Here is a 122422-nt window from a genome sequence, read left to right on the forward strand (position 1 = left end):
GTATACTTTTTTTCGGCCGCCTGTGGGATCTAAGTTACCCCGCCAGGAATTGGACCGGCATCCTCAGTAGTGAAAACGCGGAGTCCCAACCACTGGACGGCTAGGAATTCCCTAAACCCCTATATTTTGATGCCCCAGATTAGCCCCTATTTAAAAGTGAAAATTCGAGAAATATCGAAAAAGGAATAATGACTGATTACACTCCTCTCACACGGACCAAAAGGTTATTTTGGCAAGCGTCCTACCTCGAGACACGCCCACTTGGGGGTCCAAGATTTCGACTTTCTACTCTTTTTTTTTTTTCCCAGTTCTTTTTCCTATTTATTTATTTTGTGTGTGTATGTGTGTCTTCGACTTTTTAGTCCTAATTGAACTCATTTCTTCCTGTGGATTTTGTCCGCGCGAGCAGCTACGAGCCCACGGTGATGGCCTCAGCTGGCTGGCGTGTGTCCGAATTGTCCCTGGATACCAGTAGTATGCTAGTTTGTAGTCACGATAATTTCATGTATCTTTTGTATATTTTCATACATACGTTTAGCTTTACATTTTTTTACATGACACTTGCAATTTACAGAGTGTATTTATTTTGTTTGAGTGCATAACTACACGATGTGTAACAGCTGAAACAAGACATTTAAACAGACCAATCAAATGAGAGCGAGAAGCCAGTTTGTTCATTGGTTATGCAAACTGATTTTAACTGTTGAGTAACTGCGTCTATCATTATGGTATTTGCTATTGTCTGGACAACAAAGTACAAATGTCTCCAATGAAATTAGTGGTAATTACATTCTCTTTGAAAATTGTTAACCTTGATAAGGTTTTGCAGGAAGGGAGACTGCACTTCTAAGTACAAACTGTTTTGTTGTTTTGGTTTGGTTTGTTCATAACTCTTTTAGAATAAGAATACGCTCTAGGACAGAAAAGCGGAGCAGGAGGCGGAGCTAGAGTTCGGGGCGCTGAGGAGGAGGAGGAATCGATTAGAAAATTACTGAAAAAAACTGTAAGTCTCTCTGATTTGCACCCCCAAATTCAGTTTCTTCCTCTTAGCCGCAAAGGCAGCCAATATTACCTGTTTGGTGGATAGTATTGCAGACTTTCTTTGGGGGCTACCCTGGTGGCTCAGACGTAAAGAATCTGCCTGCAATGCAGGACACCGGGTTCGAGCCAGAATTCCATATATATGGATAAATAAATGTATGTAAAAGTATGTATAAAAGTATCTGTAGAAAAATCTTTAGCTTTGTTTTTCTTTACACAGAAGGTAGCAACGTAAATATCACTCAGCAATTTTTTTTTTTCTGTTGTCTTCAAGACCTAGCCATGATACAGGTCCACTTGATTCATTCTCTTTCATTCCCAAGCATTTCACCCAATTATGCACCTTTTATTTATCCATTTCCTTAGTGATGACCGTTTAAATTGCCTTCAGTTTTCTGTTAGACAAACAGTGAGTTGATGAACATTCTTGCCTCCTTGAACACAAGTAGTGCTTTTCCAGGATACACACCTAGATGTGGAATTGCTGGTTTCTAGAGTATGCAGGGAGAAGGCAATGGCACCCCACTCCAGTACTCTTGCCTGGAAAATCCCATGGACGGAGGAGCCTGGTGGGCTGCCTTCAACTGGGTCGCATAGAGTCGGACACGACTGAAGCGACTTAGCAGCAGCAGCAGCAACAGAGCATGCAGTGCTTTTTAGTCTTCCAAAAATCTACACATTTAAAATGTGGTGTGTTGTTAAGCATTTGCACTGAGTTTATTTTTAGATATCGAGTTACTATTTTACACAAATTTATTTAGGAGCTTATGGCATTTATTAAATTTCAATTAAATGAGCTGTCATATTTGTATGACAACTTAGCATTTACAATGTGCCTGTGTTGTTTTCTATTATCTCCCTCATCTGGCTAATCCTTACTTTTAAAAATTATTATTACCTTTTATATTCATCCAAATAATGCCTGTGTTTGGTTAAAAATGTCAAAGAGCTTCACAAAGCTTTTAATCAAAAAACACCTAATTTATATTTCAACCTCCAGTTCTATTTCCCAGAGGCAACCACTTTCAAAACTCTTCTAGCACTAAGTATCTGCTTATCTTTAAATAATCTAATATCTTTATACAGCTATTTCTTGATCTAACAATTTTAAACAGTATTCACTAATGTTCTGTTATGGTGGTGAAGGATTTACTTCTCTTGTAATACCACCCTCCACTCTTCCTCTCCTCCCACATTCCCAATATACCTAACTTATGAAGACTTGTACACAAATGTTCATAGACACTTTATTTGTAATAGTGAAAATCTGGGAACAACCTATCAACAGGTAAATTAATAAACATATCCATTTCATGGAATACTGCTGCTGCTGCTGCTGCTGCTAAGTTGCTCCAGTCGTGTCCAACTCTGTGCGACCCCATAGATGGCAGCCCACCAGGCTCCCCCGTCCCCGGGATTCTCCAGGCAAGAACACTGAAGTGGGTTCTCATTTCCTTTTCCAGTGCATGAAAGTGAAAAGTGAAAGTGAAGTCACTCAGTCCTGTTTGACTGTTATCGACCCCATGGACTACAGCCCACCAGGCTCCTCTGTCCATGGGATTTTCCAGGCAAGAGCACTGAAGTCGGGTGCCATTGTCTTCTCCCTCCATGGAATACTACTCAGCAATAAAAAAAATTGAACTATCAGTACATGAAATAACATGGATGAATCTCAAAATCCTTCTGGTGAGTAAAAGAAGCCAGATGAAAAAAGAGAATATACTGCATGATTCTATTTTTCTAAAATTTAAGAAACTGCAAATTAATTTCTACTGACAGGAAGCAGATCATCATTGCCTGTGTTCAGGAGTTGAAGAAGGCATGGATTACAAAAGGATGTGTTACATGGAAAGTTTGGGAAGTGATAGAAATGTTTGTTATTTTATTATGGTCATGGTTCCCCATGAAAAAGTTAATCACATTACATGTTTTAAATACATGCAGTTTAGTGCAAATCAGTTATACTCAATAAAGCTGTTTTAAAAGATTGTTAACGCTGATTGAAGTTTTTCAGCATGGGCAGGACTCATTTGTGGATGACTGAGAAGATGAACTGGCATTTTCACTGAGGGATTTCCTAGTATTAAGAGGTGGAGGTCTTTTCTCTGGAGCACTTGGTTTCTCCAGTCTATTGAGGGGCATGTGTGGGTGCTCAGTCACTCAGTCTTCTCCAACTCTTTGCAAACCTATGGACTGTAGCCCACCAACCTCATCTGTCCACGGGATTCTCCAGGCAAGAATACTAGAGTGGGTTGCCATGCCCTCCTCTAGGGGATCTTCCCGACCCAGGGATCAATCTTATGTCTCCTGCATTGGCAGGTGGATTCTTTACCGCTAGTGCCACCTGGGAAACCCCTATTTAGGGGGAGAGGTGTTTATATCTCATGTAGTTTCATGGAAGCAATAGGGAGGAATCACCTAAATGCATGGACTAGGGCAATGGACCTAAAATATCTAACTCTAATATTAACAGATATCCCCCAAGTTAGTCCCATAACTCATGGTAATGTGCTGTGCTGTTCATCCTTCCATCCATTCTATAAATATTGAGTGTCTGATACATGCCAGCTGTGAACAAAGCAGCTATAACAAAACAGACAAAAATTCCTTTCCTTTAAGGATTTATATTCTAGTTGGTAGACACATATAATACAAATGATAGATAAGTAAAATATATGGCAATGAGTGAGTGAAAGTTACTCAGTTGTGTCCGACTCTTTGCGACCCCAAGGTCTATACAGGTAAGACAGAGCTAAATGCTAAGGAGAAAATAGGATTCTTAAGGAATGTCAGAATATAGGTTGTGGGTTTTTTTAAGTGACTAAGTATTTTTAAAGGATATATAGCCTGAATTTCCTTGGAGTCTTCAGGGGGAGTAAGCCCATTTCTGAATGGTTCCTTTTCTGCAGTTTCAGATATAAATTCCTGCAGTAGTCTTGGGCAATCACTACTTCTTCCCTTCCTATCTTCCAAAATCTGTGGAACTTGCTAGTGCTTTTTGTGTTCTCTACTGTTCCACTCTCCTTCATGGATCACTGCCTTGTCGTGGCGAAGAGGCTTGTGTAACTCAATGAAGCTATGAGGCATGCCGTGCAGGACCACCCAAGTTGGATGGGTCATAGTGAAGAGTTCTGACAAAAAGTGGTCCATTGAAGGAGGAAATGGCAAACTAGTCCAATATTCTTGCTGCGAGAACCCCATCAACATATGAAAAGTCAAAAGGATGTGACATCAGAAGGTAAGACCACCAGGTTAGAAGGTGTCTAATATGCTACTGAGGAAGAGCAGAGGGCAGTTATGAATAGCTCCAGAAAGAGTGGAGCAGCAGGGCCAAAGCAGAAACGACTCTCAGCCGTGGATGTGTCTGGTGGTGAAAGTAAAGTCCTATGCTGTAAAGAACAATATGGCATAGGAACCTGGAATGTTAGGTTCACGAATCAAGGTAAGTTGGACGTGATCAAGCAGGGGATGGCAAGAATGAACATCGACATCTTAAAAATCAGTGAACTAAAATGGACAAGAATGGGAGAATTTAATACTGATCATGGGCAAGAATCCCATAGTAGAAATGGAATAGCCCTCATAGTCAACAAATGCAGTACCTGCAGGCAATCTCAAAAATGACAAAATGATTTCAGTTTGTTTCTAGGGCAAACCATTCAACATTGCAGTAATCCAAGTCTATGTATGCCCTAACCACTGATACCGAAGAAGCTGAAGTTGACCAGTTCTGCTGCTGCTGCTGCTAAGTTGCTTCAGTCGTGTCCAACTCAGTGCGACCCCTTAGACGGCAGCCCACCAAGCTCCACCGTCCCTGGGATTCTCCAGGCAAGAACCCTGGAGTGGGTTGCCATTTCCTTCTCCAATGTGTGAAAGTGAAAAGTAAAAGTGAAGTCGCTCAGTCATGTCCAACCCTTAGTGACCCCATGGATGGTAGCCTACCAGGCTCCTCTATCCATGGGATTTTCCATGCAAGAGTACTGGAGTGGGGTGCCATTGCCTTCTCCGACCAGTTCTATGATGACCTATAAGACCTTATATAACTAACACCAAAGAAAGACATCCTTTTCCTCATATGGGATTGGAATGGAAAAGTAGGAAGTCAAGAGATAACCTGGAATAACAGGCAAATTTGGCCTTGGAGTACAAAATGAAGCAAGGCAAAGCTAACAGAGTTTTGTCAAGAGAACCCACTAGTCATAGCAAACACTCTCTTCCATCAACGCAAGAGATGACTCTACACGTGGAGATCATCAGTCAATACCAAAATCAGATTGATTATATTCTTTGCAGCCAAAGATGGAGAAGCTCTGTAGAGGTCAGCGAAAACAAGACCTGGAGGTGACTATGGCTCAGATCACGAACTCCTTATTGCCAAATTCAGGCTTCAGCTGAAGAAAGTAGGGAAAACCACCAGGCCATTCAGGTATGACCTGAATTAAATCCCTTATGATTATACAATGGAGGTGACAAATAGATTCAAGGGATTAGATCTGATAGAGGGCCTGAAGAATTATGGACAGAGGTTGGTAACACTGTACAGAAGACAGTGATCAAAACCATCCCAAAGAAAAACAAATGCAAGAAGGTAAAGCAGTTGTCTGAGGAAGTTTTACAAATAGCTGAATCACTGCAGATAGTGACTGCAGCCATGAAATTAAAAGATGCTTACTCCTTGGAAGAAAAGTTATGACCAACCTAGATAGCATATTCAAAAGTAGAGACATTACTTTGCCGACTAAGGTCTGTCTAGTCAAGGCTATGGTTTTTCCTGTGGTCCTGTATGGATGTGAGAGTTGGACTGTGAAGAAGGCTGAGTGCCAAAGAATTGATGCTTTTAAACTGTGGTGTTGGAGAAGACTCTTGAGAGTCCCTTGGACTGCAAGGAGATCCAACCAGTCCATTCTGAAGGAGATCAGTCCTGGGATTTCTTTAGAAGGAATGATGCTAAAGCTGAAACTCCAGTACTTTGGCCACCTCATGCGAAGAATTGACTCATTGGAAAAGACTCTGATGCTGGGAGGGATTGGGGGCAGGAGGAGAAGGGGACGACCGAGGATGAGATGGCTGGATGGCATCACTGACTCGATGGACGTAAGTCTGAGTGAACTCCAGGAGTTGGTGATGGACAGGGAGGCCTAGCATGCTGCGATTCATGGGGTCGCAAAGAGTCGGACACGACTGAGTGACTGAACTGAACTGAACTGAGGAAAGAAGAGAAATGAAAGGGAGAGGAGAAAGGGAAAGATACACCCAACTGAATGCAGAGTTCCAGAGAATAGCAAAGAGAGATAAGAAGGCCTTCTTCAATGAACATGCAAAGAAACAGAGTAAAACAATGGAATAGGAAAGATTAGAGATCTCTTCAAGAAAATTGGAGATATCAAGGGAATATTTCATGCAAAGATAGGCACGATAAAGGATAGAGACAGTAAAGACCTAACAGAAGCAGCAGAGACTAATAGGTAGCAAGAATACACAGAAGAACTAAACAAAAAAGATCTCAATGATCCAGATAATCATGATGGTATGGTCATTCACCTAGAGCTAGACATCCTGGAGAGTGACGTCAACTGGGCCTTAGGAAGCATTTCTAAGAACAAAGCTAGTGGAGGTACTGAAATTCCAGCTGGGCTATTTAAAATCCTAAAAAATGATGCTATTAAAGGACTGCACTCAATATGTCAGCAAATTTGGAAAACTCAGCAGTGGCCATAGGACTGGAAAAGGTCAGTTTTCATTCCAATCCCAAAGAAAGACAATGCCAAAGAATGTTTAAACTACCATACAGTTGCACTCATTTCACATGCTAGCAAGGTTATACTCAAAATCTTTCAAGCTAGGCTTCAGTAATACATGAACTGAGAACTTTGAGATGTACAAGCTGGGTTTAGAAAAGGCAGAGGAACCAGAGATCAATTGCCAACATTCATTGGATCATAGAGAAAGCAAAGGAATTCCAGAAAAACATCTACTTCTGCTTCATTGACTATGGTAAACCTTTGAGTATGTGGCTCACAACAAACTGTGGAAAATTCTTACTGAGATAGGAATACCAGACCACCTTACCTGTCTCCAGAGAAACCTGTATGCAGGTCAGGAAGTTAACAGTTAAGAGTCAAACATGGAACAACTGACTGGTTCAAAATTGGGAAAGGAGTACAACAAGGCTGTATATCATCACTCTTTTTATTTAACTTCTATGCAGAGTACATCATGTGAAATGCCAGACTGGATGGCTCACAAGCTGGAACCAAGACTGCTGGGAGAAATATCAACAACCTCAGATAATGCAGATGATACCACTCTAATAGCAGAAGGTAAAGAGGAACTGAAGAGCCTCTTGATGAGGGTGAAAGAGGAGAGTGAAAAAACGGCTTGATCATGGCAACCAGTCCCTTTGTTTCATTGCAAATTGAAGGGGGAAAAGTGGAAGCAGTGACAAATTTTATTTTCTTGGGCTCCAAAATCACTGCAGACAGTGACTGCCACCATGAAATTAAAAGACGCTTGCTCCTTGGAAGAAAATCTATGACAAACCCAGATAGCCTATTAAAAAGCAGAGACACCACTTTGTCAACAAAGGTCCGTATAGTCAAAGGTATAGTTTTTTCAGTAGTCATGTATGGATGTGAGAGTTGGACCATAATGAAGCCTGAGTGCTGTAGAACTGATGCTTTCGAACTGTGGTGCTGGAGAAGACTCTTGAGAGTTCCTTGGATTGCAAGGAGATCAAACCAGTCAATCCTTAAAGAAATCAACCTTGAACATTCACTGGAAGGACTGATGCTGAAGCTGAACCTCCAATACTTTGGCCATCTGGTGTGAAGATCTGACTCATTGGAAAATTCTCTAATGTTGGGGAAGATTGAAGGAAAAAAGGAGAGCAGGGTGACAAAGGATGAGATAGTTAGATGGCACCACTGACTCAATGGACAAGAATTTGAACAAACTCTGGGAGATGGTGAAGGACAGAGGAGCCTGGCATGCTACAATCTATGGGGTTGCAAAACGCTGGTCACAACTTAGTGACTGAACAACAACAAAAACGTGTGAAATCTTCTCAGACCAGGGGTTGAACCCGTGTCCCCTGCATTGGCAGGTGGATTCTTAACCATTGGACCTCCAAGGAAGTCCCCTAATCCAGTTTTAAACTAGTTAAGTTGTTATTTTGCTAGCTTTTTGGAGGTGAAAAGAGAGACTCACTTGGGGCCATGCCAAGAAAAACCTTAAGACTCACCTCAGAAGCTACTTTTTCCAAGAAACTTTCCCTGATAACTTCTTCCTTCCACTTTACCTTTGGCTGGATTAGGCAGCAGGTTTCTGTGCTTCTACTTATTGCATTCAATGTATTAGAATACAAATTCCTGTATTTATCTTTGTACGATTCCCCCCAGTGGACTATGAAGACAAATCCTAGGTCTCATTCCTGTTTTGATTCCCAACACTTGGCACAGAGCCAGACACATACCTTACACTCTTTAAACATTTTGTACATAAATATGTGCTTTTACTTGGCCATATTAACCAGAATTTGCACACTCCCTGTAAGGAAGACATTTCCATTATTGTCAATTTTTTAAAATGTAGCTCAGACGTTTCCAAAATTGCTAGTCTCCTAAATCAAATTTTAGTGGTTTTTGGCAATGACATGTACTTGGTGCATGGAGAAATATGGAAGATGTCATTTTCTCCCCAATATTATACCATTTTCTCTTGATAACCATCACTGTTGTTATTCTGGAATACACACTTCTCCCACTTGACTGATGTACTTGGCGGTGGTGGTTTAGTCACTAAGTCATGTCTGACTCTCGTGACCCCATGGACTGTAGCCCGCCGGGCTCCTCTGTCCATGGTATTTCCCAAGCAAGAATACTGGAGTGGGTTGCCATTTCCTCCTCCAGGGGATCTTCCTGACCCAGGGATCGAACCCAGCTGAGATCTTCTGGAGGTTTTCTGAGTACCTGTTAACTTTCTTAACCTGAGCTCCATGGCCCTTACTTTGCTCAACTTCATCTCCCAATATATTTCAGTCCTTCCTCTCCAGTCACAGTGGTCTCCTCCTTCCTTACAGAATCCACTTGGATTCCTGCCAGCCTTATATATCCTTCCCCACTTAGTTTCGTCCTGCCTGGGGTGCCTCTCCTTACTCCTTTTTGTTTAGTTAATGCCTTGATTCATTCCACAGATACTTGTTGAGCATCTATGGAGTGCCTGGCTAGTTTAGGATAATTTCCCACTTTCTCCAGAAGGGCTTTCCTTTTCTAAACTTCTCTAATCTCAAGTGTCATTTTACTTAGCACAAAACAGTATGGTAGCAAGAACATGCGAGTCTGGCCCAGGAAAATTGAAATCTAGCCTCTAGTACAGATTCATTGTGTAACCTTGAGGCAGTCTGTATCTGAGGGAAAGCAAGTCTACCACACTCGGCCAGGGGTCAGGAAACTACTGGCGGTGTGTGCTAAGTCACTTTAGTGGTGTCTGATTCTGCGACCCTATGGCCTGTAAGCCCTCCAGTTTCCTCTGTCCATGGTCTAAATCTGATCTACCACCTGTTTTTATTGGGCTCCTGAATGAAGAATGTTTTTTACCTTTTAAAGTAGTTGAAAAAAGATGCAAAGTATATTTTGTGACACATGACAATTAGGTGAAATTCAGATTTGTGTCCCTAAGTATTATTTGCACATGGTCACGCCCACTTACTTACTACATTGCAACAGAGGCCTTATGGCCAGCCAAGCTCCACATTTTCACTACCTGGCTGATACAGAAAAAGCTTGTCTTGGAATTCTGGCAGGATTTAGGTACCTACCCAGGGGACCCACGCTTAGGCCTCTGTCTTGGCTCCTTTATTAGACTACGAGCTTCTGGGTGGCGGGTGATCCCTCTGAGCCTGGTGATTGGCTTATGGTAACCTCCTAAACCACTGGCCGCTGCAGGAATGCTCGTTCACTGACTCAATGGACATGAGTTTGAGTAAACTCTGGGAGTTGGTGATGGACAGGGAGGCCTGGCATGCTGCAATCCATGGGGTCACAAAGAGTCTGACTGAGCGACTGAACTGAATTGAAGACAATGATTTAAGAGCCATTGGGGTTGAAATCCCGACGGCTTGAGAAAGTTGATTTCTCTCTCTGTCCCTCTGTTTCCTCCGCTGTGCAATAGAGGTGCAAGGAGGCCTGGTAGTGAAAAGCCAGAAGGCTATAAGTTGTGCAAAGCACTTCGCTAGGTGCGGTCGTTAATCTTTCGTTGGCTCCACCCGGGCTGGGAGGAACCACCTCGGGCCAGGTGCGGCGCAGGAGCACCGCCGGGCGGGAGGCGCAGGCGGCCCGCAGGCGGCGCTGGGACCCGGACGCTGGTCTCGCGCCGCCGTCAATCAAGGCCTCCGCGGGGCGGGGCGGGGCGGGGCTTCCGCCTGCGCTCCGCAGTACCGGGCCGCTCGGCGGCGCCGGGGACAGTCGGGAACCGCGCCCGCCGCCGCCGGCCGCGCGGCCGGACGAGGGGACGATGGAGCTGGAGCCCGAGCTGCTGCTGCAGGAGGCCCGCGAGAGCGTGGAGGCGGCGCAGAGCTACCGCCGGGAGCTGAGCCAGAGGCTGCAGGGTCTGCGGGAGGCGCGGAGGCAGGTCGGAGGGCCGCGCCCGCCGGGGCGCTGTGGGCCCCGGGGAGGGCGCGGGGTGCCCCGCCGTGGGCGAGCGTAGGGAAGGCTGCGAGGGGCGGGAGTGTCCGGACACTCTGCAGGGATGAGGCAAGCGGCTCTGAAGGCGCAGGAGACTTGGCTGGGTGTGGGGAAGGGGGAGGTGGGCTCTGAGGGGGGTTGGGGGAGGGGGTCTTGAGAGGAAGAGACGCGTTTGGGGAATGGAGGGAGGGTGTGAGGTGTTTCCTAAGCTGTGTGGGGCGATGCTAGGGATGCGAAGGGCTGCGAGGTTGGGAGGAGTCCGGGGTCGCAGCAGAAACCGAGGGCGTCGCAGAGAGTGGTCAAGATTGCGAGAGTTGGGGGCGGTGGAGGTTCATTGGAAAACCTGCCTTGTGGATGGAGATTGAGTTTAGAGAGCTCGAGGAAAATGTAGGGCAGTGAGTTGGGAGAGCGCAAACTGGAGGCAAAATGGACCGTGGAAGGGGAAGGACTAAAGAGAGGGACAGAGACGGGAGGAAGAGTTAACACTAAATGAATGGAATTACTGCCGGAAAGTAGTCTTTAATATCTCCTGTGATCGTGAATGCATTAAAAAAAAATCATTTAGCGAGATCCCATTCTAGCGAGTTTGGATTTTAAAGTGAAGCTGTGTGGAAAGGGCAAAGGAAAGAAAATGAAACCCTTGAGGGATGAGATACAAAAGCGTAGGGAAATGGAAAAACAGATTTAAAGAGAGACGTGTTGAGAGGAGAAGCTAAATATACTTCCAAGTGACAGCAGTTATCTGCTCCGTGGGGACCTGGTCCTCAAAGATATAGGAGAGCCACATGGTTTCTCCACACCCTGCAACATACACGGAAAAAGATATAACCGGCGGCCAGTGTGTAGTAGGACAGATAATCCTCGAGCAACTTTTAATTCAGGTGCTTCATAAGTGCTTCTTGAATCAGTGGGATTCCAGCTGAGTGGAATCATACGAGTGAGTGGCATTTTTCTTCATCACGCTTGTCACTAACCTATTTGGTCATCCTAGTAGCTCTCACGCTGCAAAGAATCTGAAAGTTATAACTATTTGAATAGTGCTGTGCTAACAGTGCTTTGGGGTATTCTCATCATTAAGGGTACTCAACCTGCTTGAGGTTTTATACATTTTAAAATTCTTGTAGGTTTTTAAAAACTTTATTTTCACTTTTGACTCTGCTAGGTCTTCATTGCTTTTGTGCTGAGTCTTCGTTGCCTTTGCGTGGGCTTTCCGTAGTTGCAGCAAGTGGGGGCTGCTCTCTAGTTGCAGTACGCAGACTTCTCAGTTGCAGTGGCTTCTCATGTTGCATAGCCCTCTAGGGCCAGAGGGCTTCAGCAGTTGCAGCATGCAGACTCAGTAGTTGTGGCTTAGTTGCTCTGCAGCATGTGGGATCTTCTGAAGCAGGAATCGACCCAATGTCCTCTGCGTTGACTGGCAGATTGCAATCCACTCTGCCACCGTGCTGCTAAGTCACTTCAGTCGTGTCCGACTCTGTGCATTCCCATAGACAGCAGCCCACCAGGCTCCCCCGTCCCTGGGATTCTCCAGGCAAGAACACTGGAGTGGGTTGCCATTTCCTTCTCCAATGCATGAAAGTGAAAAGTGAAAGTGAAGTCGCTCAGTCCTATCCAACTCGTAGCGACCCCAGTCTCTTCTGTCCATGGTATTTTCCAGGCAAGAGTACTGGAGTGGGGTCCAATTGCCTTCTCCATGTGCCACCGTGGAAGTCCTAAAATTCTTACAGATTTTTAAATGAAGGCCAGGCATCATTTGTAGTTTAGTAGCAAATCTGAGAGGGAAATCTAGATATGGTGATCCTGACTTGATGAATACTTTTTAAGGCCTTCCAATACATTCATCTTGATTTTCACTTGGCAACATCTGTATTATTCTTTCTGCTATTGTGAAACAGAGGTTCTAAATCTAGGGTATGTTTAAAAAGAGATTTCAGTATCTCTTATTATATGATTAATGTTTCAGCCAGTTAAGATATTTTATGTATGAATGAGACTGTTGTTCAACTGTATCAACAATTAAGAAACAGTAGAGTTGATATTATCTTCCCTGATGGCTCAGTGGGTAAAGAATCTACCTGCAGGGCAAGAGACACAGAAGACACCGGTTCGATCCCTGGGTTGGGAAGTTCTCCTGAAGGAGGAAATGGTAACCCACTCCAGTATTCTTGCCTGGAGAATCCCATGGATAGAGGAGCCTGGTGTACTATACAGTCCATGGGGGGTCACAAAGAGTCAGACACGACTAAGCAACTAAACACACACAGAGAGCTGATATTAAATGAATGAATGAGCTTAGCACCTGGGAGTAGTACTTATTAATTTCTCATGTTTTATTGAACACATTAAAACAATTCAGTATGATCTCATTCTAAGTTTCCAAACCTACATTCTTTTAAGTTCCATGTCCAATAATTTAAATACGGGACACACTTCCCTATAATTTAGTGGAGTTTAGTATGGGGTTTTGTTTTGTTTTTGAGTTCCATTGTCTCAGGCTTGAAACAGAAAACACTAGGAGAACATCCGTTAGGCTTAGGTTCTCAATAACATTGCCTTCCAAGTGGACTGAGTAATGTGGTAGTTCTCTCGTGTGACCTGAAATGTGTTTTGTGCCAGTGCCAGTTACAGTGGCTTCTGGTTCTATTGGGCTGGCCAAAAAGTTTGTAAGATTGTATGGAAAAACCTGAACAAACTTTCTCGTCAACCCAATAAAAGCTTTAATTCTGCCTCAGAGTTCATTCTAGTGGGTTGTACACGTTTGGATTTGGAGAATAAGTCCTCTATCAACTTGCAGTCTAAGGAGGATCTGTGTTACAAAAATGTTATCGAAATAAGCAGCTGCTTTTGTTTAGTGGTTGGGATATTTTTAGGGTTCCAGTCATTTTCAGAATAACTACATAAAATATATGGCTTTTCAGTCAAAGATTTTGTGTGGGGGGTGAATGAGAAAGCAGAGAAAAAGGATGCTCCCTTCGTATATATATTTTTACTTGCTGATTTTACTTCCTTATAGGATTTTTTAAAAATTGATGTATAATTTACAGACCATACAATCCATACCTTAAAATGTACAATTCAGCAGTTTTTAGTGTATTTGCAAAGTTGTGCAACCATCACCACGGTCTGTTTCCAGAACCTTTCATCACCCCAAAAAAGAAATGCTTTCTGTCTCTCTTTGGATTTGCCTATTTAGCACATGTCATAAAAATGAAACCATACTGAATGTGACCCCTTGCGACTGGCTTCTTGGACTTAGGCATAATGTTTTCAAGTTCATTCATGTGGTAGCATGTATCGATACTTTAGTTCTTTTTGTGACTGAGTAATATTTTGTGGATAAAGCCTGTTTTATGTTTCCATCCATCAGCTGATAGACATTTGGGTTGATTTCACTTTTTGGCTATTATGAATAATGTTGCTGTGAACACTCATGGTTGAGTTTCCCGTGTAGATATTTGTATATTTGAGAATATACTTAGAAATTGCTGGGTCATGTGGTAACTCTTTGTTTAACGTTCTCAAGAACTCTTGGCATACTTTTTATCTTTGTTTTTACCCTTGAAAAAAATCTCTCATGAAATTTTTTGCCTCCTGTTAGGAAATCATGTCTGTGAATGTTTAAAGAAGGAACAAGAGTAACATCTTTTACTGTCAATCTTTTAGAGTCAAAAACAACTGCCAGCATGCAGCAGTTTCTCCTCTTGTGGTTAAATTGAAGCCTTACCCTCTGTCTTCAGAGAAAAGGAAGTTCTGTGTAGGAATGAAGTGTAGTCAGTAACTTACTGTTTGAATGTGTTAAACGCTAGAGACTGGTCTTCAGGAAATCAGATGATATTTACAGTCAACTTGGCCTCACTGATGTTGAAATCATTAAGAATAGTTCTGTATAGCTCCCTGGAATCCTTGGTATTAAGATGTAAATGCCAAGGAAATCAACTCCCACCGTCTTTAAATACTTATCTGTTCATTCATTCAATGAATATGTAATGGGTGCCTCTTGTGGGTCAGAGATACTTCTAGGTCCTAGAAATACTGTGGTCAGGGAAACAGACCACTGCCCTCACAGATGTAATCTTTTCCTTCTGTGGCTAATCATTAGACTTCCTCCTCAAAACAAAACAAATAGAAATCTAAATTCTTGTGTATTCGTTTTCAGATTTCACTTCCATTGTGTTCTTCATCCCTTGTTTATTTCTACAGGCTTGACTTTCCTGCTTGTTGTGAGTAGAGATAGGTGATTAGGATGTCACGCAGTAATGTCAGCTTGCCAGTCAGAGATGCCTCACGGAGTGACACCAGCGTGATGACATGGCCACGGTCCAGAGCCTCATCTTTAAGCATTGCAGGTCCAGAAACTCCATCTTTGTACATTATCAAAGCGGGGTTAGTTCGAGGTACTGGAGATGGTAGAAATACCGATACTCCAGTCCGTGTACAGTTAATAGTTCACTCCATAAAATAAATGTGTTGGCCATCATGTGCCTCTAATTAGTGTGATTCAGTGTCTCAGAGGGTGCTGTCAAGAGCAGATCCCTGCTCTTTCAGCATAATGGGCCAGATCCTGGTGTCTAAGATACTGTTTGGTGAGGACCCTGCCCAGCTCTGGCCAGTGGGTGTCCCTTTGATTATTGCTACTACACGCGTGGTCTGTGTCTGCAGTAGGGGCATCCTGACCTGAGAGCTGATGAGGAAGGCAGGAATCAGGCCCCACCCAGACCTCCTGAATAGTCATCTGTACTTTAACAGTATTGCTGGGTATGATGTGTATGCTCATTAAACACTAAGACACAGGGCCTTGGAGTGTACTGTTAACACTTCATCAGCTCTCTGCCGTTTTAACCCTTAGATGTGTTGTAAAATGTTGTGGTTTATCATCAAGATTTTTTTTTTATAATTTTATTTTTATTATTTGTTTTTGGCTGTGATGGGTCTTTATTGCTGGGAGGGCTCTTTAGTTCTGGGGAGTGGGAGCTACTCTTTAGTTGTGGTGCCCGGGCTTCTCACTGGTGGCTTCTCTTGTCTTGGAGTGGGCTCCAGTAACTCCAGCACGTGGGCTCAGGAGTTGCAGCTCCTGGGCTCCAGAGCACAGGCTCAATAGTTGTGGCGCCCAGGCTTCGTTGCAGCGTGGTATGTGGGATCTTCCCAGGTCAGGGATGGAACCCGTGTCTCCTGCGTTGGCAGGTGGATTCTTTACCACTGAGCCACCAGGGAAGCCCTAGCCTCAAGATTAAAATGCTGTTTGAAATTGCACGGGTTTGTTAGACAATTATACAATGTCAGACAAGTGATTAATTGAGAATCTCAAGCCAGCACTTATTTTAGCATGTCTTAAACATCTGTAATGCAACCATTTGTCTCTCATGGTACTTTGTTTTCAGATATTTTTCTCTAAAAATAATCTATTAGTTTTGGATCACAAAATATTGGAAAGACATAAAGGTGATGCCTGTGACCACTTGGCTGCACTTCCTTTCCATAAACTCTTTTTTTTTTAAATCCCAGACCTGTGCTGTCCAAGCATTCTCTCACATCCTAACAGATGCAGAGTATAGTATCCGACCACGTGGAAACCTTAAGCACACACCTGCGGCAGTGTGGGATCCCTTGCCATTAAGTCTTCCAGTTCACTTTTGCCAGTATTGCAGCTGCGCTGGTTATTCCAACTGTGTCCTAAAGCTCATGAACGAATAGGTCCCAAATGATGCCTGCACAGCTCTCCACTTTTTTTTTGCCTCCACTTTTTAAAAGGCCTTTCTTAAACAGCTGGGCTTCCCAGGTGGCACAGTAGTAAAGAATACACCCGCCACTGCAGGAGACGCAAGAGATGTGGGTTCGATCCCTGGGTCGGGAAGATTCCCTGAAGTAGGAAAGTGGCAGCCCACTCCAGTATGCTTGCGTGGACAATTCCATGGACATGAGAAACCTGGGAGGCTACAGTCCATGGGTTGCAAAGAGTCGGACATGACTGAGCATGCATGCTTCTTAAACAGCAGTGACTAAGGCCCCTTTGCTATACCCACTCTTCTAAACCCCAGGCTGCCTGTGGCACCTGGATGGCAGCCCCTAGGGGTCCCCCACATCCTAGGGTGGCGATGGAAGAAGGGCAGGCCAGGCCAAGCATGAAGAGTAAATAGTCAATTTTACTGGGCTCAGACTAAAAATCCATGAGTCCTGAGGACCTCTGTGAGTTCGTCAGTTTTCTTCCTCTATGTTCTTTTCAGCCTGCTTCCATAGCCTCAAGAGCTGCTGCTTTTTCCGACCATGGATCTTGGCCTTCTCCTTTCTCTTCTCCTCCAGGGAGGCTGTTACCACCTGGTGGTACTTGCAGCCAACCTCATAAGCCAGACACCCTAGGTGTAGGCGAACTTCGGAATAGGCTTCAGACGTACAACCTTGAGGGCAGCGGGACCCACCATCGGTTTTTTCTTTCCGTAGAGTGGCGGGATCCCGTCAAACACCTTGAGGCGGCCCGGAGCGGCTGGGCCACGCTTGGTCTTGCGGGCCGCCTGCCTTGCACTGTCTGCCAGATGATGTGTCTGGGGGCTCGGAAGTGGTCTGGGCCCCCAGAGGGGTTGGTGTTCATCTGCTTGCAGAGGAAGGCCAGGTACTTCCGGTCCTTCTGTGGAAGCTGTCAGCAGTGTTGATGCCCTCATGGTGCAGGACCACGGCCTTCCGGTCCAGAAGCACCTGCTTGGCCACGACGGCTGCCTGGCGGCCCAGGAGATGGCCTCGGCCAGTGAGCCCCAGGACCTGCCTCTGTATCATCTTCAGGAGCCGCCTGGGAAAGCTGTTTTCAAACTTTTAAATAGTTGATTTCAGCTAATTTTTTGAGGATCTTACTAGAAACCTTGATATTCCTAAGGTACCTACACCAGGTTCTCCATAGATCATTATTCCCACAGGATTTGAAAACGTGTAGCATACTTAAGACTCAGTGTGGGGAACTCAGTGCAGGGAAAAATAAGTTATTTCAGAAAACAAGGGCAGAAAGTCTTAGTAGCTCAGCAAAGAAAAGAAAGCTATTAACTGCTTCTTTTATCTCCCACTTCCCCTTCTGTTACCCATTTTCCAAAGTCCGAAACTCTGTTTGAAAATAATTTGTTACTGCGGTATTAAAATGTTCCTTTTGTGTCCTGTGTGCATGTGTGCTCAGTGTGTCAGACTCTTTGTGACCCTGCCTGGACTGTAGCCCACCAGGCTCCTCTGTCCTTGGAATTTTCCAGGCAAGCATACTGGAGTGGGTTGCCATTTCCTTCTCCAGGGGATCTTCCTGACCCTGGAATCGAACCCATGTACTCCTGCTTTGGCAGGCAGACTCTTTACCACTGAGCCACCTGGGAAATCCATTATTGTGTCCTAAGAAAAGGTTAAATCCCAAGCTGGAGAAACCTAAGAAGAAATGAAATAATTTGAAAATAACTCATAATTCTATTTACAGACAACCACTGTTAACATTTTGGTGTATCCTTCTAGGCATATTATTTTGTCAAATTGAGAAACTACTGTATAGTAGTTTCACAACTTTATATCTGCTTTTTTCGTTTGGCTAGTGTTATATCATAAGCATTTATTATGGCAGATTTCCCACGTACAGTCTAATTTTTAATCCAGAGGTGAATTAAAATTACCGAGGTACTTATAGAGCATTTGTTGGTAATAGGCTGAAAAGTATTGACTCAGATATGTCAAAATACAAAACAGAAGCAAAACTAAATAATCAACCACTAAGGGGAAAAAAGCTGCACATATATTTGTGTGCAAAAGACCACATATTTACATTGGCTTTTTAGTCATCTTTTCTCAAACAAGTCTTCACAAATTGTCTTTGAACACAGCATTCTGAAAGCTGCTTGTTGAGTCCAAACTCACTTGAAATATAGTAGGAAATGAGAGTTCATAAAAGCATTGGGAATTAATAATGTTAAACTCAGGGAGCTTAATTAAAAAGTGAGTGTCACAGAAGAGCCCAGTTTATTTCTGTCTAGGGCTTATTTTTTTCAAGATAGAGTGTGATGTAAATTTAACTTTGATAGAGAAGAACTGTTCTTATTACTAGAAACCTGGTAAATTGTGTGACTAATTTGTGATCTCAAAAGCCAAACAAATGTGGGACAGGCTTTGGAGTTTTCTTTGGATGGGGGGAGTCCACTGGGACCTGAGTTCGCTGACCTGAGATCGAACCCGGGCCCTGGCAGTGAAAGCACCAAGTCCAAACTACTGGACTCCCAGGGAATTCCCAGGACAGGCTTTTATTATTATTTTAAGAATATTTATTAATGTTTATTTATTCATTTGACTGCACCGGGTCTTCGTTGTGCCATGTGGGATCTTTGGTCTTTTCATTGCAGCCTACAGGATCTAGTTTCCTGACCAGGGATCAAACCCCGGGCCCCTGCATTGAGAGCACGCAGTCTTAGCCCCTGGATTACCTGCAAAGCCCCATGCTTTTCTTATTGAGGGATATCCATGAATCATTTATATTTGTAGTCATTTTACTTTATTTGCGTTTGCCCCCATTAGTCATAAGACCTTGAGACACTCAACTTTCCCAACGCCTCACTTTCCTATCTGTGCAATGAGGATAAGGATAGGACCTACTTTATTTGGCCACTGTGGGAATTAAAGGGAGAAATGTATTTCAGATGTTTAGCACAATGCCTGGGACTTACAAACTGCTTAATAAATGTTAGCTGTGGAACTAATACCATTATATTATTACTCAGGGTGACCTCCCCTACTTCTCCACTGGCAACTAATTCTTGAAATGTCTCCTCTCTCTTCCAGCAGAAAGGGCTTTTTGAGCTCTGATGGCAGTTTGTGGCTGTCCCACTTACATAAGAACTTAATACTTTTTACTATAGTTACGCGAGCATGCAACTTTCTCCTTTCCTAGAATGACACAGTTTTCTGAGGTCAGGATCATGCTTTATTCATCTTTATAACCTCAGTTCCTGGCACGTACTAAAGCTCAGTAAATATTGAATGAGTGCTTTTACGAATGTTCTGGGTGTACTTTTGCAGACATTCTTTTTAGATTGTTCGTGGCTTTGATTATATGCACCCTATTCACTAATGCAGATAGTCACGAATTAAACATTTGTTTTGTCATGATTTGGTTATTTGTTGCTACATAATAAACTATGTCAGAGCATAGTGGCTTAAAAGGCAGTCACTTGCTTAGTGTTCTGGGGGCTGAGTGGGGCCCAGCTGGGCAGTTCTCCTGATTTTGCTGGCAGCTCTTCTGTAATTGCAGTCAGATGGCAGCTGAGGCCGGAATGTTCAAGATGGAATATTTACTTACCTGTTTGGAGCCTAAAGTGGTAGCAGGGCTCAGCTGGAATGCTGGTGTGGCTGGGCCTGGCTACCAGGCCCTCTTTCTTCCTCCCACACCTCCCACTTTCCTCCCCCCTCAACTTGGTCTCTCAAGAAGGATAGCCATGCTTCATAAATGGCAGGACCCCTCAAAGTGCAGAAGCAGAATTTGCCAGGTCGTCTTAAGGCTGCGGCCTGGAGCCAGCACCGTTCAGCTCCACCCTGTAAGGATGCACGGCTGACTGCATTGCTAGTCACCGCCCAGCCTGTATTCTCACGGAGGGGTCTCTACAAGGATCTGAGTGCCACAAGGCACAGTTTGTGGTTCCCTGGGGCCGTTAATGTAACAGACTGCCAAATCATATAGTAAAGTTTTCGTTTTAAAAGCTTAGTAAGCATTTTTAAAGAAAGCCTAATGTAAGAGAGACAAGAAGGAAATGTAGCAGTGCTTATGAGTCCATACATAAAGCAGACAGTTCAGATTTTCTGCCACTTGACTGGCTTTGTGATGTGGGCAAGTTCATCTCTCTGACTCCTATAGGTCACTCACCTACAGATGATTTCTTCATAGGGTTGAGGTAGAATTTAAGTGAGAACAGGGCTGTAAGTACCTGGTACACAGGTGTTGGGTAAGTGGGAGCGGCTGCTATGTTGCTATTATTGCCATTATTATTACTATTATTATTAATGACTTATGTCTTGATGTCAGTGTGAAGACAAATAGCTAATGCAGTACATTTCCTGTGAACCGGGAAGGAACGTTTTGGTTAGCTTCTTCAATTTCAGTTGATTACTTTGTATCTTTGTCTTTTATTTTTGATGTGTATGTTCTTGTTAGCTAATGGTATTTAAAGCCAGCCTCTAATAATTTGTTTCCTATAAGCAAAACAATCGGGAGCATAAATTCTTAGATTATAGTTGGAGGATAAAAATTCTTTTCTTCTGTAGTCGTGAAAATCCATGGTTTAGAGGAGATTCCAGTTACTTCATTTCCTGAAACACAAGCATGTTATGTTATAGACAGAGCTACTATATATTGCCACTGAAGATCAGAGATGTCTTAAATCAGATTCTACACAGGCTTTTTGATATTTTAGTAGCTAAACTCTAGAGGAAAATCAATATCAGTCACTATTGTCTTGGAGGGCTGGGAAGTATCTTTTACTAGGCTTTTGTATGGCTTTGTACTGTTATATACGCTTATTGATTTTTTGAGAACTTCTGTTAAAACTTTAAAAGTTGCTTTGGAATTAGAATCAACTGCAGTGGAAAGTTTGTAAGTTTTAATGGTCTGTTATACTAGAAGTTTTAGTAGAAAATTGGTTCTGAATATTGTTAATCAATATAAATAATGTATATTGCATTTCCTTTCTGAGACCTTGAGTTGTATATCATTTGTATCCTTCTTAAATTTACTTCGTTACAAACTGTAATAGTTGTTTTGCCCTGAGTGGTTGTCTACCGCACCTTTCTCTATGCAAGGACAAGAAATACACACTGAAGCAGGAAATGTCTTGAACCAATCACGTAACTTTACAGGTTTACCAGAATGCTTAAAAATGGGTTCTGGGGGACTTCCCTGGCAGTCCAGTGGTTAAGACTGTGCACTTCGAATGCATAGTGTGTGTGTTTGATCCCTGGTTGGGGAAGTAAGGTCCCACATGCCACATGGCCAAAAATGAAAAAATAATTTAAAAGCAAACAAAATGGGGTCTGCACGCACTAAGCAGCTTGGTGCACTGGACAGACTGTGGCCCTTTGAGCCATGCTATTCCTGGCACCAGGAGGCTGTGGGGAAGGTTTTTGGCTGCTTTGAGCTTTTTCTTCAATGTAGACAACACAGACCCACCTCTCACAGTTGTTGGGATGAGTGAACGAGCTAACAGTGAGCCAACCGGGCCATGGTGCCACATCAAATACCAAGAAATTCACTCAGCAGTGAAGTCCACATTTTAAAGTTAGTTGTATAAAAGCCCAAGGAATGACCTTGATTAGTTACATGGTTCGATTAAAGGTGACTGTAGCTTTGAATTAAGAGCTATTTCTGGGAGAAGAAACTGGTGCCAAGGACGTGTCAAGTTTGAAACAGTGGTGGTCCAGAATTTATGAGCAAAAAGGAGTCACATTTACAATGAAATGACAGGAGGTGAGTTTGGAAATGGATTCTCCCTTCACTGGCCCTCTCACTGCTCTGTGTTTACACACTTCCTTTTTTTCTGAGGTTCTGAAACAAAGCAAAACGTAGTGGGGCTCTGCTGCAGCAGCAGCAGGAGGTTTTGAATTCTTTCTAAAGAGGAAATTGACTTTACCTAACCAGTGCACTTCCTGTGTATGTGGTATCCGTTAGGGAGAGATACAGGACCTTGTTGGTACAGCGCTCGACTGCAGAATTTCCTCTTGCTGGTGTGTGTGGGGGGGTGTTCGAACTGTATTTCAGAGCTTCAGTTTGTCCTCTTCATATATCCTGGTATCTGTGAGATCTGTGTGAATCACCTTGTTACCTTTGCAGGTTCTGATCCAGTAATTCTGGGTAGGACCTGAGATTTTCCGTTTCTAACCATATTCCAGGTGAGGTGTATCACAATCCTAAGGCATTCTTTCCCTGGTTCTTTTTGAAAGGTCTTAAACACATACATGGGCTTCTCTGGTGGCTCAGAGGTTAAAGCGTCTGCCTGCAGTGCAGGAGACCTGGGTTCAATCCCTGGGGTCAGGAAGATCCCCTGGAGAAGGTAATGGCTACCCACTCTCCAGTATTCTTGCCTGGGAAATCCCATGGGCAGAGGAGCCTGGCAGGCTACAGTCCATGGGGTCACAAAGAGTCGGACACTACTGAGTGACTAACACTTACACAGAAACACATACACGATCAACTTAATTGTATTGAACAACACTTAGTTGCTAGTTTTTATGTATGTTAGGGCCCGATTCTCAGGTACCTGATCTCACAGTTGGGTGATGTGCTAAAGCAAGGACATTTTTAATATAACCCTCTCGTTTTTTTAAACTTCAACTTGGATTTAGTTCTCTAGTAACTTTACAGAGATTAATAGCAATTAAACTTAAGTTAGAATTTCTTTGTTCTTTATGATTTAAGAAATTCTTTCACTTACTGCACAAGCACCATTGTAACTTACATTAATGTTGAAAGGAGAAGAAATTGTTTCTACAATCTCCCCAGCCAATGAGTATTTTTTCACCTGTATTCCTTAGATGTGGGCATTTTTTGTTTTCACATGCTCGTGAACATTTCTGGGTAACTTGTTTGTTCTTAATGGTTTTATTTATTTGTTTTTGGGGCTGTGCTGGGTCTCCATTGCTGTGGGTGCTTTTCTCTAGTTTTGTGGAGTGGGGCTACTCTGTAGTTGCAGCGGTGGGCATCTCCATGCAGTAGTTTCTCTCGTTGCTGAGCGCAGGTTCTAGGGCCCACGGGCTTCAGTGGCTCCCAGGCTCTAGAGCACAGCCTCAGTAGTTGTGGCGAACAGGCTTCGTTGCTCTGCAACATGTGGGATCTCCCCTAATCAGGGATTGAACCTGTGTCTCCTGCATTGGTAGGCGGATTCTTTACCCCTGAGCCACCAGGGAAACCCCTGGGCAACAATTTTGTATTCTGGTTTTCAATTTTAGTGTTAGAGAATAAATAGAAAGTTTTCAAAATTTCTCTGTTACCTGTTGAAATATTGGGCTTTATCCATATTTTGATACATTCTTTTCTGGGTGGATTTCTTGTAGCCTTCAAATGCTCTTCCTAAGATCAAGTTAGCAAAGGGTTAAGGTAATAAACATAATATGTCTTAGGAAATTAATATGATAATATTTGGAAAGTACAGTATGAACTTGGTTATGAAGATGGTTGGATAGCATCACTAACTCAAAGGACAGGAATTTGAGCAAACTCTAGGAGATAGTGAGGACAGGAGAGCCAGCCTGTTGCAGGTCATGGGGTTGCAAAGAGTTGGACACGACTTAGTGGCTGAACAACAACAAAGTGTGAGTTTGGTTTAATGCAGCTGACTAGTGTATAGTTAGAATTTTCCTGTTAAGTGAGAAAAGGTGAATTGCGTGTTATCTGTATGCTTAAAAAGAAAATCTGGTGTCTGTACAGACAGCTGACTTGTTTTCAGAATATCTGTGAGATGTAAGGATTTTTCTGTCGTATCTCTTAGAACAATCATTCTTAATCTGGGCTCTGTGGACCGAGGGTAGTGTGTCTCAAAGCATGGGCTGCGTAGTCACAGATGTGCTCGTGAAAAAGGAGGACTCTGCCTGTACGTTCCCTTGACCCCTTCTCCAAGCTAGTTCTGGGGTGGAGCCTTGCCATCTAAAATGTAACAGGTTGTCTGATACGTGATTCTTCCGCAAACTAAGTTTCAGAATTACTGCTCTGGGCAAGCCATGGTTGGGATCTGAGGGACTTTGTAATCTCTGATATTGAATCAGTTTCTTTTTGGTAGGGATTATTCATTTTTTCTGGGAAGGTCTATAAACCTCTCATTGAAATTCACAAGGGGCCATGACTCAAAGAGGATGACGTCATTGTCCCAGAGGTGTGCTTTGAACATCTTCTGCTTCCTGTGAACCTTTTGGATTGTAAATAAATTCTTAGTTTTTTTTATTTTTACCATCATGAGGGCATTTTGTCCACATTGATTTTTTTGTTGTTGTTGTGCTCTTTTAAGCTATCATTTCTTTTCTACTTCTCAGTGAAATGAATTTTTTTTGCAGGGGGGAGGGTGGGCCTCATGGCATGTGGGATCTTAGTTCCCTGACCAGGGATCAAACCCATGCCCCCTGCAGTGGAAGCATGGAGTCTTAACCACTGGACTGTCTGGGAAGTTCCAGTAAAGTGAATTTTAATCTCTTCCTAATCTAGTTTTTTTCTTTGGCACTGAAACATTACTATTTCCAAAAACTGCTTTGTGCAGATAATATTATTGCTAATGTTTATTTATTGAAAGCAACAATGTGCCGATTATTTTACCAAGTGCAGGACATAGACTATTTAATCCACAAGCAGCTCCATCAGGCGAGCATAATTATCCTCATTTGATGAATAAGGGCATTGAGGCATGGCGTGTTTAATCATTAATAACTTAATCCTATTGACACAGTCTGTGACTGATGGGACCAGGGTTTGAGGCTGTTCTGTCTCATCTGAAGGCAAACACTACGCAAATCTGCACAGATGAATCACATTTGGTTTACCAATGACTGGAAGGTGATGTTGGGGTAGTGCCTTGAGATTATTCTGGGTGATGCCTGCGGATCAGCCTTTCCTATAGATTCTGAGTTTTTATGTTATTTCGTTTCAGATCAAGGAGAGTGCATCCCAGACAAGAGATGTCCTCAAACAGCATTTTAATGATTTAAAGGGAACGCTTGCAAAGCTCCTGGATGAGCGATTGGTGACCCTCTTGCAAGAAGTGGACACCATTGAGCAGGAGACCATCAAACCACTAGATGACTGCCAGAAGCTGATAGAACACGGAGTTAACACCGCAGAGGACTTAGCCCAAGAAGGTGGGAGTCCAGGGAGCATGTTAAATGCGGCCCATTCAGGTCGACGTTGTGCTGGTTTCCCAGGGCACCAGCAGGCTTCCTGCCGTCCCTGGGTGCTTAGGCTGTTCGAACCTTGGGAAAGTTTTTGATAATAGGATAACAGGGGTACAGTGAGGTATCCTAGGGTAAGTTGCAATTCATGTACTAATTATAGTAATTTACAGAACACAGAGTAAATGATCTTTCTTATGGTTCTGTGATAACAGTCTCTCATTCATGGTTAACACAGCAATTTTGTGCTCATTTTGAATCTGTTCACATAGTTTTCAGAGTGTTGATGGTTTATAGGATTTAATTCCATTGTTATTTTTAGAGGGTTAAGGAGTAGGATTGGTGTTTACTCCTGAGATTGTAGTGGTTATATTCCTGAATGTAGTCAGTTACTTTGGTTAAAGCGTGCCCGGTTCTTCCGTTGCTGACTTCCTGCCTCCGTGTCTGTCTACCTTCCTTCCTTCCCTCCTGTAGGTCTTTGTCAGGTACATTAAATAAAAAGGTACTAGTTCTGCCCTTTGGGGTTCACAGGCCAGTGAGAGAGGCACACATGGTGAGAGAGATCTAAGACCTCATAGGAGCACAAAAAGAAAAATGCTTAGCTCTGGAAGAGGGTGCGGTGGCTTCCAACAGGAGAACTTCCACAAAGGCTGGAGAAATTCATCAAGCAGGCAAAAGAGGAAAGGAGTTCATAGCAAGACTGGAAACAGAAGTCATGCCAAGAATAAAGTGAATGGCATATCTGGGAGGTCTTGAATGAAGTCTTTTAGGCAACAGAGTTACACAGTCAGATTTACATTAAAAAAAAAAAAAAAGACACTGCCCACAGTTCAGAAACTGTATTAGGGGTTTTAAAGAACTCAGAAGAGCCTAATGAGAACTCCATGGCAGCAGTCCAGATGGGAAATGACTAAGGCAGTGACAGGTGAAGGTGAAGCAGAGCAGGTTTTAAGATTTTTTGGAGGTAGAATGATGGGTGATTTTACTGAGCTCTTCCTGTAGGTGTTGGTGATTGCTCAGTTATAGGATGGAGGAGGAAGAGAAGGGTTTGGGATGACCCAGGCCAGTGTGGTTTTAGAAGACTGGTGAATTGTACTGTTGACTGACTCAGGACGTGAAGGGGGAGGGTGAGTGGTTGGATAGTTGGTTCCGGGTATGTTGAGCTTGAGGTGCTGAAGATGTCAGGAGCTGGAAGTGTGGGTGTGATGCTAAGGAGAGAGATCCTACCTGGAGAGGTGACTTTGGCAGGGAGTGGTGTGTACAACACATCTGAATCCATGGGAATAAGTAAAGTCATCAAGAGATAGCACAATATGATTGAAATGACTCCTTGAGATTTTCGTATTTCCACTCTTTCTCTGTACTTTCTTTTTTTAAAATTATTATTAGAGGATAATTGCTGGTATGTATATATAGGTCTCCTCCCTCCTGAACCTCCCTCCCACCTTCCACCCCATCTCTGGACTTTCAGATGGTTCAGGGTCACTCTTACTATTAGAATTTGGGTTTACCTGAACTATGACATTTTCAAAGACCCGTCTTTCTTTCTCCATTAAAGACATTAAAGTAAAAGTTACATTTCAGTTAAAAAAAAGGGGGAGGGTACAATATGAGATGGGAAGGCTGCAGAAGGTGGGACTCTGAGAGATGCCAACATTTAGAGGTCAGTTAAGGACAGACGACCCAGGGAAGGAGACTGAATGCCGTCCATTCTTCATTGAGTGCTGTGCATGGCACAGAATAACAAGTGTGTCTGGCTCCCAAGTTTGTCACTTCAGCTGGAAGTCAGTCCCCTTTCTGGTCTCACTTAGAATATAGTACTAGTGTTATGTTTACATGCTGATTCCATTTCCATCTTCTCTTCCAGGACACATGTTTATTTGCCACTGACCGTAACAGTGTGTTTGAGAAAATTCTTTTTAGCAGGACTGCAGAATGTCTTTCCCTTGGGGGCTCAGCATTTGGAAACAAACTCAGCAGCAGTTCAGGACAGGTCAAGAGTGTGTACCCATCAGCATGAGGCCTAACCAGTGTTTTTATTTTAGAAAATAAATCCTTTGAGGCACATACATGTTTGTTACAGCATCTGCTGCTAAAATTTTTTTTTTTATATACTTCAGAAATATTTTTAAATTTCAAACTTTTTTCTCCTTTCCCTTCCCAAGGGATAAAAAAAAACTTATTTATGGAATTTTGAGGATTCTGAAGCAGTGTTCGTATGCCTCTGTTTTCCTTTTGGTGAGGGGTAGGGTCATTGTTATGTGGTCTCAAAATGCTTGGGTGACTCCAGGGCATAGTGAGACAGAAAACAGTTCTGGTAGTGTTCTTCAGGGCTGCAGAAGGACAGGGTCCCTGGGGACTTGGCCATACAGTTGGTTGATAAACCAGGTTTCCACTTGTAGAGCAGAATCTTTCATCTCTGGCAGAATGCAGTCACCGTGTACCCCGTTGTTCTTGTGTTTCACTTTAAAGTCACTTCTAAAATAGTTTCTGCACTTGCTTTTGGGGAATTTGTGACATCACGTAAGAGTCGTTTCCAAGAGACGCGGAGACCCACCTAACACAGGTGACCGTTTTTCCTGTACCGGTTCTCTTATCCCCGATTGTAGGTGAGCTCGCCATTCGGGGAGGTGTAGGAGAACAGAATGAAAAGCTCTGGAGCTTTACCAAGAAAGCCTCGCACATCCAGCTGGACAGGTGAGAGCTCGTGTCTCTTGGGCTTAAACTGCTTTTCTTTCTTTTTTTTCCTCTCTCTCCCTCCTTCTCTTTTTCCTTGTTAAAAACTATGATTCAAGGAGATAGAGAGTATATTTTTCAAAGTTTCACTACCCATTACCAGTGTTACTAGTGTGGAATAGTTGAGATTATAGTCTGTGAAATAGAACTGGTACAGATTTTCTTCAACCCTAATGTGTAAGAGAATCATTAAATTTTAAAAATTCTGGACATATCATTAAAACTGAGTCATAGCTCAGACCACAAAGTCCTGCTGTACAGCACGGGGAGTTGTATTCAGTAACCAATGATGGACCATAATGGAAGGCGATATAAAAAAGAATGCGTGTAGTATGTGTAAGTGAATCACTTTGCCATACAGCAGAAATTAATGCAATACTGTAAATCAACTGTACTTCAATTAAAACAAAGAAAATTGAGTCACAACTCACTAAACCAAATCTTTTGACATAAACTTGCCAGTTGCGATCCTATCCCTTTTCATCCCCCACTGCCATTAGCATTATTTACCAGCGGCTTCTGCATCCTTACAGCATGTGACTGATTGAAAATGTTCCTTGTTAGGACGCCCCTGGCTGTGCAGTGGTTAGGACTTCACTCTCTCTTTGCTGAGGGCCTGGATTCAACCCCATGTTGGGGAACTAAAATCCCACGAGCCACACGTTTCAGCCAAAAAATAAATAAGTGAAATGAAAAATAAAATATTCTTTGTTAATTAAAAAAAAATTGAGGTATAGTTGATTTGCAGTGTTGTATGTGTTTTGGGTATACAACATGTGCTGTGCTTAGTTGCTCAGTCATGTCTGACTCTTGGCAACCCCACGGGCTGTAGCCCACCAAGCTCGCTCCTCTGTCCATGGGGATTCTCCAAGCAAGGATACTGGAGTGGGTTGCCATGCCCTCCTCCAGGGGATCTTCCCAACCCAGGGATCGAACCCAGGTCTCCCACATCGCAGGCAGATTCTTTACCGATTAAGCTTCCAGGGAAGCCCAATACAACATAGTGATATGCAGTTTTTAAAAGCTATACTCCCTTGTATTTTTAACTCTTGGTTAAAAGTCTCATAAACATGAGCTTTCTGTCCTCAGCCTACCAGAAGTGCCTTTACTGGTCGACGTGCCTTGCTTATCTGCTCAATTGGATGACTCAATTCTTAACATAGTGAAAGACCATATTTTTAAACATGGAACAGTAGCATCTCGCCCACCGGTACAGATAGAAGAACTGATAGAGAAACCTGGAGGCATCATCGTACGGTGGTGTAAGGTATGTAATTCAGAACTGTAGAAGTGGCTTCAACGTTATGAATTTGAGTTTTGGGGGCCTTTACAATTTTTTTTATTAGTTACCTTTGACTGTTTTCTTCTCTGCATGAAGAAAAATGCCTTTTGCTTTACAATTAAGGTCGTAGGGAACTTGAACTAGCTGTTGCTTTGAGATAAACAGTTTTGAAGGTACTTTTTCAAATCTCTGTATCAAAATGTTTCCCATCACACATTTCCCAAACATAACTTGGTGAGTTGAGAATTGCTCCCATTTCTGTTTATTAGAAAAGTTCAGAAGGTGTTAGTGAATGTTGGGTGTTGGATATTTTTCTGTTAAACATTGAACTAGTACCTCTGAAATAAAAGTTCAAAAGTATGTTCTTTTCCCCCACACTCTCAGCATTACCAAGAATTTTGTGTATTAAGTCATATTAAACATGTGATAAGTCCTATTATGCATGTGAATTACCATATTTTAGATAAAAACCATGTCCAAGTGAGTCATAATATCTTGGCTGTTGACAAATACATCATTCAGAGGTGGGTGGTCAGCTTCTGGAAACTGTTTTCTTAAATGGGATTTTTACTTTTGTTATAACATTTTTCTTCTTGTCTTTGATTAATTTTTTATTTTTTTCATTGTTTTTAATGAAGTTTAAAAAATGAAGCCTTTGTACAGAAGAAAGAAGTAGAGATACTTTTGTTGGTTCAAAACAAAGACTCTTATTCTGTTTCTGTTTTTTTTTTGCCTGTCAGTTCTTTTGCTATAAGTATTATTATTCATGCTTTCTTGCATACACAGTTAAGATTTTCTAAAGTATATATAGCTATAAAACTATGAGGTAGCGTACTGGATCTATACTCTACCAGGAGATAACCAAACTCTTCCCAAAGTGATTGTCCCCGAGTGTCCTTCTACCAGGAATGTACGCAATCCTCTTACTCTGCATCTTCACCAGTACTTGGCATTGTCAGACTTTATATCTTTGCCAGTATAGTACCTCATTGTGGGTTTTGATTGCATTTTCCATACTACAAGTTAGGCTGAATATCTTTATATGTTTTCAGCTGGTTATATTTCTTACTCTGTAGAACACTTACTTATGTCTTCTGTGCATTTCCCTTGCTGGCTGCTTTGTCTTCTATTAATTTTACAAAGTCCTTTATATATTTCAGATATTACCTCTCTCTTAGTTATATGAATAATGTAGTTGCGGGGTGCTTGTCTTTGAATTTTGACTGCCTTATCTTGGGCTTTATTGTGTAGGAAACACGTCATTACTTCAAAGGAAGCAGATCTGTTCATCTCAGACCGGGGTCATAAAGCACATGGTTCAGGGACTTCTGGCAGTCCAGTGGTTAAGAATCTGCCTGCCAGTGTAGGGGATGCAGATTCAGTCCTTGATCGGGAAACTAAGATCCCACATGTCTAGGGGCAACTAAATCCAAGTGCTGCAGTGAAGACTCAGTGCAGCAAAAAAATAAAATAAAAACACATGGTTCAGTAAGGAAAAGAAGGGAAATGATGATGTCATGTTTTCTCTGAGCTTCCTGAGACCAGCCCATATTCAGCATGTGGGCCTGTTTGCTCAGCCCCAAAGGCCCCCATTCAGAGTTAGGCTGTGATGCTGAGAGAAGTTGTTCTCTGACTTCTACCTAACGTAAAGCCTTTCTCCCCAGGTGGATGACGACTTTACCGCCCAAGATTACAGGCTCCAGTTCCGTAAATGTACTTCCAATCATTTTGAGGATGTATACGTAGGCTCTGAAACGGAATTCATTGTATTGCACATAGACCCCAACGTTGATTATCAGTTCAGAGTCTGCGCCCGAGGAGACGGCCGACAGGAGTGGAGTCCATGGAGCGTCCCCCAGATCGGTCATTCCACGCTGGTGCCGCATGGTATGCTGTTCCCCGCTTACTCCTGAAACTTTCCTGTGTATGAAGACTTGTATTGTTTGCTAAAAGGCAGCCCACTGACAACCCTTTTTCCTAAGGATAGACCATGAATTGATGGAGAATGACATGAGACATGTCTTTTACTTCCTGCTCAAATTCTTTCATGTGAATTTGGTAAATTTTCATTCATTCTTCTCTCAAACGTCCCCAAATAGGCTAAACAGGTGGTTCAAGTGGTAAAGAACCCGCTTGCCGATGCAGGAGATGTGGGTTCAATTCCTGAGTTGGGAAGATCCCCTTTAGTAGGAGATGGCAACCCACTACAGTATTCTTGCCTGGAGAATCCCATGGACAGAGGAGCCCGGTGGGCTACAGTCCACGGGGTTGCAAAGAGTCAGACTCGACTGAGCATGCATGCACACGAGGTTCCCCAGATAGTGCCAGATAGGATTAGAAACGTCCCTAAAACCAAAGATTTTTAAATATTGCCTTAGAAGACTGCAATATTTAACGCAAACCTTCAATGTATATCTTGGTAGGGACTTAAAAAAAAAAGGCTTATGATTTGAAATTGATCTCTCTTGTATTACTTTTTAAAAATATTTAGACTCATTTGTTAATTACCTCTTAGTCAGGTTGGAATAAGCTCAAACATGATTTTATTGAGTAGTAGGGGGTAATGCTTGTTTGATCTTCCTTGCCACAAATGTGCAAGAAGAGACTAAAATCTTCTTTGTGATATGTAGAATTAACCATGACACCCTGTCACTGAATTTTTCCTTTTATTGAACTTGCCCATGACTCCTAAGAGTAGCTAGCATCTTCCAAGTTTTATTTAATATATCTGTGTTGAAGATTTTCCCCAAGTGATTGTAACAATTTTCCATATCTTTTGCTTTTTAAAAAGAGTGGACAGCTGGCTTTGAGGGGTACAGTCTGAGCAGTCGGAGAAACATAGCGCTTCGTAACGATGCCGAGTCGTCCGGTGTTCTCTACTCCAGCGCCCCCACTTACTTCTGTGGGCAGACGTTAACATTCAGGCAAGTGGATATTAAAAGATCTGACTCTCAGGCCTTGGGCAGTAGCGGGAAGTACTCAGAGCATCCAGGAGCTTCTGATCTAAAGAGTCCTGAGTTTATTCCGTCATTTCTAGGCAGTATTACCTTGGAGCAATTTCCTTATTTCTCTTTGCTTCGCTTTTCTCATATGTAGTCATAGGGTTATTATGAGCATGAAGTGAGATAATGTATATAAAATGCCTTCCTTTGCTTGATAACATAGTGCATATTCACTGTGTTTGGGTCTTCTTTCTTCCTGGTAAATAGAGATAAACAGAATGTCTCTCAAAAGTCCATCTTAAAAATTCAGAGGTCCCCAATTTTTTTTTTCCTTTGTGAATCCATAAGAGCAGGTGTCAGTGAAAGACAGCCTAAACATACTATTATATAGATACATATGGTATATATGTTTAGTCTCTGTAAAATAAAATGGAAAACCAGCCTCTCCTGCCGCCAGTTAATTTTCTATTTCTTCACCCATTGCTCCCTGTCTTAGAAAAATTCCCTTTTCCTTGTTTTCATGTTTTCTGAGATACGTTCTCTGTAGTCTTGTTTCCAAATAACTTTTCCTGAGAACAAAGCCCAGTTTTGATTGAGGAAAGTAAAGCTCACCTGATGTTCACCATACACCCCTCAGTATAGCAAGCTCTCCTCTAGGTTTTAAGTCATGAGAATCGTGGGATTTTATTGTGAATGCTTGCTCCGGGTTACTCTTGTCCTCAGTCTCTTGTTGTATAAGGCATGGAGAGTATCTGAAGGTTTTCTCTAAGCTAATGTTGCCATGTTCTCCACCAGCCAAGTCATTTGAACTGTCAGCACGATCAGAATGCACTAGTTTATGCTTTGCCTCATTTCTGACACCTCCCCTTGCCCCTTACGTTAAATGAAAGAATGACTTAATAACCAGGAAAATACTGACAGAGAAATAAGGAGTCTCGTACCTAACATCAGTTAGTTATTCCCCGGGTAACCAGTTTTCTGAACTAACAAATCTCTTCTCTGCTTATGTCCCTTGTTGATAGAGATACTCCCATTAGTGAGTCTTCTGAGAACAAGGGACTTCTGTATAATGACAGGGCTTCCTGAGTTAATAGGTTCAGGCCAGATCTCTCAGCTCATAATAAGAAGAATAATCAGTGTAATATTGCAGTTTTAAGTGCATGTGCCAGGTGCTATTTAAGCACTTCACTTATTGATTCTCATAACCCAGTGAAATAGGTTTAGTTACCCATTTTATGGATGAAGATACTGAGGCACAGGGAAGCCCAGTCACTTACCCATAACTAGTAAATGGCAAAGCTGGGATTTGAACCCAGTCAGTCTGGGTCCCATGATTTTACCACTGGTCTTTATTGCTTCTTGGGCTTCCCTGTGGCAGGAAAATAATTCTCCTGACTTGAATTTGATCCCTGGGTGGTGAAGATCCCCTGGAGAAGGAAATGGCTACCCACTCCAGTGTTCTTGCCTGGGAAATCCCATGGTAGAGGAGCCTGGCAGGCTACAGTCCATGGGGTTGCAAAGAGTCAGACACGACTTAGCAACTGAACAACAAACAGCGATATTGCTTCTTGTTAGTCTTTTTCATGCCAGAGTGTGGAAATGTACAGTTTTTCCTTATCCTTAGCTCTTTTCCTTTCCCCTCTTCTGTGACTTTTCTCCCTTGGTGATGGTGATCGGATGCTCTTCTACCGGTAACTTCTTCCTCTGTGAACCCAGGGGAACCCGGCCAGTAGATGACCCACTTAGGTTTATTTCTTAAGTCATTCAATAAATGTTTTTAGGTTACGACATTAGAAATTACACACTGATTTACATCCACCTACTTTCTGCAGCCTGTGTCCTGACACTTAGTTGGCCTTAATAACCCATTAGCTCCTCCCTCCTCCTCCAAAGGTGCTTGACTGGGCCCCTCTTGGCAGGTGATTAACTGACAGTTAAGCTCAGTGTTACCTTAGTCAGACCTTTGGATTTTTGTCATTTTTCCTTTGAAAGTGGATTGAAAATGTTTTCTTTCCTTGTTTAAAGTAATGCCAGTCATTGGCCATGAAGGCAGAAGATGTGAATGGTGTGTTTGTGTGTGGGGGCACCGTCTTGTGTTTGGGGGGAGGGCGCAGGCAGATAGGCCTACTTGAATAAAGGTAAACTTTACCTAGTTTTTTAAGGACTTCATAGTCAGAAGGGTGATTATACTTCTGCAGGCCCTGTCCTGTGGCTCAACCCAGTCTATGCTGAAGTTTCTGAAATGCTTAGAGCTGCTGATGTCAAAGAAACCTGTTACTGGCCAGCTCTTAACAGTCTCTCCAGCCCAGTCTCAGGTGATGCCCGGGTCCCCTCCTTCCCGGCCACTCCCTGACTTCCTGTCTTGAATATTCCTGCCTTCCCTTGCTTCTAAAATTTCCTGATTTTACTATTTTTTAAACCAGTGTTTACTGTCTCTTCTCTACCACCCCCTTTCTTTAGCTTCCCTTCGTCTGATAAAATATTTGCTGATCTATAAAGTGTGTAGAAATATTTCAGAATATCACTGTTACTCAGACTTGAGAATGGACTCTATGCATTAGTAGTTTGATATTAAGTAAAGAATCTGGGATATTGAGAAATCTCATTTTTATAAGAGCATATCCGGGAAGAAGAAAATTTTCTTTGATGGTGAGACTTTTGTCTTAGTTCAGAAAATTATTTAATAATTCTTGGTTACCTGTGAATAAAGGAACTTTGTAATCCTCTTTTCTCCTGTAAACATTGTCATAGTGAGCTTATGTACTATTGTTGCAAATAGCCTTGCTTTGCCCAATGCCAAAGAAGCCTAGAGGGAGAGTAGTCTTCCGCTGTTGCTGTAAATGTTTGGCAAAGCGCTTAATTTTTTAAGTTTTATTTTTTGCAATTGTTACCTACAATGAGGGCATCCCAGGTGACTCAGTGGTAAATGAATCCACCTGCCCATTTAGGGAATGGGAATTTGATCCCTGGGTCAGGAAGATCCCCTGAAGGAGGAAACAGCAACAAATCTTCTTGCCTGGAAAATTCCATGGAAAGAAGAGCCTGGCAGGGTACAGCCCATGGAGTGACAAAGAGTTGGATACTACTGAGTCCATCCGTAATGAGCTTTCTGAGCCTGGATAGTGTTTGGAGAGGAGGTGGTGGTGTAAGCTTGTATGTTTTCCTCCATACCGGGCTTTTTCAGTTTGGAGGGAAGTGTGGCTAAAGTTGACCTTGGAACATGGGTATTGTCGCAGCACTTGATGACATTGCCATGTGAATAATAGAGCGTGATTTTGGTTCTCTCGTACATATATATTCACTGAAAAATAAATAAAAACAGGGGCTTCCCTGGCAGTCCAGTGGTTAAGACTGTATGCTTCCACTGCAGGGGGCTCCAGTACGTCCCTGATTGGGGAACTAAGATCCCACGTGCGGTGCTGTCAAAACAAACAAAATATATGGGATTTAGAAAGTCGGTCATGACGATCCTATATGCAAGGCACCGTAAGAGAGACAGATGTAAAGAACAGACTTTGGACTCTGTGGGAGAAGGCAAGGGTGGGATGATTTGAGAGAATAGCACTGAACCATGTACATTACCATATGTAAAATGGGTGACCGGTGCAAGTTCAGTGCGAGAAGCAGGGCACTCAAAGCTGGTGTTCTGGGACAACCCAGAGGGGTGGGGGGTGGGGAGGGAGGTGGGAGGGGGTTCAGGATGAGGGCACATCTTGTACACGTGGCTGATTCATGTTGATGTATAGCTAAAACTATCACAATACTGTGGAGAAATTATCCTCCAATTAAATAAATAAATTAAAAAAAAAATCTTCCTTTCTAACAGCCTTCCTTATCCTGGTAGCCTCGGAAGTTACTGTCTTCCTCTTTCCCCATGAGGAAATGAGAGCAGAGAGAGACTGACTCATCAATATTTAAATCCTGAGCGGCTCACCGCAGTCGGTGCTCTTAACCACTGTGCTACCCTGCCTTTCACAAGTAACATGACATGGTAAATCGAGTGGTAAATCGGCTGGCTCACTTTTTTCTTCCAAGAACATCAAAAAGTAAAGTTCCACTTGCACTTTCACAGGTCCTCCCCTAGGCAGTGGGGCCAGGATTTGGTAGCTGGTGCTGAGATTGACAACCCTTGGTTATATCCTTGCCCTGGGACTGTGTCAGTGGCGACCGTCAATCAGTGGGACGGGGGTTGGGGGGGAGTCATGTTTCAGTTACTTCTTGTTGTGTAACAAGCCACCCCCAAACTTAAACAACTCTAGTCACTTATTTAGCTCAGGAAACTGCAGTTCGCAGAGTATGGCAAGGACAGCTCATCTCTGCTTATGTGGAGTCAGCTGGGTGGTTTGACCAAGGGTGGTGGATCAGCTTCCAAGATGACTTGTTGACATGGCTGGCAGATCGATTCTGGTTCCTGGGGCCTCTCTGTGGACTGCCTGTGCCTGCTCATAGCCTGCTGGCTGGGTTCCAAGAATAAGCATCCCAAGAGATAGGAAATAGAAGCTGACAGTTTCTTAAGGTCTGAGCCTGGAAACTAACCTAGTGTCACTTCTACCATGTTTTGTTGCTCAACTGGTCACAGAGTCCAGATCCCAGGGAGGAGGCTTAGACCCTGCTTTATTTATTTATATTTTTTGCCGTGTCTTGAAACATGCAGGATCTTAGTTCCGCAACCAGGGATCAAACCTGTGCCCACTGCCCAGTGTTAATTACTGGACTGCCAGGGAGATCCTTAGATCCACCTTTTTTTGTTGTTTTGATTGCACCTTCCTTGACCAGCACTGAGACTCACCCCCTGGAGTGGAAGTACAGAGTCTTAACTGCTGGACCACCAGGAGAAGTCCCTAGACCCTGCTTCTTGATGGAAGAAATATCAATGAGTTTGGAGGCTTTCTGTTAGAAATGCCATGGTTGGTAGCTGTTAGAAAGGGGTTTCTTGGAATATGTGCATTTGGTTTAATGCTTGCCGTTGGTTGGACATTAGCATTACCTTTTCTGAATGAATTTAAGCTGGAGGAGATCTTTATTTTCCTGTACAAGCTTGGTCTCTGTCATTACCAAGTGTATCTTCAATATTAATTACTACCTCTTCATATCGTAAAAAAAAAAAACAAAAATCTCAGTCTAATATAATTTTATCCGGAAAAATCCCATCTGGGCATAATCTCTACTAGGATTAGGAAGTTAATTTAACTATAGGGTCTTTGAAATCTTGTCAGTTTCTTCTTTTATTGAGATAGTGCCCTGTCCTAGGAGAATACAGCTTTGCTGGTGTTTTCTGTTTTGTTTGCGTGATCCCCTCTGGAGGCTTGATGTGTAGTTCTTTCAGGGTGAAGCTTGTCTCTTATTCCCCAGGTGTGGGGAATGTTGTCAGACAGAAGTTTTCCCCACAGACCTTTTATTATAGACTTGGATGAGATAAGACAGGTGGTTCCTAAGTAGACTAAGGATTCTGCAGGTTTCAGTTTGTTTGTAGAGAGAGGATGACACGAACTCATAGAATCGTATCTGCTTTGGGATGTTCACAAGGAGTTATAACTATTCCTTACAGATAATCTGAGGAATATTTCTTGTACTTTTTTCCTATCCATGTCTCTCTGTCTGAAACTGCTCTTCTAAAATGTAAGGACAGTTCTCCTGCTCACCTGAGGTCTTTCTGAATAATGCTGACCATTTCATTCAATTCTTATTCCACTCTGATGGTATTTACAGTATTTGGTATGGTTGGGAATGCAAAGTTTGAAAAAAAAAGGAAAAACAAGAACCTTTGGCTAGTAGTTTATAAGTTAGGATGAGAGAGATACTGAGGAACTTCCCTGGTGGTGCAGTGGCTAAGACTGTGCACTTCCAGCGCTTCCATTACAGAGGGTACTGGTTTGATCCCTGGTCAGGGAACTAAGATCCCACATGCCGTTCAGCGTGGCTAAAAATAACTAAACTAGTAGCACCGTAGCACCATTAAAAAAATATGATTAGACAGTCAAACCTTAAAAAAAAAATCCTGAATGCTGTGAGATATAGGGGAAGGGAAGTTTACTTCTAGATGAGGGGATGATGAAGGCTTTATCTCAGAGCTGGAAAGGACAGTTCAGGTAGGGAAATAAAGCAAGAGCCAAAGATATGGAGGAGGAAAAATATGGAGAACAGGAAGTAATTAGTGTAAATGGGGTTAATAGAGACAGGTACATAGTCAGAAAGAGCCCCAGAAAAGTAGGATATTCTTAGTTCTGAAGTGTTTAATGAGTTAATGTCTATAAATCCTCATTACATGCTCAGGAGGTAGAAATGTTATATAGATGAGGAAACTGAGGTGTTAGAAGATTAAACCACCTGCCTGAGGTTGTACAGATTCTTTTGGGGGGGGGTTCGTACCGTGAGGCATGTGGGATCTTAACCAGGGAGGGAACCTGTGCCCCTTGCAGTGCAAGCGTGGTGTCCTAACCACTGGACCCCCAGGGAGTTCCCTGTACAGATTCTTCTAGTTATCCTGAGATTCAGATCCTGGCAGTCCAGCCCGGTAGGCCTCTCTCCGCTTGGACCTAGAATGTGACAGGAAGCCATTGGAGGACACTGAGCAGATGAATGAGATGAGCTGGCGTACGTTTTACAGGTTGTTTTGGCTGCTGGGTGGAAAGAAGTCTGGAAAGTGGTGAAGGCCTGGAGACCGGTTAGGAGGCTGGAGAGGAGGGGCAAAAACGTTACCAGGAATGAGGGAAAAGCTGCGCTCAGCATTCCAGGGTTAATCTTGGTAACAGCTCATGGTGACTTGGACCAGAAGTTAGTGATAAATGGTCAGAATCCAGGTTTATTTTGAAGGAAGCACTGACAGGATTTATTGACACGTTGGTTGTGGGGTATGAGAAAAGTGTAACCTCGGGGTTTTCAGAGTAAGTAACTTAGGGTAGAATTGTCATTTACTGAAGTAGGCGAGGCCTTTTGAGGAGCCTGTTTCTGGGTGAATATCAGTTTGTTTTTTCACAAATTAATTTCCTTATAATACATTTAAGTGAAGATGTGGAGTGGACAGTGGATATACAAGTGTGGAGTTAAGTGGCGGAGACCAGGCTGAAGATACTAGTGAGAGTTTTGTGTTTTTTTTTTAGTTTTTTTGGTCTGCACTGCGCAGCATATGGGATCTTTGTTCTCTGACCAAGGATTGAACCTGTACTCCCTGCATTGGAGGTGTGGGTCTTAACCACTGGACTGCCAGGGAAGTCCAACTTCAGAGGTTTGAACATGGTGGTTTAGTCGCTAAGTCATGTCCTTCTCTTGGCAACCCCATGGACTGTAGCCTGACAGGCTCCTCTGTCCATGGGATTTTCCAGGCAAGAGTACTGGAGTGGGTTGCCATTTCCTTCTTCAGGGGATCTTCCTGACCCAGGAACTGAACCCAGGTCTTCTGCATTGCAGGGGGATTCTTTACCAACTGAGCTACGAGGGAAGCACGGTTTTAACATATAGATGAGTATTTAGAGCCATGAGACTTGATGAGATCAGCAAGGGAATGAGTGTAGGAAGAGGACACTGGAGAATCCACCATTTAACTTTTGGGAGAAAGAAGGAACTAAGAAAGGATTCTGAGGAAGAGCAGCAAGTGAGATAGATGGAAAAAGTGAGAGCATGTGGTGTCCTTGAAGCCAAGCAGAGAGAGAGTTTCCAAGAGGGGCTAGTGATCAAATGCTGCTGACCCAACAGAAAAGGAAAGGGCTGAGAGTTGACCTTTGGGTTTGCAGCGTGGACGTTGCTTGGTGACCCTGACGTGAATAGTTTCAGGAGAGTTGTTGGGGAGGAAGTTTGGTCAGAGTGGGTTTAAAAGAGAGATGAGATCTTCTGGGACCAGTAGATACATAGCAGTACCTTAGTTCTGAATTTTTTCCACTTCTGGAAACTTTTTGGAGGAATGAAAGAGGTGGGGGAACCCAGAAGTGCTTTTTCAACAGGACTAAGTAATACAGAGAACTCAAATTCCGGATTAGCTGTAAAGGCTTCATAAAGACACAGCTAGGCAGGAAGTCATGATAATTTGCTGGCCAACCTCAAAATCTCCAGATATTCGGCCCCAAAAGAAGACCCCACAAGACTATGAACAAGGCCAGGACAGAACAGTGCTTGAGTGTTCCTGAGGAAGCAGAGAGAAAAGGTGTAACAAATCTGCAGGGGAGTCAGAGTGCGGCTCTGTCTTTTGGTGACAGTGGACAGTGGTCTGTAAGCAGCCTTTGACGAGAGCTCCTCTGTCCATGGAATTCTCCAGTCAAGAATACCGGAGTGGGTTGCCATTTCCTCCTCCAGGGGATCTTCCTGACCTAGGGATCAAACCCAGGTCTTCTCCTGCGTTGCAAGCAGATTTTTTTTTTTTTTTTTAACCGTCTCAGCCACCAGTGAAGAGAACTCAGGTTGTTTTTTTTTCCCCTCTGACAGTACTGCTCGGCCTGTGGGATCTTGGTTCCTCGAGCAGGGATCAAACAAAGTCCCGCAGCTGTGAGAGGGCAGAGTCCTAACCACTGGACCACCAGGGAATTCCCATCTTCATTTAATTTTTTAAAAAATGCCTTCCATCAGTGTTCTGTCATTTTTTTTTTCTTGTCTTACTACACATGCTAGGGAGTGTAATTCTGAGTAGCGGCGTAGAAAGTAGACATCCGTGTCTTATTCCAGATCTAGGAATGAGGTGCTCGTATGATGCCAGCTTTAGGTTTTTTGTGGATACCCTCTATCAGGTTAAGGGAGTTTCCTTCTATTCTTACTTTGCTAAGAGTTTTATCTATAAATGGATGTTTAATTTTGTCGCATTATTTTTATGTAACTACTAAGATAATCGTATGGTTTGTCTTCTGTTGATATAATGACAGCAGTAGATTTTTAAATACTGGACCAGCTTTGCATTCCCAGGAGAAGCCCTGCTTGGCTATGTGTTCTTCTTTTGTATATATTGCTGTAAATTTAGCTTTTATTTATTTTCTGAGGATTTTTGTGTCCCTTCACAAGAGAGATATCTGTCTCTTTTTTCTTATGATGTGATTGGTATCAGGGTAATTGCCAGCCTCACAGAGTGAGATGGGAAATCATTCTTCCTCTTTTATTTCTCAGAACTGTCTGTGAGAATTGGTATTGTTCCTTAAATGTTTGGTAGAATTCACCAGTGAATTCGCCATCCTAGGATTCTATTTGTTGGAAGATTTTCAATTTTTACAATAATAATAAGATAATCAGTTTCATTTTAAGAGAGAATAAAAGCTATTTTAGGATTTGTATAGTAAGGAATATATTTCTATATAAAAAAATCCTTGTCTCCCATGACTTGATAAGACATTCCTTTTCTTTTTTCTTTTTTTCCTGACAGGTCAAGCTGTGCCATGACCCTCTTTGTTAACATATGGCTTATTTGTTCCTTGGGCTAGATTCCCGTTGGTGACACACAGGCCAGCTGGCTGTGTTCCTGGAAGTCCTTGCAGTCTTCCCAGCAGCGTGTGAGGGTCCTGACTGACGTTGCTGCCTCCTTGTCAGTCTTAAGTGTTATGTTTTAACCTGTAGCTGTAGGCCATGATAATATTCTTCTTTTCTTTCTTATATTTATCATAAAGTTGGATACTTTTCATAATATATTTGGATATATTATCCGAACAACTGAATTTTTGGATCTTTGCTCCAGGTATTCACTGTGGGAAGAAGGAAGTGTGAGGTTCTGAGGCTTTACCACTTAAATCCCAGTTAGCCAAAGTGCAGAGTAATAGGTTTAGCATTCTTTTTGCTGTCAACCTTGCTTCTTTTTGTTCTGAACCATGTTCTTTCTCAGAATACTTTATCTTTGAGGAAAATTATCCTCTGCAACTTTCTACATGATTCTATGCAGGATGCCTTCCTGCTAGTTTGTACATAAGTTGGTTTTTTTAAGTTAATTGTATCTCTGAGATCACTGTACCCTGCCATCAATTATTTTATATGCCATTTTTCTTTTTTATATACTTTTAATATTTGGATGATTTATAGGAGAGGTTTTTTTTAACAGGCTTGTTTATGTGAGAGAACCACTCAAATAGTTTTTTAGGATATAATGTCCTGATTACTTGTCTTGCAACTTAAAAATTTAAAAATGTTAGGAATCCCTGAAAGTCCGGTGGTTAGAACACAGTGCTTTCAGTTCTGGGGATCCGGATTCATTGCCTGGCTGGGGAAGTAAGATCCTGCAAGCCATGTGGTATGCCCCCCACACCCTGAAAAAATATTCAAAGATGTTACATTTACATTCTGTTTCTTAGTGAGCTATGAAAATAATTCTGGGTTTCAGGAAAATTAGCTCTCTATTTTCACGGTTCATTTTATATTCAAAGAAATTTCTGTAAGCTTTTAATGGCAGACTTGTGTTGTTTATCAAATGCTGTTTTCATGCAGAATGTTTCTAGGAACAATTTTGTGATTTATTCAAATTAAGAGGTTTTTTTCCTTTCTTCCCAAGATGTTTTTTCCCACTGCTTTGAGTTTCTTTTTTTTAAGTTGGAGGATAATTGGTTTTCAGTGCTGTGTTGGTTTCTGTCATACATCATCATGAGTCAGCCATAGTATCCCCATGTCCCCTCCCTCTTGACCCTCCCTCCCGCTCCCTCCCCATCCCACCCCTCTAGGCTTCACAGAGCACCAGGGTGAGCTTCCTGTGCTGTGCAGCAACTTCCTGCTTTGAGTTTTAGCTCATACTTTATTTCAAGAAAATTTGAGTTAATTATTCATTTAAAAAGTTTAATCACAGGAAAAAATGTTCATTTGAAATGAGCTGGCCAAACTCAAGTGAGAGCACAGTTCGCCAAAAGATACCAGTTGCAAGCTCAGGGGTCCCCAGGGCCCATCCTCGCTTCTAACTGCATAGCTGGCTACAAATTCCAAGGTCTCCATGACCACGCTCAGGTCTTATAGTTTGCTGGCATGACTCACAGAACTTCGGAAAGCACTTCACTTATGATAACAGTGTTAATATAGCAGGAGGATACACATCAGAACCTGCCAGAGAGAGGGACACACAGGGCGAGATGTGAGGGGGTTCCCAACCGAAGCGTACATCGCAGGGATGCAAGACTTTTTGCAATAACAATACTCAGAGTATTACAAAGCAGGAGTGCTCACTCCGCCGTTAGTGTCCAGAGTTTTTATTGGGATTTTATTGATTGCAGGAGATGCAGGTTCAATCTGACTTGGGAGGATCCCCCAGAAGGTCACACACACACACACCCCAGAAGGACACACACACACATACACACACACCCCAGAAGGACACACATACACACACACATATCCCAGAAGGACACACACACACCTGGGAGATTGGACTGACATCCCTTTGCTCAAAGCCTCAACCCTGTGATCATATGTTTGATCTTTCTGGGGTGACTTGTTCCTGTCCTGAGTTATCATGTTCACACAAACTATCTAGGGACCCACCTGGAGCACCTCAGTAGCGTGGTGGATCTGAGATGCCCACCATAAGTAATAAAGACACACTACTGTCACTTGGAACATTCCAGTGGTTTCAGGATTATTTCCAGGCATTAAGGCAAGCCAAATTCTTCATTAGGCAATACCAAAACGAATAATTACTGTCCTCCATCCATTAGTGATAATATTAGCATGTTTCTATTTTTTAGAGAAACAGTATTAGAGATGTTAGGGAAAAAATTGAAGTATCTTGTGTTCCTTAGATTCATCTCTATATATATGTGTGTGTATATAATATATATATTTATCCATATAATGTTTTGTATGTTTTTGTTTTGATTTTTTAAATATTTATTTTTATTTATTCAGTTGGCTGTGTCAGGTCTTAGTTGCACCATGCAAACTCTTGGCTGTGGCAGGTGGGACCTAGTTTCCTGACCAGGGACTGAACCTGGGCCCCCTGCATTGGGGGCAGAGAGTCATAGTCACTGGACCACCAAGGAAGTCCCTGACTTGTGTGTTCTTAAAGTCTTCATGAACATGGCTTTTCAGATTCACAGAAGAACTGCAAGTTCAAAGGATCCCCGAGTAGCCTTACCCAGATTCCCCAATACTACATTTGCTTCATCATTTTCTTTTTGTTCCCAAATCATTTTCAGTGAGTGTTTCATAAAAAGAGATCATGAAAGTCATAAAGTTAGCGTTGATACACGGTTATCTAACCTATAGAGCTTACTAGATTTAGTTGTCCCAGTTAACGTTCTTTGCGGAAAAGAAAAAGATCCTGATCACGTGTGGGACTCATTTGTTAGGTCCCTTTAGTCTCGTTTATTTATTTACTCTTGGTCTTGCTGGGTCTTTGTCGCTTGGAGCGGCCTTCCTCCTGTTGCGGAGAGCAGGGGCCCCTCTTGGTTTCGGTTCCCAGGCTTCTCGTTGCGATGGCGTCTCTCGCTGCTGAGCACGGGCCCTGGGCGCTCTTAGTTGCTCTGCAGCACGTGACATCTTCCTGGACCATGGATCGAACCTGTGTCCCCTGCATTGGCAGGCAGATTCTTCCTTTCTTTTTTTGAATTATCTACTCATTTTTGGCTGTGCTTGTTCTTTGTTGCTGTGGCACGCTTTCTCCGGTTGCAGGGAGCGGGGGCTGCTCTTCCCTGAGGTGCCTCTCATGGCGGTAGCCTGTCGAGCGGAGCACAGGCTCTAGGCTCACGGGCTTCAACAGCTGCGGCACTGGGGCTCGGTAGTCGTGGCGCAGGGGCTTAGATGCTCAGAGGCATGTAGAGTCTTCCCACACTGGGGATTGAACCCATGTCCCCTGCGTTGACAGGCAGACTCTCATGCACTGGGCCACCAGGAAGTCTCTCTTTAGCGTGTTAATCTGGAACAGTTTCTCTGTCTCTTTTCAGTTTTATGATATTGGCATTTTATAAGAGCACGGGTCAGTTGTTTTATAGACGATCCCTCAATCTAAATGTTAAGATTCGGGTTATATATCTTTAGCAGGAACATTATAGAAGTAATGCTGTGTTCTTCTCAGTGCCTTGAATTCTTTTGGATATATGCCCAAGAGTGGGATTGCTGGATCATGTGGTGGCTCTATTTTTAGTTTTGTGAGGAACCTCCATTCTGTTTTACAGAGTAGCTGGACCAATTTACATTCTCACCAACAGTGCTAGTACTTTATTTAGGATTTTTACATCTGTAGTCAGTCATCAGAGTTGTTGGCCTGAAGTTTTCTTTTCTTGCAGTGTCTTTCTCTGACTTTGGTTTCAGGATAATTTTAACCTTATAAGTTTGGAAATGTTGACCCCCCCCCAAAAAAAAATTGCACAACATGAGAATAAGTTTTATGTGAGGCAAAATGAGGACTATAGCCTGGGAAATAACATTTCAGGTAGCTCCGAGAAACTGCTCCAAAGAGGCAGCGGGGAAAGGTCAGTGTGTATGTGATTTTGGTGAAAGGGGAATACATGCAATCTAGCCCTTTTTTTTTTTTTTTTTTGCAGAAGGTTTCTGCTAGTCAGAAAGAACAGTCATCATCGTAAAGGATTTTAGTGCTTTTCTAGATATGAGGAGATATAAGAATTGGGCTCATAAAATCTGCTTCTGAAACTATCTAATTATCTGAAGACCTGTCCTGCCAGTTTTGTCCTGAGCACAGCGTACCTCGTTACCGCTCTCCTCCCTGAACTCCTTTCACGGGTGTTGAAAATCGGCAGCTGCAGCAGCACATGATGTAATTCCTTGTAGAGGTGGATGGCAACTGCCCTTGACAAGCGCCAGTTGGTAGTTGACAGAAGTATTCCCTCCTCTTTAGTGGTTTTGAAGACTTTGAGAAGGATTGTATTTATTCTTTAATCATTTGGTAGAATTCGCCAGTGAGGCCATTTGGTCCAGGGCTGCTGTTTACTGATAGTCTTGGTACATTTTTGATACTGATCCAGTCTCCTTTCTAATTATAAGTCTGTTCAGATTTGCTGTGTGTTTATGATTCATTCTTGGTAGGTTGCGTATTTGTAGAAATTTACCTATTTCTTTTAAATTGTCCGATTTCTTGGTATATTTTGTTTATGAGTTTCTTATAATCTGTTTAATTTCTGTGGTATCAGCTGTAATGTCTCCTCTTTCATTTCTGACTTTGTTTGTATCTTATCTTTCTTTATCTTAGTTAATCTAGCTGAATCTGTCAACTTTGTCAGTCATTTCAAAAACACAGCTCTTAGTTTTGTTGATGTTTTTCTGTTTTTCTAGTCTCTATATTGTGTTTCTGCTCTAATATAATTAGTATTTCCTATCTTCTCCTAACTTTAGTCTTAGTTTGTTCTTTTTTGTTCTTTGAGGTATAAGTTGTTTTCTGATATTAAAAAAATTTTTACTTATTTAAATTTTTTGAAAATTGGATTAAAAAAAAAACAAACTTTTTTTTGGTTGCCCCACATGGGGTGGGGTGTTCGTACCCTGCCCAGGGATCGAGCCCGTGTCCCCTGCACTGGGGCTTTAGCCACTGAACCAGCAGGGAAGTCCCTGGTATCTTTTTAGATGTTTGTGTTTGTAAACTTTGCTCCTCAGTGCTTTTGCTGCATCCTATATGTTTTGGTATGTTTTGGTATGTTTTCATTTGTATCAGGACATTTGCTAATTTTCTTTTTGATTTTGCCTTTGATCCATTGGCTGTTCAAAAATTGGTTACTTGCCACATATTCGTGAGCTTTCTAGTTTCCCTTCTGCCGTTAATTTATAGTTTCATTCTGTTGTGGTCAGAAAATAGACATGGTGTAATTTCAGTCTTCCTGAATTTGGTATGACTTATTTTGTGACCTACCATGTGCTGTATATCCTGGAGAACGTTCCTTGTATGCTTGAGAAGAATGTATATTCTGCTTCTGTGGGGAGGAGTGTCCATATCATTTATGGTGTTATTCAGATCCCATACTCCTTATTGATCTTCTGTCTGGATGTTCTATCCACTATTGAAGTAGAGTACGGAAATCTCCTTCTATTGTATAACTGTTTTTCCCTTCAGTTCTGTCATTTTTTTGCTGCATATATTTAAGTGCTCTGATGTTGGGTGCGTATATGTTTATAATTGTTCTGTCTTCCTGGTAAATGGACTTTCTTGAGTTTGTGGGTGCAGTTTCTCAATTAGAGCCTTGCTGGCTTTTCAGGCGCTCGTAATCTCTTGCTCCCTCTGGTGCCAGTTTATGGTACTGCATGTTCTGCAGCCACCGGGTGCCTTCACTCTCTTGGACCCAGGGGCCCCCAGACATCCACAGTATGCTGGCTCCCGACAAGGGAATGAGACAGATACCATTCCTTGGGCTGGCCTGTGGAAAGACAGCACCCCAGAAGGAAGTCTTCCTCTTCTCCCTCCCTGCAGCACTGGCTGCAGGCTGCTACCCCTCACTTTTCTTGGCAGCATTCAGGCATCCGTGCTGTGCCAGCTCCTTCAGTGCACCAGATGAGACATGACAGAAACCAGTCCTCCGGGAAACCCTCCAGGGAGCTGGAATGCTGAATGCACACTCCACTCCTGTGTGTCTTTTCTGAAGGGAAAGTCAGGAGCTGGGCTGTGCCTGCCTGGTTCCAAGCTGTGGTAGCTTGGAAGAGGGGTTGACATGAGGCAAGTGAAATTACTCTTCTCACCCAGTTCAGTGCAGCTGTTCTCAGCTTTGTGCTCCTTTGGGACTTTTTAACTGAATTCTGGACATCTCCTAAAGGTATTTTGGTCTGTATATCATTTAGAAAGTGTGTGTCCCTATGGCAGAATGAGTCCTAGGACTTAACTGTGGTGTTGTATGGCTGGCGTCATTCTCCTCCTTTATACTGCTGGTTTAGAACTGAAATGACTTCAGAAACCCACCCATGTGTTTATTATGGACTCACATGTTTGCCACTTTACAAGGAAAGACATCCTGAGGCCACTCTGGGTATCAGTAACCACATCTTTCCTTAAAAGCTACGTGCTGCCCCTTGCTCATTTTTCTTTTTCTGTCCTTGCAAAGTCTAGCTTTCAGGAATGGAGAGAAAGATGACCCTGGTCACTGGGATGTGGGTTGACCTTTATATCTAAGTACATGATGACATACTGTTTGAGACTTAAACGCAAAAGGAAATGCTTCAACTTACTATGTATGAAGTTCTCCAGCCAGAATATGTCCCTAACCATATTATCCTCTGTTTTAAAAGAGGGATAATGTCTGTTTTTAAATGCTTGGTAAACAGTAGTCATTGCATAGACTTTCCTAATAAAAGTTTAAGTGATGGTCACATTCGTCATAGTAGCAAATACGACACATTTTCTTTAGGTCTGGAGCCAGAACATAGAGCAGAAATGTGCTGTCGTGGCCATAAACAGCTAACGTGGCCTCTGAAGTCAGAACGCCTGAGTTCGTGGCCTAGCTCCACCACTCAGCTCAGTGATCAGATGAGTTCATTTTCCCTTTTCTTTAAACCTTATTTTTTCTTTTGTGCTTGAGTTTACTCGTGTATAAACTGGGTATGATAATAACAGCACCTACATCATGGATTGTTACATGAATTGAATGAGAAGATTTGTAGATAAGCTATACAGACACAAAGTTTTCAGAACAGGACCTGGAATTTAAGAAGCACTAAATCATTGTTAGCTATTCTTAAGAGTAATCGTGATGAGATAGCTCTTGTTATGCTTAGCAACTAGTAGAGATCGCATTTAAAAAAAATGTTTAAAAGATTTTTCTGCCCCGTTGACAGAGTTGAAACTGTGGGACAGCCAGACAGAAGAGACAGTATAGGAGTGTGTGCAGAAAAACAGAATGGATATGACTCCCTGCAGCGGGATCAAGCAGTATGCATTAGTACAAATGGTAAGGAGGAAATAACTGCCGTTCTCTTTGAAATGTATGATTTACTATAATAAGATCTGAATCAGTCTCAGTATCACACGTTTATACCAGATGAATGACATATCTGTGTGACTGCTTCATACCAGGCATTATTCTATACCCTTTAAAAATAATACCTTATTTAATCTTTAACACCTTTTTGAAGTGAGGAGTAGCATTACATCCATTTTGTAGTTGATGAAAGGGCTTCCTAGGTGGCTCAGTGGTAAAGAATCTGCCTGACAGTGCAGGAGACGCAGGTTCGATCCCTGGGTTGGGAAGATTCCCTAGAGGCGGAAATGGCAACCCACTCCAAGTATTCTTGCCTGGGAAGTTCCATGGACAGAGGAGCCTGGTGGGCTACAGTACATGGTGTCGCAAAGAGCTGGAAAAGAGCACGCAGAGCACTGAGCGACTGGGCACACACAGCACACGATTGATAAGAAAAGCCACAGGGAAGCCGTGGCTGAAGTAGCTGGCGTAAAATCACTTAGTGTGGATTTTTTGCCAGGCAGTTTACTCCTGGATTCCGTGTGCCTAAGTCACCTGAATTCATAGAGAAGATACATTCAGCATAGGTTAGGGGAGTGAGGAGAGTTTACATCTAGAGTCTCCTTTGGCTCCTTACTTCACAGTGATCGCAGTTAAAAATCACTGCCAAGATGTGTTGATATTTTATGGTGTGGGTCAGACAGTCGATAGCAGGATCCTTGTGTATTCCCTGGGAAACAGTCCTGCTGTTCCACAGGAAGTAATTTTATAATGGAGATGCCATCCATGTAGGAAACTCACGGTCTCTATTTTAAGAGTGGAACCCTGGACCTGAAGCCTAAAACGTTATTAAAGCTTTAACTTTTCCTTCTGCCTTGGGCATGTGGGGGTTAATGAACATATTTAACTGCATTATCTTTGACCAGTTGGCATTCCACAATGTTTTCTTTAATTAGGAAATTCGCTGCATTACCAATAACCTAGCATCTGTTTCCATTCTTTAGTTGTTGCTCACATGTGAATGACTCTTTACCTTAACATTTTAGGTGCAGTTTTTGTAAATGGAAAAGAAATGACTAATCAGTTGCCCGCAGTTACTTCTGGGTCCACTGTCACGTTTGACATTGAAGCTGTGACTCTAGGATCCACCAATAATAACGAAGGCGGAAACTTCAAGCTTCGAGTGACTATTAGCTCAAATAACAGAGAAGTGGTGTTTGATTGGTTACTCGATCAGTCTTGTGGTTCTCTTTACTTTGGATGCTCATTTTTCTATCCTGGGTGGAAAGTGTTGGTGTTCTAGGTTGGCCGATGATTGGCTTTGGGTGTGCAGGGGTTTCACGTAGCTTTCCTCTCAGCCCAGTTGTCATTGGTTTAAAAAATGGTTAGATTCATCTCTCAGTTAAGCCATTGGAAACAGAAATTATTTACGGGATTTCTTTTGGACCCTCTCAGCAATAAGAGGCGTGAATATGGTGGACGAAACTGTCGCAATGCAGTCCATTTTATTTTTTAGCATAGTGTTAATTGGAATATGCCATCACAATAAAAATCAAATTGGGTTTTAACGTATGAGGAGATACAGAAAGCCCTATGAACCCTTCCGCTGTACTTCTAAAGTTGGTTGTAAGAACAGAAAAATGCAACATAGCATCATTTTTTATGAAGTCTCCATCTTGTAAAGATCCAAGGCCATTTAAGACTTTAGAATGAAAAGCCAGGACGAGACCAGGCAGAATATGCTATAATGCATGCTGTAACGGACACTCCCTTGTGTGTTCTCCACAGGAGTGTTGAATATGCTCTTCATCTTCAGGGATTTGTAAGCAGTATTGCATTTTATCTCATGTTCAGTAATCTTTTAAGTCCCCAAAGTGTGACAAGTTTTAAAAATTACTGAGCAAATGTCTACAACAGGCAAAGTGTTTTCTTTTGTTCTTTCCTTGCAGTTCCATTCCCAGTTAGGTTTGAGGGGTTTTACAGGGTAAAACTACTTACGGAAGTAGTATGCACAGCAGTGTTATTAATAGCTATGTCCCATGTATGACATATGTACCGGTGCATATGCAGCCTCAGTGACTTGCATGTCACTCTTGGTAGGGTCTGAGTTGCAGTCCAGTTCATGAATGGTCTTTTAGTGGACCAAACAAGTGTAGGCTAAATACTTGACCTATTTTTTGGGAAACAAATTTGTTTAAAATATTTATTTGAAGGACTTGGATGTAAACATGATTATCTTAACTTGCTATTTACCAGCCTAAGATCTTTTCTCTTTAATGTGAATTTTTTTTTCCATTTTTAAGAGTAGAAAAGTGGAAAAGCAAGTTTGATATTTTTGTAAGATAATTTATTGGGGGATTCCAGTTCCCTATTAGACAATCATGACCTTTTCCCATTGCCTTTTTATATATAAGTAAGCTGTTTTTCACTTGTTTAGTGATTAAGAAGATGTGCTAGAATGTAGATGCCTCGTCCGACTATCTGAAACAAAAATAAAAATGTAAAAGGTATGTGTGTGTATTTTTTTTTCTTTCATGAGATTTAATTAATTCAGATTTAATCTTTTAAGTGGAGGGAGAAGAGTCATCTTCACTTTTAAGTGTGTGTGTGTGTGTGTGTGTGTATATATATATATATATGATGGTAATAAATAAGTCATGTACACATATATAACATATATATTGGCAAGACTGTACTCCTTCCAGAGGGTCTAGGGGAGAATCCTTGGAGCTTCTGGTGACCACAGGCATTGTAACTCCAGTCTCTGTCTTCCCATGGCCTTCTCCCTTGGGCTTTTCTTTTTTTTCCAACTGCCCTGTGAGGCTTGCAGGATCTTAGTACCCTGACCAGGGATTGAACCCAGGCCCATGGCAGTGAAAGCACCAAGTCCTAACCACTGGATCTCGAGGGAATTCCCTCCTTTTGTCTCTTCTAAGGACATTTGTCTTGGATTTAGTACCCATTCAAATAATCCAGGATGATCTCATCTCCAAGTCTTTAATTTACTTATAGCTGCAAAGACCCTTTTTCCAAATAAAATTGCTGCCACAGGTTCTGGCACGGACATGTCTTTCTGTGGGCCACCGCCATTCAACACGGATGATGGGGTCTGGCCGAGTGGTTGTTGGCCGTCAGTCTGTCTTGCTAGGCTGCCCCTTGCCTCGTCCCTTGGCTGCAGAGAGCAGGTTTTTGTTGGCGCTTTTTTGTCGACATTTCCGTGTTGCCGGCGTCTTTTGCCCCCAGGTCTGGGATACCCAAGACGAAAACCTTAAGAATGCACAGTGTGGAACTCCTTGAGTTTTAGGTACCTTGGTTGTCTGTCAGTCTTCTTAAGTTTGTTTCATTATATTTTTTCCCATAGTTTTTAGTTTTTCTCAGCAGGAGGAGTGGGAAAATGATGCTACTCCATCTTCTCAGAAGCATAAATTCTAAAGCTACAAGATTTTAATATCAAAACAAAAATAAAAGAGTAAGTAGGGATGAAGGGCAAATGCATCTCTTCGGAGGGCTTTCCCTGTAGAGGGGAGCAGAGTAAGCATCTAGCTCCTCGGTTAAATATGAAAGATTTAGTTCAAGAAGTGAAATTTATTCAGTTATTGACAACAAACTATTGTGACAACTGTTGACAGTAACGCACTCACTGAGGTATCTCCTAAACCGGTTCAGAACTTTCCACACGTGTATGAATCAGCCAGTGCCAGAACGGACAGTTTGTTCAGCTCCGATCAGTGTCCTGTGTCTTTCTCTCTCTTGGATTATTCCTTAACCTTAGTGGAGCACTTCCTCCATTTGCTGAGAAAGGGTGCCCAAGAGGTAAATTTTTTGAGATAGAAAGCTGAAAATCTCTTTATTCAATCCTACCTTTGACTGTGACTCATTAAGAATTCTAGGTTGGTGACCCTTCCCTCTCAGCATTTGAGTGCACTGTTCGGTGGTCTCCCGGGAAAACTAATGCCCTTCTGGTGCCTGTTCATTTGTATGTTGTATGTTTTTCCTCTTTGGAAGACTGTAGTATCTTCTCTCTATTCCAGCGGTCCCCTACCTTTTTGGCATCAGGGACTGGTTTCATGGTAAGACAGTTTTTCACAGACTGTCAGGGGCAGTGGTTTGGGATGATTCAAGCACGTTATATTTTTTGTGCACTTTATTATTCCACAAGCTGCACCTCAGATCATCATGTATCAGATCCCAGAGACTGGGGACCACTGCTTTGTTCTGTCTTCCTAGTTTGTTTTTGGTATAACACTCAGCCACGTAGCTCATATGACAGCTGACCCTGTAGGTATGTGAGTTTCTAATACCTGCTTTAAACCCACGAGATTATAAATTCCTTGAGTTTTTGTATCTCCTATAGCAAGTTATTCTCAACCCTGGCCTCACATTAGAATTTCCTGGAGAGCTTTTAAAAATAGCAGAAATTCTGATTCAATTGTTATTAGTGGAGCTCACTTTTTTTTTTTTTTAAAGAAATGAAATTATTATGAAGGCAGATTTGGGAGTAACCACTCCAAAGTAACTAAAAGTCCAGTCTCCATGGTGATTTTTCTTTTGGTAAATCTAAATTTGTTCTCTTTGGAAGACTATCGTTTATTCTGGAATTTAAGTTTCTTGCTCTTTTTATACTGTGTCCTTCTGTAAAATTAAAGTGACAGTAGATATCAGGTTTGCTGGGTTTGTTTGTAAATCCTGACAAAATGTCAAAAATTTTTTGAATATATATTACAGCTCTGTGAAATCCAAAAGTCTGGGATGTACTTCCTACCCAACATTTCCTTATATGTGGGTATCTGATAAGTACTTATGAACTAAGAACAGCACTTTCCTTCTTAAAAGACAAAAACCATATTCAGCAAAATAAAACTAATCTCTCACAAAAGCCTTTCTTTCATGGAATTTAATGTTGATTAAATGAAAAGTGACCTTTCTATGTCACTTCTATTCATTAGTCTTACCTAAGGCAGTGTTAGAAAGCTTGCAGTTCTGTAGAGAATTAAGACTTTGTTAATATAATCTCAGGAGACTTCTCCAGGGTCTTAAAATATATAGCTTGTGGAAGAAGGAGCAAGCATGTGATTTTTCCTCAGAGGTGGGAGCTGAGGATTGAAGTTGACAAAACTGTAAGGTTGTAGGGAAGGAAACAGTGATGTTAACCAAGAGCAGGTTACTATCTAGATCCCTTGTTGAAGGAGGCACTCTTATTTTTGGGGGGGGGGTCTGTTGCCATAGTGATTACTTTTTAAATGCATTTTTAATTGAAGGATAATTGCTTTCCAAGTCTGTGTTGGTGTATGCCATATATCAACATGAATCAGCCATGCGTATACATGTCACCTCCCTCTGGAATCTCTCCCTCCCGCTTCCCATCCTATTGAAGGAGGGATTTTGATCCCATTTTACAGTTGAAGAAACAAACTCAGTGTTGTCAAGTAACTGAGTTTTGGCGCTGCAAAGGCCCTGGGGTTGGCATTCAAATCCAGGCTTGTGGATTCTCAGTTCTTCTGCCACGCTCCTCTGTGTCCACACTGCCCTATGTCCCTGGGGCACCAACTTGAGATGAGACGTTTAGCTTACTAACCTGGCTTACTAAAAACACGAACGAATGTTGCCCTCTCTGGAATTCAAGATTCACAAGGACAAGAACAATGTCTGGCTTCTTCATCTTTGTATCCTCACACTTAACTAAGGCGAAGGCCATTATAGGTGCCCAGGAATTAATTAAGAAATAAATAAGGCTCCGCGATTCTAATGAACGGCACGGCAACCGTGGTCCTTTCCCTTCAGGGCCTCACAGAAGAGCCAGCTCCCTGCTTTCCCCAAATAAGAGAAATAGGGATCATTTGGACAGAATCCACTCAGAAGAAAATCTTAGTTGAATTAGTGAAGAAAGGAGTTAAGATTTGTTGGACCCCCGTTACATTCTAGGCCCTTGTTCTAGGTGATTCACATGTTTGTCTCAAACATAGAAAAAGCTTTCATTCTGTGACCTGTGTAGCTTCACTGCTTCTCTGGAGTAATGAGCGATAAGTCTAGCAAAGAGGTGCATACTTGTTTAGGGATAGGAGAAAGAAGTGGCTTTAGTTTTGATCCATGAGAACTGGGAGAATCCTTGAAACATGAGTCTTACTCAACTCATTCCCGGTACTTGGGGCAAGTCCCGGCATACATCCACAGATGGATGACTGGACAGCTGGAGTGAGAGTGTGCCGCCAAAGCAGGCAGAAGCTACTAGGGTTCTGAAAAAGGACGTAGTAGTGGACAGAAATATGACTCCAGGAGATGGTGTACCTGTAGGTGGCCACTGGTTAAGTTCTGCCATGTGGGTGGACAGGATGGTAGTCAGAAATGGGAAAAGACAACCGATTGAATACAGTAGTTTGGGAGATATACACCCTGTTCTCTAAAACCAGCTTTATAATGTGATTGATCCATGTGACATCTTAACATAACTAACAATCTTATGTTTGTCTAAGAATATACTTGAGTGAATTTTTACCTCTGTATAAAAACCAATCTTACACTTGTAAGACACAGAAGGTGCTCCAGAAATTGGATTGTAGACTGTGTATGGAGAACACCAGGGTGCGTGGTGTGTACCATGCTGTACTCTGGTACCCTGCCTGGTTGGAGGGGAGACTGCATACATCAGAGATTAAGACTGAAAAGATAGCGAATTCCAATCAGGCAGGAAAAGTACGATTTTTATGCTGTCAACAACTCAGTTCAGTTCAGTCGCTCAGTTGTGTCCGACCGTGTGTGACCCCATGGACTGCAGCACACTGGCTTCCCTGTCCATTACCAATTCCCGGAGTTTACTCAAACCCACGTCCATCACGTCGGGGATGCCATCCAACCATTTCATCCTTTGTTGTCCCCTTCTGCTTTCAATCTTTCCCAGAATCAGGGTCTTTTCCAATCAGTCAGTTCTTTGCATCAGGTGGCCAAAGTATTGGAGTTTCAGCTTCAGCATCAGTCCTTCCAGTGAATATTCAGGACTGATTTCCTTTAGGATGGACTGGTTGGATCTCCTTGCAGTCCAAGGGACTCTCAAGAGTCTTCTCCAACACAATTCGAAAGCATCAATTCTTCAGCTCTCAGCTTTCTTTATAGTTCAACTCTCACATCTGTATAGGACTACTGGAAAAACCATAGCTTTTGACTAGATGGACCTTTTGTTGGTAAAGTAATGTCTTTGCTTTTTAATATGCTGTCTAGATGGTCATAACATTTCTTCCAAGGAGCAAGTGTCTTTTAATTTTATGGCTGCAGTCACCATCTGCAGTGATTTTGGAGCCCCCAAAAATGAAGTCTGACAGTTTCCACTGTTTGCCATCTATTTCCCATAAAGGGATGGGACCAGATGCCATGATCTTAGTTTTCAGTGTTGAGCTTTAAGCCAACGTTTTCACTCTCCTCTTTCACTTTCATCAAGAGGCTCTTTAGTAATTCTTTGCTTTCTGCCATAAGGGTGGTGTCATCTGCATATCTGAGGTTATTGATATTTCTCCTTGCAATCTTGATTCCAGCCTGTGCTTCATCCAGCCCGGCATTTTGCATGATGTACTCTGTATATAAGTTAAACAAACAGGGTGACAGTATACAGCCTTGACATACTCCTTTCCCCATTTGGAACCAGTCTGTTGTTCCATGTCCAGTTCTGTTGCTTCTTGACCTGCATCCAGATTTCTCTGGTATTCCTGTCTTTTTAAGAATTTTCTAGTTTGTTGTGATCTACACAGTCAACTACTGGGAACCATCAATGATCCATTTTAATATGGTACTGGTATAGTTAATAAAACATGTATCTCTGCTTTCCTTGGAGCAACATACTATTTAGATTAACAAAAAATATAAATACAGCATTCAGACAATTTTTTACAGTGCCTGTTTTACTTAATACCAATTGACTGTGTTCCAAATCTTTGTTAACAACTTATCCATTATACCTGGTTACCAGTGAGAAACCATCCCTCTTCTGTTTTTTTAAATGTAAAAACTACAGAAAACAGGCAGTATATTTAAACTGCACAGTAACAGCCTCCTTCCCACCTGCCCTTTTGCCTAGCCATCTTTGACAGCAGTTGCTTTTGTGTATCCATTTAGTCATATTCTTCAAGCAAATATGGGCACACATTCTTTTCAAATCTTGTTAAAAATGGAAGTATTCTAGAAACTTTCCTGTACCTTTCTGATCTGCTCAACAGTGGTCAGTTTGTCGATTTACACGTGCTCCAGTTTATCTGTCAGATTAAATTCCTGAAGATGAAATCATTGGGGCAAAGGTTAAACGCATTATGATTTTAATGGTAAGTACCAAATTACTCTGTAGAGGTTGTACTAGCTTATTTCCCCACCAGAAATGTCATGAGTACCCTACTTCTCCATTTTTTACCCAACAGTATTATCAGCACTTTCACCTTTAGCAAGCTGAATCGACCTGTGTTCTTATCTTCCTTTCCTTTTCTGGCAATGTGTATCTTTGGTGTCCTCTGTCTTCCATAGTCTGCAGGCTCAACCTTCCTATCCACTCTCCCGTCTCTCTGCCTGTTTCCCTTTTGAAGGCCCTATTTCCTGCATATTCATGATAAACTTCTCCGAATCATTTTCCATTTGTTAACACTAAACTCCTCAAACCTGTTTCATTATTTAACCCTTAAAGTTGCTGTCTTACACTCATGTTCTGTTACGGGATGGCTTCCTTTATGAAACTCTTCTTCCCTTGGGTTTGTCACTGCTGATTAGTTCATTTCTTCACACTGAAACACTATTACTTCTTGGGCACTTACTTTACAGTGGGCAGAGTTCTATTTAGTTGGGTATCTCACCTGGAGGACTCCCGCAGCATCCCTGTGCTTCTCCCTGTGGAGAGCTTCTTCCCTCCCAGATTCTTGGAGCCACGGCTCACCTATGACACAGACTGGTTTGTGTCATGTCTGTGCAGTAAATCTCCAAATACTTCTTACTGCCTGAAATCCAAATGCTTAGTTACCATGGCATATAAGGCCTTCAGTTTATATAACAAATATCTCAACACCAATGAAGACCATGAGTCACTACTAAGGCTAGTGCGACTGACTCAACAGTCTAATGAAAAGGAAGCAGGTGCTTAAAGAAACAGAGTGAGCTTTGGAACCCGAGGGGCGCTCAGCTCAAGAATACACAACATGTGTACAGGCAAGCTATTTCTTATAAATAAAGCAAGCACAGTGGAGCTGCCAGCACTTCGGTAACATTTTCCTCAATTAGACTAAATTAATTTCAACTACTGACCTCACAGAATATAGTAGTATATAATTGTTTTATCATTTGTGTCTCACCATATGGCTTTTTGAAAGCCAATGTAAATCCTTCTTCATTCAAAAGAAAATTGAAAAAACCAAAGGTGAATCAGGATTAGGGCAATTAATATTGATATTACCCTAGATGATAAATTTTAAAATATTTTTTATGTGACAGTATAACATACTAGTTGCAACTGCTATTACTAGAACTGAAAGCAGGATTTCACATTAATTTTTCTCAACTTATCTGCTCTGACTGATGGATATAATTTTTTGGATATTTCCTATCCTAGCCAAGCCAAAATTTGTGTGTGTATTAACAATTCATAATATAATAAAAAACAAAACAGAATGCAGCTTTTATATTATTGAACTTTATGTACAAAATCATTTGATTTCAAATAAACATTTAATGTAAAAACAAACGTTCTTTTAAACTGAATTTTTTTTTTTTTACATCTACTGTACCATTCAAATGCTTTATCATCTTACATGATTTCTTCAAAATCTCTTATCAAGGGTACATATAGAAAAGCTTTTTTTTATAAATAGAAACAAAGGGATTTTTTCAGCTTTTATTATAAGATGACATAAAAAGTTTACTCAACAGAAGTAATTTCATTACTATTTGGGGGAGGGAATCACCAACTTTTTGTGCAAACAATGCTAGCCTTCTTTTAAGCATTAAGAGCATAACTGCTTAAGAAATGACATAAGCAATAATTCTACACCTACATCTCCCCTAAAATAATCTATTTTTTTACATATGTGCACAGCTTTAGCAAATTAAAGCCCGAGAGAAATGCTCAAAATCCACTATGCAGAGGCATAATCAGAGTTTACTGTAACTCATCATTTGGAGAGCTTACCAATCAAGGAGTCTGTAATGAAAGCTGCAGTTTCCCTCTTTCCTATTTTTTTTTAAACACAAAAAAAATCAATGACTAGGAACTTAATACTGGATGACAAATCACATCCACACTATCAGTTAAATAGCCTCACAGTTAAACACATCTTAAAGACCAATCAAATCAGTATTTACATTTTATAAATTTCTGAAGACACCATTAGAAAGCTTATATATCCCTTCATTAAACAAAATAGGGAACTGCATCTGATGGTGGTGGAATGAAATTAAAAAAATTAAAAATACCTGTATTTACAGCAGCATTGATCCTTTATAAATAAAGAATATGAAAATGCAATTATCTTTAAGGATAATAAAAAATTGAGGTGATGTTACTCAACCACAGTGCTTGGAGTTGGACTAAAAATCTATTGGTGCTTGTTAATGTGCCAGTAGTGAAACCACTTTCTGTTGGAGAAAATCCAACTGTAAATATGTGCATGAGACACATATAACACAGGGCAAAATTGCTCAAAACGATTCAAGTCAGCTTATCTGTATTGGATATTCTAATCATGAAATACATTACGAAGACATCCTTGCAAAGGAAAAAAAAAGTTACAACATTTTCTGGTTCATTTTTATAGAACATTTCCTCCCTCAAAAGTGGCATCTTAAAAATCTTAAACTCTTTCTTCCCTTGGTTTACAATCCTAATGAACAGATATGGACAGCTGAATCTTCCATGTGATTACCTAACTGGGAAAGAAGGAAAAAAAAAAAACAAACAGCAAAATGTTCAAGTTTAAAAAAATATACTGGGTGAGCAATGCACTAAAATTATCCACATAAAAACAAATGGATGGTCAGTAACCTTAGAAGCCAACATTGACATTTCACTGACAACAATGTGAAAAATTAACATGTTCTCAAACAGGCCTAAGATGAAGAAGTGCTATTTTTAAATTGTAAAATGAACTCACATAATGTAAAATACCTTATGTTGTAATTTTTCATTCCAAATTGATAAATGATTTCAAAGTCAAGGATTAAGGTCTGATTGCAAACAGTACTGCAACATAATTTCACAAAAATCTTCAGTTTCTAAAAAAAGGAATCACTTTCTAATTTTCCCTCCCCAAGAAAATGTCTCACAATTACAAAGTAGAAAAACAGCCAGTCACAAATGCAAAGAAAAAAACCCACCCAACACAATATAAATATGAAATAATTTCTAGATTATCAATTCAGTATATTTCATAAGACAATTGTTGAAGTTAAAAATACTTTAAGGTATTGCTTTTCATGCTTGAACTTGAGAATATTTTAATGACATCAATAAAACTGATATGCGGGTAATGCTGCATACTGAAGTTGAGTAGAACCCTGATTAAAAATATCCTTGTTGAAATCATTTACTTCATCTGACAGTGCCTGTTTGGAACCTATGATTAAAAACAAAAACAGAACTCTTCCTAGAGGCTGAATTCCCTAGAATGAAATTTCAGTGTTTGTCCATAATGTGGGGTTAAGCCTTTTCAGAGTTTTTGTTTTTTGCTCTGTTTTGAAACCCCTGAGACACCATCTGTTTCCAAAGCTTTCTCTTTTGAGTTAATTTCACTAAATCCATTTGCTGTCCCATTTTGTTCTTCAGTGACTTCTTCATTTGCAGGGGAAGCAGATTCTCCTTTTTCTAATTTTTGTTGCATTTCACGGAGCTTGGTAACAGCTTTATCTATTGACATTATGCTAATAAGATTAAAGTCATGCATGCTGACTAGATGAAGCATGAAGTTTCGACATAAATTCTTCTTAATTATTTTCTGTCCATAGTTTTCTACAAACAGCATACAGGCATGATTCATTTGATTGTCAGCAATAAACCTATTTAATAAAAACACAAACACATCAACAATAATACAAAGTATTTCTGTCACAGGCCACAGTGATAACTATTACAGGATAATAAGACTGTATCTAGAAAAGTGATGATTTAACTAGTAAAACTATAGTGAATCTGAGATTCGATCACCTGAATAAACTTACCATGTTCGAAATTTAAAGAGGTTTAATTTAACCAGAGCTTAAACACATGTCATTTCTGTTTTTCCTAATGAAATTAGGAAGTTAGCAGTTAAAAGTGCAAAATATTTTCTCCTGCTACTCCACTTTCATTAACTGTATAACACTATTCTCTCAGTTTCCTATTTCAGAAGCAGTGTTTCTACACACTTTCAGTTCATGGTAAACTTTGGAAAAAATGAAGATGTCACAACAATTGTGGTATAGTGTGACTGTTTTGGTGGAAGGCAAGGAATAAAATTTGAGAGAACCAAATTAAACCAAATAGGAGATGGATGTTCAATTACCCACTGAGACTCAAACCAGAATCTGTAAAATGTAAAAGCCTGATTGCAGATCTGAAAAAATACAAATAGTTTACCAACTACCTGCCACTTTGTAATGCCAGTTTATAGTGAACCTAGTAGTTCTTACGCTGAAAGATTTGGATCAGGAATTAAAATATAACTCAAGTAATTTGACTAAAACTCTATCTTGAAACTGGCATATCAAGACAAAAGGAGAAAGATTTCAGCCAAGCCTCCACATACATATTTACTCATAACTGAGTTTTAATGACTAGACCAGGGATGAGGCAAACATTTTCTGTAAAAGGCTAAACAGTAAGTATTTTAGGCTTTGCAAGCCATATGTGGGCTTTCCAGATGGCGCTAGTGGTAAATAAAGACCTCCTGCCAATGCAGGAGACATAAGAGTCGCAAGTTTGATCCTTAGGTTGGAAAGATCCCCTGGAGGAGGGCATGGCAACCCACAACAGTATTCTTGCCTGGAGAATCCCATGGACAGAGGAGCCTGGTGGGCTACAGTCCGTAGAGGCACAAAGAGTCGGACACGACTGAAACGAATTAGCAAGCCATATGTAATCTCTATTGTCTTCCTCTTTAATTTTTTTTATAACCCACTAAAACTGTGAAGACTATTCTTAGCTCAAGGCAGTTTACCAAAAAAAAAAAAAAAAAAAGGCTATAAGCGATGCACCCAGTCATCTGAACTAGAACTTAAAACACTTAAGTCCTCCATTCCCCCAAAATAAAGAAAATAAAATGCTCCTTCCCATTTATTTCATTTAACCTTTAAAGGAAAAAACCTTAGATCCATGTGCTATAAAGGAAAGCCTTATTTAAGGGTCTAATACTAATGAAGGTAGAGAAGAATCTATGTACTGACAGGTAAATAGTTCACATAGGGAAGCAGTTGTATAGGAAAAACAATGCTACAGCCCCAAAGGCACGAGAAATTAGGATTGTTCTACCCTCAGCTTTATGAAATGGTAGTAAGAAATAAGAAAAGCTAGCTGTTTAGATTTTAGTCTGAATAATAAAGCAGTTAAAAATTTTGTTAATAATTCTGTTAGTGGTTTTCAGGATTTCCAGGTGTGTAGCCCATGGTGTATTATTTATGTATTCCCTAGCAATAAAAGGAATAAAAGCTGGGTTATTAAGAAAACATTAACTAAAAACCTGCTGTTAGATGGAGCTAGCACCTTACTTAAACATTCTTTGAAGATAACCATTTTTCTAATACTTGAATTAGGATATTTAGAACAAACTATACCTAAATTTTAAGTAAGATCCTAACACAGATTTATAGAATGTGAAGCAACAAAAAGAACATAAACGAAATTGAATATTTAAATCTAGAAACACCCTACCCATGCTTCATGACATGGAGATTCCATAGTTTCATCACTTCTTTCTCTCCTTCATTAACATCAGAAAATTCCTCAATTTGCTTTTAGAAAAAAAGGAAAAAAAAATCTATTAGATGCAGAATAAATATAATTGATATTTTTAAGAAAAAATTGTGAGAATGTTAAAAACAGAATTTTTTATAACTAAAAATACCACAACTTATTTATATAGCAAAGCAGCAATGTTTCCAACATCCATTTAAGTGGTAATTTTAAAAGGGAAATCCTTAGTTATGAAATAGTTGCCTTAAAATAAAGTGAAAAACCACAAAATCATAAGAAGAAAACCTGTACTTCCTTTAGGTGGTAACTATTAAAATGACACAATTACAAAAATTGTAGATTCCTGGATTCCTTAATTTAGAAAAATGCTCCTTAACATTAAGTCAAAAATTTAATTCATATTAAAGTTATTAGTTTTCAAACAAAATCATTTCATCATAAAATTGTAAAATCATTGTCAATAATGATAATGATGGTAACAGCAACAAAACTAATAATTACAGTAATGGTTTTTTCTCTTAGCCATTCAGGGTCTTTTTCATCTTCACTATCTACTTCCATTTCTTGTGGACGGAGAGGTAAACAAGTATCACTATGGAAATAGAGGCGGTTGTGTCCACTACTGTATGTTCGCTGCTGTTCCACTTCTCCATCTTCGGATTCAAGAAATTCAGACATACTTGCTTTTGTTCTTTTTGGCCTAATGGAAAGAAATGTTGCTGTAATATTAAGTAACACAGAGAGGGCTCACACTACTCAGAGTACATTCCTTTCTTACAGAGGTTTCCACCTAGGCATGCACACAGACTTCTACTGGGAGACACTTTAATCCCCCTATAACCACTAGAGCAGTAGCCACATGAACACAGGAAAAAGCTGTGCGGAGGAAGTGAGAAAACTGCTGTAGAAACAGGAGCCAGGCAGAGTTATAAAGCAGTATACGACCCTAGAGACTTATTTAAAACTGAAATACGAACTGCCACCTAAATAGTAGTTTTGACTGGCTTCCCTTTATTCCTCAAACATCAAAAAAGTCAGAAAATAAACTTTTGCCACATAACCTTTTTACCTACCTACACACAAGAATGTGTGTGATAGGTGTTCTCTTTACTGGTCCGTTGCGACTAAAAGCAAACCCAGGTTGGCGATGAATATCCTGAGGATTTCCTGCATAGGAGCCATCATAACACTCGTTGATAGAAACATCTATCCTAGCACCTTTGGGATGATACTGTAACAAAAAGAGCAAGGTGATTAGAAAAATAAAGTATTAATTATCCTATCTTAAATACCTATTCCTCCAACTTAATTAATTAAAATGTACTTGTGGGTTCTTAAATGTTTTGAAAACTAAAATAAGCCAGGCATACCAGCATGGTGAACAGGAAGCCAGAAGATCTGGAGTCAAAAAGATCCATGTTAAAATCCTGGCTATGCCATTTATTGGCTTGGTAACTGTACAAATTATTTCTTGTCTGAGCAAGGATAAGGAAATTACCACTTAATTCAAAGAGCTGGGGTTAGGATTATGTGAGTCATTAGAGGTGCACTATGCAAATATACACAAACACTGAATCATTCACCGTAATTCATCCAAAAACAATCCATTCAATGTAGAAACTGGCATTCTGCACAAAGTATAATTTCTGAAAGCCAAATTGTATCATAATGTATAATAGTAAGAAAAAATGAAAAGCTACTTACAACATAATTGAAGATAAATCTGCTGTGGCAGAGTTTAAGATGTTTAAGTAAGCTATAAAGTTTGCGGCAGTTCAGGGTGCACCAAGGGCAATGTAGGTCATCTCTTGCTTCAGTTTGTTGTCTCGTATTGTTGTTATAAAGGAACTTTAAAGATAACAAAAAATAAAAAGAACAGCAAATCTCCAACTTATCTCAAGATATTTTGTTTCAGTATCAACTTTAAACATAGTTAAAACAATATAAAAGGAAAATCAAGTCAGAGGCATTCTTTTTATTTAAATAAGCCAAAATATTTCAGATAGAACGTGCAAAACAAAGGTATCTCATGATTACTTAAAAAAAGAAGGGTCAGCTATGCTTACCTGATAAAATATTCTTAATTTTTGTCGGTTTTCATTTGAAGTATCTTTTTCTTTTCTTGTTTGCAGATCTGTAGTCAATGATTCTTTAACAGCTGAAAATATATACTTTTAATGAAAATACTTGCTTCTAAAAAGTGAAATAATATCTGTTGTGAACATAATTAAACGATAAAGGTTTCACAAAATTCTTGTGGTATTTAATACAATGTTTTCGCCCTCAACTGATTTCAGGGGAACAATCCCTTTATCATCAACCTAACCAGATACTAAGGTCTTTACTGGTTAAGATCCATTCTTTCTTCCCCTTTAAAATGTTCTAAAACATTAGGACACCTATCACGTTCTAAAACATTTAAAAAATAACCCCAACTAATTATACGTAGTCACTGTAATGCTTTAAGCACTTTAAGGTCAAAGTAAGGTTTTGACTGGTCTCTGTATTCCCAGTGCACAACAGAGAACAGATATCCACTAAATATTAGTTTAACAAATTAAATGAAAATGATTGTAATAATATCATTCCAAATCCAAAACATAATCATTATTAATAATTTTGGTGTATTATTTTACTGACCTAAAGATGATAATTTGTATTTCTCCTGACATAAGTAATCATTTCCTATGTAAAACTTTGTAAAAATCTTTTCTTCTCAGTTTCCTGAAAACTCTTTTACTAGTATTTGGCCACAGAACACTTTGAGAAGTGCCCAGACTACAATTTCCTTGGGAAATCTTTCCCCTGACACGGGTCATTTCTTACATCTCCTAAAACTGACTCTAACTACAGTGACTTGCACATAGCTAATGGATGGACTTGAGTGGTATATGTCAAAGACAACTCCCTTCTGCCTTCTTAAACAGTCTTAGATAAAACACATGGATACCCTCAGGTCAAGGACAGTGTTCTCATCAGGCAGATAAAAAAATGAAAGAATACTGCAACCTGAGCCTTAACCCAACAGAGCTAACTGCTAGAATTTGTAAATGTTTCTCCTCTTAAAAATTTACTACAAAATTTAATCTGATAAAATTCACGTTATAATAATCCTCTTCCAGCCCCCAAATTGTTCAAATATTCTTAAATGGTTAAGTCAATTCCATAATATTAACAAATTTTTATGTAAATTTGAAAAAGCACGTAGTTCCAAACCCCTATATAGCTGCAATTCCAAACTACAAAGCTCTGAAAACCAATCATTTTCTCATGCGTTTGGGACAAATTTATTTAATGGAAAAACTTCTCCTAAACTGACATAAAGGTATCTATAGACTATGCCAAAGCCTTTGACTGTGTGGAAAATTCTGAAAGAGATGGGAATACCAGACCACCTGACCTGCCTTTTGAGAAACCTGTATGCAGGTCAGGAAGCAACAGTTAGAACTGGACATGGAACAACAGACTGGTTCCAAATAGGAAAAGGAGTACGTCAAGGCTGTATATTGTCACCCTGCTTATTTAACTTATATGCAGAGTACATCATGAGAAACAGTGGGCTGGAAGAAGCACAAGCTGGAATCAAGATTGCCGGCAGAAATATTGATGACCTCAGATATGCAGATGACACCACCCTTAGGGCAGAAAGTGAAGAGGAACTAAAAAGCCTCTTGATGAAAGTGAAAGAGGAGAGTGAAAAAGTTGGCTTAAAGCTCAACATTCAGAAAATGAAGATCATGGCATCTGTTCCCATCACTTCATGGGAAATAGATGGGGAAACAGTGGAAACAGTGTCAGACTTTATGTTTTTGGCCTCCAAAATCACTGCAGACGGTGACTGCAGCCATGAAATTAAAAGACGCTTACTCCTTGGAAGAAAAGTTATGACCAACCTAGATAGCATATTCAAAAGCAGAGACATTACTTTGCCAACAAAGGTCCGTCTAGTCAAGGCTATGGTTTTTCCAGTAGCCATGTATGTATGTCAAAGTTGGACTGTGAAGAAAGCTGAGCGCTGAAGAATTGATGCTTTTGAACCGTGGTGTTGGAGAAGACTCTTGAGGGTTCCTTGGATTGCAAGGAGATCCAACCAGTCCATTCTAAAGGAGATCAGTCCTGGGATTTCTTTGGAAGGAATGATGCTAAAGCTGAAACTCCAAAACTTTGGCCACCTCATGCGAAGAGTTGACTCATTGGAAAAGACTGATGCTGGGAGGGATTGGGGGCAGGAGGAGAAGGGGACGACAGAGGTTGAGATGGCTGGATGGCATCACCAACTCGATGGACATGAGTTTGGGTGAACTCCAGGAGTTGGTGATGGACAGGGAGGCCTGGCATGCTGTAATTCATGGGGTCGCAAAAAGTTGGACATGACTGAGCGAATGAAGTGAACTGAAACCTCATTTGAAGATATTATGTAATATATGGTATATATACTATATATTATACCATGATTCTAAAAAAAAAAAAAAAACTCCAAAATTCCCACATACATCTAGTGAATAAAGTACTGTTGATCAGCACTTCATCACAGAACTTTAGGAGAATCGTAATGTACTCATCATGTGTCTAGTAAGTCAAATAATATTTCCTAAAGATTACTGGAGCAAAAGACAAATTAATCTAAAACCTAAGTCCTAACTCTGCAAAGCATTATTTGACAGCAAAATTTTCATACCAATAGTTTGAGTAGGTTTTACTGAACCAGGCTTATTTTCTTGATGAAGACTCTCTGAATTTCTAGTGGCAAGAGGTTTAGCTATAGGAGCTGTAGATTTATCATTGGTCTCTCCTGTCCAACGAAGAGTGAACTGCAAAGTAGGTCCCTGAGAAAATGTTTCAAATGGAGGCAGTCTCTAAAAAAGAAAAAACATGAAAACAGTGAAGATCCCCCAAAATGAAGGAAATTGTAGAAGTAAAAAAAAAAATACTTATTATGACATATTAATGTGGAACTGACTTCAATCAACAGATTTTTCCTTTAAAAACCCCCAAATGCCTACATGGATAGCCAGGGAAATAAAGTAAATGTATGGCGCAGTAAAGACTGTATATAGTACTAGAGGGCTCAGACTGGCAATTGCTAAACTGGTTCCCCATACAAACACTGGCCCAATACAGCCATATTTTCAGACTTTTTTCTAAGTTCACATGAAAAATACTCCCATTTTTATTTGCTGGTAACTAACAAAATTTAAAAAAAAAACAACTATGGTACCCAAAGCCTGCCAGTTTGCAACTTCTGTAAAGATGACCAATTACTTCTGACTGAACTGAATGGTTTTAGCAATGAATAATTTTTGACTTCTCAGCTTCACTAACGACTGCCCTTGGTTCTCGCTCTGAATTTTAGGACACTGAGGCTTTCCTCCTCCACTTTCAATCACTTCCAAAGCCACTCTTCCCTTGGTCTCCTTAATTAATTCCTAGCCAACATTTAGCCAAAAGCCCCAATCTCTCACCCATCCTCAAGGATTTACCTATTAGATTATTCCCAAATTGCTTCTCTCTTCTTTACACTTAGAGCTCTAAACATTGTCACTTGGATATCCAGGTAATCCTGAACTAAAGTATGTTTAGACATGAATCTATTATCTTTTCTTCTCAAGTACACTTATTTTTGTCCCAAGCATTATCATTCTACTAGTGACCCTAAAGGAGAAGGAAATGGCAACCCACTCCAGTGTTCTTGCCTGGAGAATCCCAGGGACAGGGGAGCCTGGTGGGCTGCCGTCTATGGGGTCACACAGAGTCGGACACGACTGAAGCAACTTAGCAGCAGTGACCCTAAACTAAAAATTTCAGAATTACATTTGAAACCTATTCTTGCTATTCTCATATAATTACTACGTATAGATTCTTACTACAGTATCTTATTACTAGAGAGCAGTATCTCAGCTGCTCTCTCTGCTTCTAATTTTTACTTCTCAATCCATATTCAGGAGACCAAGTAATTTTTGTCAAAGATGCTTTCATGCTATTCCTTTTTATAGAAATCTTCAATGATTTCCTATTTTACTGCCACACAAGTCTAACCTCCTTCTACATCTTTATTACAAATAATCCTTTTAAAACTAGAATTTTAGACTGGAGTGAAGTGAAAGGGTAATCATATAAACCGATTCTGACATAATGAGTCCATATCTAGGAATTTATCTTGTAAAAATACTTGCAATGCAAAAAGATACGTGTACAAGTGAGTACAAGTATACTCACGTTTGTTAAAATGTAAAAAAATTAATTATCAACTTAAGTGACATTAGTTTAGCAACCTATGGGACATATACTTAAAAGAGTAACATAGAGCTGTTAAAAAGAAGCAAATCTATACGACCTGACTTAAAAGGATACGTCAATTCCTTGGGAAAATCCCCAAGCTCCTGTATCAGTTCAATTCAGTTGCTCAGTCGTATCCGACTCTTCGCAACCCCACGGACTGCAGCACGAGTATAAACTCATATGAGTATAAACTCATATATAATAACTCTATTTTCTCATGAAGAAACTTAAACTTTAAAAAAGAAATTTAATATTGTCTCAATTTCTTGGAAAAACCTCAAAACTCATACACAATAATCCTATTTTCTCAAGGATAAATTTAGACTTAAAAAAATTTAAAACATAAAAATAAGAAATACCTGCAGAAAATTCAAGCACTGTAGATACATATAAATTAAAGTTATTTAAAATCCCATCACCTGAAGGTAACCACTATTATGCTTAATTTTAGAAAAGGTGGTTGTATGTGTTATTATGTAAAAATTGAATATCATGGAAATCTTGTCAAAATATTGCCCTTTTTAATGGCTATCATTTTAAGAGTTAAGGTGTTTCCAATTTTTCACTATTTAAAAATTTCAGGCAAGACTTGTTACCTAGATCTTTTCAGTTATCTAGGTACTACCTTGTGACAAAATTATAAAATATAAACTGTTATATCAAATTGTTAATGAGTATATACACAATTAAAATTTTCATTTATATTGTCAGTCTCCCCTCCAGTAAAGTTATATCAACTTATTTTTAACTTCAAGCATTCTTTGAGAATATATGTCCCCACATCTCCAACTAGAAACTGTCGACCTGTTGTCAAACTAGTAATCAAAAGCTAGTAATCTCTGATTTTGTTTACATGTCTCTGAATACTAGTAAAGTTGAGTATCTTTTTAAAAAAGCTTACTAGTCATCTGTATCTGTTGCTTTAAGAGCTGTCAGACTGTTCTTTATCCATTTTTCCTAATTAGATTGCTTTTTATTAATTGCATATTCATATTAGCCTTTTGTATGTTACAAATATTTGCCCCAGTCCATCATTTGGTTTTAACTTTAGACTTTTAAAGTATAGAAACGACTCATTTTAATTAGTCGTTTTTATTGTATGCTTTCTAGCTTTTGTATCATACCTAGAAGGGCTTTTCTCATAGCAAGATTATATTAATATTCACCTGTCTTTTTTCTGAAGCTATGTAGTGTTAATTTTTACATTTACATTTATGAGCCTTCTGGAATTTATTAGGTATACATTTATTTCCAGATGGCTAGAGAGCAATTCTGTCACACAGATAATGAACGGTTTATCTTTCCCACACAGATCTAACAACAATTTTATCACAGATTAAACTCAAAACTATTTCAAGACTATGCTTCAGTGATGTGCTTGTCTATTCCTATACTTGTACCATAAACTTAAGTTCTTTTATTGTTATCTGCAATGTAAAGGTTCTCAGAAAACTTTTCCATAATTTTCCTTAGTACTATTACACACAGTTTTAGGTTAACTTTAGAATAATTCCAAGGCTTAAGAAAAAAAAAAATCCTTTCAGGATTTTGCTTGTGCTGCTACACTGATCTAATATATTTAGAAGCAAATAACACTGGTTCTTTTGTCTGCCTATCCAAGAACTGTATGTATGCCTATTTTTAAGTCTCTTAAAAGTTATTTTAAGCCTGCTTCATCTAAGATTTAAAGATTTCCTGATAAGTTTATTATTAGTCAGATGTTACCTGCTGTTACTATGAATGGGATTTAAAATATCAGTTAACATTTATTGAGCACTTATTTTATGCCAGGCACGGTGCTAAGCATCTTTCATTAATTATTTCATTTAATCCATCAATTCTATGCCTTGCTTTACAGATGAGAAAACTGAGACACATAGGATTAAGTAACTTGCCAGATGCCACATAGCTACAAGTGGAGATTTGAACCTGGTGGTCTGGCTCCAAGCATGATGCCTTCCATTAAATACTCTGACTAGATAATTTTGATTTGTGTTTTTCAAGGTATTAAAAAAAAGGACTCTTCCTTCCAATATGAATTCAACATGAATTTGCATTCGGGGAAGAAAACATCAATCAGAAATGGGAGTTTATAACTATAACGTGCTCAGTCTTCTGAGTAGTCCATACCTTCCCATCAAGAATAGTCTCCCATGTTGCTCTTTTCTTGCTTATTGGACATTCTTCCATTTCCTGCATGGCTACTTCATATTCCCCATCTAAAAGCTGTAAGCGCCTGTTAGACAAACACATACACTTTAAAGTAACCTGAGTATTACTGTAAGTACACAAATTCTACATCTTTAGATTTATATTCAAAAGCATTTATTAAATTTATAAACTAGCTTACATTCCCAACAAGATTTAAAAATATACCTACACTCCATTCCTGGCCAAAAAATTTTTTTTAATGATTTGTACTAATAACTATTACTAGAGAATTATTTCATTACTGTAGCTACTCAAATATAACTTAAAACATTTAAAGTATAATATGCTTACAGTATTAAAACTTAGTAAGTTTTAAATTTTAAGTATAAAGCATGTGTGCAGGCTTTATACTTTTAGAAATGAAATAACAACAGTGTTTTAATACTTGCCTTAGGGAGCCACTAAGAATTATGTCTGTTATCTTTAATTATTGTAAATACTTGAACTAGAATTCTTGACTCAGCAAACTGATGATTATAATGACAAATCGGATAATTATAAGATCCTAAGGGGGCACCTGGCACATATAGGTGCTCAATAAACATTTCACAGGTGAATGAATATGTGGAATACTGGTTGAATCAAAGAATCAATTAAATTAAACCCATACTCACAGTACAGTTTTAATGTGTGTGTACATATTTGTGTGTGTATATATAGTTTTTTATTTTTTCCATACCATTAAACACTGGTAACATTACTAACCTAAATACCATTCTCCAACCATACCCAATAATTAACTATATATCAAGAATCTGGCATCTCCTCATCAGTCTTAGAGAAATTCTCTTAGGTGATATTAGCTAACATTTATTGAGTGCTTACTATGTGCCAGGCCCTATTTTAAAGACTTTATTTACATGGTTCATTTAATCTTCCCAACAACTCTATGAAGTAGGCTATTACTTCACTGTTCAGAAGAGGAAACAGGGGCAGAGACAGGGTTAAATAACTTGCTTTAAGATGACACAATGAGTAGACAGAGCTAGCAATACAATATAGACAGCTTGTCTCTGCTGACTCTAAACAGCAAATGATTTCAAGAACTTAAGAATTTTTGTCTTTATGTTGTGCTACTTGAATTTTTTCTACTTCAGTGTATCAGTTTAATATTTTTTAAAGCTGATTTTATTAGTTTGAATAGATATTAATATTCTTCTAAAATGGAAAGGAGCTCTCCTCACACGTTTCCATGGCTACATAACATTCTGTTTTATGGTTGTACATTTGATGGCTACAATCCAATTTACTCTCCTATCTGTAATGTATGAAGAGTCCCTTTTCCCCCACAGCCTCATCACTGGTACTTTACCAAGTTTTTTGATATCTGTCAAACTGGTAAGTGAAAAAAATGACATCTCAATGCATTTTTATATTCAGATGTTTTACCTTTTAGTTGTTTAAAAACCATATGTTTTCTTTTTTTGTGTTTTCATGATATCCCTTCCTCATTCTATTGGTCAGTTGTGTTTTCCTTTTTATTTAATATGATCTGTATGTATTAGAGGAATGAAGTATCCATTGATATCTACATATTGTGAATTCAAATTAATTTTCTTCTGACTTGTCATTTTTATTTCAACTTGGCTTACGATGGTGTTTTTGTTTTCAAAAGGAAAGGAAAGTGAAGTCACTCAGTCGTGTCCGACTTTGCGACCCCATGGACTGCAGTCTCCCAGGCTCCTTTGTCAATGGGATTTTCTAGGCAAGAGTACTGGAGTGGGTTGCCATTTCCTTCTCCAGGGGATCTTTCCGACTCAGGGACTGAACCCAGGTCTCCTGCATTGTAGGCAGTCGCTTTACTCTCTAAGCCACCAGGGAAGCCCATTTTTTAAAAGAAACTTTTTATTTTGCTCCATATTCATATTTTTTGATATGGCTTTTGATTTTTACTCTTTAAGGAGACTTTAACTTCTCAGAGATTATAAAATGAATTTTTAAACATCTAATCCCCAGATCTTGGCTGTCAAATACTTTTCCTCTACTAAAGGAACCATGACTCTTAAGAAAGAGCCAATTCCAGAGCAGAGGTAGGAAAAGGAGAATGTAAAGCCTGGAATATCTAGAATACTCTGGAAAACAAGGAAATAAATGAATAAAAATAAGTCAAAGGGACTTAGGAACCTGTTTGGAGCTCTAGAGCTCCTCCTGAGCAAATTTAGGACAATTTGAACATTAAAATAGCAACAGAAATAGATTAAAACAGACTGAATAAAAGTGGAATTCATTAATCCATACTTGGTACCGTTACAGTGGAGAAATATGAACACCACTATAACCAAGTGATCAAACCAACTATCAGCTGTGTCTGTGACATGCACAAAGAACACATCAATTAGTGTTCTTACCCAAAATGTTTAACCTGAATCTAAACATGAAACAATCACAAAAGTCCAAAATGGAATACATTCTGCCAAACTACAGGCCTGTATTTAAAGTGTCACAGAAGGGGAAAAAAGCAGGGGGTGGCGACTGGAAAACTATCCCAAATTAAAGGAGACTAAATATGTACAACAATGGACGACTAGCTAGAGATCACAATCCTTGACTACAGCGAGTAGGGAGCAGAAAAGTACATTACCGAGGCAACTGGGAAAAGAGCACTGTATTTTTGTCTCATGTTAACTTTTCTGCATATGGTAGATGTGTTGTGGTTATGGAGGTTAATGTCCTTGCTCTCAGGAGATCTGGGCTAAGTTTAGGAATAAGAAATGGAATCAAGTGTCATGATCTAAAACCCTCAAATGGTTTATCACAAAAATACTCATGAATAAAGCACATGTGGTAAAATGTCAACAAATTATGAATCTAGGTGAAGGGTACATGGGTATTAACTACCTGCATTTTTCCTTTACCTTTTTTAAGTTTGAAAATTTTCAAAATTTAAGTTGGGAGAAAATTATTTTATGATTTCCTCTTGCTACTGTTTTAAAAAGCAGTTTTTATATGTATACCTATAGCTGATTTGTGTTATGTATGGTGGAAACCAATATAGTATTTTAAAGCTATTATCTTTCAATTAAAAATAAAACTTTTAAAAAGGCAATTGTTTTTAAATACAAGGAATATGTTAACATATTTAAGGTAGAAAGAATTTTTAAAAGAATATAATGTACCCCTCCTCCTACACTGCCTAAAAGAGAACACTTACTAACACTGATGAAGTCCAGTGTACGACAGCCTAACTGCTTTTCCCACAGACATAACCCCTTTCAAATTTCTGACTTTAGAGAAAACAATGTCGCTGACATTAAGTGACAGACTCAAAGACAACATGGTAGCAAAATCAATCGCACTATTCCTAATCACCTTTGCTTTCCCATTAAAAGCCCAGAAACTTTCTTTACCCTGGTGGCTAGTAAGTGGATATCAAGGCAATAATCTACTTTTTAAAGAGCAGGAGAAATGCACTAGTTGGCGTGGCTTTCTCCTATTCCTGACTGACAGTGAACTGTGTTCACTACAGTGAGCACCTCAGGACAAGAAATCATGGCATATTACAGGTTTCATCCTCTAATCGTACCAAATAAAGAATACTGCATTCGCTTCCCAGCGGTTCTTTACTGGCACTAAGGTGCTTAATTCCCAAGTGGAAACTGCAGAAATGATTATAAATCCAAGTGTTCCTTCCTACCCTGTGTCAAATGCACACAGAGCCACACAATGATGGTAACACACAATTTTCTTCCTTAACTCAGGTAAATACATAATCTCAATATTTGCATGAAGCCCACTTCATTCAAGTCTCTGCTCAAATATGACCTTCTCCCAGAGGCTTTCTCTATAAAACAACCCTTTATTCTCGTATTTTTCTTCACAGCATTCTCACTAAGTACATTAGCTGATACAATTTTGGGGAGTAGTACCTATTTCCTCTACTAGAATTTAAGCTCCATGAGGGCAAGGGTTTTGCTGCCTCCTCATGGGCGAAAACAGTATCTAACAAAAAAGTAGACACTGAGAAAATACTTGCTGAATAAACAATCTTAACTGAACATTCAAACAACTCATCGGTATTTACTGCTTTCTGTGATAAAGAGAAAAGTTTGGTATTTGCAAATTTGTTTTTTCATCCATAGTAATAAAGAGAAAGGCAAAGAAACGGTATCACCACTATATTCTGCTTCAAAATAAAAACATTCCTAAAACATGGGAGCCTTGCCTGTCCAACATTACCTGTTTTTATCAAATACTGTCATTTGTGCAACAAACGTTTTTTCCCCATCTTCACGATTTCGTTTTCTTCTAGCTGGAAGTTCTTCATTGACATCTGAATTTGACAAACATTACTCATGAATCAAATATTCAAACAAATACACCAGATTTATGACATTTGGACCCTTCACATAGCATATACTCTATCCCAGATGAGGTACAGGAAGTTGCAATATAAGACCCCGACTGACACCCTTCAATTTTATGTTTCTACCTTATGTGTATGTTCTTACTTTTTAATATTCATTGACATTATTAACCCCACATCTTTGCAGATGTTAGTTTCTATTCAGAATGATCTTCCCTGCTAGGCAAGGAGAAAAAAATTCCTCCTCATTCATGGTTACTTTCCAAGAACTTCAAAGAATGCCTCAAGACTCAAAGATTATTTTTGTCAAGGTATTTCTCCACTAACCTTCAAAAATACCTCTATTATACCATGGATCATTTAGCTGCAATTATATTTTATGTTTATCTCTGTATTCTAGGTTATGAGGCTTTGGAAGATGGGACTGGATTTCTTAATCATCTTTGTGTCCTGAGCACCTATATGTTATATGAATAGTTACCTCAAAGGTGGATTCAGAACAGTGTGGAGGATAGAAGGATAGATATGTGGTAAGTATAATAAAATGTTAACTGTAGAATCTAAGTGGTAGATAAATAGTTGTTCACTACCAAATTCTTTTGAATGTTCTGTATGTATGAAATTCTTCACATGCTAGGGGAAAGGATGAATTATTTGCTCAGAGACTAATTTAAATACCAATCTTTTCCATCCAGTGTTCAATATATACATATATTTTTTTACTACATGAAATGTTTCACCATATAATAATGAAAATTTTACGAATTAAATACCTAGTACAGTACAATAACCAATAGCGTAAGCACCAGGCCAGTTTACCATAATATTAATTATCTCATTAGAGATTTCCTAATAAAGGCCATGTTGTTAGAGCACATGCAATAACTTCTAGTTCTGCATCATTTTTCCCTCTAAAAGAAACACTTTGTACACAATTATGAGTACTATGAAGATGCACTACTTCAATCATTTTTACAGTTCATCTTAATCTCCAACAATAAAATCTAACAAAATTATTAAAATAAAAATTACCAATATTTTCATTGGTTTCTCCATTAATCATCCCATTATACTCTCTTCTTCCTGGACGAGTCACTCTAAATAGCAATGAGTAAGACTTCACCATATGGCTGTTACTAGGTTCAAATTCATTACTGGAAACTGCAAGGGATGGGAAGTTTCCAGGTTTTGTTTGATTGAGGTCAGGATTCAAAGGCACCTGCTTTTTACCTGTAGGAACTTGCCTTATCGGACAACTTACATCCTGCAAAGGCAAAGATTATATTTATTTATGTATATGCAATGATAAGAATGATAATAAAACCTCTAATCACAGCTATAGGAAGTACAGTTTAGGGCATGATTTCCAAATGGCATGCTAAGATTCTAAACAAAGGTCTGAAAATTGTGATGAAGCACAAAGAAAATAATCAATCAACTATCTTTCAAATATTAACACAATTGAGGACTTCCTCAATATAATGAAAATAATGATATAGTATATCTTATATTTAGCTGATGGTCATCTTAAAGTGTTAAGTTAGAAATATAGAACTAAAACCATGCCTCAAGTATTACAACTCATGTAAACTACCCTTTTCCCTTAAATATTCTAGTTTTAACAAAGTAACTAATAGGATCATTAGAAATGAAAAAAGATGATTACGATAACCCTGACAACAACCTTAAGAAATAATAAATCCATATATTGAAATATATTGTCTATAAGAAGTAATATTAATCATCTTATGAGTAATGTTCTATCGTTATATAACCAGGGCTATGCTGAAAGAGCAAAGCCGAAAAATTGCAAGATGCAGACGACCTTATAACAAGAAAATACAGTACCTATTTTAGGTAGCTTCTGTTTTAAAACAAACAGAATACATGCTTATAGTCTTAAAATTCTGTTCTAGAAGAGTGTAAAATGGGAAAAATGCAAGTCTCCGTCACCCCAGTTCTTATACTCTAGAGAGGACTAATATTAGCAAGTGGCTGTGCATATCCTTTGACGAAAATATTTATGCCTTTTCTTAACACAAGAAGGATCATACTATAGTTATAGTCATTTCTTTTTGCCTAAATAATATATCTTGAAGAATTTTCACATTACTACTTACTGTGTATGGGGTTTGGAGGACTAGAGAGTATTATTAATTAACCTTTATAGAGTTTTTAATATACAGTTACACTGGTATCTCCCATCATTTTGGTCTACTCCATATCTCTAGCACAGTTTTTACCACATCATCTTACTATGATTTTGGAAGAGCATTAGCAATAGGAACCTCTATACAGACCATTCTTACTCTTTTTTTTTGGCCTTGCCCCACAGCTCGTGGGCTTTTAGCTCCTCAACCAGGGATAGAACCCATGCTCCCAGTGGTGAAAGTGTCCTAAATTTTTGGAATGCCAGGGAAGTCCCTCCTATTCTTAAAACACTGAAGGACTTCCAAAAGTAGGTTTACTAAAAGTAAACCTACTGGCTTTGGTGGGTTGCCCAGGAAATTTAACCAGTATAACACTTGTTTCTATGGTAAAATGATTTCATCTTGCAAATAAAAATTTGAAGCAATATATTAACAAGTTAATGACTGATAACGCTAGCAGCTGAATTTCTTTGCCTGAGAGTACTGGTATAAGATAATTCTTTAGGGAAGAACACTCTCTTAGCCCTTATTTAAAATACCAGTGTGTTTAAATAGCTAAGGTGAAAAAAAAAATTAAGAGATTAGAGTAGCAGGAAGCAACTGAATTTATGTCCTAAGACGCTAAAAAATAAGCTTCTTCCCCCACATTGTCATACTTCTATAACAAAGTTTTATGCAGATACCTACAGTCAGATTAGAAAAACCTGAAGACATGGGAGGTTGGCAAAAGAGGTTATCAATTTTACAATTCAGCCATCAACATATTTTAAAGCTTTTAAGGTTTAAAACTGCTTTCCTGCTGGCTCAGTGGTAAAGAATCCACCTGCCAATGCAGGAAACTTGAGTTAGATCCCAGGGTCGGGAAGAGCCCTGGAGAAGGAAATGGCAACCCACTCCAGTATTCTTGCATGGGAGATCCCATGAATAGAAGAGCCTGGCAAGCTACAGTCCGTGGGGTCACAAAAGAGTCGGACATGGTTTAGCAACTAAACAACAACCACATAGTTTAAAAACAAATATATTTGCATAAACATATTTAACGGAAAAAAATTATTCCATTTAGTCCACCAGTATCATTTTATACATCACCTTTCTTTTTTTGTGGCAAACTTTCACAAGCAGGACTTCCAGGGTGACAGAATTTTGTTCATTTTCTGAATTTTGTGTTGGTTTATCTAAATAGAAAAACAATACTTCAAAATCTATTTTTAAAAATAGTACTCATTTTCCTAAGACGTCTGAGAATTTCAAACAGACTTTCTATAATGAAGTCTTCTCAGAAGTTTACTCATTTCTTTTCTCCAAGTCAGTTCCAAATTTAATACAGTTAAGGCTTCTTAGAAAGCATAAATGAAATAGTTCAGGAGAGGTAACACACAAAATAAACATTTTTTTCTTTCTCCCAAAATCTATTGGAAAAATTCACTAGTTTAAGATATATTTAAATTGAATTGGTTACTATCTTTCACTTCATTTTGAATGCTCAGATGTCTAAACTAAAAGGCTCTCTGATGTGACCAAAGCTTGTAACCAAAAGGATTAAAAGAAAAAAGGATTTCAAAAAATATTAAACATAACTTATGTATAATAATATAAACATATTATCATTTTATAAGCGAGCGAGCTATTTTTGACCTTTCCCCCAGAATCTTTTTTTTTTTCAGATTCTTTCCCCATTTATTACAATTTTTTTTCTTTTTTAAATTATTTTATTTTAATTGGAGGCTAATTACTTTACAATATTGTAGTGGTTTTTGCCATACATTGACATGAATCAGCCATGGGTGTACATGTGTTTCCCATTCTGAATCCCCCTCCCTCCCCCAGAATTTCTTTACAGCATAAATGGGATAGCAAAAATCAAGATATTAGTTACTACCTAGGAGAATCTCTTGGTTTACAGAGTTTAGGAATCTTAATTTTAAAGTGATAATATATAGTCTTTTTATCAATGAACTTTAAAAAAAAGGCTTCTGCCAATTAAGGTTCCAGAATACTTCCCTACAATTTATCTTTAATCCCAAAGGCACTAATAGTCCAAAACCTTAAATATTTTATCATTCATTTATCATTAAGTTTCAATAATATACAGTTACTATGTTATATATATGTATACACACACATATATATGTTATAGATGAGTAATACACACATATATATATGTTATAGATGAATCCATATACAAAGAAATAATCTTTGTTCTGAAATTTTAGGCAACACTTTTTCTGCTTAGAAATATTCTTCTTACTCAGGGTATATACATAAAACACATTTGAATCAGCCTCTTGAAAGCTGTATCCAGGATAAAGATAATTTAACATAGCCAAAATATCCAAATGTCCAAAATGCAATAACAAAAATATTCTCTGAACAATACTCACCATGAAAATAGTACCCTAATAACCTGTGTATTCATTCTAAGCAGTTATAAGTAGTAACTGCTAAACAAGTCTTCATTCAAAAATAAAAGAAAAAATAATATTTTAGGGATCTGGATGTTATTTTTCTACCCTGGTTTCTTAAAAATATTATTTCTTAAAAAAAACTACAAATATACCTTGAATAGACAAGAGAGGCAATATATCTGCTTCTTTCCAACTTCCACTAATTTCAAAGTTACAATGGGAAATTACTTTCTGGAAATAGAAGTATTGACAGTTTACTTTCTCATTTACTCCAGTAATATCAAGAAAAAAATAAAACTTTAAGTGAATCTGAGCAACTCTTGAACTGTTCTGTCATGTAGACAGGAAAAAAATTATCATACCATGTGGCAGTTTATGTCAACTAATTAATTCAAGTAAATTACTGTTACTTACATAATATTAGTAAATAGTATTCTATTAATATCCACCAATAATTTCAGTGATGAGTAATTTATGTTTATAGAAGTACCTGAGAACAAAGGGCTAACAAACCTATAAAATTCATATTATGAGCTTCTAAAGTATTAGAATTCATGTACTTTTTAAGTACCACAGGAGATCAAATATAATGAGTGATTAGAAATAAGAACTCTACGAGATGATTATAAATGATTTAGGAGAAAAAACATGAAAATGCCACTCAGGATACTTCTATTAAAAAAACAGACCAGGTCTAAGACAAAACTAGAAGTTAACATTAGCTGCTAATATGACCAGACTAATAGGATATGACCAGACTTCAAATTTCTTACATTAAAAACTTGACTAGTTATCAAACTGTTCTAATATAACCATTCTATTTATTATTACACTGTTTCTTACTAAACAATATCAAGGATGAACAACTTGACCTGTTTCTTATAAAGATTTTATTACATTGCATGATTATATTAAAGGATACACACTTAAATTTAAGATGGACAAGCCCAGAGGCATTTTATCCATTCTGAAACCAACTGAAACTCTTCCCAGTATGCTTTCCCCTTTTTTTGATGAAGTAACATTCAAGACTATGTAATTTCCCTTTTACAGTATCTGACATATTGATGCATCCCACTGGTTAGCAGCGCTCGTTTCAGTTGTTACAGCTTTGTACTGGGATGGCCACAAAGTTTGCTTGGGTTTTTTCATAAAATGTCATTAAGAAAGAAATTCAAAATGTTTATCCCTATTCCAGGTTCTGAGGCAATTAATTAAAATTCTCACCATCTTTAAAGTTTGAAAAATGTTGTAAATAAAAAATAACAAAATCTAAGAAATTTCATTTTACTAAGTCTTTCCCGTATTTTCTACTGGTGATCTTCGGAAAGATGAGGGCTCTGAGTTGTAAGATAATGTTATACAGTTTTTTTTAACTGCAATACTTGGAGCCCTAAAAGGTATGATTGAGTTTTTAGAGGTGGAATTTCATCTATTTAGATAAGCTAATGTTTACCTTCAAGAATGAACTCACAAAATATTGATTATTTTAACAATTTAAAAATCCACTCAACTTAAATGGACAGCAAGAAAGCTATAAGGAAACCAGGTGCTGAGCACAATCTTATGTATGTACAAGGTTGACCTACAATTTTTTAAAGCTTTTAAGACAGTTTTTTATTTATTTTTATAATAGTATAGTTGATTTACAATGTTGTGCCAACCTCTGATGTATAAGAAAGTGACTCAGTTATACACATTCTTTATTTAAAGTAGTTTCTTAAAACTTGTTTCTCAGACAACCTATTTCTGAATTACCTTCATGCCTTATTAAAATACAGACTCCTTAACTCCACCAAAACCCTACTAGATCTGAGGCCTTAGAGGGTCCAGGTATATGTATTTCAAGCAAACTGTCAAAATGTTTCCACACAGACTAAGACTTAAGAACTACTACTTTTAAAGTTTAATGAGTTATAAGTTACATCCTCCATATTCCACTATTGACCATAAAAACCGTAACTGAAATTGCTGGGGAAATCCACTAAAGAGAAATTAGATGATGAGAATCAACATCTTTTCCATTAAATATAATTTTACAAATTTACAGTTTAGTGGGGGTTTTTTACATTCACAAAGGCGTGCTACTGTAGACTGCCAGTAAGTTTACTTTTAAATACATACCATTTTTGTGGAAGAAACCAGTAAATGTAAGCTGCAGATGAGCTGACAAGCTAAACAGAACAAACAAAAAATTTTACTACTTTAATATGCTATAACAAAAATAACTTAGACTTTAAATATAACACTGAAATCAAAGCTACTTCAGCTAATTTGTAAATTTTTGGCTGTCTAATTCTTAACTCTATTCAAGCCTAATGACTCCATGCTTTCCGTGTTAGGTATGACATCCAAAACAGTGTGTCTATACACACTGAAATATAGACACCACACAAATAGAAAACACACCAAAGAAGCAAGGCAGAAAGAGACCACCAAATAAAAGGCAAGATGATTTACAGTGCTTTAATGTTCTACCTGTAAAGCGGGGACAGATTTCCCTTCCCATCCCTCTAAACAATAGCTGAATCCATGCTACTCAATACTCAAGTGTTTTGTGTGTTGTCAAGCTACAGAATTTCAACCTCCTTAACAAATGATGCAGAACCATCACTTTCTACTTTAATGAGGGATGAAATACACAATCACAAATATGCTATCAATTTGTTACTTACTATTCAACATGTCATTTTCAGTTTTAGTTTAATAAGCAATGAAAAGGAAGCATAAACTATAATGATTCTTTTGTTTCAAAAACTATTTACTACAATGGAAAAACTATTAAGTTGGGATAAATAAAAACATCAACAGGCTTTTGTAGTAGCTTTAAACTGGCAAAGAGCAATCTATCTTTAAATCGGGAGCCATTCATAACTTTCCAGAACAGTTTCTGTCATGTGATACAGACACCAGATTATAGAGGGCTATAGACAACAGATGTTGGGAAAAGGGAAGCAGTACTGAACCCTTACTCAAGAAATTTACTAGTGTAAAGAATCAAAGTAAAACAGTAAAAGCACAATATGGTTCAAAAAAGGGTATCTTTTTTTTTTTTAATGATGGTGACAATTTATGCATTCATATAACCAGAGGGGAACAGTTATATAGACTTTGAGGCAAGAGAGCGTCGAGGAACGAGCAATGGTCAGAAATGAGGCCATATTACTAACAAGTTAGTTCTGTAACTGTGCCCAGGACTCCAAGTATCAGCGCAATAGGAGGTTAAGTGAGATATTTCAAAAGAAGATGTGAGGATGCCTCTATTTCCTAGTGAGATAATCCATGAAAGTGTATGCTAAAAAAATACAGGGTGGGAGTCCTGAAGGGCATTTCTAGAACGGTACTAAGAAAAGTAAGCTAGGATATCAACAGACTAACAAAATGACTATGAAGTGTAAGGGTTCAAGCAGAGTTAAAAAGCATAAACACAAAGGAAAAATTAGTAACTGTAACTTAATCAAGAAAATTTTTTTCAAGTACATTAAGAGGATCAACTCTAAATGAGCTCAAAGGACTTTTTCCAAGGTGATGAAAATGTTCTATATCTTAACTGTGGTTACGGTTACACAAATGCATACATTTGTCAAAACTCAAACTATATACTTAAGGTGAGTGCATTATACTGAATATTAATTATATACCAAGTTGATTTTTAAAAAGTATATATACCATCTATAAACTCTACAAGCCATTTCACTAAAAGATAACTAGCATTTTTCTATAATAAACTGTTCCATAAACGAAACCTTATAACGTAGAACAGGTGAAACTCCAAAATAAAACTGAGAAACTGAGAGAAATATTCCACAGTTTCCACATGTTATAATTCGTTAGTCACAACCAGCCTATCCTATTCTTAGTTGCTTCAGTTAAACCTACATACTGAAGGCCAGGTTAATTTTTCTTAAAACATCATTTTAAATGAATCAATTCTTTCTCCAATTTTCTAATGGGTCCCCAACTGCCAAATCTTTTGTCTAAGTGCTGTCTGTGATATGGTTCCTATTTCTCTTTAGCCCTACTAAAGACTCATATAAGAAAGTAGAATAGAATGATAAAATAGAGGCAAATCCAGGTTTGAATTCTGGCTCCAGTTATTAGCTGTGACCTGGTATCTATAAAATGAAGATTGGGAGACATGGATAAAAGACTAAAGATATCCATCAAAGTACTTGCTTCCCCTTCTACATAAGACCCTATCCCCAATCAACCCAGAGCTTAATTTCCTTTATAAGCACTTGTATTTACCACTTTTTGTCACAATTTTTTCATACACATTCTAACATATCAGTGTCCTTTGTATCTAGTAATGTCTTACAGAAAGGCACTCAACAAATGATTTTCAAAAGGATAATGATGTCCTCCCTACAGGTGAAAGATTTTTAAGGTCAGGGATCAGGACCCATTATATTGTGGTACTTCTAAAATTATTTACATTGTTTTTATAGGAAATTCGATCCTAGGTTCCAACTATGAAACAACAAAAGTACCCTGCATTGATCTACCCCAGAAAACACTTTATATTAGTGTTATTCAAAACCTGGTCTACCCACTGAGATAACTGGAGAAACTGTTACCATGCCACAAGGCAAAATATTGAGAATTAGACTTTAGCCATTTTTATAGAAATTTAGCATTGCCATGACATCCAAGTACGTGATCAATATATTTTACAAAAAGTATCCATCTACAAAAGATTGGAAATTAAAAACTAACAAAAAGGTCACCACAGGATGGTTTGAGGCACAGTTTTAAATGGTACATTACAAATTAAATGAGATGGCAGATCCATTCAGCCACCATATAACATTGAGAAAAGGAATTCCAAATTTCAATTAACCAGCTTAAAAAACAAATTTGGCAATGTGATTTGCTATGCATTATTTTCCCTAAAAGTAAGCACTTTTAGGGGAAAACACCCTCCTAAAAGTAAACACTGATATGTGCCTAGAATACAACGAAACAATGAGGCCAAGTTGATCCCGTTCACCGGTGATTTAGTCCAAGGAAAGAGGACAGTTCTCTCTCCCTTTCTGATTTACCCCTTTCCCTCTCTTGTGGCTACTGTGTCTACATCTTAACTGGTTAAGCTGGATCAGAGGAAGGGAAAAAAGAAACACGTAGGCCTTGTCAAACCTATCTGGTCTTAGGCAGCACAGAATCCAGCTGAGATGATCAGAATAAGATATCAGATAAGGATTTGGTTCATCTTCGTGATGTGTTTCCTATTTTTATCTTCTTAGGAAGAAAGCAATATGGGAACAGGAAACTAGAGGGGGAATGTGAAATTTTGGGATAAGATTTTAAGCACAAGTAATTGACAAGTATCTGACAATTGTAAAGCAGAATAAGGTTAAGTAAATTTAAATTCATAAGAGATGAATATTTTGAGATGAGATTCATGTAGGAAACTCAAACTTTAGGAGGAGACAGATCCCACAGAAGGACCAACATTTTTATGCAGGAAAGAAACCAAGATGAGTGCCTCAAATTTATACATTAATCTGACAGTGGCAGGTTGAAGACTTCATTTCTAGAGTCATAGCTATATGACCTCAAAATAGGTCAAGTGTGATGATAAGCTAAGTTACATTTAATGTTATGATGTAAACATTAAGACGACGAGCATTTCTTATTAGTATATTGCTTCACACTGTAAACTGTGTGTATCAAGCTGTTTCTAAAAGATGTTTATTTTCCTTAAGACTTAAGTAAAAAGCCGCTGTAGTCAGAAAAAAAGTCAATAAAGATATGATTGTTTTGGGGGAAAAAAAATCTGTTCTCAAATACCTAGATTTTAAGAATCATGTATGATTAGTGGTGAATGATAAGGCACCTTCAGAAGTACATAGGCACAAATAAATTTACAGTCCAGATTCTAAAAAAGGAACAATTAAAACTTAAGTCTGAAAGGATGCTGCTATGAAAACAACTTCAAAACTTACAATCAAGACAAAATTGTTAAAAAAAAAAAAAAGAGAGAGAGAAAGGGAGGAAGACATCAGATCCTATTACGGTGGAAAAAGACACATACTCCACTTAAGAAGCAGCTTGAAGTTTTAAAAATGCAGCTAAACCTACAAAACAGGTGGCTAGAGTAACACCATTAATGCAATATATCTATTTAAAATAATTTACAGCTTTCTCAGGATAAAGACCCACAATCTTAAATAGCCTACAAGGTTCTGCATTATCTGGTCATGGCCATCTGCTCTAGTCTCATCAAATGTCATCTTCTCTCTAGTCAGGTACACACTGCCCTCAAATGATGTTACCTTCCCTTTATCTAGAATCACCTACCTGCTCACCCTCTATCCTCATTTTACTCCTATATTCATGTTTCAAATCTCAGCTTCTTCCTTCAGGGAAGCTCTCATTGAACATTTCTATTCCCAAATGAGACTCTCAAACAAGAGCTGATTCTCCTGCCTCATACAGCCGTAGTTTCCCTATGTGTCTACTTTTACTTTCCAGCACTTATATTTATTATACAATTATGCCTTTTTTCCCTAAATGCTGATAAACTCCAGAAAGGCAAGGTCTTCATCTGTTTTGGTCACCATTACATCCACTAGGTCTTAGTAAAGTGTCTGGGACATGGTACATGAAGGAAATGGGAATCCCAGAAAAAAATAGATCCAAATTTTGTTACAATACAAAAAGATGATAAGAAAAGGAAAATTACTAACTCAAAAGTTTAGGCTGTAGTAACAACAACATAAAGTGATGAAAGGCACTTTACCTTTTCAACCTACCAAAAACATAGGCTTGGAAATATACCTAGTAGATGTTCTACTTGAGTTCTCTTTGGAAGGAATTTTTCCAGCTACTAAGAGGACCAGGAATGGAAAATGATTAAGTGGAAATGCTTCTAAATTGACCACAGGAAATATTTCTGGAAGCAATTCCAATTTGGAAATCTTTTCATGCTACCTTTCAGTCAGTGGAGATGCACTTAGAAGTCAGGAGTTGTGACTACAGAATTCCCAAACTGGTAGGATTAATAGCCCAAGAGACTCCCTGGGATCTTGCTAAAACAGAATACTACAGAAAGATCAGAAATTTATACCAATGAATTGTAGTGCTTGGTCAAAACTCAAAATAAGTTCAAAATCCACAATATACTGGCAAGTCAGAAACAAGAGATGGAGAGGACAGAACATAAAGTATTGTATCATAAATTCTTTAAAAAGAAAGACATTTTAAATATACATAACCACACCAGAAGAGCAAGAAGAAAAGATTAGGAAAAAATAGAGACTAGAGATGTGACCACTATGAATTTCTAAAATTTGCTAATTGCTACCAAGTTCACAGAAGCCATTGTATAACAAAAGAAATAATCTTCATAGTTGGTGGGTATTACTACTGAGTTTTAAGGTTATAAATGCAACCCTGATCTACTGTCACAAATTGACTGATACCTTAAAGAAGTGAAAACCATGAAATATCCCATGTCTCTTTTTTTCTATCAGCTTATCCCCTAATAAATTTCTGCCATTATCTGTGACAAGTAAGATAACCGTAGAGTTAAAGTACAAAGGACAAAAAAGATCCTTCAACACCAACTTCATTCTGCACAGATAATGCCAGGAATTTGGTGGTTTTTAAGTCTCTACAACTGTGTTAAATAGATCAGGCATGTGACTGTTCTAACGTTTGGGCTGTAGTACTACAGTATCTAGGGTATCTCAACAGTCTCCTGGAACTTTGGGGAATGAAATGGATTGGGTTTGGGAGTGGAAACATTAAGACTGTTGAAGTACTGAAAAAACATGAGTTCCAATGGAATATATCCCAACTGTAGCTACTGAACAAACCGAAGATCCAATTAAATTGAATAAGAGCTTTATGTTTAAGATAGTATAGAATAAAAATATAGATGGGAGATACTTTATTTGTACATGATTTAAGATTTTAAGGTCTACTAATTAATTTCATGGAACAACAAAGATTTACCTTATTCTCCCATAAGAGAATTTGACAATAGATCTTGCAAGTAAGGTTTTATAGTGCTGACATTATATACTGCTGTCTAGGGAACTTACAATCCTATGTGATAATAAAGTTTAGTAGAACGGCAGCATTATGCCTAATTCGAGATGCAAAATACATTGAAGGAATTTAGTAACATAGGGCCTTGCAGGTAAACTTAAAATGAACCAATTTCTCAGTTAACTTTAGTGACTCTGGGAGCAACAATGAGACGTTCATAAAGATGGAGTGTGTGTGGCGTGGGGCTTGGGGGGTGGAACATTGAGTACAGTGATCCAACACCTCATGGGCCTGAAGAGCCTTGCTGAGAATTAAGCAAGCATGGTCAGCTCCAACACAGATAGGTCTGTTTAAAAAGATCTTGGGGAGCTGAAATGACCAACTCACTGGTCCCAGTTAGATCCTAGACTATTTTTAAAATTACAAGCAGGAATTCTATGCAACTCTCTGAAGTTTCTGTGAGTTGGTCAACAATACCCCTGTTACAGTACTGGCAGAGTTGTTAAACCCATTGGGTCAAAGGAATGTAATTATTTGGTGAGTACCAGTATAATAATCTATCTTCTTCACAACACACACTCTAAGAGAAGTTCTGTAATATTTATCAAAGCCAAGGTCACAATGAGATAGTAGTCACGTTTAGCAGTGATGAAGGTAGAACTTTGATGGGGGAGATGAAGAAAGGTTCAAGTTTTCTTCTGTTTGTTTTCACTCTTCCTTTTCACACAAGCCTCAGAAGACCTGAGGGCAAACTATTAAAGTGTTTAGGAGAAAAGAAGTGAGGATGTATGGTCAGGCTCTGACTACAGCTTCACACTTTAACTACAAAAGGCCCAGAGGGTCCCAAAAGGTCTTTCCGGGGCAGGTGAACAGATAGGATTTGGAACAGAAATTCAAGTAAAGAATAGACTGCATGCACTGAGCATATTTTCAGTCTATATAAACCAATACTGTAAGGTATTCCTTGGGCAGTAATCGATTAGGTAAAGATTTGGGATCTCAGCTTCTAGAATGAACCATCAAAGTGTATTTACAAATCAAAGTCTGCCTAGATAGGGAAATAAATTACGCTTCAGTCCTACAAGACTGCAAACATTTTAAAAATGAGATTAAAAAAAATTCAAATAATAACCAAAATGAAAAGGCAAACTTAAAAGCAATTACAAAAGTGACACCTCTTGCTCACAAAAATGAGATACTATAAATAAAGCATCACTGAGTTAACGTACATCCTATCTAAATTGGTAAAGTATGATTTAAAACTTCAAGAGAAAAAGGAAAATCCTGTGGCCGTTTTCTCAATTCCATTTTTTAAAAAATCTAGTATTTTTGTTCTACATTCTCCCCTAAAAGTAGTCAATGAATAAACAAATACCACCCAAGTCCCTGTTTCTCTTTAGAATAATACTCAACTTTCTTTACTTATCAAAGAGTAAGTAGATACCTACCGTCTAGGATTGGAAGCATCTGTCTAGCCTAGGGAGATATTAAGCTAACTGGGAACATTTAGGGATTAACTCTGGGAATCATATTTGAAAACACACATTAAGGTTCTGTCCAAAAGGCCAGGTTTCTGAAACTATCATGTGATAAACACATTTCAAATATAAACTACAGTTAAGAATATTTTGTCTGAAGGACGTCAGTAAGAGGAAGGATGAGAAAGGGAAAAAAAGTGCCTCTCTCAGAACTGTAGATGATTCCTTAGAAAAGATGTGATCGTGTGAAGCACTTGGCACAGCACCTCAAGTACAGCTGAGTACACCATAAACATGAGCCTCCATCTTTCTTCAGATGAGGTAGCAGGATTAATACTAACTCCAAAAGTTACAGAAACTTTGATTCAAAATGCAAGAAACTGTAGTACAGAAAAATAGTAATGAACAGAAATGCCTTAGAAAACAGTGAGTTTCCAGCACTGGAGATATTCAAGATAAGGCTTAAGAATGGAGTCTCTGCCAGGGAGGCTACAGGAGAAGTAATCCCTGATTTGTGTATGAGTTTGGATCAGATGACCTCTAAAGTTCGCTCTAACTCCTTACAATATTGAAGTGATCACAATGAAAATGATCACTGTACTTTTTCTTTTTTCCTCAAGTTTGTCACTTAACGTAAACTGATAGGTTATCTTACCTATGAGATTCTTGCTCTCCTTTCATTTTCTCTACTTTTGATAACATATCATCAACTTTAAATGTTTTCCTGGAAGAAACAGATAAACAAAATAATCACTTCTCAACTGGGAAAAACAAACAGATTATACTTTATTGTCACTAGAATAGGCAAACTGGGTATGTGATTTTTATTTTTAATAAGATAAATTATGGATGGTTAGCCATAACAATGAATACTATTGAGACAGTGTGTATTATAATACAGCAAACAAGCCTTCAAGTCCCATTTCAAAGGCTAACTTTTCCATGAAACCTTGGGTAATTAATCTAAAACTAGAGGGATTTCTCCCTACCTATGGAACTTGGTTTATACTTATTTTGACATTTAGTCTCCTAAATGTGAAACTTGAATAAATATTTTATTTCTATTAGATTGTAAGTTCTAAAGGGCAGAGATTCATCTTCTTCAAGGAAAGCCACATTGTGCTTGGCATGTTGTCTTAATCTTGGTAGGTGCCAAGCATCTGTTGGACTGGGCCAAACAAATGCAAATTACGTATATTTTGAAACATTCATATTTCTATTAAGCAACCTGACAAATATGGATATTCCATAAAACATATGAAGTATAGTAAAACACCCTCAAAGATGAGCAGCAATGGCTAAAGTTAAATATGTCACTGTAAAGAGATGGTTGTCACCATCATGAAAAAAACTGAAGTTTAAAGGACATATCATCAAATCATAACAAAATCATCAGCTTTTTAACTTAACAAGAGAAAAAAGTAGTTTTCCACAAAATAGAAACTTAAATTAAGAATAACCACACCCTCAGTAAGCAATTTAAGAATGAATGGATTCTAAAATAAGCCTCATCTTTGTTCTTAAGGTAATCTACTATTTACATTTTTTAGAGGCTAAAAAACTAGACTCATATATGTTAATGGGAAACAAATATTTCTTATACTCCCTTCAAATTTAGAACTCAAAAAGATTCATGCATTCCACATTAGTTACTTTGTAAAGCTTAAATTCAGATACTAGAAATTACTAATATGCTCATTCCTCAAAAACAGCTATTGTACCCTGTAATAAACTATCAGCAGAGAAATGTTGATGTAAATGTATCATAGTAAAACACTGATAGGAAGAACAGAATTGATATAACCTATATTTCAGGTGAATAAATAGCCTCCATTAACAAAAGGTCTTTTTTAAAAAAAGCTTCTCTCTTTACCTTTAGAGTTACTGAAAACCTCAATATTAAAGTTTCATCTGATAAAGCATAGGAAGAAGTTCTTTAAGAAGGATGGCAATACATTTTCAATCTCCATAGATAAGAGAGAAGAAAGAAGAAAAATCTATGATTCTTTTAGGCTAGTTACAAAGAACTTTTCAGTATAAATACTGAAATGTACTACTGAGGAGGTTGTAAAGTTTCTGAAAACTTTTAAGAATAAAATGTTTATCTTTGTGTAATGATTAAGAAGAAACCTTGTCTGTAGGAAGAAAAGTTAAGACTGTGGGTCACAAGGTTCATCTCTTCCAACTTTATGGAGACCGTTCATAGGAGAACTGAATATTAATAATCATTTGAAATAGATCAGATCATACAAGCAACCCACCATTCCTTAGGAAAAACAAAACAAACCATATAGGTAACTACATAAAAGCAGCCTCACCTCCCAACACCAAGTATTTCTGTTTTTTAGAAAGGTGCTGCTCCTCTAGCTCATATTTAACAAGGGATATAGTTATCAAAAGGTCATCAAAATGGAGAATATTATTAAAATTCAAGAAATTTCAGGAAATTTTGGGGGGAGGATTCAGAAGCAGCTTGCATAAAACCTAGTAAAATGGGCTCAATAAGACACCCTTCTCTCCTCACCAGTGTTTCCACTATGCCAGGGTAGTGGCAGCCTATAAAATTTGAATACCTCTATGAAGTGCAACAAAAGTAAAAGACTTTAACAAATATACTACATTTAATCTTACACCTGCATGTCAAAAGGATAAGTATATTCCAACAATGAATATTATGTTGTTATAATGGTACAAAAGGAGTTCCCAAAACATGGTGGGCAAAGGGATAGTACTAAAAGCAATTCTGTAAAAGCAGTTTCAAGAACACTGTGAACAAAGACCACAATCACTGCGCTAAATTTGTCACCTTCCAAATTCACTAACTACTTTGAAAAGGACAGCACTCATTTGAAGATATTAAGTTGTAGTATAAGTGTTAAAAATAAGTCAGTGTCTCATACAGGCCAAGCATGCAACAAAAGAATAAAGTGATTCCTAATGCATTCTTACATGGAAAATAGACTAAATGGAACGTGTATGTCTCTTGGCTGGGAAACTGCTTAGAAACTGTCCCCAAAGACAATTTTTTACCTATGGGGTACCAAATTAAGAAAATTCACTTCTACTACTCAACTTCTAGAATGGCTTCCACTCATTAGCGGACAAGAGAAATTAATCCCACAGACAGTCTAATAAACAATTATGATGTATTCTTTAATCCACTTATAGATTAACTCAAATTTACTTTTAAAGAACTTTATCACTTTAAATTAAAATCAGATAGCATTCTAGATGATAACTGCAGTAATTTTTTTTTTTTTGCCACATGGCAGCATCCAGGATCTTAGTTCCCTGATCAAGGATTGAACTCGTACCCCCTGCAGTGCAATTACAAAGTCTAAGCCACTGGATCTCTAGCTGATCTCATTTCCATATTAAAAATATTCAAAGAAAACTTTACTAATCAAATCCTCCTACTTTTTATAGAGTAAATCAAGGGTCTGCAAGTTATGGACCACTGGCCAAATGCAGCCTACTGTCTGTTTTTGCACAGCCTATAAACCAGAATGCTTTTTATAGATAAACATTTCCAAGTAATTTGATAATAGAGAACTCTAAATCCCAGTTATGTTAAATGCTATCCCCTCACCCCACTTTGCAAAAATAAAAGAATTCCACATTTCTCCACATTTCTCATTAGTAGGCATGTATTATTAAACACTGCAGTAGGCAATTCCTTGGTGGTCCAGTGGTTAGGGCTTAGTGCTTTCACCACCGGAGCCTAGGTTTAATCCCTGGTGAGGGAACTATGATCCTGCAGGCCATGTGGCAAAAAGAAAAAAAAAAAAAAATACTGCACTCAATCATTATATTTTGAATTTCATCGATAAAAAAATTTGTTGACATATGTTTTTTCTTTTTTGTATAATACCTATATACTACCTAATATCCTCAATTCTGTTTCCTGGACCACAAAGCCTAAAATATTGGTCCTTTACAGAAAAAGTTTACTGAACCCTGGCATAGAGTAGACAGGTAAGGAACTGATATATTTAATTCTGCTGCCTAGTCTATCATTTTCTTTCTAGTTATTTACAAATTTGACAGTTTTCACTAGTTAAATACATGCGCAGGCGTGGGCACAATCGCATGTGCGTGCCCTCTCTCTCTGGATCCAGAGGGATTATCAAAAGACAAATGGTTTCATCATTTCAATCCTTCAAAATACATCTAGATAGATCTACAAAACTAAACTATGTCTTACCATAAAAAACATTGATACTTACTTAGTAATCAGCAGGAGTCTCCAAAGGAGTTTAGTTTCAAAGTTTACTGAAAAGCTTAATGGTTTTCCTAAGTCAAGACTATAACAATACCAAATGCTTAGTAGAGGTTCTCTCCTTTAAAGTTTTGTTCACTTGATATGCTCAGTAAATAACCATGGGCACAGAACAAGAAACTAGCATTCCATAATTATATACAGTTAAATGTTAAAAGCAAAAATAACCTCTCTGACACCTCTAGATTTCACTTTAAGACTAAGTAATTAAGATTAAGAAGTTTTTAAAGACATTCCTCCTACTGACTTCAAAAGTATTTCCCTTTTAATAAAACAACCACCAAAAATATAAAATGAGATTTCTTTATTGTTAGAACATAAAAGAAATACTCAGACATTAACTGGTAAAGTTACGTATCAAAGATAAGTTCCCATGAGCCCTAATTTAGTAAATATTTAAATCAACTCCTACCAAACTTGAAAAAAACTATTAGCACAGAGCAAAAACATCAGTCAGTAAAATCACTTCATTTACTTCACTACTAAATCATTTCTATCAGGAATAAACTGGCAATCAACTGGGATTTACAAAAGTGGTACTTTAAAAAGTTGCTTTGCAATCAATTCAATTACTCTTTCACTTCAGTTTTCATATTTAACCTTTCATTAGTGATCGTACTTTAAAACAAAATTTTAACATGGTTTGATCAACTTGAAATAAGATTCATAAAATGTACCTTTTGATGTTTGTTCTGGAGTTTCGATGAGACATGTAAGTAAGAGTTCTATGCAAAAATATTGGCTATAAAAAAAGTTAAAATATTCAAATTAAATAGATGAAATTCTAGGAAAAAAATAATGCTGATGAATTTTGTTGCTTACTTACCGCTATAAGATTTCGTGTTCGAAGAAATCTATAGATCTGCGTTGGTTCTAGGTAACAGAAACAAAATCCAAATGTTATCTAAATTCACTCATTACTTAAGTTGTTAAGAAACTACCAACCCAGCCCATGTTATAACCAATATAAACTAATCACCTATATGAAAATCATGTACTGAATATTTACATCAATAAAATTAGTATGCACAACACATTAAATGACATTCAGTCTACAACACTCACAAAATGCATCTACATTTATTTTAAATTTAAGGTACTCTATAATCCTGTTTTTAAGCCTTGCATATCTAAGGCAGCTATTTTTAAACAAGTTTGTACGCAGAACTGCAGAGTAGTTATATTCATTTAACTTAGTTAATATAAACTAATAACCCATCTCTTTCTAAAAAGTAGCTAAAATGAGATAGCTGGATTCCGTAAAAGAACTCCATATTGATGCCAATAACAAAAATGAAATGTTCACTTTTTAATTGGTCTTTTCAAAAGTCTGTCCAGTAGTCAGCTCAAACAGAACACAACTGTTACCTAGATAGATGTCCCAATACAGATATGAACTAAATTAGTCAGTACTGAAATCTAAGACACAGATCAGCTAAAATTTTCATTGAATTTATTTCCAGCTATAGTTTAAGTTTCTATTTTGCTCAATGAAAATATTACCTCAGTATGTAAATACTATCGCAGCACATATTTTTAAAGTAATAGATTCCCAGAATGTTTTTAATGCTGTTTAGTTAAATTTGTTACAAAGGATGTAGGTTATAGATAGAAAATATTTTATACACAAATACCATAATACCAGTTACATTAATGACATGTTAGTAATATATTTCTTTAAATAAAGCAATATAAAAATGACTGTATTCGTAAATACATCAAAGCATATACACATCTCAGAAACTAAGATCAATATTAAGAGAAGAATCAAGTTGTTCTGTGACCAAATCTTTTTCCAAATCTAACTCTTAATGACAGTTCATCTCTACAAAGCAGACTCATCAGAAAGCAAGATAGATAAAACTTTCTTCGAGGATTTGTCTTCTCATAATGTTTAGAGAGAATTTTTTAAATTTCCACTCAATCTTTAGTTAGCTAAGTTTTAGTCTCAAATAAACTAAAAGGAGATGAGATGTTTTAGAAAGGGCACAAACATGTATGTTTATTGTCATCCCTGTGCTTTAGTATTTCCAATTGAAAGCCTCTACAGATTTCCGAAACTATATTAAGAAAACGGGAGAATAATGTAAATCTCTCTCAAGCAGGTTCAATACTTATTTCAATAAAAACTGAAATTCCTTGTATTAAATTTCAATTAGAATTTCATGAAGCAGTAATGAGAGAGAATGAAAGAAGGGTATTAAACAATGTAATACATCTTTCCAAGCACAGCTGATACCATGCCCTTAACATATGCCACGGAAAATTGTAAATAAAGACACTGAGTGGTAGAGCTGAGTTTATTCAAGTATCTGTAAGACATCTAGCTGTTAAATATCACCCAGATACAACATCCACACCAAAGCAGAGAGGAAAATAACCAGGACGTAATATTCATTAAAGAACAGGGCAGGTTACTCATAGTCATGCTGTTTCTTACAAATTCTATTGTTTGTTTCCAGACACCTTGCCCCCTTCCTAAATTAAGTCATAGCTTTGCCCTCGAAACAGACCTTAAAAACAGAAATTGACATCAGAAAATGTTCTGAAATGAACACAAACAAAACGGGCAGAATTCCGAGAGCGTGTCTAGTGAAGTGAGTTGCTTAAGCACTACCTGTCTCAGTTTACATCCCCCTTAAATGGGTGGAAAGATTTGAAAGGTTTAGAGCATCAAAAGGTGCCATGTTAATGTGCAGCACCAAGTTCTTGCGAAGGCATTTCAGACTGACAATTTGGTCGATTTTACTGCATTCCTTTCTTCACAGGCTTAATTTTGCTCCTCTGAACCTACAACCGACAGCCTTGTACTTGGAGTACGGAAGGCATGAAAGAAAGCAAGAACTAGTCTTGTACCGCAGATCCAACTGTTCAGTTCAACCGTGACCTCCTCACCTAAAAGCAGCCTGCCCTTAACGCGGGGCCCCACGGCCTCAGCTCGCGTGTAAATCTTTGGGGAGGCACGAACCTCACCTGGATCCCTTAGCCTATCTCCCCCAAAGCCCTTAGACTTCGAGCCCCCGTGAGCCGTAACCCCCGAAGGCGGAAGAGCCCCCTCAATTTCGCCCTCCACTCCCGAATCAAACCGACTCCCGGAGACGAAGGGGGTCCCAGCACGAGTGTCCCGACCCCCTAACGCTGCAAGAGTGGAGATTCCTGCCCTCAAAGCCTCCAACACACTCACTCTCAAAGGCCTGGAGGAAAAGCTCGTGGTCAGCCTGGACGTGCTCCATTTTCGGCTTCTTCACCGGTAACACCGCGGCCCCCGCCGCTGCCGCCGCGGAGGAGGAGGAGGAGGCCGAGTAACTGCCGCCGCCTCCACAGCCCCCGCCACCGGATTTGCCGCCCGACGCCGTCGCCGCCGCCACCGCCGCCGAACCCCCGAAGCCGCCTCCCCCGGACCCCGCGCTGGGCCCCGAGCCGCCCCCTCCCCCACCGCCGTGCTTCTGAGGCGCCATCGCGGTTCCTGCCTCCTCCCCCCGCCAGCTACCCGCCGGGCGGCCCCGGAGAGTAAGCGCCTGCAATACCAACCGCTCACCCCAGCAGGCTCCGGCGGACCGAGGGGGGAAGGAGGAGAGAGGGGAGGAGAGGGGAAGGGAAGGGAGGAGGAGAGGAGGGAAGGAGGGAGGAAAAAAAAAAGTGTCTCCTCCTGAGAACCCCGCTCCGCTCGAGAGACCGCTCACCCTAGCCTGGCCTCGCTCCGCCCACTTCCCCCGCCCGGCGCTCTGATTGGTCGGCGGGAGCGCGCGCCGCCCGGCCGCCCAGCCCGTTGGCCCGCGGATTCCCCCGTCAGTCACGCGGAGGCGCTTCTCGCGGAGGCGCGGCTTGGTTGGCCCGTGCGCGCTGCCGATCGCGGGCCCGGCCGCCTCTTTGAACTGAATTCGCGGGAAAATTAGGGGTCGGAGCGGCCTTCCTGCTGGCCCCGGTGCATTCTGGGGAGAGAGGGACCCAGCGAGCGGCTTAGGGAGCCGTTTCTCGCCTTCTGAGCGTCGTCAGTCGCCGCCCCCGGGGTATACAGGACCCCTGAGGAGAGGCGGGTCTCTGAGGAACTGGGGGGCGAGGGCCCTCTTAAATGAACCGAGATCCTTGCTGGATCGTCGAGTCTCTAACTTCACAGGAAGGGGCCTGCCTGGGGGTTTGGTCGAGTCGGGTCGGGTAGCTTCTGGTCTAAGGGGCTCGCGGGGCGGGGATCGCTTCCCTGGTCCCCTCATCACCACGTGCCTCAAGCCGCCCTTGGCCGAATCCCACCCAGCGAGACCCGAAGAGGACTGGGGCAGCCAAGGGCTTGCGGCTGCTGCTCTCGAACACCGCAGGGCTCCACCAAAGGGAGCGATTTCTAGGGAGCTTGAATATCCAAAAATCAAATGAAGAAAACGATGTTCTGAAGGTGCGGTGAAGCTTCAGGATGCTTACTGAGAGAGGTTGTGGCTTCTCAACATGTTAGAAGTAAAACCTAGATATTTGATCCCCGGACACCAGACGAGTTGTCAGAGGGACAAAGTAGATGATTTTTTAGAAGTATCTACACCCATCTTGAGCATCTACTCATTTTGCTCTCAAAAACTGTAGAGGGAATCCGGTGTTTCGCCTGTCTCTTTTGAAAAGAGATGCGTAGGCCCGATTCAGGCTTCCGGTCCGGACTGGTTTGGAGTCGAGCTAATACTCTGAGATTTGAATTTCAGGTTGGGCAATATGATCTCTAAGGACGTCCTTCCAGTTGAAATCCTGTGATCTTGTATTACATTAAAATGAAATATTATCGTCGAAAATTGCAATCTATAAACACAGATCCATTTCATACTTCCAATTATATTTTTTAAATGCTTGCGTTGGGCCCTTTATAGTTAATTTCAAAATGTTGTTTACGAAGCAGGCATCTTTGGAATGGTTATTTAACCAAAGCGCTGGTTTTATCAACGCATTTTCTACCTAAGAAAGTGAGCTCTGCAGATTTTGCATGTAGTATAAAAGTTGGCATTTCAGAAACACATCCAAAAGTAGGTATACCTGTTGCTGGTTTTTAAGTAGTCTGTATTTTTATTCAGACAAAAAGTTCAGAATGCTCTCCTGTGTTATACTGTTCTGTACTCAGTATTTTTTTTTAGTTTCCCCCTGCCAAAATAAAGAAGAGATTTTGTTTTGTTCTTTAGGTTTCTGAAATAACCCTTTCCTAGAGGCTTGTGGGGTATTAGATGTTGCTAAATTGCTCATCTTTAGCTTTACAAGGTTAGAAAATAGTTTCATCAATTCAGTCAAGGTCTGGAGTACTAAGAATACTAAGCAAATCACAAAATATCAAGTTATAAGCCTAAAGGCTAATTTGTTAATTAAGAGTAACTGACAAAATTACCCATCTTCATCATTTAGGAGAATAGGGTTCTCCTTTTGAAGGGGAGGGTGGAAATACAGATAGAACCAGAGGTTATGGTAAATCTTCAATGAACAGAGAAATAGAACCAAAGGATTTGGGATGTTGGTAAAGAGTATTTCGTTTAAGAATGCCATGGTATAGCATTCTAGGCTTCACCCTGGGCGTAGTTTTAATGTACAGTAGCTAACCAGTACTGATCATGAGAATCAAAGCTATCCATGCTATGGAAGAGTTGTGTAACACAGTCTCACTTTTTGTATTCTCCTTTGTCCAGAATTTATGTAGCATACTAAAAAATCCTTATAACCTCGAACAAATTAGAATTAATTGAGGAGTTATCTTGGTCACGTTACTATCTTCTTAATCAGATTATGTTCCATAGATAAAATGTTAATAGATCACCTCAAGGTTGGTCACTTCTGTGACTAGGTTGTTTTGTTATTTTTTAAGTTTGGTGTGGCAACTGTTTCTGAGACTGGTGATGCCAATTCACTGTCAAAGACAGGTATATATTTAGTCCCCGGCCTCACACTGAATTTGAATTGCTTTCAAGGGTCTTGTTTGTTTTGGCTTTCATACATATTTGGAATTGGTAAACCCCTAAAAAGCAAAGGCCACTGACCTTTTCTATTTCCTAGCACCAGACTAGATATGTGTGCAAGGAAAGAATAGCCATCATATTGACCTTTATAGTTGTGAGTATTCTTTTATGTATGTTACCTCAATTTGTCATAATGATCCTATGAAGCTGGCATTATTTTCATTTTACAGAAGAGAAAATAGGCTCAGAGAGGTTAAGTCACTTGCTCATTTAGTGGCAGAGATGTGACTTGGACCCATCACTTTAAGATTAAGCATTGAGTCTATTAGAGTAAGCCAATAAGAGCTGTATCAGAAGAAAAAGAACGTTTAAGTCTCGCTTTGAGGGAACTAAAGTTGTATTTGCTAACATGTTCTGAGAGAGAGATAATCAAATTCGGTTTTTAAAAAGGAACGCCCTCCAATGTAAAATATTAATAACCTTCCTAATAAAAGTTTGCACGAAAAAATAATTTCAACAGTTCTGTTTGAAACTTAAAATCAAAAGTTTGCATACTTTTCCCTTTGTCTAGAAAAGAAAAACATAAGAACCATGGAAAATTCACTGTGTATTATGGGGTTTTCATAATAACCCCCTGATTTGTGTGTGTGTGTGTGTGTGTGTGTGTGTTTATCTAGGTTTAACTAAATATAATAAGGGTGGTAGTAAGGAATAGTTAGAACCCCTGGGACAAAAAGAAACTTGACACTAATAACCTGAGGGAGGAGAAACCACCTGAGACACAACAGAAATATCTAAACCTGAATTTTGGGAGGCCTATAACTGGAGATAACTACTATGCCCATTTGTTTTAAACTGTGGGACAAGTGATTTTATGTTTAATTTTAAGCAAAAGCAGGAGTGAACTGAGATTTATTGAGCATTCTATCCATACAACAGTTATAAACTGTTATTTACTATTGTTAGTCTCTTATACACAAGTAATTGAATCTCAGATTAAGTCACTCTCTCACCATCCCACAGCTTTTAAGTGGGCAAGCTGAGATTTGAACCCAGTTACAGGGAACTCAAAACCCCATGTGTTTTCCAGTAAAACAAAGGTGTCCAGTCTGTCATCTTGGAAGACCCAGAGTTTCAGAAAGCAAGCGTAGGCTCTACTTCCCCATCATCTGCAATCAGAGCTGTTCTGCTTTTCTGAGTTCTGTAATTTCAAAGATAATGGATCTGCTTGCTCAAGAAATATTTTTTGAAAACCACTGCATTACTCTCTGCTACCTTCCCAAGTCTGATAATGAGGAACAATGAGCTAAAATGGCACTAATAATGTGGGCTATACTCACCTCAAAATTTGACACCATGAAAAACATGAGTATGCTTAGAGTAATGAAGTTTACTTTAATAGTAGTGAAATATAGATGAAAAAAATCTGTTTCTCACTCATGCCCTGCCCAGAAAAAAAAAAATTTAATCTTCTTGCTTTTGTTATCCCTTATCTTTGTGTGAACTGATTGTTTCCAAACTAAGTTTCCTCTTTATTTCCTAAGGGGAAGAAAAGCATTACTATGTCACCATCCTTCATAAATAATATCAACAAAACTAGATAGATATTATACCACTTCCATAATAATGCTGTAGTCTGAATTTCCATTTAAAGTTTGTAAGTTCACCTTCATTGTACAATTTCTGATTACTGTTGATAATCAGAACAAATTAAGAGATACAGGCCTTTATTTTTAGCTTGTCATTTTACAGATACTGTTCTTATTTCCTTGAGACAGTTTTCGTTTGACCGGTATATTTAGCAATTACTCTTTATAAATGACTTTGTTATGTGAAAACAAATTTTATAGCTAGAAGAAACTTAGATGGTATCCAGCTTAAGCCTCTTTTTATACACCTGAAGAAACTGAGTTCCAGAGTTTAATTTGCTAAGATTACACAGGAAGTATATGCTGAGAGAGAATCTATAGGGTTAAATACTTGCGGAAAAGCTGCCTCTTATCTTCTACATTCAGTTTTATTTAGGATGTTGTATGTTCTTTAAAAAAGTTCTTTTCTACCTTACTCTACTCAGAATTTTATTTCTGCCTGCACACTATCCAGTGGAACTAGATCCTGGGGAAACATTGCTATTATTCCTGATTGAGCTAGTTTTTTCTCCTTCACATTCATGGCTTCCTACAATAACTTATTCATGTGGCTAGTTTAAGAAAGTTGCCACCTTCATGGTTGAGCTGAATGAGAGAGATGTCCTGAAGAGACTACTGAATGATTTGGCAGCTGTTTTTGATAGAACAACACAGAGCTTACAAGTTGCCACTGGGATATCTAGTACTCTATGTGCCTGCAAGAAATTCCCTGATATTATAAAAGCACTGGGCAATAGATTTCAGAATTCTGTAACCATTTTTTATCACAGAGGCACTGTAAAGAGAACAATTTGGGGAGTAGGACTTCTACTTCATATCAAGATAAATTAACTTTCTGTACTTTGGGGATCAAATTAATACACAGAAGCAAAGAAATTAATTTGGTTGGGCTTTCTTCAGAGAGCACTCTTCAAAGAGAGTTTTCTTAATAGGAGAGAAATGTTTCTGGCTCTATTTCTATTTTTTAAATCTAATTTTTTCCTAGATTTTAAAAGTTTGCAACAAACTTAGGAGAAAGGACATTATACTATCAGTCAACTCTTGTCATTATTTCACAGTGTGAGTTTGATAAAGTTATTTAAGTTCTCTGATCTTTGTTTTCTCAAATATAAAATTAAGGATTGATTTAGAATAGTGATTTTTGTCCATAACAGAATCCCTGGAAGTTGAAGGTAGAGCATGTATTATGTGGGAAATCATGTTCAGCATTATAATTTTGTTTTTGAAAGGGAAAAACAAAGCTATCTATAATTCTTATACTATAATCAGTAAAAATAAAGTTTTTTATTAATGACTATATGAAAAAAGAGACAGTCTTCAATATACCACATGACACACTTATAATATGTGTTCTTAAGGCACATTTCCTTACAAAGATAGACATGGGTTACAGAGGTAGGAGAATAGGAACTTTTTAAAAAATCAAACTAGGTATAGAGGGAAAAAAATCAAGAAACACTGATACAGGTTATTGTTAAAGTTATCCCAGTTCTTTAATTCTAAGAAAAATAACAGAAATCACCTTCCAGTGCGCTATACCAAAGTTAAATTCATGCAAATGTCCTTTTCTATAAAGTTATAAAACATGGGTTCTACTTTTGATTCCTGAATGAAACAATAAACAAAAGGCAAATAGTGTTATTTTTTCTCTAAAGGAGCAGATAAGGGTTAAAAATTCAGCTCAAAACATGTCAAATGATGTAGAAGAGTGCCCAGTAGGAAGGTAAACTACACAATATTTAGAATGGGAAATGAAAACAGGAAAGTTTATGTTGTACTTATCATATAAGAATATAAAAATCTTCTTTCACCAAAAAAAGCAAAAATATCTGAAAAATGCTGAGAATCCAAAAAGATCTGAGCCGACTGAATTGCCCACAGAGAGGAATGTTAAAAAATAAGTTGGTAGGCCTTTTAACAAAAATTCGGTAATTTATTCAACCAATCTTCAATTAATTGTTACACTATGAAGAAAAAAAAAAAGAGGCCTGTACAAATTGCTTTTAGGAATTTGGTGAGGTTTTTTCAGGGTCCCAAATGGTTGATTATTTTTTAATGTTTCATGGTTGTTTAAATAATATGAATATTTTTTGTTTTGTCCAGAGTTAATCACGTAGGGAATTCCATGGCAGTCCAGTGGGTAGTACTTGGCATTTTCACTGCAGGGGGCTAGGTTCAGTCCCTAGTTGGGAAACTAAGATACCTGACAGTCTCCAGTGGTCAAAAAAATACCCCCCAAAAACAAAGTTAATCATCTATGTCTGTCTACTTCTCCCTCCATCATCTAAGATACCGCATTGCTTTTGGTCCTCATGTGCCTTAGTCTCCTCTAGTCTGTGACCTGTAACAGCTTCTCAGACTTTCCTTGTTTTTGATGACCTTGACAGTTTTAAAGAGTACTGATAATTTATATAATGTTCCTCAATTTGGATTTGTCTGATAGTTTTCTAATTGAGTAGGGTTATGGGTTTTGGGGAGTAAGATCTTGGAGGTGAAGTGCCATTTTCATCACTTCATGTCCAGGGTACCTGCCATCAACATGATCGTCATTGATGATGTTAACCTTAATCACCAAACCAACTTAGTATTTGACAATCTTCTCCACTCCCATCCTTGGAAGCAAGTCCCCATGTGTAGCCCACACTCAGGTGTAGTGACGGAGGTTGTGGCGGTGAATTAAGCTCTTCTTCCTTGATGGGGGAGTAGCTTTGTAAGTTATTTACAATTTCTCTGTATAGGAGACTTTTCTCCCTCATTTCTGTATTTTTTCAATCATTTGTTTATGGGTGTTTACTTGGATACTTTGGGCTATATCCAGTGCTACATTATTTATTTTGTTGTTCAGATTGTTCCTGCTTTGGCCATTGGGGAGATCAGCCCCTTTAACGTGGCCTCAGCATTTGTGTTTTGTTTTTTAGCAATTTCTTTCTTGTGTTGTAAGTGTCAGCCTCATCTTGTATATTCCCTACCCTAGTCTTCAGTTCAGTTCAGTTCAGTCGCTCAGTCGTGTCTGACTCTTTGCAACCCCATGGACTGCAGCACGCCAGGCCTCCCTGTCCATCACCAACTCCTGCAGTTTACTCAAACTCATGTCCATTGAGTCAGTGATGCCATCCAACCATCTCATCCTCTGTTGTCCCCTTCTCCTCCCACCCTCAATATTTCCCAGCATCAGGGTCTTTCCCAATGAGTCAGTTCTTCGCATCAGGTGGCCAAAGTATTGGAGTTTCAGCTTCAGCATCAGTCCTTCCAATGAATACTCAGGACTGATTTCCTTCCAGATTGACTGGATGGATCTCCTTGCAGTCCAAGGAACCCTCAAGAGTCTTCTCCAACACCACAGTTCAAAAGCATCAATTCCTCAGTGCTCAGCTTTCTTTATAGTCCAACTCTCACATCCATACATGACCACAGGAAAAACCATAGCCTTGATTAGATGGACCTTTGTTGGCAAAGTAATGTCTCTGCTTTTGAATATGCTATCTAGGTTGCTCATAACTTTTCTTCCAAGGAGTAAGCGTCTTTTAATTTCATGGCTGCAGTCACCATCTGCAGTGATTTTGGAGCCAAAAAAAATAAAGTCTGACACTGTTTCACTGTTTCCCCATCTATTTCCTATGAAGTGATGGGACCAGATGCAATGATCTTAGTTTTCCGAATGTTGAGTTTTAAGCCAGCTTTTTCACTCTCCTCTTTCACTTTCATCAAAAGGCTCTTTAGTTCTTCGCTTTCTGACATAAGTGTGGTGTTATCTGCATATCTGAGGTTATTGGTATTTCTCCCAGCAATCTCGATTCCAGCTTGTGCTTCATCTAGTCCAGCATTTCTCATGATGTACTCTGCATATAAGTTAAATAAGCAGGGTGACAACATATAGCCTTGACGTACTCCTTTTCCTATTTGGAACCAGTCTGTTGTTCCATGTCTGGTTCTAACTGTTGCTTCTTGACCTGCATACAGATTTCTCAGGAGGCAGGTCAGGTGGTCTGGTATTCTCATCTCTTGAAGAATTCTCCTCAGTTTGTTGTGATCCACACAGTCAAAGGCTTTGGCATAGTCAATATCAGCCATTTCTCCAAGGAGCTCTGATTCCTTTAAGAGGAGAAATGACAACCAAATCTGCCTGTACAAGGAAGGGTGGCACAGCTCATTGCCTTTCCCAGCAAACATTGGTGAGAGAAAGAGGCGATGAAGGTCTGCTTCCCAGCTCTTCCCTGGCAGAGCTCACCCTCCAAACCAGGAGCTTCCTCTTTACCGTGAGCCCTCATCAGATGGGGCAGGTTTCAGTTTTCTCACATCAAGGACTCCTGGGAAATTGTAATAATCCGTTATATTTTTCTGATTCTAATGAGGTTGCTTCTATACTCAGTTAAAGCAGAGTTCCCTTTTTCCCTCCTTAGAAGTGAGTTTTCATTTCTTGGAAATCTTAAAATTTTACTGAAGTGTCTGAGCAGAAGAAGGGAAAATAGAATATATCTTGAACAGAGGGAATTTCACTAGAAAACCTGCAAACAGCATTGGGGAACTTGTTCTATTCTGTGATAAATGTTTCCTGACCCTTTGAATTTGGGAGTATTTCAGAGAGAAGAATGGCAGGTAGCAAGTGGTCTGGAAAGCTGTGAGTCTTGAAGACTTTTTTAAGTGCCTAAGCTACTAAATCCTGCTTCAAACAATACTTCAAACAGAGCCTTTTGTAAAGTTAATAAATGTTCCTTATTTCTCAGGAAAAGGGCTTGCAATGTCAGAGTCCTGCCTACTTTCATATTTTACCTCATTATATTGATGGCTATACTGCCTGCTCTCCAGTCACACCAGTTTAAGCATTATTCCATGAATATTTCTATAGTTTCTTACTATGTTTGGAATGTCTACCCCTCATTTCCTCATCAAAGTGCTACACATTTATCACTTTAACTTCGATGTCATCTCTGACATGAAAATATCACCTAATCTTCCCAGATAGAGTAAATTACCCACAGCGTATGGACTTGTCTATCCCATTAGCCAATGTCTGTGCTGTGCTTAGTCGCTCAATCATGTCCAACTCTTTGCGACCCCATGGACTGTAGCCTGCCAGGCTCCTCTGTCCACGGGGATTCTCCAGGCAAGAATACTGGAGTGGGTTGCCTTGCCCTCCTGCAGGGGATCTTCATCTTTAAAGCCTACTGTGGAATAAGCATTCAATAAATGTTTGTTGAATTCATTAACAAAAAAATGAACATATCTGCATAAAGTTGCTTCAAGACTGCTTGGTGAACATCAGAGCTTGCCCCTAGGCAAATATTTATTAAGTGTTAAGAGGAAAAGTCACACTAAAATGGGAGCCAAGGTACCTAGCTTCTCTAATCCTAGCTCAACTAACATCTACATGGCCTTAGAAGTCACTTCAACTTTCTGGGCCTATTTCTTTACACAATTAGAAGATTCCACTGGATCAATTATTTTCAGTCTGGAGTGAGATCATAACATCAAATATTTGGGGTCAGAAAAATCTCATCTTCTGATAAGATAATTGCTAATCCTAGGACATTCTCTAATTTCTGGAAAGCTTCTTATGGCTCAGTTATAGCTTTCAAGTATATTTCATATGCTGCTATTCTATTACTTTCATTTATGTTTTACATTTTTTCTATGACATTTATTCTGTTCATACATGTAAATATACTCCAGAAATTTAATATTTTATATTATTTCACATACTTTAATATTCCTGCCTTTCCTATATATTGATAGATTAAAAAAAAAACCCTCTATTAGTTCAGTCTAATATTTGTGCACCTAACTGAATTAACTAGCAGTTTATTCTGAGGACATTTCTTATAGAAAAAAAGACTAGGACTCTTCAAAATTAAAAATCCACTTTACCTTTAGAGCTTGTGATGAGAAAAGTATACAATGCTAAATAAAATTTAAAAACCCAACCCACTAGTAGACCTAGAAGACAAGGAAAGATTTTTTTCTTGGTAGCTCCCCAAGGCTGTATTAGTCATTTGCTGGACATTCCTGTAGTACTTTTTTGTTTGTGTTGTACATACCTTTTAAAAGGTACTTATCACACTCATTACATTAGTATGTATTTAAGTTTCTGCTTCTCCTACTACACTGGGAGTACATCAAAGAAAGGAAATGTGTTTAATTCATCCTTGTATCCTCTGCCTCTTTTGCTTAAGACCTTGCCCATAGCAGACACCTGATCAATATTTGTTTGATGAACAAATAAGAAAGGTGCATTGTGAATTGAGCCTTGACTATTGAGGATGTCAGGAAGCAGAGAAGCAATATAGAGTTTCACTTAGGAGAGTGATGTGAACTGCATTTGGAAGCTTGCTGCTGCTGCTGCTGCTAAGTTGCTTCAGTCGTGTCCGACTCTGTGCGACCCCATAGACGGCAGCCCACCAGGCTCTCCCATCCCTGGGATTCTCCAGGCAAGAACACTGGAGTGGGTTGCCATTTCCTTCTCTAATGCATGAAAGTAAAAAGTGAAAGTGAAGTTGCTCAGTCGTGTCCGACTCTTCATGACCCCATGGACTGCAGCCCACCACACTCCTCCGTCCATGGGATTATCCAGGCAAGAGTACGGGAGTGCTTACTCTGATTTAATTTTATTATGTTAGAGAGCACGGTTTTTAATTTCGAAGCAATAATTTGCAGGAGGTGGCTCATACTGGTGTGCAAGAGCCAACTGTGAATCTTGAGGAATTTTGCAATCCATTTGTTAAACACAATCATTAGTAAAAATTAGGATATGTTATTGTTGTTGTTTAGTCATGTCCGACTCTTTGTGACCCCATGGACTATAATCCACCAGGCCTTTCTGTCCATGGGTTTCCCAGGCAAGAATATTGGAGTGGGTTGCCATTTCCCTCCCCAGGGGATCTTCCCGACCCACGATTGAATCCACCTCTCGTGCATTGACAGGCAGACTTTTTACCACTGAACCACCAGGGAAGCCTTGGGTTACCATTAAAGATAAAATAATTTGGAAGTGATGAGTTTTGCATATTACTTTTATTTTTAATATAATATCTTTAGGTTATATATGGTTGTAATTAAAGATATATTAAAAATAATATTTAAAACTCATCACTTCCAAATTATTTTATTATTAACATTTTATTGTTATCTATGCTCTTGAGATTATTTGTATATTGTATACATATGGTAGAAATACTAGCATAATGATACACTACTATGCTTCTCTCCCCAACTCTGCTTTCAAGGGTATAATGTTGGTGGCTTGAAATCAGGCATGGCGGAAATACTTGCACGGAGGAAATGGGCAACCACTAGCAATGATGACTCCCCACACCCCTCTTTGGAGAGTTCATTGTTATTTACTTGCACATCATTGTTTAGAAGGCAAAATTGACAAAGAGGCAATGAAATGTTTGGAAAATAGAGTTGAGGAAATTTGCAGACAAAGAAGGAAATGAGAGAATTTGCAGGGAAAAAAAAAGAGAAATGAGAAGTGGTAGAGAAAAGATGAGAGAATTCGAATCATTTGGAGATACGGATGTACCAACAAAAAGAATTCGAGAAAGTAAAAACAGAGAAAGAAGGGTGGGGATTGAATGGGATAGAAGATGTGTGTGGAGGGGAGAGATCTAATGAGTAATTGTGCAAGGAACAAAAAGTTAAGGAAGAAATTTTCCAGAACTGAAGGGCAAGAGTTTCTACAGTGAAGGAGTCCTTGAGTATCTTACACAATGAATGAAAAGATGTACATCAAGACATACCGTTGGGCATTTTCAGAAAGTCAAAGATAGAACATAAAGCTTCTAGAAATAATAAAAATAGAATAAAGGACTATGGGTCATGGACAAAAGTAAGAATTTCATCAGACGTCTCAGCACTAATGTTGGAATCTAGAAGACAGTTCATAGTTGTCTAAGGAAAAATGAATTCCAATCCAGAATGATATACCCAGACGAAGGATCAATGTCAAATAAAGATATTTTCAGACTTGCAAGATGTCAGAAAAAAATCTCCTCCCTTACAGTCTTTTTTCAGGAAGCTAGCAGAAGATGTGCTGTACCAAAATCAGGGAGAAAAACAAGACAAGGAATCCAGTGGGAAACGGGACTCACAAAAAAGTAAGGAAAATTCCCAGGATGACGATGAAGGGAAATCCCACAACAGGGACTGGCCTACTGAGCAACAGTGAAGACTGGAATGGGAGGAAGATTTCTGAGAAAAAAACAAAATAGATGTATTCCTTGATGAGTTTGAATGAATGGGGATTTACAGTTTGGGCGGAATATTTGGGGGGAAATAAGTGAGATTTACATAGAAAGCTTAACAAGGAATTGAGACAATGATTAACCCCAGGTACTAGAAAGGAGATATAATCATACTACATTACTCAGACCCATTGCTAAAAGTATTTTCAATTCGTTGTAGGTAAATTAAAAATTGATTTAACCCACAGTATGGGGAGGATAAGCCTGTGTGGAGGAAAAGGTATGCAGTTGGTGAGAGGCCGGTAAGAGGATGCCAGACTGAGGGGGAAACAGCCCCCCCATAAATAAAGGACATTTTCCTCCGAAGACCTCCTCAGTCTGAGAGAAGACATGCAAAAGGAACCAGCCAGAAGGAAAAATTGGAGGGCTTGGTGGCGCGGTTCTTCGGAGCAAGGCCGAGGGATGGTGGTCCCCTTCGTCCCTCGAGGGCGAGGCAAGAGTGCGACTCTCCACCCTGAACTCAGGAGGGGCCTTCGGGCCGAGTGGCCGGAACCCGGAGCCCCAGTGCCCGCCCCGCGCCGGCTGCACCCCGGGCCGCCTCTCGCCGGGAGTCCGTGGCCGGGGAGGCTGACAGCCTGCGGGCGCCAGGGGAGGGCTGTCGGGTTGGGCCGGGACTGCAGCGCGGAGTAGCCGCCGGGACTTGGTGGAGCGGAGGGCGGCGCCCTGTCCCCGGGCGCGGCCGCGCTGTCGACCGCCGGCAGGAGCCGCCAAGGGCCACCGCGGCCCGGCGGACAGGAGCCCGCTGCCGGCCTCCGCTTCGCCCAGCTCCCCGCGCCGGCGCAGCCCCCCACCCTCGACTCTGACCCAAGTCCCCTGACCCCGGCTCTCAGCCCGGGATCCCGACCTTCTTACTCCGCTGACCCAGATCCTTGTCCCCCGAGCCAAGCCTTGGGCCCCCACCCCTGGCTCTCGCCTGCGACCCCGGCCCCCGTGCTCGCCCGATCCTAGCTCTCCGATACCGACCGCCGCGCAGACCCAGGTTCGCAGCCCGCAAGGGATTGTGGTGAGGCCAGGCCGGGCTAGGGGGAGCTGACCGCTCAGCCCGCGTCCGGGTCCGGGTCCCACTGGTGGTCCCTGGGTTCTGACCAGCGGTGGTGCTAGACACTCAGTGAGCGATGAAAGGGGTCCGGACCGAGTTTCCAAGCTGGGTAGGGCAGGTGACCCCTTGAATCAAGAGGGAGCAGAAGCAGTGGACGGCAGAGTGGCGTTTTGGTTATGTCGTAGTTCGTGGTGGTGGTTTAGTCGCTAGGTCGTGTCAGATTCTTGCGACCCCATGGACTGGGAACCTACCAGGCTCCTGTCCATGGGATTCTCTAGGCAAGAATACCGGAGTGGGTTGCCATTTCCTTCTCCAGGGGTTCTTCCCTGATCCAGGAATCGAACCCAGGTCTCCTGCATTGCAGGCACATTATTTACCGACTGAGCTATAGAGGAACTGTGCAACAGATGGGTTTATTGAGAGATGTGGTGGTAAACCAGTAGACAGAATGTGTGTGTGTGTGGGGGGGGGAATTGCACGTGGTTGCACAGAAGAGTTATAAGATTATACTTGGTTGCACAGGAGAGAAGGGAAGGGTGGGGTAAGGCAGGAGTCCCCCTACTCCTTTACCTCGGGTACCTCTCGGTGGCCTGATAGGAAGTAGGCTGCATAGCAGGTGGGAAACGGGAGCCATCCTGGATACCCCCTTGCCCCAACACACACACACACAAATTGCCTTCCACTAATCCAGTCGGTCCCTGGTGCCAAAAAGATTGGGGACTGCTGGGGTAGAGGAAGGCTGTTTTTTCTTTACAAGTTTTAGAGCACTATTTGGCTTTTAAAACTGGTTAGTTAGGAAAAGGAGGAGGGGGAGGAAGATAAAGAACCATTGGTGACCTTTAGTAACCCCGAAGTTTAGATTTCCCAGCAAGCTCCTGCAGCTTACTAGTGGTGTCAACTTGGGCCAGTCACTTCACCCTTTGGAACCTAGGTTTGCTGGGCTGTGAAATGAAGCTCCACCCGCAGCATTTCCTAAGGATTAGTGACAGGTAGGCAAAGATGCTTTGTCAGAGTCTGTGATGGGCACAAGCTAGCTGTTCAGTGAACCTTATGAATGAAGTTACTTTAGAATGAATAAAGGGATTCATAGCCAAAAGCGGCCTCCCTGCCACAATACCTGTGTGCTGAAGGGCTGCAGTGGATGTGATCCAATTTGAATGTGGGTTTTTGAGCAGACCAAGGCTGTAAAGGAGAAAGCAATAATAGAGCTACTTGTGTGAACAACTAGAGGTCTTTTTAAATGTTAATTTGTACCTGGACAGCTCCCAGGTTGTGGACGCTTGGGGTGAGAAGGGGAGGAAAGGGAGCAGGATTTTCGAGAGAGAGAGAATATGCCCAATTTCTTATGAGTATCTTATTAGCACACAAATAAGTTAGGGAGTAAAATTACTCATCTTACAAAAAGTGTTCCTCACATGAAAAGCGGATCCTAAGTCCCTTAAGGCAGAATCACCTCTGGTATTTAATAATAGCAATGTGTAAAATAAAAGTTGAGGTATTTCAAGCAATTGCTGTGAAGTGTCAATAAGATAAAGCAAGTCTGTGTTTTAATATCCCAACTAACCCAAAAAGAATGATAGAGTTGGGATTTGAACCAGAGTTTGATTCTGAAACCTCTTCTTTCATTTTTTCTTTTCTATTGTTTTATTGAAATAAAAACTACAAAAATAATACACCTTTGTTATATTGCTCAACAAAATAGTAATGGAGAAAGTCCCATCCTAGTTCTCAGATGTAACCATGTATGAATGAATGGTTTGGTGGGCAATCCTCCTAGCTTTTTATTTTGTTCATAACATGCACGTACACACTTTTTAAATGGATTATACAATAACTACTATTGTGCAACTTGCCTGTCTTAGATTTAACAATGTGTAATAGGCCTATTTCCATCTAAAAACATATACAACACTCTTCATTCTCTTTAATAGTTATGTAGTATACCATTGTGTGCATGTATAACCACTTGCCTGATAATCAGTGTAGGATCTTTCCAATAGTTTGCTATTGCAAACATTGATTCCGTGATCCTCCTTATATTGGGTTGGCTAAAAAGTTCATTTGGGTTTTTCCACAGTATCTTACAGAAGAATCCGAATGCACTTTTTCATTCAACCCAGTATGTATATGTCTGTGCATTTTTGTTAGTGTTTCCATATGATAGATTTGTAGATGTCAGGACGGCTAGGCCTTAAGCATGCATGCTTAAAATGTTTTAGCTACTGACGAAACATACTCAAAATAAAGCTCCTGGTTTTAATGATTATATCCTACTGCCCTTTGAGCAAAGTAGCAACTGCATTTTGAAATAGTTGGCTTCCTTGGGTAGTGGCAGCTGTGTGGATCATAGGGGAGGGCTACTCATGGAAGGGGAAAAAGAGAAAGATTGTGATTAAGACTTTGAAGCAGATGGCCCCTTTCCTTGGGTGCTTTGTGTTTACCCAAGCCAATGGTATGCCCTGAAACATAGCAAGGGAATTTGAGGTTTGTGGCTCTCTTGTGGTTATGAACTATTGAAGAATATGGCCTCTGGCAGTATGTGACTTTTTGGATAAAACAAATAAATAAAAGATTGTTAAAAGTGACCACAGAAGGACTTCCCTGGTGGTCCAGTGACTAAGACTTCGAGCTTCCAATGAGGCGGACTGGGTTCTATCCTAGCTGGGGGAACTAGATCCCACATGCTGCAACTAAGAACTGACAAAGCTAATAAATAAATAAATATATAAATATATTTTTTTAAAGTGACACATAATAATCTATTGCTGTAAATCCAGAGTTTTAAATCTGTTTAAAGCAAGGTACCTTCACATTGTGAGTGGATTCTAGCTGCCGTAGGAGTGTGGTGTTAAGGAAAACCAAATGGCTCTGAAGAGAACTTTCATCCCTATTCTTCCCAATAAATATTCAAAGCTCAAAGGGTTAATTGCTTAAGGCTTTGAAGAACACCTCAAGTGTACTATTTGGTAAAAAATATGAAAAGACAATACCCTCAGTCTTTGACAGGTGATAGCAACTGTATGAACCAAGAATGGTATTTTGGTTAGGTCGGGCATTGTCAGTTACAGAGACAACCTCTTAAGGCACCTCAAGCAAATGGGCATTCTTATAAGTGACACAGAGAGCAAGAAAGGGCACAGAGATTCAGAGCAGCATGAAGTGGGACTTCAGCTGCAGGAGTCTATGGTCCTCACTCCAGGGCACTCTTATTAATGTGATTCGGTGCTCTCTTAGGCACTTAGGCACATGTTCCATCCCCATCCACTCTTACCCTGTATATTTTTCTATATTTCATAATGTCTACTTACCTAGTTTCTGCTTTCTGACAACTTTGCCTTTCCACATTTCAAGCTCTTATCTCTGATCCATGGGCTGTCTTTGGTTTTTAACTCATATGTTCCCATCATGTACTTCTCTTTTTACTTCTTAATCCAGAGTCTGAAAAGGGAGGGTTAAAGTTAGTTCAGTTCATCTTTTCATGCCAGGGATCATTATAGGTTTTTGGCCAGCCCGTGGATGGGTTGTCCTTGAGTCAGGAGCTTACTTGTGGTCTGATCAGTAGTAGCAAGTCGCCCAGGGTCAGGTGGAAAGAAAAAAAAGTAGCTGTGAGTAGATCAGTTTCCTTCAGGAAGGGTTTTGGGTGTGTTAAACTCTGTGAGCAACTCATGACAGTGTGTGTAATGTAGAGCTGTTACTTTTCAGTAATGTTTATTGAGTACCTAATGTTTTCCAATATTAGGTTTTAGGAACTTCAAAGATAAATAAAATATTTGTTCTCTCTGTCACAGAAGTCACAGCATTATAAAGGATAGACATGGATTAAAGAAAAAAGTCATAGCGCAAGCTCAGTAGTGTGTGTCTGTGTGCTCAGTTGCTTCAGTCGTGCCCAGGTCTTTGTAACCCTGTGGACTGCAGCTTGCCAGGCTCCTTAGTCCATGGGATTCTCCTGGCAAGAATACTGGAATGGGTTGCTATGCCCTCCTCGATGGGATCTTCCAGACCCAGGGACTGAACTTGCATCTCCTGTGTCTCCTGCACTGCAAGCGGATTCTTTATCCACTGAACCACCTGGGAAGCCCAAGCTAAGTGGGGCAACTACACAGATACCCATTCATTTATTCAACAAACAGGTAATGAGCACTTACCATGGGCCTAACTGCAGATTGAGCAGCAAACGATGTCAGCTCCATGGAACTTCTGTTTCAGCATAAGCTTGAGGAGAGAGACAAATAATAGACACTCCTATAATATGTTGAATGGTGGTGATATGGAGGGGAAAAAAGCAAGATTGCAGAATAAGGATGGTTGAGGGTAGGAGCTGTCATTTTAAATAGGAAAAATCTCTTTGAGAGAGGAAGTGAGGGAATGAGCTAAGAACTTATTTGGGAAAGAGAATTTGAGGCAGAGAAAACAGCCTGTGAAAAGGCCCTGCATTGCTATAGGGAGGGATACGGAGGAGGCTGTGTTTCTGGAGTGGAGAAAACTAGGCTGGGGTGGGAAATAAGGGCAGAGTGGAGAGGGAGGGGCAGGGCAGCTGACCCTAGGAGATTTGTAGGCATGTGAAAACGGCTTTAGTTTCTACTCTGTCCAGAAGCCACCGCAGGGCTTTGAGCATAGGAGTGATGTGGTCTGACATGTTTTAACAAAATGCCATTGGCTGCCTTTTTTTCTTTTTTTCTTTTTTTTTGCCACCCTGCATGGCATGCAGAATCTTAGTTCCCAGACCAGGGATCAAACCTATGGTCCCTTTCTTGTAAGGGCAGAGCCTTAACCACTGGACCACCAAGGAAGTCCAACACTGGTTGCTCTTAAGAATAGACTTCTGTTAAGAACAGATTCAAGAGCGCCAAAGACAAAGCAAGGAGAGGAGTTGGAAGCTTTAGCAATAATCCAGGTGAGGATTGTGGGCTAGGATGCTTGCTCTAGCAATGATGGGATAGATCACATTCTGGCTATATTTTGTAGAACAGAAAGGATGGCTGACAAATTAGATTTGGAATCCAGGGACAAGGTTTTTAGCCTGAGAAATTAGAAGAATGGAATTGCCATTCAACCAAGATGGAGAAGTTTATGGCAAGAGCAGATTTGGGGCGAGAATATCAGCAGCATGGGTTTGGACATACTAATTTTGAAAGGCTTATAAGATCTCCAAGTAGAGATATAGAGTAGGCACTTGGGTATACTGGCATGAGTCTGGAGTTCAGGGAATGCATCAGTTATGCATCAGGGCGATAGCACCTCACTCCAGTACTCTTGCCTGGAAAATCCCATGGACGGAGGAGCCTGGTGGGCTGCAGTCCATGGGGTTGAGAAGAGTCGGACACGACTGAGCGACTTCACTTTCACTTTTTACTTTCATGCATTGGAGAAGGAAATGGCAACCCACTCCAGTGTTCTTGCCTGGAGAATCCCAGGGACAGGGGAGCCTGGTGGGCTGCCGTGTATGGGGTCGCACAGAGTTGGACACGACTGAAGCGACTTAGCAGCAGCAGCAGCAGCAACTATAAATATGGATGTCGCCTAGATCTACATTGTCCAACATGACAGCCAGTAGCTACATGTGACAATTTAAATTTCAATTAATTCAATGACATTAGGAATTCAGCTTCGTAACTGCTCTAGCCACATTACAAGTACCCAGTAGCCACATCAGACTTGTGGCTGTTGTGGTGGACCGCGCAGATACAGAACATTTCCATCATCACTGAAGTGTTATTGGACAGTACTGATAGAAGACATTCAATGTTACAGGCCTGAATGATTTTCTTCTTTTATGGACCTAGAGAATTAGTGAGAGGGGAATAAAAGAGATTGAAAGACTGAGCCCTTTAGGGGAATTCCGTGAAGGTCCAGTAGTGACGATTCGACACTTTGACTGCTAGGACCCTGGTTCCATCCCCGATCAGGGAACTAAGATCCTGCAAGCCACGTGGTGCAGCAAGGCTGAGCCCTTTATATAAATGTATGTAAGTAAGTACACAAATTGGTGTTGATGGTGGGGTGGTGGGGCATTAAGGGACGGCTTCCTTTTTTACCCCCCATGATCTATGTTTGCCAAGTAAATAAGGGCACAAAAGACACGCCAGGCACTTGGAACAGGGTCGTCAACAGAAGTACGAAATAGCACGGTGTGGTTGGGAGCTATAAGAAAGCTGGCATTTTTGGAGCAAGGCCATATTATTTTAACATATTTAAGACAGACACACACATAACACAACTCTAAGCTTCTTCCTTGCTTAAACAATTTGGGACTGAGCACGTGATGCTGAAGCTAATCAGTCCAGGTCTAATTGGAGGGCAGAATGAGAAGGGGAAAAAGAATTTCCCTTGTCATTTGTAAATTGGGAGAGAATGTAAGAATTAAATTTAGAGAAATGGACACTACCTTACAATTGATACTACCTGTTTCAGCAATAAAAATCAAATCATCACAGTAATTTTCCATTTTTTGAAGATGTGTTTCATGAAGACCTGAAAGTTACTTAGCAGGGCATGGGTTTCTATCTGGATTGAAATGAAGTTGATGCAGCTAATTAGCTATGGCTTTGCTGAAAAGTATTCATACACAAACAATTGCACCCCATCCGGGAAGCCAATCGTTTCAGAACATGTTTTTTCAAGATGTCAGTTTGTTTTAATAGTAGGTTGTTATCTCCGAGCTACTATATTCTTGGTTTCTTTCTTTCTTTCTTTTTTTTCCCCCTGAATTTTCAAAAAGCAATAACATAAAAAACACAAAAGTACTTTTCACCAATTAAAAGAAACTCTTTCCATTTACATGGGTTTTGAACTAGAATAACCTAAAAATTTTTTTTAAGATTTCATTAGAATAAAAAAACTTTGAAAAGTGTAATCTATTGGAACCTCACGTTGTCATTCCATGCTCCTACAGTTAAAGACCATGTCATTATTTCCATTATACTTACCTCCTAATTTTCAGGGCTTATTAGCCTAGCTGTAAAAACTTGCTCCAGTTGAAATTTGGCAAGCTGACAAGGCTGCGTGCCAGAAGTAATTTACTATCCAGTGTGGTTTGCAAAGTAAAAGAAGCTATATATAATAGAAAAAGAAATGAAAAGTTCTTGGTTCCAAATATTTTAATGTGTGTAATGCGTGTCACCTCAAACTTTTCAGCTTTTGTTGTTAGCAACGTGAAATAACATGAAAGGACTGAAAAGTACAGATGCTTTGCATCCGCATCAAACTGAGGGATCTGACGTTCTTAGGCATCAAAGACCAGACTGTGTCTATCACTTCTGCTGTGACTTTGAAGTCTACCAGGGCTCTCTGTGTGGGAGAAGCCGGCAGGGGACTTTGAACAAGATAGGGGGATGGGATTCCAGGTGTCTCTCCTCTCATTAGCACTGAAATTAGGTGCATCTCTGTGTGTGTGTGTGTTAGTTGCTTAGTCGTGTCCAACTGTTTGCAACCCCATAGACTGAAGCCCACCAGGCCCCTCCATCCATGGGATTCTCCAGGCAAGAACGCTGGAGTGGGTTGCCATTTCCTTCTCCAAAATGAACTATAGAAAGAAAGAAAGTGAAGTCGCTCAGTTGTGTCTGACTCGGTGTAACCCCATAGACTATAGCCTACCTACCAGGCTCCTCCATCCATGGAATTTTCCAGGCAAGAGTACTAGAGAGGAGTGTTTCTTTTTCTGCTGGCCATTTTTTGAACCAGGCCCCAGCAGTGAAAGGGTAAAAGTGTAGAGGCCTGACCGGTAGACTGCCAAGGAATCCCCTTTGCTGTTGCTTTCAGCCACTGAGCTATCTGTGAACTTAATCTTCAGATGTGACAATGAATATTCTAGGGAAAAGTTAAAGTTTACTTTGAAATTAACATTTAAGTACTTTGAAGGCCATAATAGAAAATTTAACTTGATTTGCAAACCTCTGGGTCTTCCCACGTGGTGCTAGTGGTAAAGAACCCACCTGCCAATGCAGGAGATGTGGGTTCGATCCCTGAGTTGGGAAGATCCCCTGTGGGAGGAAATGGCAATCTGCTCCAGTATTCTTGCCTGGAAAGTCCCATGGACCATGGAGTCACAAAATGTTGAACACGTGCACTCACACACTCAAACGTGTAACTAATGTTCATACATCAGACTTCTTAAAAGATTGTCTTGGGACCCCAAGTGAGACCCATCTTTACTGTTTTCCAAACTGTCTTCTGAGCATTGCAATGGGACCAAGTGTTGTTCTACACCTAGTGAGCAGGGTACAACTTTCTGGGAGTAATCTTACTTGACAAGCTTGGGGGAAAACCACGATAATTTATATTCAAACAAACACTTATCTACTGTGGGCCAGAATGGAAAATTAGAATGAACTCTTTCAGAGAGGAAAAAGACTTGGTCTTTTGTGTGTCAATATTTTGACCCTGCCACACACATAAAAATTATAGTCGAAGCTCTCCGAGAGAAAGATATCCTCAAAGAGAAGAAATGGTCATTAATGTTTTTCTTTTAAAGTATAACTTTCATAAAGTGCACGAATCTTAAGTGTATCCCTCAATGGATGAAATTTTATAATTTACCAGGGAATCCCATTTATAATTTGTACATTCATATAAAGACCATCTAGATCAAATACAGAAATTTCCAGCACCCAGCAGGTTCCCCTGTGCCCCCTTCCTAGTCAGTGAAGGTGTGAAAAGTGTTCATTGCTTAGAACCCACCAGGCTCTTCTGTCCATGGGATTCTCCAGGCAAGAATACTGGAATGGTAGCCATTCCCTTCTCCAGGGAATCTTCCTGACCCAGGGATTGAACCTGGGTCTCCTGCATTGCAGGCAGGTTCTTTACAATCTGGACCTGCTTAATAATCTGATATCTAGGGTTATTTTAAAGGTCAAATAAAGGACGAATAGATGTATCAAACTTTCTGAGGTATACCTTAGACTCATGAGCACTTTTTCTCAGGCCCTTGGTTTCTTAGAAGGTGTGCTCAAGGACTTCCCTTGCAGTCCAGTGATTACACTCTGAGCTTCCAATTAAGGGGGGCACAGGTTTGATCCCTGGTCAGGGAACTAAGATCCCACACATCCTGAGTGGCATGGCTAAAAAACAAAACAAATGAAAAGGAAGCTGTGCTGAGCTAAGGATTCTGAGACCCAGTGGGTATTACGCAGTTTCTTCTGCTGTGTTGGACTTTCTATAATAGTGCTTTTTATCTTTTCAAGAGCTCCTTCTGGGGTTGATATTTTAAAATGTCTGTGATGTATAAAAGAGTTAATATATAAAAAATTTAGTGCACATAGGTTCTGGGCACACAGTATTGGTAAGTCCTAGATAAGTGATAACTATGATTAGGAGATGAAGAAGAGACAAAAGGTTTGTCATTATCATTATAACAATTCCTAGAGCAAGATAAGGGGCTTCTCAAGTAATGCTGCTGCTAAGTCACTTCAGTCATGTCCAACTCTGTGTAACCCCATAGACGGTAGCCCACCAGGCTCCCCCGTCCCTGGGATTCTCCAGGCAAGAACACTGGAGTGGGTTGGCATTTTCTTCTCCAATGTATGAAAGTGAAAAGTGAAAGTGAAGTCGCTCAGTCCTGTCCGACTCTCAGCAACCCCATGGACGGCAGCCTTCCAGGCTCCTCCGTCGGTGAGACTTTCCAGGCAAGAGTACTGGAGTGAGGTGCCAGTGGTAAAAAATCTGCCTGTCAATGAAGGAGACACACCAAACACAAGAGATGCGGACTTGCTCCCTGGGTAGGGAAGATCCCCTGGAGGAGGAAATAGCAACCTGCTCCAGTATTTTTGCCTGGGAAATTCCATGGATAGATGAGCTGTCGGGCTATAGTCCATGGGGTTGCAAAGAGTCAGACGTGACTAATCACACAGAGCAAGATAAATGTGGAAGCTAAATTTGAAAATAAGAGAGCAATGTATTATAGTTGGGTTGATTTGATGTAGTTATCCATCAAATTTGCTTTGAAAGGAAAGTTTACCAGAGCTTGCTGACTCCTTTGGACCTAAAGAACAGTTAGTACATTTTCTCATTCTGTCATGATTTTACTGAGTGTTTGTTACATTTTAGGCACTGTTCTAATGTCCCAGGTATCAAAGTAGAGGAAACAGAAATCTGCCCATATGGACCTTACTCCCTAGGGGCATTTGTGCTCTTACTGTTAACACAGGCCCCAGAGATTTTCCTATTACCAAGAAATTCCATCTGTGTTTTACATCCATGATTTCCTTCCATATCCCTCATGTCTTACAGCTGAGGGAATCAAGAATCAAGCCACCCTTAGCCTGAGTGCTGAGACTAGAGGGGGAGAAAAAAGAAAGGAAAGATCAAGGATAGAACATGGTTAATTGCTAAGCCTATATTCCCCTTTAATAAATCATGGAGGATCAAGGTACTAATGCTAATGTTGAAATAAACAGGTCTAGCAAGAACTTCTGCTTTGGTTTTTTGAAATCATATTCCAGAACTTGAACTGAGCCACGTAGTTAATATTTTAGATTTAGTAATGACACCAACAATATCACTTTCAAGCTCGGTTGTCTGTATCTTAGAAATGCTGACTTGCTTGGGCAGAGGTTAAAGGAGGGTATGTATCTTATTGACTCTTATTTGGGTAACTCCCAAACTTTTCAATACCAAGATTCCCTCTTCTTAAAAAAAAAAAAAAAAAAAGTTTCTGATATCCACCCAGGGGCCGGTCATGTTTTGAAAGATATTGTCTGCAAAGGCAGGATAGCTTTTTAAATAATAAAACTCTTTCCCCATTTAAAAATTAATCACTATCTAATTGGCACATGAAAAACCAGTGTTATCACACTAGTTTACCAAATCTCGTCGAATGCAAAGGCACAGTGTTTGGGAAAGCCTGAACCATTTTTAGCGCCCCCTACAATTTTCATCGGGCTTCCCTCGTGGCTCAGAGGTTAAAGTGTCTACCTGTAATGCAGGAGACCTAAGTTTGATCCCTGGGTCGGGAAGATCCCCTGGAGAAGGAAATGGCAACCCACTCCAGTATTCTTGCCTGGAGAATCCCATGGAAGGAGGAGCCTGGTGGGCTCCAGTCCATGGGGTCACAAAGGGGGTCACACGACTGAACGACTTCACTTTCACAATTTTCATCACTCCTCTTTGAAATGCTTACTACAATTTTACGATATTTTCTATCCTTCCCTCTTGGGGTGTTTGTATTTTCGTTCTTAGTGTTGGAAAGCAGAATAAAAGGAGACAGGATCTTGCAGAAAATGCATTTCAGGCCCCTTTCAGCTAAACCCTCCAGACCGCGAGGTGCTTTTCCCGGTCCC

General features: G+C 39.6%; 2 protein-coding genes and 1 pseudogene across 3 annotated transcripts; 1 reads left to right on the plus strand and 2 right to left on the minus strand.

The window, feature by feature from the left end:
• On the plus strand, positions 10442-51819 carry CRLF3 (cytokine receptor like factor 3). Its single transcript, XM_018064263.1, has 8 exons — positions 10442-10668; positions 25340-25547; positions 28187-28274; positions 29403-29580; positions 31260-31482; positions 32387-32519; positions 49188-49300; positions 50356-51819. Exons 1-8 carry the CDS (start codon positions 10552-10554, stop codon positions 50610-50612), a joined length of 1317 nt encoding a protein of 438 aa, XP_017919752.1. The 5' UTR covers positions 10442-10551; the 3' UTR covers positions 50613-51819.
• On the minus strand, positions 16868-17483 carry LOC102188528 (annotated as a pseudogene).
• Positions 58946-98216, minus strand: SUZ12 (SUZ12 polycomb repressive complex 2 subunit). 2 transcript variants are annotated; one of them, XM_005693232.3, is made up of 16 exons: positions 97494-98214; positions 95136-95182; positions 94987-95051; positions 90686-90754; positions 82682-82731; positions 79242-79327; positions 77035-77266; positions 75876-75969; positions 71619-71724; positions 67888-68065; positions 65276-65367; positions 64914-65057; positions 64283-64440; positions 63711-63909; positions 63168-63247; positions 58946-61318 (listed from the first exon to the last, which is right to left on the minus strand). In XM_005693232.3, exons 1-16 carry the CDS (start codon positions 97765-97767, stop codon positions 60973-60975), a joined length of 2220 nt encoding a protein of 739 aa, XP_005693289.2. In that variant the 5' UTR covers positions 97768-98214; the 3' UTR covers positions 58946-60972. The 2 variants fall into 2 exon arrangements, with proteins under 2 accessions (XP_005693289.2, XP_013827364.1); XM_013971910.2 differs by lacking the exon at positions 90686-90754 and having other exon boundaries at positions 60973-61318; positions 97494-98216.

Source organism: Capra hircus, chromosome 19 (genome assembly GCF_001704415.2).
Source record: "Capra hircus breed San Clemente chromosome 19, ASM170441v1, whole genome shotgun sequence".
In the NCBI taxonomy this organism is placed as follows: Eukaryota; Metazoa; Chordata; class Mammalia; order Artiodactyla; family Bovidae; genus Capra; species Capra hircus.

Coding starts and splice junctions, on each gene's coding strand:
- CRLF3 (XM_018064263.1), top strand. CDS start 10,552: ATGGAGCTGGAGCCCGAGCTGCTGCTGCAGGAGGCCCGCGAGAGCGTG. Junction 29,581..31,259: donor TCATCGTACGGTGGTGTAAG/GTATGTAATTCA, acceptor CTTTCTCCCCAG/GTGGATGACGACTTTACCGC. Junction 49,301..50,355: donor AGTATGCATTAGTACAAATG/GTAAGGAGGAAA, acceptor TTAACATTTTAG/GTGCAGTTTTTGTAAATGGA.
- SUZ12 (XM_005693232.3), bottom strand. CDS start 97,767: ATGGCGCCTCAGAAGCACGGCGGTGGGGGAGGGGGCGGCTCGGGGCCC. Junction 82,732..90,685: donor GGAGAGCAAGAATCTCATAG/GTAAGATAACCT, acceptor TGTTCTGTTTAG/CTTGTCAGCTCATCTGCAGC. Junction 71,725..75,875: donor ACAGTATTTGATAAAAACAG/GTAATGTTGGAC, acceptor TTTGTCTAACAG/GCGCTTACAGCTTTTAGATG.